A 144179-nucleotide genomic window follows, 5' to 3' on the forward strand; every position below is an offset into this window, starting at 1 on the left:
TATTTCACAGTTACTTTTTGCGTGCAAAAGAAACAAACTACTCACCTGCTCCTCTTAGAGATGTTTCTTTGCTCTTGTTTTCCTCACTTGGCAGCTGCATTCCTGCCTCATTTCCCTTTCTATCAAACTATAGTCACATTCTATTTTTTAAGGTGAGGAATAGGATAATCTTACCACATTATTACTTTGATTATGATTTTATTAGTGCTCTGGTTACAAGGTTTCCTAGTTTTAATGCCTTCCTAAATTGACTATTTCCACAGAAAGTTTTTTTTCCCAACGTACTTTTGTAATAGAGCAGAAACTCCAATGTTCCTGTAATTATAATGAGTCTTATTTTAAAAATTCAGGGCGCCTGGGTGGCTCAGATGGTTAAACGTCTGCCTTCGGCTCAGGTCATGATACCAGGGTCCTGGGATCGAGTCCCGCATCGGGCTCCCTGCTCCTTGGGAGCCTGCGTCTCCCTCTGCCTCTCTCTCTCTCTCTCTCTCTCTCTCTCTGTCTCTCATGAATAAATAAATAAAATCTTAAAAAAAAAATCAGACCAACAGACTTTCTGACATAATCACAAATATGTCCTTAACTTTTAAAACATTTTAACTCCTCTTTAGGAGATATATATTGATCTCTGACTTATTTTTTCATCAACAGCAAATAATGAAACTACAAATGCTCTAAATTTACACAAACTCACCTAATGGCGATTAATGCACTGACCTGAAGCTTTTAAGACAAAAATAAATTTAGAAACTAGAGTTAAAAGCTCTGGAAATTTTATTTCTTCTTTATTTTGTGTAATTATTGGAAATAGTTGACCCATCATTCTGCAATAATTAGGTGATTCTATTATAAATTGTTTGTTCATTTTACGATGTTAAGAAAATCTCAGATCATGCTAGAGAAATCTGTGAGAACACAGTTGAAAAGTAATGTATAACGCTGTCACCATGTCAATAGAAGCTTTAAATTTCTTAAAATTCTTATTTTTTTAAAGTAAAACCAAATGGAGATGAGGTAAAAGTTAATGTTGAATTCATAAGTACTGAAAGAAAAGAGAAATAACATAATTGCTTTTCAGCAAAGCTTCAAAAATGAATAAAGCAAAACAATAGCATTGAAAATACTGCACCATAGAAAACGATTGTCTAGTTCAAGATTCATTTCAAGTTCATAATAGATTTTGTTGCTCTGTTTTTTCAGTAATCCACTTATTTCATGCCCAATTTAGAGCAGAGTCGACCACAGAATCCCTTATAAATGATTGATGAAGTTACTTTTTATCTTGTGAGCTGCATCAGTCCGACACTAGCTAAACCTTGAGGATCATAATGTAGTGTTGAGTTAATGTGAGCAGAAGTTTTTCTTGTGTCCTAATGAGGAAAATATTATTACTTTAGCAACACACCTAGTTATGAATGCAATCTATTCAGCTATTACATTCAGCTATTACAGAACCATTTTAGTTGGCTCAGTTCTGAATATTTTAGTTGGACACACTCTCTCTTTAGTGTTTAACAGTAAATTCTCTAAAATGGAGTTATAGTACACCTCAAGTAAGCTGGCATAGGCAAGCAAGCCATCTCTTTTATTTGTGTGCTCCACAAGATACCAGCTTTTGAAAAAGAAAAAAAAAATCTATCAATTATTCAATGAACCAGTCAAGCAAATATGAAACATGTGTGTGAATTTTAAAATAACTATTAAGGAAACTTGAACCTCATGATAGCTAGCAATAATAATCAGGGTTTAATGTGAGGGTCTTGGTTTAATTAACAATGGCACATATAAATCTATTTAGTGGCCAAGAAGCACAAAGCCTCTCGAAAGTCTCTTGGTCTTCTTCAGCTAGGCTAAAATGTCTATCTTTCTATTACCCTAGTTATCTTTTTTTTTCCTTTTGTTTCAGCTACATTGGAATTGTTGGTTTACTTTTCATCAGATTAACTTAGCATATTTGAGGATATAGGTCTCAGGAATAGACATAGGTCTTAGAAATGGAAAAATATATAGAATTAAACTATTGTGACCTTTCATTTTGTCTACACTGTGCATTTTCAATGAGTTTTAAATAAAAGTCAATTTATTTCAATGTTATTGGTTATAATTTGTAAGTTTTGAAAATAATATTGGTCTTATGGTACTTACAAAAATATTACCTATCTTTATATACTGAAGTCATATAGCTGTGCATTATCTACAACCACTTACAGGCTGACGAGGCTCTTGAAGAAAAAAGAGCGTTCTCTCAGGTGAATGTAATATGTTCAGCGGTTGAGCAGGTATAAAACCTACCCTGGGCTTTACTAGGTATCTCTCAAAAGTTATTCTTATCCTAAAAAGGAAAACTTAGATCCACAAAACTCTCTTTCCAATCTTTTTTTTTTTTTATCCTCCAAAGAATTATCAAACAACACATTCATTTCCAATCATAAAAAGCACATATTAAAATACAGCAACCCATCACCCAGTCACCTACACCCAAGGGGTGAAGCACTTTTGGTCATTTCTTAGTTCTATAATATTTTTATTTAAAATATAATGCTTTTAAGTGCACATATATAGAATTTGGCCAAATGTTACTACTCTCCACCTTTCTTTAACATTCTCCTCAACCCAGATGAATATATTCACAGTTTTGGTCTCTCACTTCATCTTCAAATAGCATAATTAAAACCCTATTTTTATATGTACCACAGACTACATTTCTCTCATTTGTGCAATGATCCCACCTTCCCTCCTCCTTTTCATCCCCTTCACCTTCCTAGATCCTCACAGCTATAATTATAATTTTATTTTGTCAAAGTTATAACAGTTGTAAAATACTCCAAGATTGTTCTTGAAGTTGATTGTAAAAGTTGAAAATCAGTTCCTATATAAATGGAATACTACTCAGCCATCAGAAAGGATGAATACCTACCATTTGCACTGACATGGATGGAACTGGAGGGGATTATGCTAAGTGAAATAAGTCAAGCAGAGAAAGACAATTATCATGTGGTTTCACTCATATGTGGAACATAAGCAATAGTGCAGAGGACCACAGGGGAAGGAAGGGAAAACTGAATGGGAGGAAATCAGAGATGGAGACAAACCATGAAAGACTCTGGACTCTGGGAACCAAACTGAGGGTTACAGAAGGCAGGGATGGGGGGACGGGGTAACACGGTGATGGGTATTAAGGAGGGCATGTGTTGTGATGAGCACTGGGTGTTATACACAACTAATGAATCGTTGAGCACTACATCAAAAAATAATGATGTGCTATATGTTGGCTAATTGAACATAATAAAAAAATAGAAAAGAAAATCAGTGAATATCACTTATATTACTATGATATTTAAGTATGCTTTACTTCAGAGATAACTATTCTTTTAGGATTGCTTTGGTCAGTGTCATGATCTCTGACTTCTGTCATTCACTAGAGGATGTTCCCAAGATGAATTTTGAGTTTTCTCTTAATTGTCTAATTCTCCCAGATTTCAATCTCTTTATATTCATTCTCCTTATTTCCTTGAAATGTTCCTTGTGGATCTTACTATCTGGCCCATTGCATTCAGGCCCACTCACAGAGGTCATCCTGTGCGGGATGGTTAGACACCATGTCATCCCCTGTGATATATATACTCTTTTCAGTATCTTGTATAATCCTCTGCTTCACTAACTCATTCTTCATCATATGGGAGTAGAATTGTGGAATGTTGCAACTGCCAAAAGAAACCAAATGCTTTATTTCTCATTGTTTTGTATAGAGGCAGCTGCTCAAAAACAGAGACAAAAATAGTGACATTTGTGAAAAAAAAAAGGAAAAATAGTCTAAAAGATAACAGAAAGTGATGATTTAATACAATAAAAAAAATGCTTTCCCTAGGTGTAGATGTGGCCTTTTAATTGGGCTATAATGATTATTAAAACAAAAGTAAGGATACTAGTCTTACTAGCAGCTAGCATTAATAACTTACATACGTGTGGCAGTGAACATCACTGAGCATTTTCTATTCATCATCTGTTTACTTAATTCTTTTCTAGTGGACACATGAAGAGAAACTGGGTCAGTGAAGAATCACACCTTATATTTAAAAAGAAAAGGCAATATGTTAGCAATATGTTATAAGGTCTCCTTTTCACATGGTGTAACCAGCCCTCCTCTCCCTACCAATCAAAAAATAATCTCAAAATGTGTTAGTTAGGCAAAACAACTCTAACATTTCAGGACGTATCACAGGTCCTTCCTATGTATCTTTCTGCTGCACCTTAAGGTCTCATCTTCATCTGTAGTCCACAGGCCAAAGGAAAAGGAATATGGAGAGAACTATTTGCTTCCTAAAATCCTTGACCTGGAAGAGCTACCCATCACTTTCACAAATATCTCCTTGCTGAGATCTAGTCACATGGGCACAATGAACAACAAGAGCAGGCAGCTAAGAAATGCAGATGAGCTCTGTGTCGGGAAGAGGTTAATGCTGGTCAGTTAGGAGTCTCTGCCTCAGAAATCTCCTATGAGGCATTGTATAAAAAGGACTGTTTAGCAGCTGAGAGTTGAAAATGCACTCTGTTAGGCTATATACTCACACTCTTATGTTTGCTCTCTATAGTATTTGGTTCTTAAAAACAAAGTCTTATTTTAAATTCTAGTAGGCAGCTTTATTTTTCACAACATCTGTTGCATGATTTTCAGTGTACATAAAATTTAAAAAATACCATGGGGGAACATTTGTCTTGTACTCTCCTCAGGTACACTCTATGCAAAGAACTGGATAATTTTTTCAATAACATCCTTATTATAGATACAGATTGTTTAATCACAAGGTTTTTTTCATAATACTTTATAGAAAGTTATTAATATAATAAGGTACATTTCACTAAATGTATTGTATGGAGACAGCCAGGTGCAGTCCAGGTATACAGTTCTTTTATGGTAAAAGGGTATGGATTATTTTTAAAAATGAGTGGCAAATTATTCAGACAATACTTCTCAAAAATAAGTAAGTTTCTAATAAGTGCAAGGTGAAGTAATGTTAAGAATGTATGCTCTACCAAGTGTCCATCAACTGATGAATGGATAAAGAAGATGTGGTATATATATCTATAATGAAATACTACTCAATCATCAAAAAGAATGAAATTTTTGCTGTTTGCAGCAACATGGATGAAGCTAGAGAGTATTATGCTAAGCTAAATAAGTCAATCAGAGAAAGACAAATACCAGAGTTTTCACTCATATATAGAATTTAAGAAACAAAACAGATGAACATATGGGAAGGGGAAAAAAAGAGAGAGAAGGAAACCAACCATTATAGACACTTAAGGATAGAGAACAAACTGAGGGTTGATGGAGGGACATGGGTGGGGGATGGGCTAGATGGGTGATGGGCATTAAGAAGGGTGCTTGTTGTGATGAGCACTTGATATTATATGTAAGTGGTGAATCACTAAATTCTACTCCCAAAACCAATATTACGCTATATGTTAACTAATTAGAATTTACATAAAAAATTGAAAAAATAAATAAAAGCAAGAAAAATGGTCCTGAATACCACCATTCTTCTCATTCTTTAATAGAAGTCACATTTTTTAATATTTCATTGTATCTTATGTATTAGACTACTACCTATTATTTCTTCCTTGTAAAAAATATATGCATTTATAATATCATCATCCTTATGTTGGCCCCCACAAACAAAGCTTTCATTTATCCATCATAGTCAAACTTATTCAGAGATCTACCTACTTTTGCTTCTTTACCACTTGTTAACCTCTTAATTCACAGCAACCTCTTTTCCACCTCCAGCAACCTAGTGGAATGGCTGTGACCATGATTAGCTTTGAGCTACTTATTGATGGATATGTCTCAGTTTTATCCAGTTAACAGGCAGAATATCAGAAGAGCAAAGAAATAGTAATTTTACTAGTTTATGATGCTAGTTCTTGGAAAACATAATTACTAATTTCTTGCCAGAGTTGAAATATGTTCCTTTTACTTTATTTTGGATTTAAAGATTCATGGACTATTTTTTGTTTTAAATAGTTATAGATATCTTAGGAATTCAAAGGAATTGAAAATGAGACATTAACAATGTCATCAAAATTGGAATCCTGGATTTATTTAACGAATTTTATATTTTATAGATTTGTTTAATACAGATTTTGAGAGATTGCCATTTTCCCAGCTCCATATAGAACGTTTTAAACCATATCATGATGTGGTGATTCAAAAACCATTTTGACCAAAAACATCTTTTTTGCTGTCTGGAAAAAAAGAAAATATAAAAACTGTATAATATGAAAGGTATTACAAAATAGATTGGATACTTTTCTCTTTGTCAATCTACTTAATTTTCCTTTCAAAAGGACATATTTTTCTCCTGATTTATATGCATTTACTGAAACTTTGCCTACCTGAAATAATATGGCATACATCCAAAATAATGTTATTAAAGTATGCATGAAGTCAGTTAATAGGTTGCTTAAATGACTTTACAGATTGGAAAGCAACTGTATGCAGCAGGAAGAGGGATAGTCTCTCGAAATAAAGGTAATGAAGTGAGTTGGAAGAAATTGAACAATATCAATTCTGTTAAGATTATCTTCTACCTTAGCAATAATTATAATGGGGAAATATTTACATCACATACAAACTTTTTAAATGGGAGTTTTGGTTAAAATAGATATACCATTTCAGAACTCTATGAAAAATCAACACACATCTAACATTAAGTTTACAGAACTAATTGTTTTAATTTCAGGTGTAATCATCAAATCACTTATCTGTATATTTCTTTACTATCATCTTTATTGTTACACATAGCATTTAATTTATATATAGCATTGTATTTTGTTCTATGAATAATGTTAAGTGGCCTAGACTTTGTTCTATGTGAAACAATAAAGACGAGTGCTAAAAAAATATCTGCTTTTAGTAGCTATTTATGTGCTAAAATAGCACTGTCTTATTTTGGTCTTTCTTTGGGGGTCATGATTGTTATTTTTAACCAGCTCAAATGAGCAGGAAATATTGGCTTTTTAGTAGAATCAGGGTATAAAATTACCTAATGACCTCAACTGTTAGTCTAATGTCTAATTGACTTGAGTTGTGGAGTGAGAAAATTAACATTATTAACATAAGTATTCTGTGATGAAATGCGTGCATGTTCCTAGTTCAACCTGGAATGATTTATATATTTATATAAGACCATAATCTATCCATTTAAATGCTATTTTAGGCATTTATGATGTGCTGTTTCTTCTAAAGACCACTGCAATTTCTTTAGACAGCAATAACTGATAAAACATACAATTAAAGTTGTTGGTCAAATCAATAAAGAGACACAGGCAACACTTCTAATTAGATTGCTTAAATAAGTATTTAATTTGTATGGACAAAGTTGTTAGTTATTTACAAGCCATTTGATGGCTCTGATGGAATTTATTGATATTTTCTCTGTAGTTAACTAAGAAACATGGTGCTAAAGTATAGTTTTGAATTCATTTTATTTAGACGTTGACACCATCAGAGCTTTAAATCTAAACAAGTATATTTAGGCTTAACCCTCTTTTCTACAGTATAATTATTAATTGTAATCAAATATCTAATCTGATTTTAGCATTTTCAAATTGATAGTATAAAACAAGGGTAGACAAATATTTTACGTAAAGGGCAAGTGATAAATATTTTCAGCTTTGCAGGACATATAGTCTTGGAAGCAACTTCTCAAGTCTGCTGTTTTTAGCAGGATATTAATCAGAGGCTCTATTTAAGTATGTGGGGATGGCTGCACTCCAGTAAAGCCTGCTTGCAAAAATTAGAGCTTACTGGCCTGTAGTTTGTTGAACCCTGGTATACAAACTAATATTGAAATGAACATAAATGAGAAGGTAATTTGTGTCTAGCATGTTGCTTCTCCATAGAATGTTACACATTGTGTATTAAAGAAGTAAAGGTATCTCTGTCTAAAAAGTTCAAATGATCAAACATTATTTTCTAAATACTGAAAAATTTTTAACAGCTTATCTGCTGGAGAAGTCAAGAGCAAAATTGAAAAGTGTCAGGGGCGCCTGGGTGGCTCAGTTGGTTAACCGACTGCCTTCGGCTCAGGTCATGATCCTGGAGTCCCGGGATCGAGTCCCACATCGGGCTCCCTGCTCAGCGGGGGGTCTGCTTCTCCCACTGACCCTCTCCCCTCTCGTGCTCTCTGTCTCTCATTCTCTCTCTCTCAAATAAATAAATAAAATCTTTAAAAAAAAAGTGTCAGAAAAATAAAGACCAAACATATTGCAAGTCCCTTAGTTGTTCACATTGTTAAGTCTTCTGAATCTTCTCTTTGAGTTTTCATTTTGCCACTAGAACTGAAATAAACATTTTATAGAGATAAATATTAAATATTAATAAAATTTGAGGTTTTAAAGTTATTTGGGGATATTTTATTTTTGCCCTTCATAGGATAACCTTTTTCCCCCCTTAATAACTAGCCTGGCAATTTTCTTTTTTTAATAACTAGTCAAACTTAGATATTTCTGAATATGTCATTGCTAGTCAAAATTACAGGTAACTAACAAAATTTTGAGCACCCTATCATTGAAAAAATGCATTTTGGCCTCCCCTTATAAATAATCAGCTTATTTATCAAATATTAATTGGGTACCAGTTATGGCTACACATCTACTATGGCATCTACTGGGTACTTAACCTTATAAATATCCACAATAAAAAGTGGAAGAAAATGTTCCCCAAATCTATCCTCTTTTGCATTTTTCTCACCTATCTATATGCAAGGTCTCTAATAGTCTCAGAAGGAAAGAGACAAAATTGTGTTAAATGTGTTCAGTGGAAATTTTAAGAATAAGAATCTCATTCAATTTGTTCTAGAAATGTTTAGGCATTAGGTATAGTATCTAAAATAAAATTTATATTTGAAGTCTATTATATTTTAATATTTAACATGCATTTAGTATATTGCGAATCCAAGATGTGTCACTATTGAATGTACTACAGAAATTGGAAAATCAAATAAGACCTGGCTAATTTCTCCATGGTATTCTCAATCCTTGGGGGAAGGAGAGGAGGGTATGCGTGTATATGTGTCTATGCATGTATCTGTATTCTATAGTGTTCTGACAATGGACTAATTTCTTAATCTTTGTACTAGATGAGTTAACTAAATACAAGCACCATCCCCTTATGTTCAGGATCATATAACTATCACTGTTGTAAATTATGTAATTGTGAACAGAAAGATAATTTGATTCTTATATATGAATATGGGGGAGGTGTACAGGTTAAGAAGTCGATTGGAAAAATGCGATTTTGATGAAAGAAGTTCTAAAGCAACTCTATTTTGGTTTCCTTGATACCTCATAGAAAGGATTTTTTTTTTAATCTCTCAGAAACAAAATGGGAGTGTTTTCCTTGAACATTCTAGTTGTTCTTCCCTACCTCTAGGCTCACTAACTGGTGCAGGGGGGAAAAAATAATAATTCTACAGAAACTAATCTGTAGCTACTTTGTTGGGTACGGTTTTCTGTAGAGGAGATGGAATTTTGCATCCATGAACAATACTTCCGGCTGTGTCTATAGGCAGTAAATGAGTACTATCAATTAGAAATGCCACTCTGAAAGTATTTATACAGACCCCCCCCAAAAAATGTAAGATTTTTTTTTTTTTTAGAAACTGAAGTATTCCTAAGGACAAACTTTTGGTCTCCTATGAAAGAATATTGATTTTATTAATTACCCAGAACATTTGAGGAAACCTTTTTTAAAAACCATTTATCCACCTGTTCTGAACAGCCTCTTGTATTAGCAAACATCTAACTTCCCAGCAGGAATTCGGGGAGAGAAACAGCACTAGAAAAAAATTCATAAAAATACCAAGAAATGAGCAAGGAAAGGGGTGTTATTAAAAGTCAAAGAAAGCTACTAAGGATATTTTTTTTTAAATCTGTTTTTGTTTTTTTTTTTTTTTCTTTTTGAGAGGGAGGTAAGGAGGGGGTGGGCAAGAGAAGGGCAGAGGAAGAGGGAGAGAGAGAATCCTAAGCGGGCTCCACGCCCAGCACAGAGTTCCACATGGGGCTTGATTTCATGACCCTGAGATCATGACCTGAGCCCAAATCAAGAGTTGGACGCTTAACCTGCTGAGCCACCCAGCAACCCTAAAAAATCTATTTGCCTAGTTGTTTTAAAAGTATAATGGATATGAATAATTTCTTTGAATTATCTTCTATCCTACTTTTCACAGCAGTAGAATTAAAAGCAAATGTTTACTAATATTAAAACAACTGACTCAGGTACAAAATGTTAAACTAGTTGGCATCAAACACTCAAAATAAGTATACCAATATTAGTGAAAATTTAAGTGCACAAACACCTACTTCTGCTATGGATTTAAATTGAAAGGGAGTTTGCAATATGACACATTAAAGATTATAAGAAGGTTTCAAAATCATCTCATAAACTATCACTCAGTAGTTTTTTTTTTACTTTCCTTGTTTCTATATAATTATGGCACACCTGCTCTGAAAATATGTTAAATGCTGGCCTTACCTTAGGCTTAAGATACCTGAAGTAAAGCTTACAAATTAATTTTTTTCAGTATATAAGTAATCACATTGATAATCTGAAAATTTCTTTTTTGTAGATAACTTTATATTGTCAAGAGTCAGTATTGTAACACAATTACTTTGTGAATTTTGTAACTTGTAATTATTTTCTTCTATAATGAAAGCAATTGATGCAGAGACCAGAGAATCTTTTCAAGTTTATATGCAATTTAGTTTTTTGTTTGTTAATCACTGAACCCAATCTAGCCGTGGTCAAATAGATCAGTATGGATTCGAAAGATGCCATACCGTTTTTCCTGTACTAATATATTGTGACCCATTGATCACCACACTTTTCTCCTCCTACAGGGTCTCTCACCTGTTGTTATTTCTTAATACTAAACTGGGGCACCTGGGTGGCTCAGTGGGTTAAAAGGCTGCCTTTGGCTCAGGTCACGATCCAGCCCAGCATCCTTTGGCTCCTGGCTCAAAGGGGAGCCTGCTTCTCCCTCTGCCTGTGCCCCCTGCTTCTGCTCTCTCTCTGTGTGTCAAATAAATTAAAAAAAAAAAAAGAGTCTCTAAACTACAAATGTAGTTCACACCTGCATCAAAAGACTATTGTTAAAACAGGAAGCAAGGAATGACTTAGTCATAGGGGTACTTCTAAATTTAGGAGTTCGTGTGGATTTCATTACTCAGTTAAGGAAATGCCATTTGAAGAAAACAGCAAACTTGAGTTTGAAGCAATGGGTCGAACAATTTCTAGGAGAGAAAAACAAAAGGTATTACAGTAATAAATAGGCCTTGGAAGATGAAAGGGGATGAAGAAGGACTCTCTGTGGTAACTTCTTCCAACAGATGTAAACTTCAGGAAACAACAGAGAAGATGGAACCTCAGAACAAGGGCTAGAATGAGAATGTAAAGAAGATGGTAGGAAATATGGTGAAAGTAATTAAGATCCCAAGATAGACATTCACTTTGCACCTTCATCTTCCCTTCTTTTCTCTACAAAAGTCAAGATAGGAACCTTGTTTTATCTCGCAGTATTAGAAATTTAGAAATCTAATGAGGACAGTGAGACTGGCACCATTATGAGCAAATCTCTCTGTAAGTAGTAAGTTTAAGGAATCAAGAGTTACTAATATTTCTGTCCTGATTAAAAGTTAATTCTTACCAAAATGATGGCCAACTTTTCTGAATTTACTTTTATTATACTTAAATTTACTGCACTTCATTTGAATTTATTTCCCTTTATTTGCAGTTTGATTAATCTTCACTTTGCTCTTTAATGGTAAACATCAAAAGTATTTAATATTTTATTCCCAACCTAATCCCCTAAGATAAACACATGCTTATTATCTGTTTTAGCAGATATTTGGCAAAAGTCATTGGGGAATCCTCACCATAAATTATGTGCTCATGATCTATAAAACCCTTGCAACTTATGCAAATCTTTACCATCTCTTCCCCCCAGACCCAGAGCTTCTTGAGAGCAGAATATGGCAGCACATATGATAACTAGGGGCTGAATAAGTACCTTATGTATAAGGAATGAGTAACTACCAGACACAGGGACTAAATACTTCTCTATTCAATATTAATACAACATGCAAATTCCTTGAACTGATTCATACTTAGTTTGACTGATTACTGGTAAGGGTTATTTAGATATCTACTAGAAATTCTTGTTCATCGAGACACCTTTTGTAATTTTGACCAGTGGCTCAGTGGCTCAATTTGACCACTGAGATTTTTTTTCTCCTTCTGGATTTATATAATATAAACAGTTTCTATAAAAAGGAATTTATTTTCCTTTCCCTGAGACACATTTTCCAATCTTAAAAGTAAAATGTTCTCAATGCTAAAGCTGAGCACTTTTACATATTGTTTGGTATTTAGTGCTCAGGTGTACATGCATTTTTAAACCACTCAATGAATCAACCAATTGTGAAATACTGTCTATTAAAATTTCATATATTTTCAAATGAAGCACTAAATTTATTATATGCAGGCTAAATTAAGATAGGAGAATCAAGTCTGAACATAATGAATTAGCAAAAATGTGAAAGAATCAGTGATTCAACATTTTGATTAATAGTGTATTCAATTTCTACAAAGCTGCTAGACTTTGATAAGAGCATCCACATTTATTGATATTAATGAGATAATAAAGTTCTCTATAAGTCATCATTCACATGGTGCCTGGCATTCCTAGCAAGATTCAGTATCTTAAATGTATACATAAACTGCGTAAAGTACTATGACAGGCTGAGGAACTCAAGATACTGCTTGATTCTTCCCTCTCCATTAAATGTAAATACTCAAGTCTGTGTCTCTTCAGATATGTGAAAAGTATGTTTTTTTTTCTTTTATCATCTATAAATTATATTCTCTTGATAATCACATTTAGAAAAGTTTTACAATATTGGAATGAAACTATCAAATTTCTTAGTTTAATAAGGACTCAACTACATTAATAAATGATAAACTATACACATTATTTCTTCAATATAACAGTAGAGTTTATTTCCATGCTTTGTAAGTTGAGAAGAGATCTGATCCATTTAAAAAATTAGTTGAATACCAAAAAGTTGGTGTGGGCATGGAAAACAGTGAGTAAAACTGATAGATTCCTTTCCAAAACTAGTAAGAAACAAACGTATTATTATAGATGCTATGTCACAAATCATGACAAACTTAAGGGCTAACATGACACATACTTATCATTTCTCAGCTCTTGAGAGTCAGCAATCTGGCCACAGCTTAGCTTGGTCCTTGACTTCAGGATCTTTCATCAAGCTACAGTTAAGGTATCAGCGAGGCCTTAGGTGTCATTTCAAGGCATAATTGGGGAAGGATTCAATTCTCAACTAATTTATGTGTTTGTTACCACAGTTCACTTGTTCTTGGGCTGTTGGATTGAGTCTCATTTTCTAGCTGGCAGTTGACTAGTGGTCACCCTTATTTCCAGCCACATGAGCCTCACTGACATTGCAGCATGCTTCATCAAACCAGCAAGGGAAAGAGTAAATAGCACCTGATGGAAAGAGTTTATAAATATATTTTAACCTAATCACAGAAGTGGCACCTTTATAATATTCCATTGTTCAGAAGCGAGTCACTAGGAATACCAGGAGGTGGAGATCACTGGAGACCATCTTAGAGTCTACTCACCACAGAATTTTGATTGTAAAAGAATCTCCTTGCAGTTAAAAAAAAAGCAACATATTATTTTCAGTATAAGACATATGTGTCTTATATTGAAGGCACCTAGGTGGCTCAGTCAGCTAAGTGTCTGTCTTCAGCTCAGGCCATGATCCCTGGGTCCTGGGATGGAGCCCTGCATCAGGCTTCCAGCTCAGCAGGGAGTCTGCTTCTCTCTCTCTTTCCCTCTGTCCCTTCCCAATGCTCATTCTCTCTCTCAAATAAATAAATAAAATCTTTAAAAAAAAAGATGTGTTTGTCTGCCTGTGTGTATACATATATGGCTAAATGATCATGTTCAATTTTATTTGTTTTAATACTTGGAAACTGTAAAGAAAATCAAGTTGCAGGATTATCTTCTCATAAGCAGGATTATTTTTTTTTATTTGACCACCCGAAGTCTATTTTTCATAGATGGTATAATGCTGCATTATAATGCATAGGAATGCATTTTGCAAATGTAGTTGAAGAAATATTGAGATCATGCATATGCTTTTAAAACATCAGACTCCATACTCCCAATAGGGACACCATGTAATAAACACAACTGTCTTAAACTGTAACACCAGGCCGACTTCTGATCCACTATTGAGCTAAGCTACATGAAAGTGATAAAGGAAGTAATAAGTCAAATACAGTGAAAGGAAGACTGTGGAAATTTTCAAAATAGACCAAAAGATTACTGAGTATCCTTAATGGAAACAAGAAATTGTCTAGTTTCACCACTGAGGTTACCTGATTTCGTTGGGTTTCTGAGACTTGCCATATCTTTGAAATACTTACACCTACAAAACTGATACAGATCTTATGTACCTCTTCCTGTCATGAGTGTTTTATTTATTTTTAGTTTTTTAAAGATTTTATTTATTTGAGAGAGAGAGAAAAAGAGAGAGAAAGAGAGAACATGAGCAGGGAGAGGGGGCAGGAGAGGGGCAGAGGGAGAAGCAAACTCTCCGCTGAGCAGGGAGCCCAATGTGGGGCTTGATCCCAGGACCCTGGGATCACAACATGAGCCGAAGGCAGACGCTTAACCAACTGAGCCACCCAGGTGCCCCTTCATGAGTGTTTTAAAAAACATTTACATTTGAGTAGTAACATACATGGTACTTGAAATATAGTCAATGATGTGTCAACTGACTATCCATTTCATAATTTTTATATGCTCCAAGTTTGTTTTAAGGCAAATAATACAGATTTAAGTCACTGAGAAATGATATTAAAATTTATAATCAACTATTGTAAATCATAGTGGAAAAACACTTAAATTGTAGTACTAAAGAATGAAGGGTATCTTTTAGAAATGAAAAAAAATAGACATTTAATTAAAATATTAAATTATTGTCAAAACAAAGATCATAACCATAAAATGTAATTGAAAGTTCATTACCTTGTACCCTAATGTATTGTTATGTATTTTAAAATATATATTTTATTGTATAAAATGTATATTGTGTATTTGCCATTTAAAGAAGAGTATTATTTTATTTGAGTGGATAAATGAAGATGATAAGAATCGTTATAAACTATAAACTTGAGGGATTGTATTTATCATATATTCATCTTCTCTGTGTGCTATTTACTCTCTTTAAATCTCTGAACTAGTAAGTTTTTGATAACATTAGGGCTCAATACAGTGATGGATCTCAATATACTAGAATGTTCTTTATATTATGTAAGCATTCTTTGATTCATCAAATTGTAAGGTGGTATTGTCAGCTTCTTAAACTTATGATTATGTACATAACTTAGTTGTATACCTATAGGTGACTATCCATATTATATATTAAGTGATACAAAACATCATGTATTATAAAAAATGAAACTGTAGATGGAATGTACATCTAAGCACTTGTTGGAATGACTGTAGCTCCTGCTGTTTAACTCTGGGGTGGGATTAGGAATAACAGTATTGGGGTAAGAGCATTCCCTGGAAAAACAAGAATTCCTTTGGCTGCATAGTGCTGGAAATATATCACATTACCCTAGTCTATGTTCTCAGCATCTGTCAAATAAAAAGTAGGAAGAATGGCTTTTATGAACCATTGTATGTAACAGTCTTACATTCTAGAAATCTTCATAGATGAACAAAAAAAAGTTGGGAATTATAGATATCTTTTATTTTCTGCCTCTGTGTTCTGGAAATAGGTTTTAAAACTTCTAGTTTTCTGTCTTTTATTTTTCTAACTCAAGCAAGTGAATAAATATACAATTTGAGGGCAGTTTTGTACAATGAATTATCTTCTACAAAACACTTAAGAGTAGATTTGAGAGTACAAAAAGTTTTCAGTGTAATAAATATGATGATAATGACTGAAGCTACTAATGAGGTTTCAAAATTGTGGATAAATCTTTGAACAGTGTTTAACATTGATTTTAACATACAATATAAAATACACTCTGGGGCGCCTGGGTGGCTCAGTCCGTTAAGTGTCTGCCTTCGCTCAGGTCACAATCCCAGGATCCTGGGATCAAGACCCGCATCTGGCTCCCTGGTCTGCGGGGAGTCAGGTTTTCTCTCTCTCTCCCCATGCCCCTCCACCCTGCTAGTGCTCTCTCTATCTCGCTCACTCTCTCTCAAATAAATAAACAAAATATGTAAAAATAAATAAATTAAATAAAATACACTCTGATAGGTGCCTGAGCAGCTCAGTCAGTTAAGCATCTGACCACCTCAGGTCATGATCTCGAGGTGCTGGGACTGAGCCCAAGGTCAGTGCCAGGCCTCTGCTCGGCGGGTAGTCTCTTTCTCCCTCTGGCCGTCCACCCACTTATGCTCTTCTCTCTCATTCTCTCTCAAATAAATAAATAAATAAATAAATAAATCTTTTAAAAAATAAACTCAGATAAATTGGTCTTTATCTTTATAAATTTTGAGATGACAATTAGCCCTACTAAGCTTTCTATACTTTCTACCATGTACCTTGAATTGCCATTTCTCTTCTCAAAGCAATTCTATCCATATATCTAAAGATCAATGAAATCAAAAAATATTCTGGAAAAGCTTTTCGTGCTGCTGTTATTTAGAAGAGAAAGCATGAATAATCTCTTTCACCATTAATTAAGCAAAAAAAGTAGAAGAATCTCTGGCCCCAACATTATTTCATCTCATTTTGGTTGCCAAAAGTACAAAGAAATATACATCTTGTATATACAGTTTTTATCCTCTAATGGATATATTCTTGTCTGTAAAACCAAAACCATAGATAACTACATGTGAGGTTCTTAATAACAGAATTGATTTCCTGATTGAAATATCCCTTAGAGTGAGAAATATGATATTTTATATGCATAATATAGTCATTTTCAAATTTACTTTGTGTTTTTATTTAAGAAATTCAACTTTCTGGGTTAAATGTTGTCTTAACAGAAAGGAGATCTTGAAAATGTAAACTGTCAGTCTAATAGTTTTAAAAGTGACATTATGTTCAATATGGTCTATTTTCTAGTAAATCATTGTAAAGAAGCTCATGAAATGTGCTATATGTATCACAAATAGAATCTGATCAAAAGATATGTGATACTGACAATACAGTCCTCTCCCATCACTAAGTAAATTTTCCTCTATTATTTTTTTTGCAGCGAGGAGTCTCATGACTTTTTGTTTAGAAGAACAACTGAATCATTCCAGTTACGATATTGCAATATAAGTCCAATTGCTCTTTGAACCACAGGATTCTTCGTATTGGATTACACCTTAGCACTAAATGCTTTTTTTACTCTCCTGAATTTTTGCATTGTAATTTGGTGTGTTTAAATTAGTTTATCCCTTTCATCTTAGTTGATTTTCAAAACTGAAAGAGAAGCAAAACAAATCCATTGACTGTTTTGGAAAAACAAAGAGAATATTTACTTTAATGACAACTATGAGATATTTGGAAAGCTCCTTTACATAACAGTATCATTACTATTAAATTCTACAGATAGAAATCTATTTTAGTGTTAGTTCCAACTGATGCAAAAAAGTTTTGCAATTATATTCTTTAATTAGACACCTGAAATAAATAATAAATGCTTAAATAAACCAGAAAGTATAAGTGACTGATACAGATATTAGAGATTTAGGATAATATAAAAATAATGCAGCAGAAAAAAATCTTTTTTCATATAACAAAGCCAATGAAAATACAAAAGAATCTTTACGTATTATGAATTTAAAAACCAAATCTGGTGTTGGTTACTCTTCAAACCTAAGTAAGCATCATCATATATGTATAAACTTGAGTGGTCGCATAATGCTGTTCTTAACTGACAGCCATTTAGCTCATTACAGCTTTAAGTGGGAAAATGGTTGCATTCCAAATTTCCATTTATAATTAAGTTTTTTCATTACTACATATAATTTTACACAGAATCTTTGGCCGTTATCCACAAAAAGATAGGAACACATATTCTTTTAAAATCACAATTTGTTACATAGTGTTTATGGTTCAACTTAATCAAAATAAAGAATCTCAACTTTAATTAGACACTATAATTGCTTGTGTTAAGAAGACCTCAGAAAATGACTCTCACCGGGGAAATAGGTTTATTATCCTGCTGGTACCCTCATTAATGAGATAAGTTACTTTTTAAGCAAATTCATCTTGTTGGTATGATAACAGGGTTTTTAAGTTTTTCTTTTTTGTAATTATCTCTTGCTGTTTTGAAAGCCAAACACCAGCCACGCCACAAGAAGAGAGCCGGTGCTCCTCAGCTGACTCCCATATTCAAGTCGTCTAGACTTGCTACCAGAGATGAGTTGAAAAAGTCTCTAGGTAATTCTAGCCCCCAGCTTTCACAGCAGCTCCAGCCTTTGATTTTGCTATCGAAGCTCCAGACTTCACAGAGGAAAAAAGCCATCCAGATCATTCATTCTCTTAAATCTCTGAAATAGAACTGGTAAGCATAGTAAAATGTATGTTTTTGAGTTTACCATTGATGAAGGTTTTATTTCTCACTTCATGAAAGTAAAATATTTTCTAACTCAAGATCATAAAATGTTTTAAAATAAATGATTTCCTTGGGGCGCCTGGGTGGCTCAGTCTTTACGCATCTGCTTTTGGCTCAGGTCATGATCTCCAGGTCCTGGGATGGAGCCCCATGGTGATCCGGCTTCCTGCTCAGCAAGCAGTCTGCTTCTCCCTCTCCTTCTACCCCTCCCCCCCCCGACTCATGCGCAATCTCAACCTCTCTCTCTCTCTCTCTCTCAAATGAATAAATCTTTAAACAAACAAACAAAAAAAGATTTGAGATTAACCAGTGAACAAAACTTCATGTTTACATTAAATAAGATCCATCCCTCACATGGAGCTGCTACAGAAGTAAACCCAACCTGTCCATTATCACTACAGAAGAAGATTTCCACTTAAGACTGTTGCAAATAAAGACTATGCCAAATAACCTGCCTTCATCGACTCCCTCAACTCTTTTCCAAAGGTTCAGTCTTAACCACGTATACTTGCCCTTAAACCTTTTTGTCAGATGTATACTCTAGTCATAATTTTTTTTCTCATGCCACTGAAGTCTACTATTTAGTCTTCGTTAAAAATATTTTCCACATATAATGCTCTATTCTTTTATCTTTCCAAATTATTTTAGTGAATTGTCCAAAGCCTCACATTTTAATTGTTGTCTTGATTATGCTCAATATATTGGGAGGAATGCTTCATGATTTCTGCATGCTATCATAATGTACTGAATAGAATACTAAACAAAAAAAAATAGCTCTGTTCTTAATTAAGAAAGTCACATTAAAAAAAAAGATTGATAAAGCCATCTGCTCGAAGTCATTGATATGAACCAGAAAAAAAGACAAAACGTAATTTGTCATTAGCATCATAGACCAGTTGGAACAATGTTTGGAGACCAGTAGGTACTTTAAGAAAGATATAAACTATAAAAGAAGGTTATTTTATAATTATGTTAGGTTATTGTGTTTTGTAATTAAAATTTAAGATATGACTTCTTACCAGAAAAGGGACATCAGTGGCCTTTTATGAATAACCTTTGATATGTGAAGGAAGAGATCTGGAAGTAATGTAACTCATTACAGAACAATAAAATGAATTAAAATCAGTTTTTCACGGCTGCCAAGTATACAATTTTGTTATGCTAAAAGATTTACTTTGTATCTCAAAGTGTTGAAAATATCGTATACCAATGTCCCTTTGCAATGCAAGACAGAAAAGGTGTTATACATGGACGTATCCAATAGAAATGAGAATGCATATTTGATTGGTTTATTTTTATATAAGTAATTTTGTTTGTCATTATTTTCCTAATATTAAATGGTAAATAATAATATGTGACTATAAATACTTCCTCCTGAAAGATCTATTTTTTTAATTCAGCTAGCTTAATTATTCCTCAGGGTCATTATATATATATATATATATATATATATATATATATATATATATATATATATATTTTGAGTAACAGCAAATATTTATTGAACCCCTTATTGCACTGATCTAGGAGTGCTAAGAACACTGACTCTGACTTTGGTTCTCCATCTTGTTCATACCTGTGCAATGACCTTCCTTAGGGTTACATGATCCAGACCCCTTGAAGGTTAATGTATGCCCTGAACACAGAAAGACTTGTTCTGATCCTCCCTAAAGTGGCACACAGAAGGCACCTCTTTAGATAACCAGTAGAAATGATTGGTGCACAGATGGCGCCCATTTAGATAACTAGTGGAGATTCTCTGTTGCACAGATGGAGCCACATTAGATAACTACTGTTTGACTTGACCACAATGTCCCTCACTCAATAAAAGCTGTGGATTAAGGTCCAGAATGCATGGAGAAAAGCTGACTAGTGCCTGAACGGTTTGTCTGCCGGATTCTCCTGTCAGTAAGTTACCCTAGATAAAACTACCTGTAAATGTTATGGAGTGGCTTGCATTGTTTTTCAATCTGGAAGTGCCTTCTCCATTTGGAGGTTAATGTACAGACTTTCTTCCACCTTCTCTTTTTTCTTTTTTTAAGGAAAACATTTTTTTTTCATGTTTTGCATGCTTTTATTTTTAATATTTTTTATTTTAATTTAAATTCTAACTCAAGTTAGTTAACATATAGTGTAGTATTGGTTTCAGGGATAGAATTTAGTGATTTATCACTTACATACAACACCCAGTGCTCACCCCAAAAGTGTCCTCCTTAATGTTCATCACCCATTTAACCTATCCCCTACCCACCTCCCCTCTAGCAACCCTGTCTTATCTCTATAGTTGAGAGTCTTGTATGGTTTGCTTTCCTCTGTATTTTTATTTTATTTTATTTCTCCTTCCCTTCTCCTAAGTTCACCTGTTTTGTTTCTTAAATTCCACATGAATGAAATAAGGTGGTATTTGCCTTTCTCCGACTGACTTATTTTGCAGCATGATACACTCTAGTTCCACCCACATTGTTGCAAATGGCAAGATTTCATCTTTTTGATGGCTGAGTAATATTCCATTATATATATACCACATCTTCTTTATCCATTCATGGACAAAGAATGGACATTTGGGCTCTTTCCATAATTTGGCTATTGTTGATAATGCTCTATAAACATTAGGGTGCAGGTATCTGTTTAAATAAGTATTTTTGTATCCTTTGGGTAAATACCTAGGAGTGCAATTACTGGGTCATAGTGTAGTTCTATTTTTAACTTTTTGAAGAAACTCCATACTGTTTTCCAGAGTGTCTGCTCCAGTTTGCATTCCCACCAGCAGTGCAAGAGGGTGCCCCTTTCTCCACATCCCTGTCAACATATGTTTTTTCCTGAGTTGTTAATTTTAGCCATTCTGACTGGTGTGAGGTGGTATCTCATTGTAGTTTTGATTTGTATTTCCATCATGATGAATGGTATTGAGCACCTTCTCATTTGTCTGTTAACCATTTGTATGTCTTCCTTGGAGAAATATCTGTTTGTGTCTTCTGCCCATTTCTTAACTTGATTATTTATTTCTGGGGTGTTGATTTTGAGGAGTTCTTTATAGATTTTGGATTTGCAATTTCCATTTGCAAATATCTTCTCCCATTCTGTAGGTTGCCTTTTAGTTTTGTTGATTGTTTCCTTTGCTGTGCAGAAGATTTTTATCTTGATGGGGTCCCAATAGTTCATTTTTGCTTTTTTCCTTTTTAGAGATTTTATTTATTTGACAGAGAGAGACACAGCGAGAGAGAGAACACAAGCAGGGGGAGGGGGAGAGAGGTGAGGGAGAAGCGGGCTCTCTGCTGAGCAGGGAGCCCGATGTGGGGCTTGATCCCAGGACCCTGGGATCATGACCTGAGCCTAAGGCAGACGCTTAATGACTGAGCCACCCAGGCACCCCCTTTTTTGCTTTTGTTTCCCTTGCCTCGGGAGAACTGTCTAGCAAGCAGTTGCTATGGCCAAGGTCAAAGAGGTTGCTGCCTGTTTTCTCCTCTAGGATTTTGATGGTTCCCTATCTTACAATTAGGTCTTTCACCAATTTTGAATTTATTTTTGTGTATGGTGTAAGAAAGTGTTCCAGTTTCATTCTTCTGCATGTCGCTGTGCAGAAGCTTTTTACTTTGATGTATTCCCAATAATTCATTTTTGCTTTTATTTCCCTTGCCTCAGGAGACTTTTTTGGAAAAATGTCAGGAGGCCTATCTAGAAAGAAATTGTATGGCTGATGTCAAAGAAGTTACTGTGTTCTCTTCTAAGATTTTTATGGTTTCAGTTCTCACATTTAGGTCTTTAATCTACTTCAAGTTTATTTTTATGTATGGTGTGAAAAAGTGGTCCAGTTGCATTCTTTTGCATTGTTGCTTTCAGTTTCCAACACCATTTGTTGGAGATTGTCTTTTTCCATTGGATATTCTTTCCTGCTTTGTCAAAAGATTAACTGACCATATTGTTTGTGGGTTCATTTCTGGGGTTTTCTATTCTGTCTATTGATTTATGTGTTTATTTTTGTGCCGGTACCCATCCTGATTTTGATTACTACAGATCTGTAGTGTAACTGAAGTCTGGAAATGTAGATACCTCCAGATTGCTTTGATTATTTGGGTCTTCTGTGGTTACATATAAATTTTAGGATTGTTTGTTCTAGTTCTGTGTAAAATGCTGTTGGTATTTTGATAGGAATTGCATTAAATATGTAGATGCTTTTGGGGAGTATAGACATTTTAACAATATTTGTCTTCAACCCATAAGCATGAAATGTTTCCCCATCTTTTTGTGTGTCTTCTTCAGTTTCTTTCATCAGTATTTTATAAGTATAAGTCCTCTTCATAGGAAGGTCTTTCATTTCTTTGGTTAAGTTTATTCCTAGATACTTTATTATTTTTGGTGCAATTATAAATGGAATTGTTCTTCTTAATTTCTCTTTCTGCTGCACCATTATTAGTGTATATAGAAATGCAACAGATTTCTATACATTGATTTTTATATCCTGTGAATTTACTGACTCCATTTACCAGTTCTAATAGTTTTTTGTGGTATCTTTCAATTTATATATATATATATCATCTGCAGACAATGAAAGTTTTAATTTTTCATCCCCATTTTGGATGCCTTTTACTTCTTTTGTTTTCTGATAGCTGTGGCTGGGACTTCCAGTACTATATTGAAAATAAAGTGGTGAGAGGGCATCTTTTTGTCTTCTTCCTGACCTTGAAGGAAAAGCTCTGTTTTTCCCATTAAGGATGGGTTTTTCATATAAGGCTTTTTATTATGTTGAGTATGTTCCCTCTAAGCCTACTATGTTGAGGGATTTTATCATGAATGGGTGTTGTTCTATATCAAATGTTTTTTCTGTGTCTACTGGAATGATTCATATGGTTTTTAAAGTTTCTCTTATTGATGTGATGTATCATACTGATTGATTTGCAAATATTGAATCTCTCTTGCATCCTGGGAATAAATCCATTTGATCTGGTGAATGATTTTTTTTTAATGTATTAAGTAGGTTTGCTAGTATTGTGTTGAGGATTTTTGCATTTATGTTCATCAGAGATATTAACCTGTAGTTCTCTTTTTTGGTGGTGTCTTTATGTGGTTTTGGTATAGGGTAGAGCTGGCCTCCTAGAATGAATTCAGAGGTTTTCCTTCCTCTTCTATTTTTTTTTTTTTTGCAATAGTTTAAGAAGAAAAGGTATTAACTCTTCTTTAAATGTTTAGTAGAATTCCCCTGTAATGCCATCTGGTCCTGGACTTTTGTGTGTTGGGAGTTTTTGATTAGTGATTCAGTGACCTTGCTAATAATTGATCTGTTCAAATTTTCTATTTCTTCCTGCTTAATTTTGGTAGGTTATATGTTTCTAGAAATTTATCCATTTCTTCTAGGTTGTCTAATGTGTTGGTATATAATTTTTCATAATATTCTGCTACATATGTTTGTATTTCTATGGTGTTGGTTTATGTTCTACACACTCATTTTTGATTTCATTTCAGCCCTTTCCTTTTTTTTGATACGTCTAGCTAGAGGTTTATCAATTCTGTTTTGTTTTTTTTTTTTTTTCCCCACAGAACCAGTTCCTGGTTTCTTTGATTTCCGCCCCCACCTCGCCTAGTTCTATATCCTTTATTTTCTGCTCTAATCTTTATTATTTCCTTCCTTTTGCTGGTTTTGGATTTTGGTTTGTTGTTTTTTCTAGCTGCTTTAGGTGTAAGGCTACGTTGTTTATTTGAGATTTCCCTTACTTCATGAGATAAGCCTGTGTTGCTATAATCTTCTTCTTAGAACTGCATTTGCTTCATTCAAAGATTTTGGGCCAATGTGTTTTTCATTTAAATTAGTTTCCATGTAATTTTTTATTTCCTTAATTTCTTGAATTGATTCATTCACTGTTTAGTTGCATGTTGCTTAACTTCCATGTATTTGTGGTCTTTCCAGAATTTTCTTGTGTTTTATTTCTAGTTTCATAGTGCTGTAGTCAGAGAAGATGCTTGGTATGATTTCAGTCTTTTCAATTTGTTGAGGCCTTAATATGTTTTGTGGCCTAATATGTTATCTCTTCTGGAGAATGTTCCATTTACACTTGAAAAGAATGTGTGTATTCTGCTGTTTTAGGATTGAATGTCCTGAATATATATGTTAAATCTATCTGGTCCAGTGTGTCATTCTTTGTTGATTTTCTGTTTGGATGATCTGCCCATTGATGTAAATAGGGTGTTAAATCCCCTACTATTATTGTATTAGTATTTATTTATCCTTGTTATTAACTATTTTATGTATTTGGGTGCTCCCATGTTGGGGTCCATAAGTGTTTATAATCGTTATATCTTCTTGTTGGATTATCCCTTTTATTATTATATAGTGTCCTTCTTTGTCTCTTATTACAGTCTTTTGTTTTAAAGTCTATTTTGTCCAATATAAGTATTGCTATGTCAGGTTTCTTTTAACATCCATTCACATGATAAATATTTCTCCATCACCTTGCTTTCAATCTGCAGTTGTGTTTAGATCTCAAATGAGTCCCTTGTAGGAAGCATATACTTGGGTTTATCTACTCTGTCATCCTATGTCATCTGATTGGAGCATTTAATCCATTTTCATTTTAAGTAATTATTGATGGATGTGTATTTATTGACACTTTGTTACTTGTTTTGTGGGTGTTTCTATTTTTCTCTGATCCTTTCATCTCTTTCACAGTTTGTTGATTTTCTTTAGTGATATACTTGAATTCCTTTCTCTTTATTCTTTGCTTATCTATTACTGCTATTTTTATCTGTGGTTATCATTAGGCTTGTTTATAACATCTTTTGCATATAGAAGTCTATATTAAGTTGATGGTCACTTAAGTTTGTACCCATTCTTTACTCCTCCCCCATCCATGTTTTAGGTATATGGTGTCATATTTATATTCTATTATCTGTGAATCCCTGTGCCTTGTTTTTTACAGATATATTTATTTTCCTTACCCTCATTTATGGTCTTTCTTCTTCACTCAAAGGAGTCCTCTTGAATATTTCCTGGTAGGGCTGGTTTAGTAGTCATGAACTTTTTAATTTTTGTTTGAGAATTCTTTATTCTTTTTCTATTCTGGATGATAGACTTGCTGGATAGACTATTCTTGGCTATAGGTTTTTCCCTTTCAGCACTTTGAATATGTCACGCCAGTCCCTTCTAGCTGGTAAAGTTTCTGCTGAAAAATCTGGTGGCCTTTTAGGGTTACCCCTGTATGTAACTGTCTTATTTTCTGTTGCTGCTTTTAGGATTTTCCTTTATCACTACTATTTGCCATTTTAATTACTCTGTGTCTTAGTGTGGAACTCCTTGGGTTTACTTTTTTGGAGGATCTCTGTGCCTCCTGGATCTGTATATCTGCTTCCTTCCCCAGATTAGGGAAGTTCAGCTATTATTTCTTCAAATAAACTTTCTCCCCCTTTTTCTCTCTTCTTCTTCTGGGATCCTATGATGCAAATATTATACACTTGATTGGAAGTCACAATGTTCTCTAAGTGTATTCTCAATTTGCATAATTTATTTTTCCTCTCATTTGTTCAGCGTGGTTACTTTCTATTACTCTATATTCCTGGTCATTCTTTCCTCTGCTTTATCTAGGCCTGCTAATTATTCCCCAAGTGTATTTTTAATTCCATTTATTGCATTCATCTCTGATTGGTTCTCTTTTATCTCTTTGCTAAGATTATCACTGATGTCTTCCATTCTTTCTCAAGTACAGTGATCATTACTTTGAATCTCAATCAGGCGTATCACTTATATCCGTTTCCTTAAGTCTTTGCTTGGTCCTGTTCTTTCATTTGGAATATATTCCTCTCTCTCCTCATGTTGTCTCTTTGTGTCTCTTTCTGTGTCTTAGAAAAGTCATTTACATCTCCTGCTATTGAAGGTAATGGCCTTATGTTAGAACAGGTTTTACAATGCCTTGCAGTGCAGTATTCCCTTGGTGCCAAGGACCTTGTGCTCAGGGAATGTGTCCTGTTCATGGTGCATGTGCCCTGTTGTGTTCTTGCCTATTTTCCCTTCAGTTCAGTTGTCTGCAGTGGCTTCCTTTGCCAGGTCTGGGGTGTTTTAACAAGGCACACACTGGTCCCTGGCTAATTGAGACCTGGAAACCACCCCTGCATTGTGAGGACCTGCCAGCCTAAGTGGATCTGCAAAGGGCATGTGAGAAGGTCCTACAGTTTTAACAAGGTTGTTCCTCATTCTTCGACAGTGCTAGCTGCTGCCATAGCTGCAGCCTGACAAAACTGAGGCTGCACAAAAGTGTCAGTAGGAAGATGCTGTGTTGGCAAGGTTTACATTATCCTTTTGGGGGAGGGTCCCTGCAGCGCTGGGATTGAGGCATATGTGTGTGACTGGAAAGGGTTAGACCCTGGAAGCAGGGGTTGGGGCTTGATACAAGCCCTTGGGTAGTGAGTAGCAGCACACTGGTTCCCACAGGTGACCATGTGTTTATGCTGGGGGATGGGAGAGGCCAATGGCATCTGCCAGCTTCTTTGTTTCTGGATGGACCTTTCTAAGATCCCTTTCTCGTGGAGACACATTCTGTGATGAATAAGCCACTCTCCTTCCTGTCTGCCCCTGGCATTTTTCAAATTGCTGGTTCTGTGCTATATCTACTCAGGCTGCTTGTGGTGCTGCCTATTTAAGATCTGAGACTCACCTTTCTGATACCCTCAGGGCTCTCCCAGAGAGGAGAGTGCTGATTTTAAGAATTCCAGGCTTTACATCTCGCTGTTTGTAAGAACCTCTGAAAATTTGGCCCCTCTAGGTTTCAAAACTAAATGTCCTGGCAATTCATCTTCCCTGTGTGGATTACCTGGCATGATCTTTCTCACCTTTCACTGTGCTCCCAGTTCCCTTCTGTCCAATAATGGCCACTTTCCCTTTAGGTCTCAAATCATGTCTCTGCCTTCCTTACCTTCCTCTGATGTGGCCTCTTCTCTGCCTTTGGTTGTAGAGTTCATTCTGCCAGTCTTCAGGTCTTTCCTGGAATATTTAAGCAATGTGAGTGTTATCTAGTTGTATCTGTGGAGCAAGGGTCCTCTTACTCTGCCATCTTCCCCGCAGCTCCTATCCATTTTATAAATTATTATTTTTTTTTAATTAAGAACTCCTTTTTTTTAAGATTTTATTTTATTTATTTATTCGACAGAGAGAGACACAGTGAGAGGGAACACAAGCAAGGGAATGGGAGAGAGAGAAGCAGGCTTCCCACTGAGCAGGGAGCCCGACGTGGGGCTCGATCCCAGGACCCTGGGATCATGGCCTGAGCTGAAGGCAGTCACTTAACCAACTGAGCCACCCAGGTGCCCCTTTATAAATTATTTTTATCTTTACCTCTCATACTACATTTCTGCACTGACATACATATTATATTTTTAGTCTAGCAAACAAAGAAGGCAAGTACTAATTAAATTGCATTATTTAGATATGCAATGGGGAATTTAATTATTCAGGAATTAGGTATGGCAAGTAAAAATTTTCCTGATTGCATCCACAGATATATCTATTCAAAATAGCCACAAAATTTTCTTGTTATGTAAGTCATGAAGATTTAATTTAGCTCCATTTTGGTCAATCTACTTCAGATTTCATGATGTGCACCTTTGGAAACAGATCAATGACAAAATATGCTAGCTTTTACTGGGTATTTACCCCAACGATACAAATGTAGGGATCCGAAGGGGTATGTGCACCCCAATGTTTATAGCAGCAATGTCCACAATAGCCAAACTGTGGAAAGAGCCGATGTTCATCGACAGATAAATGGATAAAGAAGATGTGGTATATATACACAATGGAATATTATGCAGCCATCAAAAGGAATGAGATCTTGCCATTTGCAATAACGTGGATGGAACTGGAGGGTGTTATGCTGAGTGAAATAAGTCAATCAGAGAAAGACATGTATCATATGACCTCACTGATAGGAATTCTTAATCTCAGGAAACAAACTGAGGATTGCTGGAGTGGTGGGGGTGTGGGAGGGATGGGGTGGCTGCGTGATAGACACTGGGGAGGGTATGTGCTATGGTGAGCGCTGTGAATTGTGCAAGACTGTTAAATCACAGATCTGTACCTCTGAAACAAATAATGCAATATATGTTAAGAAAAAAAAAGAAGAAGAAGATAGCAGGAGGGGAAGAATGAAGAGGGGAAATCGGAGGGGGAGATGAACCATGAGGGATGATGGACTCTGAAAAAAAAAAACTGAGGGTTCTAGAGGGGGCGGGGGGGTAGGGGGCTGGGTTAGCCTGGTGATGGGTATTGAGGAGGGCACGTTCTGCGTGGGAGCATTGGGTGTTATGCACAAACAATGAATCATGGAACACTACATCAAAAACTAATGATGTAACACATGGTGATTAACATAACGATAAAAAATTAAAATAAATTTTAAAAAATATGATAGCTTTTTCCTTTCTCTTTCCCTCAACTCTCTGACCATGGCCTCCCATTGGATAAACTCAAGGGGAAATGAGCTGATAGGAAAGCTAGGGCTAGCTTGCAGGGAACACTACAAATCCAGAGTACAAGAGGCAGGAGTATGGTCACACTCTGAAGACAATCAGTCCCTGAGCCAGTGCAAAGGGTAACATGAAATGTTTTAATTGAAATAGCTCTTCGTAGATTTCATTTTCATTGTATTTGGTAAAAAACTGTATAACTTTGGGGGTGCCTGGGTGGCTCAGTCATTAAGCATCTGCCTTCAGCTCAGGTCATGATCCCAGGGTCCTGGGATCAAGCCCCACATTGGGCTCCCTGCTCCATGGGAAGCCTGATTCTCCCTCTCCCACTCCCCCTGCTTATGTTCCTTCTCTCGCTGTGTCTCTCTCTGTCAAAAAATAAAATCTTAAAAAAACTGTATAACTTTGCATTTTTATTTTTCATGAAATAACACTATAAATACATGCTTTTAAGAGTATTTTTCTGGATTTTTATTGCATGCAAAATGATCAGAAATTTTAAAATAACAAAAATGATAATTAAAATTTAAATATAAGTATAGACAGCCTAATTTCACATCATCTCTCCAAGTCTTGTCTTTAGTAAATTTTTTTTTAAATAGAGACATGTAAATATATTTAAGCAAAGATGCCAAGTAGGAAGTTGGTATTTGAGTGTGAGTTGCATAGAGTCAGGACTACAGTTCCAGCACATGGTTGAAAGACAGTGCGGAAGAGCATAGAAATATACTATGAAGGTAGAAACAGAGATTGAAAAAAAAATTTTTTTGGAAGGTTGGGGAAAGAGTGTCACATTCAAGAGGCCAAATACAAAAAGAAAAAGAAATATTCCAGAAAGTGAGAGTGAAAATCACCTTCTTTATAAAGACTTATTTTTAGGAGAAATAACAACAGAGATCTACCTTATTAACAAAATTTTAAATAGATATTCTATTGTTGACTATAGGTACAATGTTGTAGGAAAGATCTCTGGAGCTTATTCATCTTGCCTGACTGAAACTTTATGCCTATTGGTTGATAACTCCCCAATTCTGCCTACCCTCTGACCCTAGCAACCACCATTCTACTCTTTGACTCTATGAATTTGATGTTTTTGGATACCTCATGGAGGGAAAAACATGCAGTAATTGTCTTTCTGTGATTGGCTTATTTCACTTAGAGCAATATCCTTCAGGTTAATCCATTTTGTCATATATTATAGACTTTCTTTTTTAAGCCTAAATAGTATTCCATTGTATGTGTATACTACATTTTACTTATCCATTCAAATTTTGATGAACATTTAGGTTATTTACACATCTTGGCTATTGTAAGAGTGCTGCAATGACATAGAAGCTACTATCTATTAAAGATCCTGATTTCATTTTTTTCAGTATGTACCCAAAAGTGAAATTACTAGATCATATAGTAGTTCTATTTTCATATTTCAAGGAACTACCATACTGTTCTCCTTAGCAACTGTAACATTGTAACACCAACAATGTACAATTGTTCCATTTTTCCACATTCTCACCAATATTTGTTGTCTCTCAATTTTGTGATAACAACCATCCTGACATGTGTGAGGTAATCTCATTGTGATGTTGATTTTCTTATCCCTGATGGTTAGTGACGTTGAGCACCTTTTCATATACCTTTTGGCAATTTGTATGTCTTCTTTAGAGAAATGTCTTTTCAAGTCCTCTGCCCATTTTTTAATCATTTTTTTAAATTATTGAGTTATAGGAATTCCCTATATATTTTAGAGACTAACCACTTAGCAGATGTATTATTTGCAAATATTTTCTACAATTTGTTGTTTTTTCACTCTATTGATTGATTTATTGTACAGTTTTTTAATTTGTTCTTCTTGTTTATTTTTTGTTTTGTTGCCTGTGCTTTTGATGTCATATCCATAAAATCATTGCCAAGACCAGTGTCAGGAAGCTTTTTATCCTAATGAAGTTTCAGTTCTTACTTTTAAGTCTTTAATTCATTTTGAGTGATGTTTATATATGGTGTAAGAAGAAGGTCCAATTACATTCTGTTTTTGGAGATATAGTTTTTCCAAAACCATTTGTTGAAGTCACTACCTTTTTCCCATTGTGTATTTTCAATATCCTTGTTGAAGATCAATGCACTGTATATGCGTGGACTCATTACTGGAATCTCCATTCTATTTTGTTGTTTGATATGTCTTTGTGCCATTACCATATTGTTTTGATTTTGAACATATTTTGAAATCAGGAAGTGTAATACCTCCACTTTTGTTCTTCTCAAAATGTATTTGGCTATTCATAGTATTTTGTGGTTCTGTATGGTTTTCAAGTTTTTTTTCTATAAATGGTACTGGAATTTTTGTAGGAATTGGGTTGAATCTGTAGATTGCTTGGGTGTTTATATAGACATTTTAACAATATTAGTCTTCCAATTCATGAACACATTCCATTTGTGTCTTGTTTAATTTCTTTCATCAGTATTTTATAGCTTTTAGTTTGTGAGTCTTTAACTTCCTTAGGTAAGCTTTTCCTAAGTATTTTATTCTTTTTGGTGTTAATATAAATGGGATTATTTTTCTCATTTTTTTCAGAGAGTTTGTTGTTAGTGTATAGAAATGAAACTGATTTTTGTCTCAAATTTTCAAGGCACAATTGAGAAATATAACTGTATATATTTAAAATGTACAACATTAGGTGATATATATATACAGTGTGGAGTGATTACCAAGACCAAGATAATTAGCACATCCATTACCTCATAGTTAACTCTTTTTTGTGTGTGTCTGGTGAGAAAGCTTAAGATCTACTCTCAATTTTCAAGTGTAAAATATCAAATTAACTATAGACATCATGCTACAGTGTGATATCTATAGTTAGATCTTCAGAACTAACTCTTCTAACTGCAAGTTGCTACCCTTTCACTTACATCTTTCTATTTCCCTTTCTCCCAACCCCTTGACCATCATTCCATTTCCTATTTGTATAAAACCAGCTATTTATTGACTTACTTACTTATGCCTAGACTCCACACATAAGAGATACCTTATTTCATGTTGATTTTGAATTCTGCAACTTTACTGGATTTATTATTTACAATAGTTTTCTAATGGAGTCTTTGGGGTTTTCTGTATATAAGCTAAATCTCTGCAAATAGGGACAATTTTACTTTTTCCTTTCCACTTTGGGTGTTCTTTCTTTATCTTGCTTAATTGCTCTGCCTAGGACTTCTAGTACTATGTTGAATGGAAATAACAAGAGTTAGCACCCTTGCCTTGTTCCTGTTCTTAGTGAAAAGTTTTTGGTTTTTCACTGTTGAGTATGGTGTTAGCTGTGGGCTAGTATTTATTCTTTCTATTCTTTTGTGCTCAACCTAAATTGTTGAGAGTTTTTATCATGAAAGATCATTGAATTTTTCAAATTTTTCTACATTTATTGAGATGATCATGTGATTTTTATTCTTTATTCTGTAATGTGGTATTTCACACTAATTGATTTTTCACATGTTGAACAATCTTTGTATCTAGAGATAAGTTCGACTTAGTCATGGAATATGATTCTATGCTACAGATTCAGGTTAATATTTTATTTTCATCAGAAATATTAGCATGTAATCTTCCTTTCATGTCTTTTTGTGGATTTGGCTTCAGGGTAACATTGACCATGTAAAATGAGCTTGAAAATGATCCATCATATTTTATTTTTTTGGAAGAGTTTGAGAAGAATTGGTATTAATTAGCTCTAAATGTTTGGTAGAATTCACCAGTGAAGCCATCTGGTTCTGGGCTTTTCTTTGATAGGAAGTTTTTGATTACTGATTTAATCACTGTACTTATTATAAGTCAGTTCAGACTCTATTTCTTCATGATTCAGTCTTGGTAGATTATATTTTCTGGAATATATTTCTACTGGTTACCTAATTTTTTTAAGATTTTATTTATTTATTTGAGAGACCCAGAGAGAGAAAGCATGGGCAGGGGAAAGGGACAGAGAGAAAGAGAGAAGCAGACTCTCCACTGAGCAGGAAGCCCAACGTGGGGCTCAATTTCAGGGCCCTGGGATCATGACCTGAGCCGAAGGCAGATGCTTAACCAACAGCCACCCAGGCACCCCACTACTAGGTTACCTAATTTGTTGATACAGTATTATTCATAATTTCTTATGATGCTTTTCATTTTGTGTCATCACTTGTAATGTCTGCTTTTTTTACTTTTTATTTGACCCTTATCTCTTTTTTTAATCTAGCTAAATGTTTATCAATTTTATATATCATTTAAAAAAACAATTAGTCTCACTAATCTTTTTCTATTCTAATTTCTATTTCATTTATATGTGCTCTAATCTTATTTCCATCCTTCTACTAACACTGAGCTCAGTGTGTTCTTTTTCTAATTTCCTAAAGTGTAAAGTTAGCTTGTTTGAGGCTTCCTTCTTTTTAATTTATTTTTGATTGAATTTTTATTAATTTTTGAAATATTGTTAACATACAATATTACATTAGTTTCAGATGTACATTGGTGATTCAATAACTCTATGCATTATGCTATAGCTCACCACAAATGTAGTTACCACCTGTCAGCATATAACATTATTATAATACCCTTGACTGTATTATTTATCCCGTACCTTCCATCCCCATGACTTATTCATTCCATAACCAGAAACCTCTAACTTCCTCTCCCCTTTAATAATTTTGCCCATCCCTTATCCCTTCCACTCTGGTGACTGAGATGGTATAGGCTTGTAGGCCCCTTGCGAGCCAGGGTCATTTGAGAACTGCAGTGAGGTTAAGGACAGCCAGGCAGGCCTGGGCCAGGAAGAGAAAATGTTCTCTTCCCCTTATCTCATGTTGCAAGTTCTAAATGCCTGGATCAGCAAGAAGTGGCTCTTGCCTAGATTAGAGGTGTTCCTTCTTAGGACAAGAACATGCTGTCTCCAGAGGAAGGGTAGCTGAGAGAATTCTTTAGTGTATCTTTCTTCAAGGATGTTAGTTTAATCCCATTATGTGTGAAGGTACACATTGTTATGCTTATCTGATTGCTGCAAGTATATAGCTGTGTGGAAAATAAACAGCAGCATGCAGTTGCAAGTGCTGCCTTTGCTCTGCATCCCCTGTGTCCTGGTTCTTTCGCAGCCCTTACCCAGGGACCCCAACGCACTAGACGTTGACTATTGGCGCCCGAACAGGGACCCTGAAGGACGTTCAGGAAGGGTGAGTAACTTAAATAACAGGGTTATGGGACAAGGAACTTCTACTCCTTATGTTCGAATGCTGAAGCATTCACTTGCTGTCTATGGCATCACTGTTGCTTCTACCGATATTGAGATGTGTTTGAAAGTGATTCGAGAATGGAATCCTTGGTTTCCAGATGAGGGTACTTTAGACATGGATAGTTGGCGGCGGGTTCGACATAATAAGTCAGATCCCGAGACGGAGCATTTATGGAAGGTTTTTCAGCGGGTTATGGCTATGGCGGAGGGATCTAAGAAGTCCTCTAAAAAGCCCTCCGCTCCGCCTCTGCCATCCGCACCAGTTTTCTCTCCCAAGAATCCTTTCCTTTCTGCTGCTTTAGCTGAGCTTGATGCGCTAGGAGATAGCGATGATGAAAGTGAGGCTGGTAATTCTGTCTTTGCTTTCCTGTCATTAGGCCTCCCCCGGTCCAGGGAGTAGCACAAGCACCATACTATGAAGGTATCGGAATAGAGGATATCGGTCGCTTGAAAAAGGCAGTGTCTTTATATGGACCCCAGTCACATTATATGAAGGAGCTAGTTAATGGCCTAGCTCGACATTACAATAATTTCTCTTCTGAAGACTGGAGGGTCCTCTGTAGAGCCCTCCTGAAAGAGCCCGAATATCTGCAGTGGCAGATGTGGTTTTCTGAGCTTTGTATGGATCAGGCTCGCCAGAATGCATTAAGTCCTAACCCTCGTATACAGGTTATAACTTATCAAATGTTGGCAGGTATAGGTCAATATTCTGATATTGCTGCTCAGGTTAATACCCCTGAAGAAATTCATGAGCAATTGCGGGAGATAGGTTTAGAGGCTTGGGAACGTATCCGGCCGACAGGGGAGCATTATGGGTCATGGACTAAGGTTATTCAAAAGACTAATGAGCCTTATGTTGAGTTCTTATCACGATTAAAACTAACTTTGGAAAGAACTGTTATTGGAGAAGAGGCTAGACAACAACTGTTGAAGTTGCTAGCATATGAGAATGCTAATGAGGATTGTAAGAGAGTTATCTTACCCATTAAGGATACAGGAGACATTAATACCTTCATGAAGGCCTGTAAGGATGTAACATCAGAAAGTCGAAAGATGCAGTTGTTTGCTGAAACCATGGCCACTACTTGGCATTCCCTACAATCTAAGCAGCTAGATAACATGAAGTGTTTTGGTTGTGGCCAAATAGGACACCTAAAAAGAAATTGTAGAGGAAAAAATCAAATCTGCCTTCTTGACCCGGATTGATCCCTCATTACCTTTAAAATTATACATCCTCAATACATGGCAATATCCCACAGCTATACTCGGTCAAAGTGAGTTACCCATTGAATGGATCTATACTAAACATCATTTTTCAAAAAATATTACGCCATATGGTATTCAAATAGCATATTTGATAGAACAAGCTCGAGACAGGGCTATAACCATAACTGGTTATGATATTATGGACATTATTATCCCCCTGTCCAAGGATCAATTTTCATTTTTGTTACGAAATATGGAAGAACTACAAATTGCTCTTGCGGGGTATGTTGGTCAAATTGATTATCATTTTCCCAAAGGAAAGTTATGGGACTGTTTTTGTAAACAAGAGTTTGTTATTCAGGATATCATCAGTGATCAACCCCTAATTGATGCACCCACAGTCTTTACTGATGGCTCAAAAACTAAAAGTGCTTACTGGACCCCTACTAAATATTGGGTTCAGTATACAGACTTTGATTCAGTTCAACAAAATGAATTATTTGCCATTGCTCAGGTGCTAAAAGATTTTCCCTCTGCTGTGAATATTCTCGCTGACTCTGCCTATGCTGTAGGAGTCCTTAAAAATATATATACTGCTGTTGTACATTCACAGAAGTCCAGTTTATTTGGCCTATTTGTGCTCCTACAAACCTTGCTAAGAAATCGGAATGCCCGTATTTATGTGACTCATATTCGTTCCCATACTAATCTTCCTGGTTCATTGACACATGGTAATGCTCAGGTGGATGCTTTGGTGTCTTTTGCATCTGCGGAGGAGGAACATAATTTACTACACACCAATGCCGGAAGGTTACATGTTCAATATAAAATTCCATACCGTCAGGCAAAACATATCGTGAAGCAATGTCCAATCTGTAGACCTTTACATCTGCGCACTATAAAAGCTGGGGTAAACCCCCGAGGAACATATGCCAATGAACTATGGCAAATGGATGTCACTCATGTGACACAATTTGGTCGATTATCTTATGTACATGTTGTAATAGATACATATTCTCAATTCATATGGGCTACTGCACAAGCTGGTGAAACCGCACAACATGTCATCACCCATCTATTAGAAACTTTCGCTGTGATGGGTTTACCATCCACTATTAAGACAGACAATGGCCCTGCATATAGCAGCAAAAAATTTCAAACCTTTTGTGAACAGTATGATATACTGCATAAAACAGGCATTGAATACAACCCCCAGGGACAAGCTATAGTAGAACGTGCGCATAGTACTTTAAAATTGCAAATTAAAAAATTAAAAAGGAGGAAAAAGGATCATATATTATCATTCACTCAATCTAATATGCGTTCCATTTTGCTACAGGCACTGTTCACACTGAATTTCTTGAATCTCCCGCAGGGAGATATTCTTTCCCGAGCTGAAAAGCATTTCATAGAAGGAGAGGCGGCTCCTCCTCCGTTAAATGAAAAAATATGGTTTAAACCGGCTGCAGATGCAGAGTGGCAACCAGGGCTATTACTTTATAGAGGGAAGGGTTATGCTTATGTCTCCACAGAGGATGGACGGACCTGTTCCTGGCTCCCCGCGAGATGGATCCGGACGAGGACCAATTCGCACGGCACCGTATCCTGTCAGACGACGGATGGGGAATCCGGACCAGGATGAGCTTCCGTTACAAGCCATGGCACACCTGAAAATTTATTTTTGGCTATGTGTGCCTTACTTACTGTATCATCTTCTGCCGAGGCGACAAATGATACTGCCGCGGAGCCAATGGAATGAGTCAATGGTGAATCATCAATTGATGTCCTGGGGAGATGGCGGCATTGCAGACCCTCGTATATCACATCAGAAATTTCCTGATCATATTCAGACGCACTTATGGAAAATTGCAGCTGCGCTTAAGACTGTTCGAATTTACAATGGAACCTTTTCTGGCACAGCAAATTCTGCATCAACTTATAACTTCACCATGTTTAAAGAAATGAATGTGACTGCATGTGTGCCTTTACCATATTTGTTTCTGATAGGGAATTTTAGCTTTGATAATGGAATTAGCTGTACCAAATGTCGACTATACTCTTGTGTTAATAGTTCTATAGAATTTGAGCCAGAATATTCTCTTATGATTTTGCAACAACTTCTCACATTTGGCTTCTGGTAAATTTAGAACGACCATGGGTGCAAAATCCCGTAGACGCCTTGGTTTTAGAATTTTTCAAGAAGGTGTTAAAACGCACGAAACGTCTTGTTGGCATTGTTGTGGCAATTATTTTAAGTTTAATCACAGTTACTACATTAGCTGCGGTATCAGGTACAGCACTACATACATCTTTACAAACTAAACATTTTGTGGAAAATTGGCACCGTGACTCTCGGGACCTTTGGCTTTCACAAACTATGATTGATACTCGCTTACAAACACAAATAGATGTTCTTAGACAGACTGTGAGTTGGTTAGGAAAGAAGGTCTTAACGCTAGAGAGGCAAATTTGGCTGCGTTGCGATTGGAATTCCACAAACTTTTGTGTTACCAATTTAAGATACAATGAGTCACAGCATGATTGGAGCATCATCCAAAAATACTTAGAAGGTAACTCGTCAGCGACTGACATGATCAATAATTTACATACAAATATTCAGGAAATATTTGGTAGACCATTTGAAACTGAAGATGCTGCCACATTGGCAGACTTGTTCCTTAAACAACTTGAGGGATTAGACCCAAAAGGTATTATTCAGAGTTTGGGGCACACCGCAGGAGGAATGGGGATTGTATTGCTAGTTGTTATCTTATGCTTTACGCTGCTACATTTTTGCTATGTAAAGCCATCCCAGAATTCTATGGCCACCCTCTGGAAGGCACTCTTATTGAAACAAAAGAAAAAGGGGGGGAAATGAGATGGTATAGGCTTGTAGGCCCCTTGCGAGCCAGGGTCATTTGAGAACTGCAGTGAGGTTAAGGACAGCCAGGCAGGCCTGGGCCAGGAAGAGAAAATGTTCTCTTCCCCTTATCTCATGTTGCAAGTTCTAAATGCCTGGATCAGCAAGAAGTGGCTCTTGCCTAGATTAGAGGTGTTCCTTCTTAGGACAAGAACATGCTGTCTCCAGAGGAAGGGTAGCTGAGAGAATTCTTTAGTGTATCTTTCTTCAAGGATGTTAGTTTAATCCCATTATGTGTGAAGGTACACATTGTTATGCTTATCTGATTGCTGCAAGTATATAGCTGTGTGGAAAATAAACAGCAGCATGCAGTTGCAAGTGCTGCCTTTGCTCTGCATCCCCTGTGTCCTGGTTCTTTCGCAGCCCTTACCCAGGGACCCCAACACCCTAGACGTTGACAGGTGACCACCTTTTTTTCTATGTTTATAGCTCTGTTTCTGCTTTTTGGTTCATTTTAGATTGTACATATAAGTGAAATTATACAGTGTTTACTTTCATTGTCTGAAATATTTTACTTAGTATAACACCCCCTATGTCCATTCATGTGGCTGTGAATGTCAAGATTTCAGTCTTATTTGTCTGAGTAATATTCCACACCCCACATCTTCTGTATCTATCTATCAGTGGACACTTAGATTGCTTCTATATGTTGAGTATTGTAAATAATGCCTCAATAAACAGAGATGTATACATCTTTTTGAACTAATGTACCCCCTCCATGGATAAACACCCAGTAATGAAATTACTAGATCGTATGGTATTTCTACTTTTAATCTTTTAAGGCTCCTCCATAGTGTTTTCCACATTGGCTGCACTAATTTATAATCCAACAAATAGCACACAGGGGTTCTTTTTCCTCCACACCCTTGCCAATGCTTGTTATTTCTTGTCTTTTTGATTCTAGCCATTATGACAGATGTGAGGTGACATCTCATTGTAGTTTTGATTTTGTATTCCCCACCTTAGTGATGTTGGGCATCTTTTCATGTGTGTGTTGGCCATCTGTATGTTGACTTTGGAAAAAATGTCTATTCAGATATTCTGCCCATTTTTAATTGGATTATTTGTGGTTTTGGTCTTGAATTGTATAAGTTCTTTATATATTTTGGATATAAACCCCTTATCAGATATATCATTTGCAAATATCTTCTCCTATTCAGTAGGTTGCCTTTGTTTGTTTATGGTTTCGTTTGCTGTGCAAAAGCTTTTTATGTTGGTATAGTCCCAGTAGCTTATTTTTGCTTTTGTTTCCTTTGCCTGAGAAAACATATCTAGAAAAATGTTTCTGCAATCAATACAAAGAGATTACTCCTATGTTTTCTTCCGGGAGTTTTATAGTTTCAGGTTTCATATTTGGGTCTTTTTTTTTAAGATTTTATTTATTTATTTGAGAGAGAGAATGAGAGATAGAGAGCATGAGAGGGAAGAGGGTCAGAGGGAGGAGCAGACTCCCCGCTGAGCAGGGAGCCCAATGTGGGACTCGATCCCAGGACTCTAGGATCATGACCTGAGCCGAAGGCAGTCGCTTAACCAACTGAGCCACCCAGGCGCCCTCACATTTGGGTCTTTAATCCATATTCAGTTTATTTCTGCGTATGGTATAAGAAAGAGGTCCAGTTTCATTCTCGTGTGTGTAGCACTCCAGCTTTCCCAACACCATTTATTGAAGAGCCTTTCTTCTTTATTGCATATTTTTGCTTTCTGTATTATAGACTAATTGACCATAAAAGTGTGGGTTTACTTCTGGCTTCTCTTTTTTATTCTATTCACCAATGTGTCTATTTTTGTAAAAGTACCATACTGTTTTCATTATTATAGCTTTATAATATAGTTTGAAATCTGGGATTGTGATGCCTTCAACTTTATTCTTTTTCAAGATTTGGCTATTTTGTAGTTCCATACAAATTTTAGGATTATTTGTTCTGGTTCTGTGAAAATGCTATTGGTATTTTGATAGAATTACACTGAACTTGTGGATTGCTTTGGGTTGTAGAGACATTTTAACAATATTCCTCCAGTCGATGAGTATGGTATATCTTTTGATTTGTTCAGGTTGCCTACAATTTCTGTTATCAGTGTTTTATAGTTTTCAGAGTAGAGGTCTGTCACCTCCTTGGTTAAGTTTCTTTCAAGGTATTTTTTTTTTTTTTTAGTGCAATTGTAAATGGAATTTTTTCTTAATTCCACTTTCTACTACTTCATTATTAGTGTATAGAAATGGAACAGATTTCTGTATATTAATTTTATATCTTCAAATTTACTGAATTTAGTCTAATATTTTTTTGGTGAATACTTTATGGTGTCCTATGTATAACATATCTTCTGCAAATAGTGACAGTTTTACTTTCTCTCTACCAATTTGAATGGGTACCTTTTATTTCTTTTTCTTATCTGATTCTTGTGGGGAAGACATCCAGTATTATGTTAAATAAAAATGGTAAGAGTGGCCATCCTTCTTTTGTTCCTGATTCCAGAGGAAGAGCTCTTAGTTTTTCACCATTTAGTATGATGTTAGTTGTGAGTTTTTCATATATGGACGTTATTATGTTGAAGTATGTTCCCTCTAAATCCACTTTGTGGAGGTTTTTTAATCAAGAAACTATGTTGAATTTTGTCAAATGCTTTTTCTGCATCTGTTGAGATGATCATATGGTTTTTATCCTTCATTTTGTTAACTTCCCCTTCTATATTTAGGTCTAGTTTCAGAATAGATATTAACTATTCTTTAAATATGTGGTAGAATTCAACTGTGAAGCCATTTGGTCCTGGACTTTGGAAGTTTTTTTTATTATTATTATTTCAAATTCATTTCTAGTAATCAGCTCAGATTTTCTATTTCTTCTTGATTCAGTTTTGGAAGATTGTATGTTCCCAAGATTTTATCCATGTTTTTCTAAGGTGTCCAATTCACTGGCATATAATTTTTTACAGTAGTCTCTTATAATCCTTCCTTTTTCTGTGGTGTCCTTTGTTACTTCTCTTTGATTTCTAATTTAAATTATTTGGGTCTTTTTTATTTTTTTTCTGTTTTATTCTGATGAGTCTCTCTAAGTTTTATGAATTCTGTTTATCTTTCCAAAGAAACTGCTCTTGGTTTCATTTATCTTTTGTATATTTTTTAGTCTCCATTTATTTCTGCTCTGATCTTTATTATTTCCTTCCTTCTAATAATTGGGTTTGTTTGTTCTTTTCCTAGTTCCTTTAAATGTAAAGTTAGATTGTTTGAGATTTTTCTTGGTTTTTGAAGTGAGCTTGTATCACTATAAATTTCTTTCTTAGAACTGCTTTTACAGGGCACCTGAATGGCTCAGTTAAGTATCTGACTCTTGATTTTGACTCATGTCATAATCTCAGGGTGATGAGATCAAACCACACATCAGACTCCACACTCAGCGCAGAGTCTGCTTTGGATTTCCTCTCCCCACCCCCCAACGCCCCCCCCCCGCACATGCTAAATTAATTAGTTAATTAATTAATTTTAAAAATCTTTAAGGAAAATAAAACTGTCTTTACTACTCCCAAAATTTTTGGACCACTGTATTTCTTTTTCATTTGTCTATTTTATTACTTGATTTTTGACTTATTGATCCATCATTGTTTAGTAGGATGTTGTTTAGCCTCCACATGTTTATGGGTGTTTTTTTCCAATTTTTTTCTTATGATTTCAGTTTCATACTGTTATGGCAGGAAAAGATATATGATATAAATTCAATCTTCTTAAATTTGTAGTTTAACATCCTGGTTATTTTATGTGTATGTGAAAAGATTTTATATTCTGTTGTATTGGGATAGAATATTCTATATATATCTGTTAAGTCCGTCTGATCTAATGTATTGTTCAAATAAACTATTTTCTTACTGATTTTTCTGCCTGGATGATCTATCCAATGATGTAAGTGGGATATTAAAGTCCCCTACTATAATTGTATTAATTCTAATTTCTCCCTTTATGACTGTTAACATTTGCTTTATATATTTAGGTGTTCCTATATTGGATGCAGAGATAATTACAATTGCTATATCCTCTTGTTGGATTTATTCCTTTATCATTATGTAATGCTTTTTTTGTTTCTTGTACAGTTTGGTTTTTTTTAAGTCTATTTTGTCTGATATAAGTATTGCTACCCTGGCTTTTGTTGCACTTCTGTTTGCATGGAATATCTTTTTCCATATAAAGTATCTTCATCCCTCCACTTTCAGTCTGCATGTGCCTTTAGGTCTGATGTGAGTCTCTTCCAGGCAGAATATGTCAATTTATAACATTCACATTTAAAGTAATTATTGACAGGTATGTACTTATTGTCATTTTATTTGTTTTCTGGGTCTTTTTTTTTTTTTTTTTTAGTTCTTCTCTGTTCCTTTTTCTTGCTCTCTTTCCTCGTGATTAATGACTCTTTAATGTTATGCTTGGCTTTCTCTTTACTTTTTCTGTATCTAATATAGGTTTTTGTTTTGTAATTATCATGATGCTCATATATAACATTCTAGGTATAGCAGTTTATATTATGTTGGTGGCCACCTAAGTTCAAACACATTCTAAAAAAAAAAATATTTTTACACTCCCCTCCATGTTTTAAGTATATGTTGTCATATTTACATCTTTTTATTTTGTGAGTCCCCTTAAGTATTTTTTAGATATAATTGATTTTACTACTTTTGTCTTTTAACCTTCATACCTTATAAGTAATTGCTCTACTATCTTTGTTTATTTTTATTTATGAAAATTTTTCCTTTCATAATTTTCTTCTAATTATGGTCTTTTCTACTTAAAGAAGTCCTTTTAATATTTCTTGTAAGGCCAGTTTAGTGATAATAATCTTTAACTTTTTTTTAGGAATATCTTTATCTCTCCAATTCTGAGTGATAGCCTTGCCAGACAGAGTATTCTTGTTTGTAGGTTTTTGTTTTTTTGTTTTGTTGTTATTGTTGTTGTTGTTTACCTTTCAGCACTTTGAATACACCATGCCACTCCCTCTCGTCAGCAAACTTCTGCTAAAAATCAGCTGATAGCTTTCTGAAGTTTCCCTTGTACATACTAGCTGCTGCTTTTCAGCTGCTTTTAAAATTATCTCTTTATCTTTAATTTTTGACATGTTAATTATTATATGTCCTGCTGTGGGCCTCCTTGGGTTCATCTTGTTTAGAACTCTCTGTGTTTCCCAAACCTGGGCGTCCATTTCCTTCCCCAGGTTAGGGAAATTTTCATCTACTATTTCTTCAAATAAGTTTCCTGTCCCTTTCTCTTCTCCTTCTGGGACTTTATAATGGAAATGTTCACTTCATGTTATTCAAGAAATCCCTTAACTTATACCCATTTTTTTTCTATTTTATGTTTGCTGTTCAGCTTGCATGCTTTTTATTGCCCTGTCTTCCAGACCATTGATCCATTCTTCTGCATCTTTTTTGCATCTTCTAATCTGTTGATTCTCTCCAGCATACTGTTCATTTCAATTATTGTATTCTTTAACTCTAATTTGTTCTTTTTTATATTTTCTGTCTGTGTTGAAGTTCTAAGTTCATCCATTTGTCTCTCCTATCCATTGGGCATCTTTATGACCATTACTTTAAACTCTTTATCAGATTGGTTATCTCCATTTCATTTAGTTCTTTTTCTAAGGCTTTGTCGTTCTTTTGTTTGGAGTTTATTCCTCTGTCTCCTCATTTTGATTGAGATTCTGTCCTTGTTTTTATGAATTAAGCAGAACAGCTACTTCTCTTAACTTGAAAGAAGTATCTTGTGTATAGTCATCCCCTGTGTAGACTATGGTACCTGGTGACTTTGGCTGGCTTTTGGTGCTGTGGTTGGTGTGGGCTGGGGTTCCCAAGGTACTCTGTATAGAGGGTGCCCTGGACGGACAGCTAAAGCTGAAGTGGATGTGGGCTGGGGTGGTCCTGGGTCTCTCTGTGCAAAGGGCACACATGCAGGATGACAGAACCCAATGTGAGCATAAGCCAGGAGGACCTCATGCTCTCTGCACAGAAGATGTTCTTACAGGACAGCTGAAGATGAAGTTGGCTCAAACTCAGGTGTCCTAGGTTTCTCAGTACAGGAAGTACCTTCATGGGCCAAGGTAGGCATGGCTCAGGCTGTCCCAGCGTACTCCATGCAGGAGGTACCCTAACAGGACAGCTGGATCCAAGGTATGGTTTGAGGTAGGGTTCCTGGGGCACTTCTCACAGGCGGAACTCTGGCAGAGCCAATGTGGGCATGAGCCAAGGGTCCCAGAGTATTATGGGCCAAGGGTGTGCAATCAAGTTTTCTAACAACTAAATGCTGTGGACCTGAAGTGTTCCTGGGTGCTTTGTGCCTGTTACCTTGGCAAGATGGCTGGAGCTGTAGTGAGAACGGACCAGAGGGGTGTCAGTATGTACTATGCTGAGACTGCCTTGGTAGGACACACTGATGTGGGATAGGGGCTTGGGACTCAGGAGGTAAACTAGATCTAGCACCCAGACCCTGCTCCCATCTACTCTGTCAAGGTGGATGATGAATGTAAGCCATGATGCTCTCCAGGTGCTCCAACCTGCTGAGAATTCCACTAACTACTGTCATTTGGAAGAATTTTAGGACTTAATTCTTTATATTCTAGTTGTTCTTTTAAATCAGAGTTTTTTGTTTGTTTTTTTTCTGTGCCCACTGGCAGACAGATCTGCTCACAGTCCCTCATGCTAGTCCCATTATGCTACTGGACATCAGAAGAAAGCTGGGATAGCAATCCTCCTGTCAGACAGTTTAGATTTTAAACCAAAGACTCTAGTAAGGGATGAAGAGGGACACTATATCATACTTAAAGGGTCTATCCAACAAGAAGATCTAACAATTATAAATATTTCTGATCCTTACTTGGGAGCAGCCAATTATATAAACCAATTAATAGCCAAATTAAAGAAAGACATTGATAATAATACAATAATATTAGGGGACATCAACACCCCACTCATCACAATGGATCATCTAAGCAGAAGATCAACAAGGAAACAAGGGCTTTGAATGACACACTGGACCAGATGGACTTCACAGATATATTCAGAGCATTCCATCCTTAAGCAACAGAATACACATTCTTCTCTGGTACGCATGAAACATTCTTCAAAATAGAACACATATTGAGTCACAGGTCACAACCAGGACCAAAAGACTGGGATTATTCCCTCCATATTTTCAGAATACAATGCTTTGAAACTTGAATTCAATCACAGGAGGAAATTTGGAAGGAACTCACTTAGAGGTTAAACAGCACTTTACTAAAGAATGAATCTGAAAAACAAACTGAGGGTTCTAGAGGGGAGGAGGTTAGGGGGATGGGTTAGCCTGGTGATGGGTATTAAAGAGGGCACATTCTGCATGGAGCACTGGGTGTTATGAACAAACAATGAATCATGGAACACTACATCAAAAACTAATGATGTAATATATGGTGATTAACATAACAATAAAAAAATAAAAAAAAAGAATGAATGAGTCAACCAGGAAATTTAAAAAATTAAAAAAAAATCATGGAAACAAATGAAAATAAAAACACAATTGTTAATACCTTTGGGATAGAGCAAAGGCGGTCCTAAAAAGGAAGTACATAGCAATACAAGCCTTTCTCAAAAAATTAGAGAAGTTTCAAATACATAAGCTAAACTTACACCTAAAGGAGCTGGAGAAAGAACAGCAGATAAAGCCTAAACCCAGCAGGAGAGGAGAAATAATAAAGATCAGAGCAGAAATCAATGAAATAGAAACCAAAAAATAGTAGAACAGATCAATGAAACTAGAAGCTGGTTCTTTGAAAGAATTAATAAGATCGATAAACCCCTGGCCAAACTTATCAAAACGAAAAGAGAAAGGACACAAATAAATAAAATCATGAATGAAAGGGGAGAGAACATAACCAACATCAAAGGAATACAAACAATTTTAAGAAAATATTATGAGCTACTATATGCCAACAAATTAGTCAATCTGGAAGAAATGGATGCATTCTTGAAAACTTATAAACTAACAAAACTGAAACAGGAAGAAACAGAAAACCTGAACAGAGACATAACCAGCAAGGAAATTGAAGCAGTAATCAAAAATCTCTCCCCCCCTTGGGCGCCTGGGTGGCTCAGTTGGTTAAGCGACTGCCTTCGGCTCAGGTCATGATCCTGGAGTCCCGGGATCGGGTCCCGCATCGGGCTCCCTGCTCGGCGGGGAGTCTGCTTCTCCCTCTGACCCTCTTCCCTCTCATGTGCTCGCTCTCTCTCTCTCTCTCTCTCATTCTCAATCTCTCAAAATAAATCAATAAATCTTTAAAAAAAAAAAAAATCTCTCCCCCCCAAAAGAGTCTAGGGCCTGATAGCTTCCCAGGGGAAGTCTACCAAATATTTAAAGAACTAATACCTATTCTTCTGAAGCTGATTCAAAAAAATAGAAAGGTAAGGAAAACTTCCAAACTCTTTCTATGAGTCCAGCATTACCTTGATCCCAAAACCAGACAAAGACCCCATCAAAAAGGAGAATTATGGATCAATATCCTTGATGAACATGGATTCCAAAATTCTTCCCAAAATACTAGCCAATAGGATCCAACAGTGCATTAAAAGGATTATTCACCACAACTAAGTGGGATTTATTCCTGAGCTTCAAGGGTGGTTCAACATTTGCAAATCAATCGATGTGATATATCACATTAATAAAAGAAAGGACAAGAACCATCTGATATCAATCGATGTAGAAAAAAACATTTGACAAAATACAGCATCTTTTCTTGATTAAAACTCTCCACAGTGTAGGGATAGAATAACTATTCTTAAAAAGTCTGTGCTACCCAAAGCAATCTACACATTCAAAGCAATCCTTATCAAAATACCATCAATATTTTTCACAGAGCCGGAACAAACAATCCTAAAATTTGTGTGGAACCAGAAAAGACCCCAAATAGCCAAAGGAATATTGAAAAAGAAAACTAAAGCTGGTAGCATAACAATTCCGGACTTGAAGCTCTGTTACAAAGCTGTAATCATCAAGACAGTATTGTACTGGCACAAAATCAGATACCTAGATCAATGGAACAGAATAGAGAACCCCAAAATAGACCCTCAACTCTATGGTGAACTAAACTTCAACAAAGCAGGAAAGAATATCCAATGGGGGGAAAAAAAAAGTCTCTTCAATAATTGGCATTGGTAAAATTGGACAGCCACGTGCAGAAGAATGAAAGTGGACTATTTTCTTACGCCATACACAAGGATAAACTCAAAATGGATGAAAGACCTAAATCTGAGACAGGAATCCACCAAAATTCTAGAGAAGAACACAGGCAGCAACCTCTTTGACCTCCACTGCAGCAACTTCTTGCTAGATATGTCCCCAAAGGCAAGGGAAACAAAGGCAAAAATGAACTAATGGGACTTATCAAGATAAAAAGCTTCTGCACAGCAAAAGAAACAGTTAACAAAACTAAAAGGCAACCTATGGAATGGGAGAAGATATTTGTAAATGACATATCAGATAAAGGGCTAGTATTCCAAATCTATAAAGAACTTACCAAACTCTACACTTAAAAAACAAGTAATCCAGTCACGAAATGGGCAGAAGACATGAATGGACATTTCTCCAAAGAAGACATCCAAATGAACAACAGACACATGAAAAAATGCTTAACATCACTTAGCATTATGGAAATACAAATCAAAACCACAATGAGATACCACCTCATACCACTCAGAATGGCTAAAATTAACAAGTCAGGAAACAACAAATGTTTGTGAGGATGTGGAGAAAGGGGAACCCTCTTCACAGTTGGTGGGAATTCAAGCTGGTGCAGCCATTCTGGAAAACAATATGGAGATTCCTCAAGAAGTTAAAAAAGAGCTACCCTATGACCCACAAATTGCACTACTAGGTATTTACCCCAAAGATACAGATGTAGTGAAAAGAAGGGGCACCTGAACCCCAATGTTCAAAGCAGCAATGTCCACAATAGCCAAACTGTGGAAAGAGTTGAGATGTCCAACAACAGATGAATGGATAAAGAAGAACCCCAATGTTCAAAGCAGCAATGTCCACAATAGCCAAACTGTGGAAAGAGTTGAGATGTCCAACAACAGATGAATGGATAAAGAAGATGTGGTATAATATTCCACACACAATGGAATATTACTCAGCCATCAGAAAGGATGAATACTTACTATTTACATTGACATGGATAAAACTGGAGGGTATTATACTGAGTGAAATAAGTCAATCAGAGAAAGACAATTATTATATGGATTCACTCATATAGGGAATGTGAGAAACAGCATAGAGGATGATCAGAGGGGGAGGGAGAGAAAACTCAATGGGAAGTTATCAGACAGGGAGAAAAACCATGAGAGTCTCAACTCTAGGAAAGAAACTGAGGGATGCTGGAGGGGAGGTTGGTGAGGGGATGGGGTAATTGGGTGATGGGCATTAATGAGGGCATGTGATGTGATTAGCACTGAGTCTTATACACAACTGATAAATTATTGAACACTACATCTGAAACTTATGTTGTACTATATGTTGGCTAATTGAATTTAAATTAAAAAATAAAACAAAATAAAAACTGAAAATAGTAAGTATTAGGATGTGGGGAAATTTAAGCCTTTGTACACTGCTAACGAGGATGTAAAAAGGTATAAACAATGTGGAAAACAGTATAATAATTCCTCAAAAATTAAACATACAATTACCATGTGATTTTTTTAAGTTTAAAATTATTTCTAAATAGAATAGCTTTTAAAATTTATCTTAGTTTATTTAAATTCAATTAACATATATTGTATCATTAGTTTCAGATGCAGAATTCAGTTATTCATCGATTATATATAACACCCAGTGCTCATTATATTACGTGCCCTCCTTAATGCCCATCAAGCAGTTACCCCATCATCCCACCCACCTCCCCTCCAGCAACCCTCAGTTTGTTTCCGAGAGTTGAGTCTCTTATGGTTTGTCTCCCTCTTTAAAAAAAAAAAATTAAGAGTTCTTTCCCTTGTTTAAACATTTAAAATACATTTTTAAATGATACAATATTGAAACTAGTTTTTCAACACCATCCCAAATTTCCAGGTGCTAAAATTTAAAGTGCAAAATACACATTGAACATAGATCTTATTTTTTTTTATTTGGCCATAATATTTTACAAATTATAATACAGAATATTTTACAGTTTAAAACTGATCTTGTTTTAATGTAATTCATTAAATGCTATTACAAAAATATTTAAGATTGACTTTGCATTTTTAAAAATGTCAAAGTCTGAGCCCCTAAAAATAAAATATATTAAAAATATGGGGTGATATTATGTTTTTAAATTAAAAAATACTAACATCATTTGAGAATTTCAGAAGTAATCTGTAATATTATTAGAATTTGCCATATTTTAACTATCTAAAATCTAAAATCCATATTTTTAAAGATCACTAAAATGTTTTAAAATTTTGTCCTGGGTATGTGTATATTTATTCATTTTCATTTAATATTTTACACATATGTGTATATGTATGTATGTTCATTAAATATAATAACTCGATACAATCTAGAAGAAAGAAAATAATCAGAGGGTTACAAACCAGACATGTTTATTTTCCATATCAGCATTTTCAGATACTTAATATATATTTTCAAGGATAAAGATTATGATATAATGTTATAAGCATCCAGTAAAGTACTCCTAGGTTCTGTATCTTATTTGTCGTAAACTTGGAGATCTATAATTTCTACTTTAAGAAAAAAATTGAAGTGAAACATGCACAAAAGTTTATCATTAACTAGATTTTGCAGTGGTATAATTTTATATGTGTAATCATAATGCATCAGCTGACATTTTTTTTAAGTTACTTTTTCATCTTTTTCAATTTTTTGTTCTTTTTAACCATTTTGTGAATAGCTAATTTATTGAATCCCCTTATTAGTTGAATCATTCTTTAGCCATTGCTTTTAGATTTTCTGGGAAGATAATTATGGAATCTTTAAATTATGGTAATTTTTGTTTCTCCTTTCCAGTATTTATACTTTTTTTCCTTTTTTTAAAATAATTTTTATCATTATGTTAATCACCATACATTACATCATTAGTTTTTGATGTAGTGTTCCATGATTCATTGTTTGTGCATAACACCCAGTGCTCCACGCAGACTGACATTTTTGAACTTCAAGTAAAATTGTGTTTTTTTTATATGCAGTGAATTTCCTAATGTACCATAAAATACTGAATCTTAAAGAACACTTGAGAAGAAAAATGAGGGAGAGTTATACATTTTTTGAACGGCAAAAAGGGTCTTTTTTTTTGAGAATTATTTTACATATTTAATCCTAAATTATGGTTAGTTTGTCCCTCCGGGGGTGGGAGTGATGGTGGAGCTCTTTTCCAAACAAAACCTTTATAGAATTCAAGGACTATAAAGTTAAATCAGGAAACATTTCATGGTCACAAGTTGTGTTTTTTAAATAACATTACTCAGTTACATTCATTCTATTTTACTCCAGGCAGTGAAGTTTGAAATCTGAGGTATAGCTTGATAAAAGAATACTGTCATACATTTCTTCAACTGTAACTATACGAAATGCACTTCCCGATCCTATGATTTAAATTATATCTATTTAAAAATTGATTTTACAATTGTTACAACCTTACAGAAAAATTGTAAAAAATAGGAAAAAAAAACCTTCAGTATTCACTTTACTCAGATTCAACAATTACCATTTTGCTATTGTTTAGCATTCTGTTTTTCTCTTTATACTAATATATATAATATATACAACCCATATACTATATATGTGGATTGGACAGCAATATATATATATATTGGTGTGTTATTTTTTTAGCATTCTGTTTTTCTCTGTATACTTATACATATATATATGGATTGGACAGCAATATATGTGTGTGTGTGTGTGTTGAACCATTTCACAGTGGTTGAAAATATGATGCCCCTTTACTTGCAAATATTTCAGTGCTCCTGTTGCAAAAGGATATTCCCCTACTGAACTGTATTAAATTATCAAAGTAACAAATTTAACATTGATACAATACAATAATCTATAGTCTGTAATCAAACCCACCAAATATGCTAATAATAATTAGCGAAATTCCTGGGGAATGTATCTTAAACTTTTTACTGGTTTAACCAGAGGTCTAAGTAAGCATTTCTTCTTTCCACCATTTCAAACACATACCATCTCCTTTTTGGCATTTACCTTAAAATATAAGTGTTAAATCTCTCAGCACTATAGAATACAACCTGAATATTTGAATTAATATGTACACTTACCTGACAGGAATTTCTACATTAGTCCATATAGCTTCTTTGGAATTTTCATAGTTACATTTGTGATATATAACAACCTCTCTGTACAAGGAATGATTACAGTCAACTTCTGTGGCTTTATATTGTCCCACCAAGTAATGTTGTATTTGAATAATGGAAATATAAATAATACCAAGAGTAGGTTAAAGGCTTTTTGTCCATATCAAAAAGAGAAAAAAAGTTCTTGATGAAATTGCAAAAGCAGACCTACTTGGAAATGGTAAAAACTCCAACCTGCCAATGTGGACTCAGTCTTAAAGTGGAAGTCTATTTTCCTTCCATTGCAGACCAGAGAAAACCTTTTTTTCTTATGTTGATTGATACAGGGGGCAAGAGCTACTGCAGGAAGAAGTGAGGAATGTTTTGCCCAAGTGGAGATTTTAGATTAACCTAGTGACAGATTGGACAGGAATATTTACTCTGGAGATATTCTCTTTACAACATAATTAACTAATTTAAATGAATTAAATACTTAATTGGCTATCTTGAAAAGGTAGTCTCAGCATTCCTAAGGGTAAAATACATTATTGTGAGTCAACATGACCGAACTCTTTTCATTAACTTATCCCCATATTAACTCCTTGCCTGTATTTTTTGCATTTTATTGCATTTAAATTCCTCACCATTAATCTTATGTCTCAATCTAGAAAATGATATCATTACCTTATGATTCTTTTTTTTTTAAGATTTTATTTATTTATTTGACAGTGACATAGCAAGAGAGGGAACACACACGGGGGAGTGAGAGGGGGAGAAGCAGGCTTCCTGTGGAGCAGGGAGCCCAATGTGGGCCTCGATCCCAGGATTCTGGGATCATGACCTGAGCCGAAGGCAGACGTTTAACGACTAAGCCACCCACACACCCCCTATGATTCTTTTTCATTCTGAGAATGCAGTCATTAGAAAGACTAGAACATTTTTAACTTTTAAAACTAACAAACACATTTTTTTTTATTCACATTGTAAATGTAATCCTCACTATTCCCAACATAGGAAAAACTTATACTTCTAGTCTAAGACCTGGCCAGTCCTCCCAAATTATGCCCATGATCTTTATAAAATAGATATTCAGTTATGTCTTTTTTTCTGATTAAAATAATTATAAAACTTTCCATAGTTGAAAAAAAGTCCTCAGTATGTCATTATAACCTGCCGCTTACCTGCCTCTTGCCATGATTTTTTTCTTTCAACATCTGTATATTCTGACCATATTGAACACACTCCACAAATTCAAATGACTGTATCATGGCTTTCAGTTAGTTTTCATTTACTATTTGTTAGTTTTGATGGTAATCTCCTCCAGCCACAACCTCCAACTGCCACTCAAAGCAATGGAAAAAGAATAGCTTTTAAAGACGGACATTGGAATTCAAATTGTTATTTTACATTTTTATGCTGCAAGACTTTTGACAATTATTCAAAATTCCTAATATTTCTTTCCTATCTAAAATATTATTTTATAATATTACTTTCAAAAGTACGTCATGAAGACAGATTTTGAAATAGATATAGAATCTAGCTTCTGATAATTTCCCATTTGGATCTCCATCCTTGACTTAACTGCCTAGTTTATATCTTCATATAGATATATACAGGCATACCTTGAGGATACTGTGGGTTTGATTCCAGACCACCGTAATAAAGCAAATATCACAATAAAGTGACTCAATGTTACAGACAAATGTGCTGTCATCCAGGCTTTGTTGTTCAATTTATAGAATACAGGCAGAATAGATATAGCACAATTCTTAAAGGACCTAGGATTGTTGGAATGGTAAATGAGTATTGGTTTCAACTTAAAGCCACCAGCTGCATTAGCCCCTAACAAGAGAGCTGGCTGGTCTTTTAAAGCCTTAAAGCCAGGCATTGATTCTCCTCTCTGGCTACGAAAGTCCTAGATCCCACCTTCTAATGGAAGGCTGTTTTGTCTATACTGAAAATCTGTTGTTGAGTAGCCACTTTCATTAAGTACCTTAGCCAGAACTTCTGGATAGCTTGCTGCAGTTTCGACATCAGCACTTGCTGTTTCACCTTGCACTTTGATGTTATGGAGATGGATTCTTTTCTTAAACCTCATGAACTACCTCTGCTAGCTTCTAGCTTTTCTTCTGCAACTTCCCCACCTCTCTCAGCCCTCATAGAACTGAAGAAATTTAAGGACTTGCTCTGGATTAGGCTTTGGTTTAAGGGAATGTTGTGGCTGCTTTGATCTTCTTTCTAGACCACTAAAACTTTCTACATATCAGCAGTAAGGCTGTTCTCCTTTCTTATCACTTACATATGCACTGGAGTAGCACTTTTAATTTCCTTCAAGCATGTTTCCTTTGAAGTCATAACTTAGCTGACTGGTGCAAGAGGCCTAGCTTTCAGCTTTGGCTTTTGACAGGCTTTCCTCACTAAGCTTAATAATTTCTAGCTTTTCATTTAAAGGAAGATAATGTGTAAACCCCCCTTTTACTTGAAAACTTAGAGGTCATTATAGGATTACTAATTAGACTAATTTCAATATTGCTGTGTCTCACATAATAAGACGGCCCAAGGAGAGGGAAAGAGATAGGGGAATGGCTGGCTGGTTATTGGAGCAGTCAGAACACTCACAATATTTATCAATTAAATTTACCATCTTCTGTGGGCACCGTTCATGATGCCCTCAAAACAATTATAGTAGTAGCATCAAAGATCACTTCTGAGGTGCCTGGGTGGCTCAGTTGGTTAAGTGTCTGACTCTTCAGTTTGGTTCAGGTCATGATCTCAGGGTCCTGGGATCGGCCCCATGTCAGGCTCCGTGCTCAATGGGGAGTCGGCTTGAAGATTATCTCTTTCCCTCTCCCTCTGCCCCTCCCCCGGTTCATGCTCACTTGCTCTCTCTCTCTCTCTCTCAAAGAAATAAATGTCTTAAAAAAAGATAGTTTCTCACAGATTACCATATCAAATATGACAATGAAAAAATCAAATTGTGAAAATACCAAAACGTGATACAAAAACACAAAGTGAACAAATGTTGGAAAAATTATGTTAATTGACTTTCACAATGCAAGGTTGCTACAAACCTTTATTTTGTAAAAAAAAAAAAATCTGTAACGTGCAATAAGATGACATGCAATAAAATGAGGTATATCTGTATTTGTCCAGCTTCCAAATCTTAAATATAAAATCTATGACTTTAATGTCCTATTCAAGGGAAATAAAGTATTTAACATGTAATTAACAAGTCAGACAATGGATTTTTACTGAGATATATCTTTAAAAGATAGCATTATATTCATTTCAGATGTACAGCATTATGATTTAATATTTGTATATATTGTGAAATGATCACCATAATAAATCTAGTTGCTATTTATCACCACACATACTTGAAATTGTTTTTCTTATGGTGAGAATTTTAAGATCTACTCTCTTAGCACCTTTCAAATATACAATACAGTATTATTAACTATTTGTCACTATGATGTACATTACATTTCATGTCTTATTTATTTTATAACTGGAAGTTTGTACTTTTTGACCACTTTCACCCATTTCTCCCACTCCTTACCCCCCATCTCTGGCAAACACTAATCTGAACTTTGTATCTTTGATCTCTTTTTTGTTGTTTTTTTTTTTTGGTCTTTTGATTTCACATATAAGTGAGATCATACATTATTTGTCTTTTTCTAACTTTTTTCACTTAGCAAAATTCTCACAAATTTCATCCATGTTGTTGCAAGTAGTAAGATTTTCTTCTTTGGTGGGGGAGACTGAATAATATTCCATTGTATATGTCACCACATTTTCTTTATCCATTCATCCATCTATGACCTTAGGTTACTTTTATGTCTTGAATATTGTAAATAATGCTGCAATGATCGTGGGGGTACATATATCTTTTTGAGTTAGTGTTTTCCTTTCTTTCCAGAAGTTGAGTTGTTGGATCATAGGATAATTCTATTTTTAATTCTGTGAGGAACTCCATTCTAATTTCCGTAGTGGCTGCACCAATTCACATTCAACTGGTACACAGGGTTCTCATTTCTCCACATCCTCACCTACACTTATTTCTTGTCTTTTTGATAACAACCATCCTGACAGATGTGAGGTGGTGTTTCGTGGTTTTGATTTGCATTTCCCTGACAATGAGTGATATTGAGCACCTTTTCATGTACTTGCTGGTCAACTTCTCTGTCTCCATTAGAAAAATATCCATTTATATTTCCCCCTCACTTTTAATCAGTTTTTTGTTACTATTGTATGAGTTCTTCATGTATTTTGGATATTAACCCATATATATATATATATATATATATATATATATATATATATATAATTTGTAATTGTTTTTCCATTTGGTAGATTGCATTTTTACTTTGTTGGTTTCCTTGCTGTGCAAAATTTTGATGTAGTTCCACTTATTTATTTATTTATTTTTATTGCCAAATTAAAAAATCATCTCAGAACTCATGTCAAGGTGCTTACCACCTGTTTCCTTTAGAGAGTTTTATGGTTTCAGATCTTGCATTCAAGTCTTTATTTTAAGTTGATTTTTTTTCATATGATGTAAAATAATCTAGTTTCATTCTTTTTCAATTAGCTCTCCAGTTTTTCCCAATACCATTTATTGAAGAGACTGTCTTTTCCTCATTGTGCATTTTTGGCTCCTTTGTCATAATCGACAATATATGTGTGGGTTTATTTCCAGGCTCTCTGTTCTGACCCATTAATCTAATGTCTATTTTTATGCTAACACCACAATGTCTTGGTTACTATAGCTTTGAAATGTAGTTTGAAATCAGAGGCATTAGTGTCCCCAACTTTGTTCCTATCTCTCGATTTCTTCGGCTATTCAGGGTCTTTTGTGGTTCCATACAAAGTTTAGAAATATTTATTCTATGTCTGTGAAAAAAATTCCACTAGAATTTGTACATTTCTTTGGGTAGTATGGACATTTTAATAATATTCTTGCAATCCACGAGCACAGAATATCTTTCCATTTATTTGTGTCATCTTCAGTTTCTTTTATCAATATCTTATAGTTGTTAGTGTAAAGGTATTTCACCTCCTTGGTTAAATTTATTTCTAGTTTTATTCTTTTTGATGAAATTGCAAATAGGTTTCTTAAACTTCTCTGATACTTTGTTATTAATGTATAAAATACAACTGACTTTTGTATATTAATTTTGTATCCTGCACCTTTACTGAAATTATTAGTCCTAACCGTATTTTTGGTGAAGTCTTTAGGTTAATATATATATGTGTACATAAACATATATAAAATATTAATTCATATATATATGAAACATAATTTTATATATAGTGTTATCTACAAATACTAACAGTTTTACATCTTTCTTTCTATTGGTATGCCTTTTATTTCTAATTGCCTAATTGCTCTGCCTGGAACTTCCAATACTATGTGAATAAAAGTAGTGAGTGTGCATGTTTGTTTTATTCTTGATTTTTAGAGGAAAAGCTTTAAGATTTTCATGATTGAGTATGATGTCACCTGTGGGCTTATCATATACAGTCTTTACCATGTTGACATAGGTTCCTTATACCTACTTTATTGAGAGTTTTTATCAGGGAAGGAAATTGAATTTTGTCAAATGCTTTTTCTGCATCTCCTGAGGTGACCACCTGATTTTTTATCCTTTCTTTTATTGTTTTTGTCTGATTGATCTGTAGATTTTGAACCATTCTTACACTCCTGGAATAAATCCCACTTGATTTATATACACTTCGGTGCATAATCCTTTTAATGTATTGTTAAATTCAGTTTGCTATGTCTTGAGAATTTTTGCATGTATATTCATCAACAATTGTGGCCTCCAGATTTATTTTCTTGTGGTGTCCTTATCTGGTTTTGGTATCAGAGTAATTCTTGCCTCATATAGTGAGTTTTTAAGTGTTCTCTTCAGTCTTTTGGAGGAGTTTAAGAATTGCTATCAATTCTTCCTTATATGTTTGGTAAAATTCACCAGTGAAGCCATCTGACCCTGGACTTTTTTTAATTGGGAGGTTTCTGATTACTAATTCAGTCTCTTTACTAGTAATTGGTCCATTGAGATTTTCTATCTCTATACTATTCTGTATTGGAAGATGGATTGTTTCTAGGAATTTATCCATTTCTTTTAGGTTGTCTAATTTATTGATGTCTCTTATAATCCTTTGTATTCTGGTGGTATCAGTTGTAACATTTCCTCTTTCAGGTCTGATTTTATTTATTTGATTCCTCTCTTTTTCTTGGTGAATCTAGCTAAAGGTTTGTCAACTTTATCTTTTCAAAAAAATAGCTGTTTCATTGATTTTTTTTTTTTAGTCTCTATTTCATTTATTTCTGTTCTGATCTGCATTATTTCCTTTGTTCTACTAACTGGGTTTCCTTTGTTCTTTTCCTTGAGTTGTCAAGTTATGTTTTTTTAAGCTCTTTTTAATTTATAGGTAAATTTATTGCTATGAAATTCTTTCTTAAAAGTCTTTGCTGTATTCAATGTTTTTGATATGTTGTTTTTGCATTTCCACCATCTCAGGTTAGTTTTTGATTGTCCTTTTTATTTCTTCTTTGACGCATTAATTGTTCACTAGCACGTTGTCCACATATATGTGAATTTTCCCATTTTCTTTTTGTAATTGATTTCTGGTTTCATATCATTTTGGTGGGAAATAATGATTAATATTATTTGAAGCTTTTTAAATTTATTAAGACTTGTTTTATAGTTGTAACAACATGGATGGAGCTAGTGAGTATAATGCTAAGAGAAATAAGTCAGTCAGAGAAAGACAAATACTGTGTGATTTCACTCATATGTGGAATTTAAGAAACAAAACAAGTGAACAAAGGGTAAATAGACACACACACATCAAGAAATAGACTCTTAATTATAGAGAACTAAATGATGGTCACCCAATGGAAGGGGGTAGGGGAAATGGGTTAAATAGGTGATGGGGACTAAGGAGTGTACTTGTCATGATGAGCACAGGGTGATGTATGGAATAATATTATATTTTATATATATTTATATTACATAATAACTAAATGGAATTAAAATAAAAACTTAAAAAAAGACTTGTTTATGTCTTACCATATAATCTATACCAGATAATGTGACATGTGCACATGAGAAAAATGTATTTTCCGTTGCTTTCAGATGGAATCATATGTCAACTCTAGTCTAATGTGTTGTTTCTGTCTAATGTTTTCCTATTGATTTTCTGTCTGGATAATCTTTCCATTGACAGAAAGTGGAGTAGAAAAAGCTATTATTGTATTACTGTTTATTTCTCCATTTTGATTTTTTCATATTCACTTTATATATTTAAATAGTTATATGTTGGATGCACAAATACCTACAGATGTTCTATCCTTCTGTAGGATACAACCCATTATCATTATGTAATGACCTTCTTTGTCTTTTACTATAGTTTTTGTCTTTTTTTTTTAAAGATTTTTTTTTTATTTAAGACAGAATGAGAGAGAGAGAGAGAGAGCACATGAGAAGGGGGAGGGTCAGAGGGAGAAGCAGACTCTCCGCCGAGCAGGGAGCCCGATGTGGGACTCGATCCAGGGACTCCTGGATCATGACCTGAGCTGAAGGCAGTCTTTTAACCAACTGAGCCACCCAGGCGCCCACTATAGTCTTTTTCTTAAAGTATAATTTGTCTGATTTAAATATAGCTACCCCTAGCTTTCTTTGCTTTCCATTTACATAGAATATCTGTGCTTTACCTTCAATTTCACTCTGTGTGTACTTATATCTGAAGTGATTCTTTGTAAGTAGTTTATGGGTGGTTTATTTTTTTTCTATACATGCAGGCTCTCTTTATCTTTTGATTGGAGACTTTAGTCCATTTAGTCCATTTACAATTAGTTATTGATAGATATGTGTTATTTGTTTTCTGACTGTTTTATTTCCCTGTTTTCTTCTTGTCCTGTTTCTTGTAATTTGTTGATTTTCTGTAGTGGTTTATTTCCTTTCTCTTTATATTTTGAGTATCTAATGTTGGTTTTTGTTCTGTGGTTACCATATAGGTAACATAAAACAACATGTATTTATAACAGTCCATTTTTAGGTTGATAACAACTTACAATTGAACACATTCTAAAGTTCTATGTTTTTAGGCCCCCTCATTTTTTTTAATTTTTGATGTCACAATTTCTATCTTTTTATTTTCTGTATACTTTAACAAATTATTTTATTTATAGGTATATTTACTACTTTTGTGTTTTAACCTCCAACTAACTATAAGTGATTACTACCTAAACAACATTTGATAGTCCTGATTTTTACTATATATTTTCCTTTCCAGTGATATTTATACTTTCCTACTTCCCTGTTACACATTACCACCCTATGAATTCAGCTTAAAGAAATACCTTTAACATTTCTTACAAGACCATAGTACTGGTTATGAATGTCTTTTTTAAGTAGCTATTTTAATTTCAGTTAGTTAACATACAGTGTCATATTAGTTTCAGGTGTATGATATTGTGATTCAACAATTCCATACAATATCCAATGCCTGTCATGACAAATATCCCCATCACTTGTTTAACCTGTCTTCTGACACACCTCTCCTCTGGTAACCATCATTTGTTCTCTATAGTTAAGAGTCTGTTTCTTTGTTTATCTTTCTCTTTTTTCTCTCTTTGCTCATTTGTTTCTTAAATTTCACATGACTGAAATCATATGGTATTTGTCATTCTCTGACAGACTTATTTCAATTATCATTATACTTTCTAGCTCCATCCATGTCATTGCAAATGGCAGGATTGCACTCTTTTTTATAGATGAATAATATTCCATTATAAATATGTATGTGTGTATATGATTGTATATATATATTTAATCAGTCTCCTCTAACTATTCACTAATTGATGCACACTTGGGTTGCTTCCATATCTTAGCTATTGTAAATAATGCTGCTATAATTTAGGGGTGCGTATATCCCTTTAAATAAGTGTTTTGTATTTTTTTTTTATAAAATATACTAGGGCAATTGCTATAGAGTAGTTTTATTTTTAACTTTTTGAGGAATCACATACTCTTTTTCACAGTGGCTGCACCAGTTTGCATTCCCACCAACATTACAGGAGGGTTCCCTTCTCCACATTCTCTCTAACACATGTTGTTTCTTCTGTTGTTGATTTTAGCCATTCTGACAGGTGTGAGATGATATCTTATTGTAGTTTTTATTTGCATCTCTCTGATGATAAGTGATGTTGAGCATCTTTTCATGTGTCGATTGGCCATCTGGTTGTCTTCTTTGGAGAAATGTCTGTTCATGTCTTCTGCCCATTTTTAATTGAATTATTTGTTTTTTGGGTTTGAGTTGTATCAGTTCTTTATATATATTGGATACTAACCTTTTATTAAATATGTCATTTGCAAATATCTTCTCCCATTCTGTAGGTTGCTTTTTAATTTTATTGATTGTTTCCTTTGCTGTAAGAAGTTTTTGTTTTTATTTTGATGTACCCCCATAGTTTATTTCTGTTTTTGTTTCTTTTGTCTCAGGGGACATATCTAGAAAAATATTGGTAATGCCAATGTCAGAGAAGATACTGCTTCTTCTCTGTTCAAAAATTTTTATGGGTTCAGGCCTCGCATTTAGGTCTTTAATCCATTTTGAATTTGTTTCTGTGTATGATGTAAGAAAGTGGTCCAGTTCTCCCAACACCATTTGTTGAAGACAGTCTTTTTCCCATTGCATATTCTTTCTTGCTTTGTCGAAGATTGACTTATAACTGTGAGTTTATTTCTGGACTGTCAATTCTGTTCCATTGGTCTTTTGTGGTTCCATACAAATTTTAGGATTGTTTGTTCTGGCTCTGTGAAAAACGTTGGTGGTATTTTGATAGGGATTGCATTAAATGTGTAGATTGCTTTGTGTAGTACATTCATTTTAATGATATTTGTTTTTGAGGGCACCTGGGTGGCTCAGTTGGTTAAGCGACTGCCTTCGGCTCAGGTCATGATCCCGGAGTCCCAGGATCGAGACCCACATCAGGCTCCCTGCTCAGCAGGGAGTCTGCTTCTCCCTCTGACCCTCCCCCTCTCATGTGCTCTCTCTCTCTCAAATGATATTTGTTTTTCCAATTCATGAGCATAGAATGTCTTTCCAGTTCTTTGTGTCATCCTCAATTTTTTTCATCAATGTTTTATAGTTTTCAGAGTACAGGTCTTCCACCTCCTTAGTTAGGTTTATTCCTAGGTATCTTATTTTGGTTGTGATTGTAAATGGGATTGTTTTCTTAATTTCTTTTTCTGCTACTTCATTATTGGTGTATAGAAATGCAACAGATTTCTGTACGTAGAATTTGTATCCTGCAACTTTACTGAATTCATTTATCAGTTCTAGCAGTTTTTGGTGGAAACTTTAGGGTTTCTATATATACCATGTTGTCTGCAAATACTGAAAGTTTGCTTTTTCCTTAATGATTGTGATGTCTTTTATTTCTTTTTGCTGTCTGATTGCTGTGGACTTGCAGTAATATGCTGAATAAAGGCAGTGAAAATGAACATTCTTCTCTTGTTCCTGACTTGATCATGGTAAATAATTTTTTTTTTACTGTATTGTCAGACTTGGTTTACTAGTATTTGTTGAGAATTTTTGCACGTCTGTTCATTAGAGATATTGGCCAGTAGTTCACTTTTTTGCGGTGTCTTTATCTGGTTTTGGTATCAGGGTAATGCTGTCCTCATATAATGGATTTGGAAGCTTTCCTTCCTCTTCTATTTCTTGGAAAAGTTTGAAAAGAATAGGTATTAACTCTTCTTCAAATTTTGTAGAATTTGTGTGTGATGACATCTGGTCCTCAGCTTTTGTTAAGAGATTTTTGATTAATGATTCAATTTCATTGGTGGTAATAGGTCTTTTCATATTTTCTACTCCTGCTTCAGTTTCGGTAGGCTATATGTTTCTAGGAATTTACCCATTTTTTTCTAGTTTGTCCAATTTGTTTGCATATAATTTTTATATTATCTTACAATTTTTTATATGTCTGTAGTGTTGGTAGTTCTCATCTATAATTTGTGATTTTGTTTATTTGAGTCCTTTCTCTCTCTCTCTCTCTTTTTTCTTGATAAGTCTTGTTAGAGGTTTATCAATTTTATTGATTTTTGTTTCTCAAAGAACCACCTCCTGGTTTTACTCATCTGTTTTGTTTTGTTTTGTTTTGTTTGCTTCTATATAATTTATTTCTGTTCTAATCTTTATGTAGTTCCTTCTGCTTGTTTTACGTTTTGTTTGTTGTTCTTTTCCTAGCTGCCTTGGGTGTTAAGGTTAGGTTTTTTGAGATCTTCTTGAGGTGAGCCTCTATTGCTATGAACTTCCCTCTTAGAATCCCTTTTGCTGCATCCCAAAGGTTTTGAACCATTGTATTTTCATTTTCATTTGTTTCCATATACGTTTTTATTTATTCTTTTACTTCCTGGTTGACCCATTTATTATTTATTGTTATTTAACCTCCATATATTTGTGATCTTTCTAGACTTTTTCTTGTGGTTGATTTCTAATTTCATAGTGTTGTGATCAGAAAAGATGCCTGGCATGACTTCAGTCTTTTGGAATTTGTTGAGGTTTGATTTGTGGCCTAATACGTGATCTATGAAGAACATTCTATGTGCACTTCAAAGAATATGTACTCTGCTGTTTTGGATGGAATGTTCTGAATATATCTGCTAAACTCATCTGGTCCAGTTTATCATTCAAAACCATTATTTCCTTGTTGATTTTTCTTTTCCAATGATCTACTGATAGAAGTGGGGCATTAAATTTCCCTACTATTATTGTACTATTATTGATTAGTTCTTTTATGTTTGTTACTGTTTTATGTTATGGGGGTGCTGGCATTTTAGGTGCCTAAGTATTTAGAATTGTTATATCTTTTTGTTGGAATTTCCCCTTTATTATTATATAGTGTTCTTTCTTAGTCTCTTGTTACAAACCTTTTACAGTCTTTGTTTTAAAGTCTATTTTGTCTAAGTGTCGCTGCCCCAGCTTTCTTTTGACACTCATTCACATGATAAATATTTCTTCATCCCTCGCTTTCAATCTGCAGTTGTCTTTAGGTCTCAAATGAGTCTGATGTAGGCAACATATACATGGGTCTTGATTTTTTATCCACTCTGTCACCCTATGTCATTTGTTTGGAACATTTAGTCAACTTACATTCAAAGTAATTATTGATAGGTGTGTATTTATTGCCATTTTGTTACTTGTTTTGTGGATGTTCCTATAGTTTTTCTCTGATCCTTTCTTTTTCTCTTTCATGATTGCTGTTTTTCTTTATTAATATACTTGAATTATTTTCTCTCTATTCTCTCTCTATTGTTGTTTTCTTATTTGTGGTTACCATTAGGTTTGTATATAATATCTTCTGCATATAGCAGTCTATATTAAGTTAATGATAATTTAATTTTGATCCCATTCTTTACTCCTCTCCCCTGCCCCATGTTTTAGGTATATGGTGTCATATTTTACATCGTTTTATTCTGTGAATTCCTTAACTGTTTTTTACACATATATTTATTTTTTCATATGCTTATTTATGGTCTTCCCTTTATAGTCAAAGAATCCTCTTTAATATTTCTTATAGGGCTGCTTTAGTGGTCATGAACTTTTAAATTTTTGTTTGTCTGAGAAACTATTCTCCTCTTCTGAATGACAGCTTTGCTGAATAGAGTATTCTTGGCTGCAGATTTTTCCCTTTTAGCACTTTGAATATATCATTGACAGTCCCTTCTGGTCTGCAAAATTTCAGCTGAAAAATATGCTGATAGCCTTATGGGGTTTACCCTTGTATATAACTGTCTTCTTTTCTGTTGCTGCTTTTAGGATTTTTTTCACTACTTTTTGCCATTTAAACTATTATGTGTCTTGGCATGGACCTCTTTTGGTTGATTTTTGGGGGGAAGGGGTGGAATTTCTGTGCCTCCAGGATCTGGATATCATTTTCCTTCCCTGATTAGGAAAGTTTTCAGCTGTTATTTCTTCAAATATACTTTGTCTCCTTTTCTCTCTTCTTTCTCCTCCTCCTCCTCCTCCTCCTTCTTCTTTCTTCTTCTTCTTCTTCTTCTTCTTCTTCTTCTTCTTCTTCTTCTTCTTCTTCTTCTTTCTTCTTCTTCCTCTCCTTCTTCTCCATCTTCTCCTTCTCCTCTGCTTCCTCCTCCTCCTCCTCCTTCTTCTTCTTCCTTCGACTCCTGTAATGTAAATGTTATTACATTTGATGGAGTCACCGAGTTCCCTAAGTCTATTCTCATTTTACATAATTTTTTTCTTTCATTTGTTCAGCTAGACTACTTTCCATTATTCTGTCTTCCAAGTCATTAATTCATTCCTGTGATTCTTCCAGCCTGCTGTTCATTCCATCAAGTGTGTGTCTCTTTTTGTTTATTGAGCCCTTTATCTCTGATGTGTTATTCCTTATGTCTGTGTTAAGAATCTCATTGATGTCTTCCTCTCTTTTCTCAAGTCCAGTGAGTATGTTTATGATCATTACTTTAAATTCTCTGTCAAACATGTTACTTATATTTGTTTCACTTAGATCTTTGGCTGTGGCCTTGTTCTGGTATTTTATTTGGAACAAATTCTTGTCTTCTCATTTTGTCTAAGTCTCTGTGCCTGCTTCTGTGTGATAGGAAAATCAACTACATCTACTATCCTTGAGGGTATTAGCCTTATGAAGAAGAAGTCCTATAGAGGGAGGGGAGCAAGATGGCAGAGGAGTAGGAGACCTGGATTTCATCTGGTCTCAGGAATTCAGCTGGATAGGGATCAAACCATTCTGAACACCTATGAACTCCACAGGAGATCAAAGAAAAGAATAGCAACAACTCTCTGAACAGAAAAGTGACCACTTTCTGGAAGGTAGGATGTGCGGAGGAGTGAATCCGAGGTGATATTCGGGAGGATAGACGGCAGGGGAGGGGGCCTCCGTCAGCCGCTTCTGACAAGGGATAGAGCCGCGGAGCACAAAATCGGAAATTTTAGAAGTCAGCTCCACTGAGGGACGTTGCTCCAGTGGCTAAGCGGGGGGTGGAACACTCGCGGGGACAGTGTGGTCTCAGGACCCTTGGGACACAGAAAGACCAGGGGTGCCTGAGTGCGGCAGAGCTCCCAGGTATCTGAGCGGGGAAGCTGGCTTCAGAGATGGAGCCGAGGCCTGGGCTCTCAGCTCAGGGTTGCCGTAAACCATGATCCGCGGCACAGTCGGGCCACTGCTCCTCCAGCAGGGACCCAATAAGCGGCAGATCCGGGGAGACTCCCCTTCCTCCCCTGGGAGAAGCAGCACAGGAGCGCACCGCGAGGATCTGCTGAGTTTGGAGACTCCACACGGGTCGTGTGCCAGAGATAGAAATGCTCAGTCACAGGCCAAGTGAGCATGGGGTGCAGCCAGAGACTGGGGAGACAGGAGTGATTGACTGCTTTTCTCTGGGGGTGAACTGAGGAGCGGGCCCTGAGTTCTCAGCTCCTCCAGGGGAGATATTGGGAGGCCAACATTTCACTCTCGTCCTCCAAAGCTGTATGGAAAGCTTGCAGGGAACAAAAGCTCCCAAGAGCAAACCCAAGCAGATTACTTAGACTGGACAGGCAAGGGCAGGGCAATTCCACCTCGGGCAGACATTTGGGAACCACAGCAACAGGCCCCTCCCCCAGATCAGCAAGAAAAGCCAGCCAAGAACAAGTTTACTGATCAATGAGAATGGCAGAAATCCAGAGCTAGGGGGATACTGCACATAGAATCCATGGCTTTTTTACCATGATTCTTTAGTCTTTCAAAGTTAATTCTTTTATCTTTTTTTTAATTTTTCTTTTTCCCTTTTTCAACCAACATCTTATCAATTGCTTTTTTAAAAAAATATTTTATTTTTCATTTTTAGAGTCATATTATATCCCTTCATAGTAGTTACCCTTATTTTTGGCATATATATATATATATATATATAGTTCTCTCTTTAAAACTTTGAGATACAGTTTCTTCTAACAGATCAAATTATACCCTAAATCTCTAGTGTATGGCTTTGTTCTAGTCTCCTGCCTGATCACATTCTCCTTTCTTTTTTAAATCCTCCTCTTTTTTCAAACAACTTCTTATCAATTCCTTTTATAAATTTTTTTTTATAATTTTCATCTTTACCCTCATATCCCATCCCTTTATTATATCAACGCATATTTTTGTACATATACGTTTTTCTTTCTTTAAAATTTTGGGAGGCACTTCCTTCTAACAGACCAAAATACACCCAAAATCTAGTGTGTGACACTGATCTATGCACCAGCCTGATCATATTTGATCATATTCTGTTTTTTGTTTTGTTCTCTTCTCTGTTTGTTTTTATCTTTTTCTTTTCTTTTCTTTTTCTTTCTTCTTTCCTTCCCTTTCTTTTCCCCTGGCTGCAGGACTTTTCTGATTTGTTTACAGTATATTTTCTGGGGACGTTGTTAACCTGTTAGCATTTTGTTCTCTCATTCATCTAGTCTCCTCTGGACAAAATGACAAGATGAAAAAAATCACCTCAACAAAAAGAACAAAAGGTAGTACCAACTGCCAGGGCCTACTCAATATGGACATTAGTACGATGTCTGACCTAGAGTTCAGAATCATGATTTTAAAGATACTAGCTGGGCTTGAAAAAAACATGGAAGTTATTAGAGAAACCCTCTCTGGAGAAATAAAAGAACTAAAATCTAACCAAATCGACATCAAAAAGGCTATAAATGAGGTGCAATAAAAAATGGAGGCTCTAACTGCTATGATAAATGGGGCAGAAGAGAGAATCAGTGATACAGAAGGCCAAATGATGGAAAATAAAGAGGCTGAGAAAAAGAGAGATAAACAACTACTGGATCACGAGGGCAGAATTCGAGAGATAAGCGATACCATAAGACAAAACAACATTAGAATAATTGGGACCCCAGAAGAAGAAGAAAGAGAGAGAGGGGGAGAAGGTATATTGGAGCAAATTATAGCAGAGAACTTCCCTAATGTGGGGAAGGAAACAGGCATCAAGATCCAGGAGGCACAGACAACCCATCTCAAAATCAATAAAAATAGGTCAACACCCAACATCTAATAGTAAAATTTACGAGACTTAGAGACAAAGAGAAAATTCTGAAAGCAGCTCAGGAGAAGAGATCTGTAACCTACAATGGTAGAAATATTAGATTGGCAACAGACCTATCCACAGAGACCTGGCAGGCCAGAAAGGACTGGCATGATATATTCAGAGCACTAAACGAGAAAAATATGCAGCCAAGAATACTATATCCAGCTAGGCTGTCAATTGAAAATGGGAGAGATAAAAAGCTTCCAGGACAAACAAAAACTAAAGGAATTTGCAAACACAAAACCAGCCCTCCAAGAAATATTGAAAGGGGTCGTTTAAGCAAAGAGAGAGCCTAAGAGCAACATAGACCAGAAAGGAATACAGACAATATACAGTAACAGTCACCTTACAGGCAATACAATGGCACTAAATTCATATCTTTCAACAGTTACCCTGAATGTAAATGGGCTAAATGCCCCAATCAAAAGACACAGGCTATCAGATTGGATTAAAAGACAAAACCCATTGATATGCTGTCTGCAAGAGACTCATTTTAGACCCAAAGACACACCCAGATTGAAAGTGAGGGGGTGGAAAACTATTTACTATGCTAATGGACACCAAAAGAAAGCTGGCATAGCAATCTTTATATCAGTCAAATTAGGTTTTAAACCAAAGACCGTAATAAGAGATGAGGAAGGACTCTACATCCTACTTAAAGGGTCTATCCAACAAGAAGATCTAACAATTGTAAATATCTATGCCCCTAACATGGGAGCAGCCAACTATATAAGGCAATTAATAACAAAAGCAAAGAAACACATTGAGAACAATACAATAATAGTGGGGGACTTTAACACCCTCTTGACTGAAATGGACAGATGATCTAAGCAAAAGATCAACAAGGAAATAAAGACTTTAAATGACACACTGGACCAAATGGACTTCACAGACATATTCAGAACATTCCATCCCAAAGCAACGGAATACACATTCTTCTCTAGTGCCCATGGAACATTCTCCAGAATAGATCACATCCTAGATCATAAATCAGGTCTCAACTGGTACCAAAGATTGGGATCATTGCCTGCATATTTTCAGACCACAATGCTTTGAAACTAGAATTCAATCACAAGAGGAAAGTTGGAAAGAATTCAAATACATGGAGGCCAAAGAGCATCCTACTAAAGAATGAATGGATCAACCAGGAAATTAAAGAAGAATTAAAAAAATTCATGGAAACAAATGAAAATGAAAACACAACTGTTCAAAGTCTTTGGGATGCAGCAAAGGCAGTCCTAAGAGGAAAGTATATAGCAAAACAAGCGTTTCTTAAGAAACAGGAAAGGTCTCAAATACACAAGCTAACCCTACACCTAAAGGAGCTGGAGGAAAAACAGCAAATAAAGCCTAAACCCAGCAGAAGAAGAGAAATAATAAAGATCAGAGCAGAAATCAATGAAATAGAAACCAAAAGAACAGTAGAAAAGATCAATGAAACTGGGAGCTCGTTCTTTGAAAGAATTAACAAGATTGATAAACCCCTGGCCAGGCTTATCAAAAAGAAAAGAGAAATGAGCCAAATCAACAAAATCATGAATGAAAGAGACCACAACCAACACCAAAGAAATGCAAACAATTATAAGAACATATTATGAGCAACTACATACCAGCAAATTAGATAACCTGGAAGAAGTGGATGCATTCCTAGTGATGTATCAACTACCAAAACTGAACCAGGAAGAAATAGAAAACCTGAACAGACCTATAACCACTAAGGAAATTGAAGCAATCATCAAAAATCTCCCAAAAAACAAAAGCCCCGGACCAGATGGCTTCCCAGGGGAATTCTACCAAACATTTAAAGAGTTAATACCTATTCTTCTGAAACTGTTCCAAAAAATAGAAATGGAAGGAAAACTTCCAAACTCATTTTATGAGGCCACCGTTACCTTGATCCCAAAACCAGACAAAGACCCCAACAATAAGGAGAATTACAGACCAATATCCTTGATGAACATGGATGCAAAAATTCTCACCAAAATACTGTCCAGTAGGATCCAACAGTACATTAAAAGGATTATTCACCACGAACAAGTGGGAATTATCCCTGGGCTGCAATGTTGGTTCAACATCCACAAATCAATCAACGTGATACAATACATTAACAAAAGAAAGGACAAGAATCATATGATCCTCTCACTAGATGCAGAAAAAGCATTTGACAAAGTACAGCATCCTTTCTTGATCAAAACTCTTCAGAGTACAGGGATAGAAGGTACATACCTCAATATCATAAAAGCCATCTATGAAAAACCTACAGCGAATATCATTCTCAATGGGGAAAAACTGAGAGCTTTCCCCCTAAGGTCAGGAACACGGCAGGGATTTCCACTATCACCACAGCTATTCAACACAGTATTAGAAGTCCTAGCCACAGCAATCAGACAACAAAAAGAAATCAGAGGCATCCAAACTGGCAAAGAAGAAGCCAGACTCTCACTCTTTGCAGATGATATGATACTGTATGTGGAAAACCCAAAATACTCCACCCCAAAACTGAAGGAACTCATACAGGAATTCAGTAAAGTGGCAGGATATAAAATCAATGCACAGAAATCAGTGGCATTCCTATACACCAACAACACAGAAGAAAGAGAAATTAAGGAGTCGATCCCATTTACAACTGCACCCAAAACCATAAGATACCTAGGAATAAATCTAACCAAAGAGGCAAAGGATCTGTACTCAGAAAACCATAAAATACTCATGAAAGAAATTGAGGAAGACCCAAAGAAATGGAAAAATGTTCCATGCTCATGGATTGGAAGAAGAAATATTGTGAAGATGTCAATGCTACCTAGAGCAATTTACACATTCAATGCAAACCCCATCAAAATACCATCAACTTTTTTCAAAGAAATGGAACAAATAATCTTAAAATTTGTATGTAACCAGAAGAGACCCCAAATGGCCGAGGAATATTGAAAAAGAAAAGCAAAGCTGGCGGCATCACAATTCCAGACTTCCAGCTCTATTAGAAAGGTGTCATCATCAAGATAATATGGTACTGGCACAAAAACAGACACATACATCAATGAAACAGTATAGAGAGCCCAGAAATGGACCCTCAACTCTATGGTCAACTCATCTTCAACAAACTAGGAAAGAATGTCCAATGGAAAAAAGACAGTCTCTTCAAGAAATGGTGTTGGGAGAATTGGACAGGCACAAGCAGAAGAATGAAACTGGACCATTTCCTTACACCACACACAGAAATAGACTCCAAATGGTTGAAAGACCTCAATGTGAGACAGGAGTCCATCAAAATCCTAAAGGAGAACACAGGAAGCAACCTCTTCGACCTCAGCCACAGCAACTTCTTTCTAGAAACATCACCAAGGGCAAGGGAAGCAAGGGCAAAAATGAACTATTAGGACTTCATCAAGATAAAAAGCTTTTGCACAGCAAAAGAAACAGTCCACAAACCCAAAAGATAACCGACAGAATGGGAGAAGATATTTGCAAATGACATATCAGATAAAGGGCTAGTATCCAAAATCTATAAAGAACTTATCAAACTCAACACCCAAAGAACAAATGATCCAATCAAGAAATGGGCGGAAGACATGAACAGATATTTTTCCAAAGAGGACATCCAAATGACCAACAGACATTCGAAAAAGTGCTCAACATCGCTCGGCATCAGGGAAATCCAAATCAAAACCTCAATGAGATATCACCTCACACCAGTCAGAATGGCTAAAATTAACAAGTCAGGAAACGACAGATGTTGGCAGGGATGTGGAGAAAGGGGAACCCTCCTACACTGTTGGTGGGAATGCAAGCTGGTGCAGCCACTCTGGAAAACAGTATGGAGCTTCCTCAAAAAGTTGAAAATAGAGCTACCACACGATCCAGCAATTGCACTACTGGGTATTTACCCCAAAGATACAAATGTAGGGACCCAAAGGTGTATGGGCACCCTGATGTTTATAGCAGCAATGTCCACGATAGCCAAACTGTGGAAAGAGCCAAGATGTCCATCGACAGATGAATGGATAAAGAAGATGTGGTCTATATATACATTGGAATATTATGCAGCCATCACAAGGAATGAGATCTTGCCATTTGCAACGACGTGGATGGAACTGGAGGGTATTATGCTGAGCGAAATAAGTCAATCAGAGAAAGACATGTATCATATGACCTCACTGATATGAGGAATTCTTAATCTCAGGAAACAAATTGAGGGTTGCTGGAGTGGGGGGGTTGGGTGGGAGGGATGGGGTGGCTGGGTGATAGACATTGGGGAGGGTATGTGCTATGGTGAGCGCTGTGAATTGTGCAAGACTGTTGAATCACAGATCTGTACCTCTGAAACAAATAATGCAATGTATGTTAAGAAAAAAAAAAGAAGATAGTAGGAGGGAAAGAATGAAGGGGGAGGAAATCAGAAGGGGAGATGAACCATGAGAGACGATGGACTCTGAAAAACAAACTGAGGGTTCCAGAGGGGAGGGGTGTAGGAGGATGGGTTAGCCTAGTGATGGGTATTAAAGAGGGCACTTTCTGCATGGAGCACTGGGTGTTATGCACAAACAATGAATCATGGAACACTACATCAAAAACTAATGATATAATGTATGGTGATTAACATAACAATAAAAAATTTAAAAAAAAAAAGAAGAAGAGGTCCTATAGTGCCCTGCAGTGTAGTGTCCTCTGTTCCCCCAGGGCCTGGTGCTTCAGAGAGTATTCCATGTGCTCTGCTGTTTTGTCCTGGTCACTTTATCCTTCAGGCCAGTCATCTGAGAGGCTCTTTTTGCCTGTTCTAGTCAGTTTTCAGGGCAGGTCCTTGGCCTGAATGTGGCATCTTTTAACCGGGTGTGTTCTGTTCTCGTTGTGAAATGAAACCTGTCACCTCTGCCACCAGAACCAAGGTCCTGCAAGCCTCCCAGTTTGGGAGATGTGGTGTGGGCAGGGGATTGATCTGGTCTTCTGGATGAGAGGGCATGATGTGCTGGGACTGAGCCCAGTCTGACTGTGAAGGGCACTTTCCCAGAGCATGTGGGGGACAGGGCCTGGTGTAAGCATGTTTGGTAAAGAGTATAGGCACTGCACTGGTTCCCACAGGTGGCTCTGTGTTTATGCTGAGGGGTAGGGAAATGGCACCTGCCAGTTGTTTTGTTCCCAGAGAGGTCTTTCCGTGAACACTGCCTCTTTGGGACATGCTCCAAGATAAGCAAATAACTTCCTCATTGTGTTCCCCATGTACTCTTTAGATTACTGTTTCCATGCAGTATGTCCACAGGCTGTTTGCCCTGCCTTCTTTCCAAGAGTAGTCCCAATGCCTCTGCCTCTCTTGAGTCAAGCCTGCTGACCTTTAGAACAGGCTTTAAGCCCTGCTGGTTGTAAGAACTCATGAAATTTGGTGCCTCTTGCTTTCCAAACCAATTGCTATTGGGATTCATTTCCCCTATGTATTCACTTGTGTGTTAGCCTGTCTCTTCCCCTTCTCTGTGACTATGGCTCCCTTTCATCACAGCAGGCATGATCTATTTCTCTACCAAACCTACTCTCCACATTTCTTACTTTCTTCAATGTGGTCTGTTCTCTACTTTTATTTTCTTCTTTCAAAGATTTTCTTTATTTATTTGAGAAAGAGAGAGCATGAGCAGGGGTGGGGGAGAGGGAGAAGCAGGCTCCCCACTGAGCAGGAAGCTTGATGCAGGGCTCGATTCCAGGACCCTAAGATCCTGACCTTAGCTGAAGGCAGACGCTTAACTGACTGAGCCAACCAGGAGCTCCTGTTCTCTACCTTTAGTTGTGAGGTTTGTTCTGCCAGTCTTCAGCTTCATTTCTTGGGTAGGATGATTTGATAGTTGTCCAGTTGTATTTGTGGGACATGGCAAACCTAGGATCCTCCTACTCCACTGCCATCTTCCTCTCTTTGTGGTAAGGAACTTCTTTAGCTTTTGCTTATCTGGAAAACTTTTTATCTCTTTAATTCTGAAGAAAATCTTTGCCAGTAGAATATTCTTGGTTGGTTGCTTTTTCCTTCAGCACTTTGCAGGCCAGAAGTGTGTGGAATAATATATTGAAATTTTCTGCTAAAAAAATCTGCTGGTGCGATGCCTGGGTGGCTCAGTCAGCTAAGCATCTGACTCTTGGACTCTTGATCTTAGCTCAGGTCTTTGGGTTCATGTTATTTGAAATTATCTAGACTTCCTGAGTCTGGATGTTTGTTTCCTTCCCAGGGTAGGAAAGTTTTCAGCCATTATTCCTTAGAATAAATTTTCTGCCCCATTCTTCCTTCTCCTTCTGGGACCCTTATAATGTGAGTGTTGGCCTGCTTGATGTTGTTCCATAAGTGCCTTAAGCTATTTTCCCCTCTTTTCATTTTTTTCCTGTTTTGATTAGGTAAGTTTCACTGCCATATCTTCAAATTCACTGATCTTTCTGTTTCATATAGCCTGGTGTTGAGCCCCTCTATTGTATTTTTTAGTTCAGGTTATTGTATACTTCAATTCTGTGACTACTATTTGGTGCTTTCTTATATTTCTTATCTTTTTTTTTAATTCTCACTTTGTTCATACATTCTTCTAAGCTCATCTTTATGGCTTATTTTTAAAATCTTTTTCAGGTAAATTACCTATCTCCATTTCATTAAAGTCTTTATCCGATTTTTTTTTTAATTTTCTTTAGTTTGGAACACATTTCTCTAGTTCTTCATTTTCCTTGACTCTCTGTCTGTTTCTATTCCCTAGATAAAATAACCCTATCTCCCAGTCCTGAAAGAGTGACCTCCTATAGGTAATGAACTTTATAGTTCGACAATGCTCTCTTTGTTTTCTCTGAAACCTTTGTGATTGTCCAAGCTACCTACTTTATTTTTATTAGTTCCCAGGAGGTGAGGGTGTAAAAAGACCCACCAGTGTCCCTAAGAGAAGGATCTCAGCACCTAGTTTCAGGATGATTGGAAGCCAGACCCTCATGAGGCAGCTCTTAAGTTATGCAAATATATCTTTTTCAGGGGAAGACTGGGAGATGGGCTTTTCTGTCTGTTACCTCTGAGCTGAGCCCTTTGAAGATAACCTGTTAAGAAGTGTATTTTATGGAAAGACTGTGTCTGAGGCTCCCTTACCCTTTTTGATGTGGGTTTATTTTTTTCTCATTTGTCCAATGTGTAAGAGCCACCTAGCTAGTTCCCCCAGAAGAAATTGTTCCACATGTCTCTATAGATTAGGTGGGTCCATGAGAGGAGGTAAGTTTTCTGTCCTCCTACATTGCCATCTTTTACCAGAACCCGGGTTATCTGTTTTTTTTTTTTTTAGTTTTTTAAAATTTTATTTTATTATGTTATGTTAGTCACCATACATTACATCATTAGTTTTTGATGTAGTGTTCCATGATTCATTGTTTGCATATAACACCCAGTGCTCCATTCAATATGTGCCCTCCTTAATACCCATCACCAGGCTAACCCATCCCCCAACACCCTCCCCTCTAAAACCCTCAGTTTGTTTCTCAGAGTCCATAGTCTCTCATGGTTCCTCTCCCCCTCTGATTCCCCCCCTTCATTTTTCCCTTTCTACTATCTTCTTTTATTTTTTTTAACATATAATGTATTATTTGTTTCAGAGGTACAGGTCTGTTTTAATAGTAAAAACATTCTCAAGTTTATAATTGATAAATTTTTCAATATTTACATTACTATATTAACCTAATTGCTTGAAAGAATCTCTGCTTTACCTGTTCCCAAAAAGTAACTTGTGCCTTATACAAAATAACAAAGCAAATGGATCTGTAGCTGGTGCTTAATATCTGGTACCTTAGTGCTTCTTTGGATTCCTTATCTCCATAGTATTTTAGTCTCCAGGGCCTCTCCACATGGTTTCTTCTTTATTCATGGAGAATTCTGAACTTCATTCAAAGTGGCTCAGGAGAATAAGAGAGAGCATTCCTAAATAAAGTATTACTAAAGGAAAAAAAAAAGAAAAAGTAAAAGAAAAGATAGATGTTTCCAGGACAATTAAATGCAGGCCCAAAAGTGTCTCAGTATAGCTTCTACTATATTCTATTGTTGAAACAGACTAGACCCAACTAGAATCAGAGTGATAGGGGACTAGATAAAGGAATAGACACTGGAAAGTTCATTGACAGTGACCTAAGTAACAGCCTATTACATTTGATTAATTAGTAGTTTTATTAATGTACTTGATTAATAGGTTTTTTTTTCCTTAACCTGGAATGTTGGAGTTTGAAGGTGATTTTACAAGTTGGGTACCTGGAGCTGTATTTTTGAAACATTTTAAGATGGAAAAAAGCTGGAGAAGAAAGAAAAAGATGGAAATGTACAGAAAATGAAAAGGTTAAAAGTAGTCCTTTGTAGATGTTACTGCCAAGGATCAGTTAAGGACAATGATGGAAGGTGAAACCTTCCTTGAGGTACATTAACAGCTAGAAAAATGTTCAGTAACAGTTTTTTAGTGACAAAACTTGTGAGACAAAACAATTATTGAGTGGGAGTAGGGTGCCGATAAAATCAGTAGGGTACTGAAAAGAAAACATTTTTTGTTATCTTATAGAAAGCCTTAAAGAATGTTGCTCAGAATGTAAATGCTCTAAGAAAACAAAGTAATACATCATTATCACAAAATGGGAGGAAAAATTACTTCAGTGTGACTTTATTATAACTATAATTAGAAAGGACATACATGAAAATAACAAAGGATTCCTGCATGGATAATAAAAACCATTAAATATTCGTTTGAACTAGTTATAATATTTGAATTTATTTATTTGGCTGCCATAGCATTCAGATTTTGCATATCTGTAATTGTTTTAAAAAATAGCAAAACTTGTCCTGAATTACTTTCAATCTAAAAATAATTATGTTAACAGAGGTTTATGAATTGCAGGAAGTCTTATGGTTCCATGTAGCAAAATACAATATTTTTCATAATGCTGCACTTAGAACATTTGTGACAATTTTATTGATTTCTGAGTCTCACAGAGCAATTGCCTTAATGTTATGCTTGAGGAAACATGTGTTCAAGTATTATAGTTGCAGCACAGCTGAGTACAGTATTTTCCCCAAAATCCTTAGCCATCTTTAGTTATTAGAAGAAAAAAATTTAACAACTTTAAGATAACATTACTTCATTTATGGACAAAAATAAAGCATTTAACATACTTTGGATAGAAAAATAGCATGAAAAAATTTTAAACTTTTAGTCTTTCTTATTTGACAATTATTCAAAGAAAATATTACCAGTCTTTTTACCTCCATTATCAGATGTATAGTTGAAGGACAGAGAAATTACACATATTATTGTGATTTTTATTTCTATTTGAAATTGTTATAAAAATATATCTCCAAAAATAGGTATGAAATAATAAAATTTTAAAAACATTCAATTATTATATAACTATATATCTTATATCTATATATAATCTATTATATAAGATAATTTAATATTTAAATTTATTAGTTGTTAATTTGTCCATATGTACTTTGTTTTCATTGATTATATTGTGATTATAATGCCACATGATTTAAAGAACAAGATAATATATAAGATAAAATATGATCAAATAGGTAAATGAGAACATAGGGTAGCATGTTGCTTTTGTGCATTTTTTAAAGATTTTATTTTTTAGAGCAAATTTAAGTTTACAAAAAATTTGAGAGGAGGGTGCAAAGATTCCCATATATATACTGCCCCACAAATGCATACCCTCCCCAGTTATCAACATCAATCACCAGTCTGGTACTCTTTTTAAAACAAAGATGAACTTACACTGACACATTATAATCACCCCAAATCAATAGTTTAACTTAGGGCTCACTCTTGGTATATATTTATGGGTTTAAACAAATGTGTAATGAAATATACCCATCATTATAATATCATATAGAATATTTTCATTATCCGTAAAAATCCTCTTTGCTCCAACTATTCATCTTCCCTCTGCCCCCAGAAGCCATTAATCTTTCTCTTCCCCATAGTTTTTGCCTTTTCATGAATGTAATATAGTCAGAATCATGCACTGTATAGCCTCTTCAGAAGTGACTTCATTCACTTAGTAATATGCATTTGATTCCTCCAAGTCCTTCCATGGATTAAAAGCTCATTTCTTTTTAATGTTGAATGATATTTCATTGTCTAAATATACTATAATTTGTTTATCCTTTCACCTACTAAAGCACATCTTGATTGCTTACAAGTTTAAGCAATTATGAACAAAACTGCTTTAAATATCTTTGTGCAGGTTTTTGTGTGGATATGTTTTCACTCCCTAGGGTAAATGCCAAGGAGTGTGATTGCTGGATCATATGGTAAGACGATATTTAGATTTGTAAGAAATCACCAAACTGTCTTCCAGAAAAAGTGTACCATTTTGTATTCCCACCAGCAATAAAGGAGAGCTCCCATTGCTCCATATTCTTCCCAACTTTTGGTGTTGTCATTATTATAGATTTTTGCCATTCCAATAGGTATTTCTTGTTTCTTTGTGTTTTTTTGTAGGTTTTTATTTTGTTGTTGTTGTTGGTGGTGGTTTTTTTTTTTTTTTTTTAGTTTTCATGTTTCAGATGACATATATTGTGGAGTACATTCTGTAACAATTTTAATTTTGTTGAAAAATAGAAATTTTTAGGGCGCCTGGGTGGCTCAGATGGTTAAGCGTCTGCCTTTGGCTCAGATCATGATCCCAGGGTCCTGGGATCGAGTCCCACATCGGGCTCCCTGCTCCTTGGGAGCCTGCTTCTCCCTCTGCTTCTCTCTTTCTCTCTCTCTCTCTCTGTCTCTCATGAATAAATAAATAAAATCTTTAAAAAAATGAAAAATAGAAATTTTTAGAAGTAACAAATTTTCAAAATTGTTATACAGAATGTAACTTGTGAGGTTTCATTTACAAGGCCAAACATCTGAATGATGATGGATAATTCTTGGCCTCTGCAGTTCTGCATATTTAGATTACAATTTGAATAATAGCAATCTTCTAAGATTTCATAAATCTTAAGGACTTGACATAAAGTGAAGGATGATTGGTATTTTAAATTTATATTCTATGGGGTGCCTTGTTGGCTCAGTTGGTTAAGATCATGTCATGATCTCAGGGTCATGGGATAGAGTCCCACATCAGGCTCTACACTCAGCAGGGAGTCTGCTTAAGATTTTCTCTTTCCCTCTGCCCTTCCCACCCCCACCCTGCCATGCTCTCTCTCCCCCCCTTTCTCTCTAAAAATAAATAAATCTTTAAAAAATAAATTTATATTCTATATAATTGAGTAGAGATATTTATAGTTAAAAATCTCCTTTAATCTAGGTATGTGAAACATGATGGAAAATTGACACCATCAACTAGTTCAATGTTAACTCCTCCATTCAATGTGTGAGACTGAGATTCATCTTCCTAGCAAGTCCAGAGCATGTGATCTCCCTCAGATTTTCTATTTTACCAACATTATTTTCTCAACTGTGTTGTTTTATCAACTATTGATTTTCAATCCTTTAATCAATCTATAAATTTGGTCAGTGTATTTGATAAAATCCAAAAGGAAGGTTTTGGTTAAAACACTTCATATTTTCCTGATAGTGATTCTCTCAGTAGAACAAACCTAGTGAAATCTATATTCTTTAAGGGATTAAGAATTATTACTTACAAATTCCATCATAGTACTTATCTTCCCAATTCATGTGTGAATTAACTAAGGCAGGCATTATAATCTCACATTTCAAAATGAAGAGCTACATGTCTAAGACATTAAATGACATATTCAAACTAGTAGAACAAATAACAGGAAAAAATATTCTTCATAACTACTCATATATATAAATATGTAGAAGTGTTACAAGTATAGATAGATGTCAGGATTTTTTCCCAGTTTTATTGAGATATAATTTAATATACAACACTGTATAAGTTTAAGGTGTAAGCAAAATGCATTGGATTATGTATATTGTAAAATGATTATCACAATAAGTTTAGTTAATATCTATCATATAGATACAAAAAAAGGAAAAAATGTTTTTCCCTTGTTATGAGAACTCAGAATTTACTCTTAACAACTTTCATATATACGTGTATAACTTGTAGTCAAGTTATAAAGATGTTACACATCTTTAATACTTTTCATTATAAGTTTTTACCTTTAAACAGCTTTCTTCTAATCCCTCCACGCCCTTGCTACCTCTGGCTACCACAAATTTGACCTTTCTGTTTATTTTCTCTCTCTCTCCCTGCCTCTCTCTCACTTTCTAAGATTCCACATATAAATAAGATTATTTTATCTTTCTCTGAATATGTCTTTCCCTGTCTGTCTTATTTTACTTAGAATAATGTCCTGAAGGTCTGGGCATGTTGTCACAAACGGCAAGATTTCCTTCTTTTATGATGTGTGTGTGTGTCTCACAAGTATTTTATTCATTTCCTTCATTGATTGGCACTTAGGTTGTTTCCAAATCTTGGCTATTGTGAATAATGCAGCAATGAACCTTGGAGTGCAGATGTAGCGTTGACATAGCATTTTTGTTTCCTTTGGATATATTCTCAAAAGTAGAATTTCTAGATCAAATGGTAGTTCTACTTCTAATTTTATGAGAAACCTCCATACTGTTTTCCATGGCATCTGTATCAGCTTACAATTCCAAAAGTCCACAGGGTTCCTTTTCCTCTACATCTTCTCCAGCATTTATTATCTCTTGTCATTTTGACGATAGCCATTCCAACAGGCATGAAATGATATTTCATTGTAGTTTTAATTTACATTTCCCTAATGATTAGTGATATTGAGCCTCTTTTTATGTACCTATTGGCATTTTATATATCTTTTTTGGAATAATGTCTATTATGATCTTTAACCCATTTTTTTTTTAATTGGATGGATTTTTTTTTTTTTGCTATTGAGTTGTAGGAGTTCTTTATATGTTTAAGATATCCACCCCTTATCAAATATATGGTTTAAAAGTATTTTTTTACATTCTATAGATTGTTTTCATTTCGTTGATCTTCTCCTTTGCTGCCCAGAACCTGTTTTGTTTGATGTAATCTTATGTATTTATTTTTCTATTTTTATGATTTATGCTTTAGGTGTCATATCCAAAATCATTGCTAAGACCCATGTCAAATGGCTTTTTTTCTTGTTTTCTTCTAGGATTTCCATGGCTTGGGTATTATATTTTAGTCTTTTATCCACTTCAAGTTAATTTTTATAGGTGGTTAAGTTAGGGGTCTTGCATCATTCTTTATATGTAAATATACTATTTTCTTCAACATCTTTTATTGAAGAGATTTTTATTGAAGAGATTTTTTTTTCTCCTTATTCTTGGCTACCTTGTCAAATATTAGTTGATGGTATATACATGGGTTTATTTATAGGCTCTTGGTTTTGTCCCATTGGCCTATGTGTCTGTTTTTATGCAAGTACATTACTGTTCTGATGACTATGACTTTACAATACAGCTTAAAATCAGGAAGTACGATACCTCCTGCTTGTTCTTCTTTTTCAGGACTGCATTGGCTATTCAGACTCCTGTGATTCCAAATTTTAGGATTCTTTTGCTACCTCTGTAAAAAATGCCATTGAAATTTTGATAGAGATTGCATTGAATCTCTAGATGGCTTTGGGTAGTATGAACATTTTAAAAATATATGCAACTGATAATTTATTGAACACTATACCTGAAACTAATGATGTGCTATCAGTTGGCTAATTGAATTTAAATTTTAAAAAATGAGAAAAAAATATTCTTCAAATTTATGAACATGAGATGCTTTTCATTAATGTCTTGTAGTTTTCAGTGTAGAAATATTTCATCTTATTCTTAAATTTTTCCTAAGTATCTTGTTGTTTTTGATGTTACTGTAAATGGGAACATTTTCTTTCTTTCTTCAGATAATTCATTGCTAGGGTATAAAAATGCTACTGATTTTGTGTGTTAATTTTGAAGCCTGCAAATTTATTAAATTCATTAATTAGATCTAACAGTTTTTTGGTGGAAGCTTTAAAATTTTCTATATATGAAATGATGCCATCTGCAAATAGAAACAAATTATACTTCTCTCTTTTCAATTATGATGGTTTTAATTTATTTTTTGCATGATTGCTCTGGCTAGGATTGCTAGTACTATATTAAATAGAAGTGGTGAAAATGGGCATCCTGTCTTGTTTCAGATCTTAAAGGAAAAACCTTAAACATTTTATCATTTTACCAGTATGATGTTAGCTGTGGGTTTGTCATACATGGCCTTTATTATGCTGAGGTAAGTTCTTGGCTATGTAGCCAATTTTTAAGAGCTATTATGAACATATGTTGACTTTTGTCAGTTGCTTTTTCTGTCTATTGAAATGACCATACAATTTTATTCAGACTTTCTATTAATGTGATGTATCAAATTGATTGATTTGTTTATATTTAATCATCTTTGCATCCCAGGGTTAAATACTAATTTATTATGGCGAATGATCCTTTTAATGTGCTGCTGAAATTATTTTGCTAGTATTTTGAGAAATTTTGCATCACATGTATCATGGATATTGATGTTTAGTTTGTTGTTGTTGCTGTTGTTGTTTTCCTGATAGTGTCCTTTTCTGGCTTTGGTGGCAGGATAATGCTGGACTTGTTAAATGAGTTTGGTAGTGTTTTCTCCTCTTCGATTTTTTGGAAAAGTTTGAGAAGTATTGGCATTCGTTCTTTAAATGTTTGATAGAATTCATCAATGAAGCCATCTGGTCATGGGCTTTCATTTATTGGGAGATTTCTGATTACTGATTCAATCTTCTTGCTAGTAGTTTGTCTTTTCAGAGTTTATATTTATTCTTGATTCAGTGTTGGGAAGTTTTATGTTTCTAAGAATTTTTTTTTCCATTTCTTCTAGGTTTTTCAGTTGTTGGTGTGTAGGTTTTTACAGAAGGCTTTTATGATCTTTTGTATTTCTGTGGTATCAGTTGTAATGTCTTCTTTTTCAGTTATAATTTTTGTACTTGGATTTTCTTTTTTCTTTCTTTGATTAGTCTAGCTAAAAATTTGTCAATTTTGTATATATTTTCAAAAAAACAACTCATTTTGTTAATCTTTTTCATTTTTCTGTTCCCTGTGCATTTATTTCTGATCTAATCTCTATTATTTTTTCCTTCTGCTAATTTGTTCTCTGTTCTTTTTCTAGTTCCTTTAGGCATATAGTTAAGTTATTTATTTGAGTTCTTTGTTGTTTTTTTAATGTGTTTATTTCAATAAACTTCCCTCCTAAAACTGTTTTTGCTGCATTCCATAAGTTTTGGTATGTTGTGTTTCCATTTTAATGTTCTTAAGATACTTGTTTATTTCTTCTTTAATTGCTTCTTTGATCCAGTGGTTGTTCATGAGAGTATTTTTTAATTTTCACATATTTGTAAATTTTCTAGTTTTTCTCATTCATCTGTGAGTATGTAATGAAAATAGAAAAGATACTTAGTGTGATTTCAGTCCTCTTGAATGTGCTAAGATTGTTTTGTGCCTAACGTGTTCTTTGTATACTTGAAAAGAATGTGTATTTTGTTGTCAGAAAAATGTAGATGTCTGTTAGGTACGCTTTACAGTTTTGTTCAAATCCACTGTATTCTTATTGATTCTCTTTTTGTATGATATCCATTGTCAAGAGTAGTGTATTAAAGTCCCCAGCTCTTACAGCATTGCTATTTATTTCCCTTTTAATTATGTTAGTTTTTCTTTATATGTATTTATAGGTGTATCAATGCTGAGTGCATAAATATTTATAATTGTTATATCTTCCTGATGAAACCTTTATCATTATATAATGACTTTCTTTACATTTCTTTTTCAACTTTTAACATGGAGTTGTAATTGAATTAAACACCACCATTACCATATTGTAAAACCTAACTTTGACTTCATATTTACCATTATTATTGAGTTTTATGCTACCTTTTTATGTCTTTATGATGTTAAAATTAGTGTCATTTTACCTCCACTGAGAGAGCTCCTTTCAGGATTTCTTATAAGGCAGGTCTAGTGGTGATGAACTACCTCAACTTTTGTTCATTCAGGAAATTCTTTCTCTCATTTCTGAAGAACAGCTTTGCTGACTATAGAATTCTTGGTTGACAGTTTTTGTTTTGTTTTAATATTCTAAATACATCATCTCATTCTCTACTGGTCTGAAATGTTTCTGTTGAGAATTCCACTGATAATTTTATAAGGTTTTTCTTGTGTGTAAATTACCTGTTTTTTTCTTGCTGCTTTCAAAATTTGCTTTTTCAGTGACTTTTGACAATTTAATTATATTGTGTCTTTGTGTAGCCTTATTTGGGTTTTACCCAAAATAAGGTTGAGCCTATTTTGATTCTTTGGCCTCATGTATCTGGATGTCCATTTCTCTCCCCAGGTTGGGGAAGTTTTCAGTCTGTATTGCTTTAAATATAATTTTGTCCTTTGGTCTCCTTCTTTTGGAATTCCCATAATATGCATTTTTAAAAATAATTGTATTTTATGAGTCCTGTAGGCTTTTAAGGCTTTTTCATTCTTTTTGTTTTTTTTTTTTTTTTTTGCTCCTCTGCCTGAGTTACTTCAAATGCACCACTCTCTTGGTGACCGATTCTTTCTTCTGTATGGTTGAGCTTGCTTTCAAGTTCTCTACTGAACTCTTCAGTGTAGGCATTGTATGTTTTAGCTCTGGAATTTCTAGGTTTTGTTTTTTGTTTTTTTTTTTTAACGGCTTCTATCTCTTTGTTGAATTTCTTGTTTAGTTCATGAATTGCTTTTCTGGTATTATTTAGTTGTCTGTCTTCTCATTTTTCTATTTCATTAAGCTTTTTAGTATGGATCTTTCCGACCATTCCTAGATTTCCATTTCTTTAGGGTCGCTTTTGGAGCTTTATTAGTTTCCTTTGGTCATGTCCTAGTTATCCGATTTTCTGTGGTTCTTGATTCTTTACATTGGTATCTGCAAATTTTAGTCAACTATCTTCTCTTTCAGATGGTACTGGTTCACTTTGCCAGAGACATTTCTTCACCATCCGCTCAGCTTTTATGTCTGGACGGGTCTGCTGGTGGGGCTTCCTATCGGTAAATTTTTGGGGTGAGGCCCCTGAGCTCTGAGTTCAGGGTGTAGGGGTGCTGCTAGCAGAAAACAGTCCTCTGGCCATACGTACTAGATGGTCAGGTCTATATATTTGGTACTCTATTTTGCATTAGATTGGGCTGTGATTTAGTTTTCTAGCGCTGGCAGAGCAGCGGGGCTGTCTAGTAAGTATGATCAGAGAACCCAGGCAACAACAGAGACCATCCTACAGCTTTTCTTGGGCAAGAAACCAAGCCAGCAGTCCTATTCAACTGCTTTCTACTGAAATGTAATCAAGGGAGATAGTGCTCCTATCTCCTTGTTCCAGTGGAAGAAGCTTAAACTTGGTGGGCATCTCAATCCAAAATCCCAAACTACTTCTTGTTATAAAAATATGAGAATTTTAATTTTCTATGGATAAAGCCAATCAGCTAGCACAGATGATCACCGCAATTACCAATTTAGAATGAATTTTGTGTGACAAATGGTGCTGTCAAGTCCTCTTCCTTGTTATTATTGCTGGTTTTGAAAATATGTGATGAGTTGTATCTGCTGAACTATGTAAAAGGGCAATATATCTTTCTTTTTTCAACCTCTTAGTAGATTGCTTGTGATGCGCATCACCCGGTTTAATGCCTATTTGATTAAAAAAAAAGTTTTCTTTCTCTTCTGTGTTTGTGGAGAGTTTTTCTGGGTTGAGAGGAGATTTTTAGTTATATTTGTAGTGATGAGGACTAGATGTGTGGAAACTCCTGAATTGAGCAGATCGGCTGAAGTTTTGTGACCGCACAACAGTTAAATAAGAGACCCTAAATTGTAGGCTCTCTCTAGTACACTCTTTTGCAATACTAACTGGATGAACTATTCTTTCTAAATTAAAACCTGTTATTATTGAATAATCATGGGTAATGTGGGCTCTAAAATTCCACCAGTGGGGCGCCTGGGTGGCTCAGTCATTAAGTGTCTGCCTTCGGCTCAGGTCATGATCCCAGGGTCCTGGGATTGAGCCCTGCATCGGGTTCCCTGCTCTGCGGGAAGACTGCTTCTCCCTCTCCCACTCCCCCTGCTTGTGTTCCCTCTGTCTCTCTGTCTCTGTCAAATAAATAAATAAAATCTTTAAAATTCCATCAGAATCACTATATTAATAGAATATATGGAAAGCCAGGAATGTTACCTTCAGGTGTTTTCTCTTAAAGAACCAATATCTCTATGTCATATTTGGAAATAGTAAATGAGAATCCAGTTGCATGAGGATGGTTCTTTTGATTTGCATAAATTAGTGTAATTTCTGGGCTTCTTAGGAATCACCCCATGCAAATTAATTACTAAGTGTATGAGATAAAAATCATTGTAAAAAATGTTTAATTATTTGATAACCAGAAGAAAAGGTTGAGGAATAAATGGAAAAGAAAATGAAAGATTTAAAGGCACTTTCCCTTTTTCAGAACTTTCTTCCTTTCTCTGTAGTGCCTATTTCCACTATTTCCCCTGCATCTTTTTATCCTTCCCTACCTCAAACTGACTTTAAGGCAGGTGGGTGAGGGTGATGACCCTTTTAGAAAGGGATGGTTCTCTTCATTAGTGGGTTTCCTTGTAAATAAAGATGAGGACACCATTTCTTTAGTTGGTAGTGTATTACCTGTCCCTGTTCAAGGACACAGGTTTGTACACTTCATGGCTTAGCCTGAACTTACTTCATATCAGTTTAGATTCCACCATTAAGAGTCCTTTTTCATCCACACACCACATAGCTAGGAAATCAGCATATTAAAGATGTGCTGTTAGAGAAAATTGGAGACCTCGGTTAGAAGACTGCACCTACGTGAAGTCAACAAGATGAGGAGTAGCTGCACTAGTCACTTGGGAGAAGGCAAATAGGTGTCAAACTGATAAAATTTAACATGGGAAAGGAAACCAAAATGACACATAATTTACACTTTTCTTATCTCAATGAGAAGAAAACTAACCTTTCCTATTTGGATTGCCAGCAAAGCTGATGTCATTATAAAGCTACCCAGGATTCATGTAAAATTCAAATGCTATTCTCACCTACTCTTATTACTTATTTAAAGGCTTCTTTTCCCTATATCCCAAAGTTTGCAGATGTACTCTACAGCAAGTTTCAGTTTACAGCACCACACATGGGAATGTGTACTGACTCCTGTGTAGAATTCTGCAACGTGTAAGCTCCACGAAGTTGTGAAACCAGAAGATCTTGCTCCTTTGACATAGCAACCTCTTCAGGATCCAAAAGATTACTGCATCAAGATGGATGTCATCAAAGGGTATGGTAGCCACGAGAAAGTAACTACTCATCACAACCCCACATTATGGAGAATCCAAGGGCATTAAAGACACAGAAGTGGCTGCAAACTGCCTACTTGAAATCTCTTGACTATAAGTGAGCTGGGAGAAATTAGAGCAGTGTAGCACTCCTTGAAAATCTACAGGTTGTGGAATAGAAAAATATCATCAACACCATTCAGAGATAAAGAATTTAACCTTAGGGGTCAAAATCCTTTAATGCTTTTCTAAGAGGTAGAGAAAAATTACATTTCAGTTTTTCCTTTCCAATTGTTTGCTGCATAGAAAACAGAAATATCCTCACTGATTATGCAGTAACAATTTTAGCATTTTGAAAGTGAGAACTTGTATATTTATTAGACATTTGCACAATGAATGAACAGATATCCAATAACTACTTTTGAAGAATGAACTTCAATTCAGAGTCTATTTTACAATGCCAAATAAGCACATGATATTTATAAAACTTTTGGTTCCCCTAAGCAATGCTGTATTTAATATTTTAATTTTCTTTAATGAAACCATATAACTTATGTTTTCCACTGTGTATAGGGTATAATGTCTAATGTTTAAAAACAAACATACCATCTGTCTAACAATATAGCATGACGGTATCCACAATGGATATAGTTCTGATTATATTTCAGGATAAAGTCATATAAATCAATGAAAATAAATTTAACACCTGGGAACTATAAAACAAAATAAGCTGCATCTGCAATGTAAATTCCCTTTTGACATTCACTTAAGAAGAAAGAAAATAGCATTTAATCTTCCAATACTATATATCTCAGGATTTTTATTGTTGTATAATTAACATACAGTATTGTATTAATTTCAAGTGAACATGTAATGATTCAATTATTTACATTACTCCATACTCATCACAGTTAACTGTATTATTTTGTTTTTAATTCCAGGATAGTTAACATACAGTGTTATATTAGTTTCAGGTGTACAACATAGTAATTTGATACTTTATACATATGACACTTTCACACACCTTGTGCTCATCATGATGTGCACTCCTTAATACCCATTACCTATTTAACCCATCCCCTCAATTCCTTTCCCCATGATAACCATCAGATTGCTCTCTGTAATTAGAGTGTGTTTCCTACTTTGTCTCTTTCTTTTTTGCTTGCTTTATTTCTTAAATTCTACATATGAGTGAGATCATAAAGTATTCGTCTTTCTCTGACTAGTGTTGCTTAGCATTATACAATCTAGCTGTATCCAAGTCATTACAAATGGCAAGATTTCTTTCTTTTTAATGGCTGAATAATAATCTATTGTATATATACACACCATACTTCTTTACACAATTATCTATCGACGGACATGGGTTGTTTCCATAATTTAGGAATTACAGATAATGCTGCAATAAACATAGGGGTGCATGTATCCCTTTGAATTAGTGTGTTGTATTCTTTGGGTAAATACCCAGTAGTGGAATTACTGGATCATAGGGTAGTTCTATGTTTAACTTATTAAAAGAAACTCCATACTGTTTTGCACAGTGGTTGCACAAATTTGTATTGCCACCAACAGTGCAAGAGGGTTCCTTTTTCTCCACATCCTTGCCAACACTTGTTTTTTTATGTTTTTTACTTTAGCCATTCTGACAGATGTAAGGCGATATCTCACTGTAGTTTTGACTTACATTTCCCTGATGATGGGTGATATTGAACATCTTTTCATGTGTCTGTTGGCCATATGGATAACTTCTTTGGAGAAATGTCTGTTCAAGTCTTCTGCCTATTTTTTAATTGGATTATTTGTTTTTTGGATGTTGAGTTGTATCACTTCTTTATGTATTTTGGATACAAACCCTTATCGGATATGTCATTTCCAAATATCTTCTCCCATTCAGTAGGCTGCCTTTTAGTTTTGTTGATTGTTTCCTTCACTGTGCAAACGCTTTTTATTTTGATGAAGGGCCAATATTTTAATTTTGCTTTTATTTCCCTTGCCTCAGGAGACATACCTAGAAAAATGTTGCTATAGTCAATGTCAAGGAAATTACTGCCTTTTGGGGCACCTGGAGGCTCAATCAGGTAAGTGTCCAACTCTTGATTTTGGCTAAGGTCATGATCTCAGGGTCGTGAGACTGAGCCCCTGTTGGTCTCCATACTCAGGGGGAGTCTGCTTGGTCTCCCTTTTCCTTCTGTACCTCCCCCACTCGTGTTCTCTCTCTCTCTTTCTCTCTTTCTCAAAATAAAAAAATCTTTAAAAAATATAGGGGCAGAGCAAGATGGCAGAGGAGTAGGAGACCTGGATTTCGTCTGGTCTCAGGAATTCAGCTGACTAGGGATCAAACCATTCTGAACACCTACGAACTCAACAGGAGATCGAAGAGAAGAATAACAACAACTTTCTGAACAGAAAAGCGACCACTTTCTGGAAGGTAGGACATGCGGAGAAGTGAATCTGAGGCAATATTCGGGAGGATAGATGGCGGGGAGGGGGCCTCTGTCGGCCGCTTCTGGCAAGTGATAGAGCAGCGGAGCACAAAATCAGAACTTTTAGAAGTCAGCTCCGCTGAGGGACGTCGCTCCAGTGGCTAAGCTGGGGGTGGAACCCTCGTGGGACAGTGTGGTCTCAGGACCCTTGGGGTCACAGAAAGACCGGGGGTGCCTGAGTGCGGCAGAGCTCCCAGGTATCAGAGGAGGGAAGCCGGCTGCAGAGACGGAGCCGAGGTGCAGGCTCTCACCTCGGGGTTGCAATAAACTATGATCAGTGACAGTTGGGCCACTGCTCCTCCAGCAGGGACCCAACAAGCGGCAGATCCGGGGAGACTCCCCTTCCTCCCCCAGGAGGAGTGGCACGGGAGCGCACCGCAGGGATCTGCTGGGTTTGGAGACTCCACACCAGGTCACGTGCCAGAGATAGAAACATTCGGTCACAGGCCGGGTGAGCACAGAGTGGCCGGAGACTGGGGAGACGGGAGTGATTGATTGTTTTCCTCTGGGGACGCACTAAGGAGCAGGATCCTGAGTTCTCGGCTCTTCTGGGCGGAGATTGGGAAGCCACCATTTTCACTCTCGTCCTCCAAAGCTATATGGAAAGCTTGCCGGGAACAAAAGCTTCCGAGAGCAAACCTGAGCAGATTGCTTAGCCCGGACTGACAAGGGCGGGGCAATTCCGCCTCCAGCAAAGACGTTTGGGAACCACGACAACAGGCCCCTCCCCCAGAAGATCAGCAGGAACAGCCAGCCAAGACCAAGTTTATGGATCAAGGAGAACGGGAGAACTCCAGCACTAGGGGAATGCTGCACATAGAATTAATGGCTTTTTTTACCATGATTCTTTAGTTTTTGAAAGTTAATTTTTTTAAGTTTTTTTTTTTTTAATTTTTCTTCTTCCCTTTCTCAACCAACATCTTATCAATCCCTTTTTGAAAAAAAAATTTTTATTTTTCATTTTTAGACTCATATTCTATCCCTTCATAGTAGATACCCTTATTTTTGGCATATATATACAAGTTGTTCTCTCTTTAAAATTTTGAGATACAGTTTCTTCTAACAGATCAAAATATACCCTGAATCACTAGTGTATGTCTTTGTTCTAGTCTCCTGCCTGATCACATTCTCTCCCTTTTTTTTTCTTTTTTTTTAAACTTCTTTCTTTTTTCAAACAAATTCTTATCAATTCCTTTTATAAAATCTTTTATAATTTTCATCTTTTCAACATCTTCCACCTTCATTTTATCAACACTTATTTTGTACATATATAAGTCTTTCTTTCTTTAAAATTTTAGGAGGCACTTTCTTCTAACAGACCAAAATACACCCAAAATCTAGTGTGTGGCACTGATCTATGCACTAGCCTGATCATATTTGATCATATTCTGTTTCTTTTTGTTTTGTCCTGTTTTTGTTTGTTTTTATCTTTTTCTTTTTCTTTTTTCTTTCTTTACCTTTCTTTTCCCCTGGTTTCAGGTTTTTTCTGATTTGTTTAGAGTATATTTGCTGGGGACGTTGTTAACCTGTTAGCATTTTGTTCTCTCATTCATCTGTTCTCCTCTGGACAAAATGACAAGACGAAAAAGATCACCTCAGCAAAAAGAACAAGAGTAGTACCGTCTGCCAGGGACCTACTCAATACGGACATTAGTATGATGTTGGATCTAGAGTTCAGAATCACGATTTTAAAGATCCTAGCAGGGCCTGAAAAAGGCATGGAAGTTATTAGAGAAACCCTTCCTGAAGAAATAAAAGAACTAAAATCTAACCAAATCGAAATCAAAAAGGCTATTGATGAGGTGCAATCAAAAATGGGGGCACTAACTGCTAGGATAAATGAGGAAGAAGAGAGAATCAGGGATATAGAAGAACAACTGATGGAAAATGAAAAAGCTGAGAAAAAAAGAGATAAACAACTACTGGATCACGAGGGCAGAATTCGAGAGATAAGCGATACAATAAGACGAAACAACATTAGAATACTTGGGATCCCAGAAGAAGAGGAAAGAGAGAGAGGGGCAGAAGGTATATTGGAGAAAGTTATAGCAGAGAACTTCCCTAAAGTGGGGAAGGAAACAGGCATCAAAATCCAGAAGGCACAGAGAATCCCTCTGAAAATCAATAAAAATAGGTCAACACCCCCACATCTAATAGTAAAACATAGAGTCTCAAAGACAAAGAGAAAATCTTGAAAGCAGCTCGGGAAAAGAGATATGTAACCTATAATGGTAGGAACATTAGATTGGCAACAGACCTATCCACAGAGACCTGGCAGGCCAGAAAGGACTGGCATGATATCTTCAGAGCACTAAATGAGAAAAATATGCAGCCAAGAATACTATATCCAGCTAGGCTGACACTGAAAATTGAAGGACAGATGAAAAGCTTCCAGGACAAAAAAAAAAAAAACTAAAGGAATTTGCAAACACAAAACCAGCCCTCTAAGAAATATTGAAAGGTGTCCTCTCAGCAAAAAGAGAGCCTAAAAGCAGAATAGACCAAAAAGGAATACAGACAATATACAGTAACAGTCACCTTACAGGCAATACAATGGCACTAAACTCATATCTTTCAATAGTTACCCTGAATGTAAATGGGCTAAATGCCCCAATCAAAAAACACAGGCTATCAGATTGGATTAAAAAACAAGACTCATCAATATGCTGTCTGGAAGAGACTCATTTTAGACCCAAAGACACCCCCAGATTGAAAGTGAGGTGGTGGAAAACCATTTACCATGCTAATGGACACCAAAAGAAAGCTGGCATGGCAATCTTTATATCAGACAAATTAGATTTTAAAAGAAAGACTGTAATAAGAGATGAGGAAGGACACTATATCCTACTTAAAGGGTCTGTGCAACAAGAAGATATAACAATTGTAAATATCTATGCCCCTAACATGGGAGCAGCCAACTATATAAGGCAATTAATAACAAAAAGCAAAGAAACACATTGAGAACAATACAATAATAGTGGGGGACTTTAACACCCCCTTGACTGAAATGGACAGATCATCTAATCAACAAGGAAATAAAGACTTTAAATGACACACTGGACCAAATGGACTTCACAGACATATTCAGAACATTCCATCCCAAAGCAACGGAATACACATTCTTCTCTAGTGCCCATGGAACATTCTCCAGAATAGATCACATCCTAGGTCACAAATCAGGTTTCAACTGGTACCAAAAGATTGGGATCATTCCCTGCATAGAGTAAAGTCGGAAATAACTCAAATACATGGAGACTAAGGAGGATCCTACTAAAGAATGAATGGGTCAACCAGAAAATTAAAGATGAATTAAAAAAATTGATGGAAACCAATGAAAATGAAAACACAACTGTTCAAAATCTTTGGGTTACAGCAAAGGCAGTCCTGAGAGGAAAGTATATAGCAATACAAGCCTTTCTCAAGATACAAGAAAGGTCTCAAATACACAACCTAACCCTACACCTAAAGGAGTTAGAGAATAAAGAGCAAATAAAGCCTAAACCCAGCAGGAGAACAGAAATAATAAAGATCAGAGCAGAAATCAATGAAATAGAAACCAAAATTACAGTAGAACAGATCAACGAAACTAGGAGCTGGTTCTTTGAAAGAATTAACAAGATTGATAAACCCCTGGCCAGACTTATCAAAAAGAAAAGAGAAATGACCCAAATCAACAAAATCATGAATGAAAGAGGAGAGATCACAACCAACACCAAGGACATACAAACAATTATAAGAACATATTATGAGCAACTATATGGCAGCAAATTAGATAACCTGGAAGAAATGGGTGCATTCCTAGAGATGTATCAACTACCAAAACTGAACCAGGAAGAAATAGAAAACCTGAACAGACCTATAACCACGAAGGAAATTGAAGCAGTCATCAAAAATCTCTCAAAAACAAAAGCCCAGGGCCAGATGGCTTCCCAGGGGAATTCTAACAAACATTTAAAGAAGAATTAATACCTATTCTGAAACTGTTCCAAAATACAGAAGTGGAAGGAAAACTTCCAAATCGTTTTATGACGCCACCATTACCTGAATCCCAACACCAGACAAAGACCCCATCAAAAAGAATTACAGACCAATATTCTTGATGAACATGGATGCAAAAATTCTCACCAAAACACTAGCCAATAGGATCCAAGAGTACATTAAAAGGATTATTCACCACGAACAAGTGGGATTTATCCCTGGGCTGCAAGGTTGGTTCAACATCCACAAATCAATCAACGTGATACGATACATTAACAAAAGAAAGAACAAGAATCATATGATCCTCTCAATAGCTGCAGAAAAAGCATTTGACAAAGTACGGCATTGTTTCTTGATCATAACTCTTCAGAGTATAGGGATAGAGGGTACATACCTCAATATCATAAAAGCCATCTATGAAAAACCTACAGCGAATATCATTCTCAATGGGGAAAAGCTGACAGCTTTCCCCCTAAGGTCAGGAATGTGGCAGGGATGTCCACTATCACCACTCCTATTCAACATAGTACTAGAAGTCCTAGCCACAGCAATCAGACAACAAAAAGAAATCAAAGGCATCCAAATCGGCAAAGAGGAAGTCAAACTCTCACTCTTTGCAGATGATATGATACTTTATGTGGAAAACCCAAAATACTCCACCCCAAAACTGCTAGAAATCATAGAGGAATCCAGCAAAGTGGCAGGATATAAAATCAATGCACAGAAATCAGTGGCAATTCTATATACAAACAAGACAGAAGAGAGACAAATTAAGCAGTCGATCCTATTTAAAATTGCACCCAAAACCATAAGATACTTAGCAATAAATCTAACCAAAGAGGCAAAGGATCTATACTCAGAAAACTTTAAAGTACTCCTGAAAGAAATAGAGGAAGACCCAAAGAAATGGAAAAACCTTCCATGCTCATGGATTGGAAGAACAAATATTGTGAAGATGTCAATGCTACCTAGAGCAATCTACACATTCAATGCAATCCCCATCAAAGGACCATCCTCTTTTTTCAAAGAAATGGAACAAATAATCCTAAAATTTGTATGGAACCAGAAGAGACCCGGAATAGCCAGAGGAATGTTGAAAAAGAAAAGCAAAGCTGGTGGCATCACAATTCCGGACTTCCAGCTCTATTACAAAGCTGTCATCATCAAGACAGTATGATACTGGCACAAAAATAGACACATAGATCAATGGAACAGAATAGAGAGCCCAGAAATGGACCTTCAACTCTATGGTCAACTCATCTTTGACAAAGCAGGAAAGAATGTCCAATGGAAAAAAGACAGTCTCTTCAACAAATGGTGTTGGGAAAATTGGACAGCCACATGCAGAAGAATGAAACTGGACCATTTCCTTACACCACACACAGAAATAGACTCCAAATGGTTGAAAGACCTCAATGTGAGACAGGAGTCCATCAAAATCCTAAAGGAGAACACAGGCAGCAACCTCTTTGAACTCAGCCGCAGCAACTTCTTCCTAGAAACATGGCTAAAGGCAAGGGATGCAAGTGTAAAAATGAACTATTGGGATTTCATCAAGATAAAAAGCTTTTGCATAGCAAAAGAAACAGTAACAAAACCAAAAGACAACCGAGAGAATGGGAGAAAATATTTGCAAATGACATAAAAGATAAAGGGCTAGTATCCAAAATCTATAAAGAACTTATCAAACTCAACACCCAAAGAACAAATGATCCAATCAAGAATTGGGCAGAAGACATGAACAGAAATTTTTCCAAAGACATCCAAATGGCCAACAGACACATGAAAAAGTGCTCAACATCGCTCGACATCAGGGAAATCCAAATCAAAACCTCAATGTGATGCCACCTCACACCAGTCAGAATGGTTAAAATTAACAAGTCAGGAAACGACAGATATTGGCGGGAATGCAGATAGTGTAACCCTCCTACACTGTTGGTGGGAATGCAAGTTGGTGCAACCACTCTGGAAAACAGTATGGAGGTTCCTCAAACAGTTGAAAATAGAGCTACCATACGACCCAGGAATTGCACTACTGGGTATTTACCCCAAAGATACAAATGTAGGGACCCGAAGGGGTACGTGCACCACGATGTTTATAGCAGTAATGTCCACAATAGCCAAACTGTGGAAAGAGCCAAGATGTCTATCGACAGATAAATGGATAAAGAAGAGGTGGTATATATACACAATGGAATATTATGCAGCCATCAAAAAGAATGAGATCTTGCCATTTGCAATGACGTGGTTGGAACTGGAGGGTGTTATGCTGAGTGAAATAAGTCAATCAGAGAAAGACATGTATCATATGACCTCACTGATATGAGGAATTCTTAATCTCAGAAAACAAACTGAGAGTTGCTGGAGTGGTGGGGGGATGGGAGGGATGGGGTCGCTGGGTGATAGACAATGGGGAGGGTACGTGCTATGGCGAGTGCTGTGAATTGTGCAAGACTGTTGAATCACAGATGTGTACCTCTGAAACAAATAATGCAATATATGTTAAGAAAAAAAGATGAAGAAGAAGATAGCAGGAGGGGAAGAATGAAGGGGGGGAAATCAGAGGGGGAGACGAACCATGAGAGATGATGGACTCTGAAAAACAAACTGAGGGTTTTAGAGTGGAGGGGGGTGGGGGGATGGGTTAGCCTGGTGTTGAGTATTAAAAGGGCATGTTCTGTGTGGAGCCCTGGGTGTTATGCACAAACAATTAATCATGGAACACTACATCCAAAACTAATGATGTAATGTATGGTGAATAACATAACAATAAAAAAATAAAAAATAAAAAATATAATATAATTCATTGCCCGTGTTCTCCTCCAGGATTTTTATGGTTTCATTTCTCACATTTAGTTCTTTAATCCACTTCAAGTTTCTTTTTGTGTATGGTGTAAGAACGTGGCCCACTTACTTTTGCATGTAGCTGTCCAATCTTCCCAACAACATTTGTTGAAAAAACTGTCTTTTCCCCATTGCATATTCTTTCCTACTTTTTCAAAGATTAATTGACCATATAATTGTGGGTTTATTTCTGGGTTTACTTTTCTGTTCTATTATCTATATTTTGTGCCAGTACCACACTGTTTTGATTACTTCAGCTCTGTAGCATAACTTGAAGTCTGGAATTGTGATAACTCCATTTTTGTTTTTCAAGATTGATCTGTCCATTTAGGGTCTTCTGTGGTTCCCTACAAATTGTAGGATTGTTTGTTTGAGTTCTGTAAAAAATGGTATTGGTGTTTCAATTGGGATTGCAATAAATTTGTAGACTGCTTGGGTAGTATAGACATCTTAACAATATTTGTTCTTCCAATCCATAACGGTATAATGTCTTTCCATTTCTTTGGATTGTCTTCAATTTCTTTCATGACAGTTTTATACTTTCCAGAGTTATTGGTCTTGCACCACTTAAGTTTATTCCTAGGTATTTTATTATTTTTGGCATAATTCCAAATTGGATTTTTTTCTTAATTTCTCCTGCCGCTGCCTCATTATTAGTGTATAGGAGTGCATTAGATTTCTGTACATTGATTTTGTATCCTGTGACTTTACTGAATTCATAAATCATTTCTAGTAGTTTTTTGGTGGAGTCATTGGGGTTTTCTATTATATAATATCATGTCATCTGCTAATAGCAAAAGTTTTACTTCTTCCTTACCATTTTGGATGGCTTTTCTTTTTGATGTCTGATTGCTGTGGCTAGGAATTCCAGTACTATACTGAATAAAAGTAGTGAGAGTGGACATCCTTGATTTGTTTCTACTGTTAGGGGAAAAGCTCTCAATTTTCGCCACTGAGTATGATGTTTGCTGTGGGTTTTTCCTATAACGCATTTGTTATGTTAAGGCTCACTTTAATCTACTTTGTTGAGGGTTTTTATTGTGAATGGATGTTATACTTTGTCAAATGCTTTTTATGCATCTATTAAAATGATCCTATAGTTTTTATAGTTTCTCTTATTGATATGTTGTATCCCATTGATTTGTGAATCAGTATTCCGCACTTGCAACTCAGGAATAAAACTCACTTGATTGTGGTGAATGATTTTTTTAATGTATTGTTGGATTCAGTTTGTTAGTACTTTGTTGAGCATTTCTGCATCTGTTAATCAGAGATATTGATTTGTAGTTCTCTTTTTTGGTGGTGTCCTTGTGCGGTTTTGGTCTGAGGGTAATGTTGTCCTCATAGAATGAATTAGAAGTTTACCTTCCACTTTATTTTTTTGCAATAGTTTGAGAAGAATAGGTATTAACTCTTCTTCAAATGTTTGGTAGAATTTGCTTGTAATGCCATCTTGTCCTGGACTTTTGCTTATTGGAGTTTTTTGATTGATTCAATTTCACTGCTAGTTACCAGTCTGTTCAGATTGTCTATTCCTGCTTCAGTTCTGGTAGGTTATGATTCAAAGGATTTATCCATTTCTTCTAGGTTGTCCAGTATGTTGGCTATGTTGACAAATAATTTTTTCATAATATTCCCTTACAATTGTTTGCATTTCTGTGGTGTTGCTTGTTGGTTCTCCTTTTTCATTTGTGATTTAGCTTATTTGACCCCTCCCTATTTGATGAGTCTGGCTAGGGTATTACCAGTTTTGTTGATCATTTCAAAACCAGCTCCTAGTTTTTTTAGTTGATCTTTTCTATTATTTTTGTTTCTATATCATTTATTTCTGCTCTAACCTTTATTTCCTTCCTTCTGCTGGTTTGGGGGTTTGTTTATTCTTTTTTTTCTAGCTCATTTAGGTATAAGTTTAGGTTGTTTGAGATTTTTCTTGCTTCTTGAAGTACACCTGGATTGCTATAAATTTCCCTCTTAAACTTTTTTTGCTGCATCCCAAAGATATCATACCATTGTGTTTTCATTTTCATTTGTTCCATGTAATTTTTCATTTCTTTCTTAATTTCTTGGTTGACTCATTCACTGTGTTTTAACATGTTATTTAACCTTGTATCTGTGCTTTTCCCAGATTTTTTCTTGTGGTTGATTTCCAGTTTCATAGTGTTGTGACCAGAAAAGACTCATGATATAACTGATTTTTTTGAATTTGCTGAGACTTGTTTTGTGGCCTAATATGTGATTTCTCCTGGAGACTGTCCCATGTGCACTTGAAAGTGCATTCTGCTATTTTAGGGTGGAATGTTCTGAATATATCTGTTAAATCCATCCAGTCCAGTGTGTCATTTAAAGCCACTGCTTCTTTGTTATTTTCTGTTTGGATGATCTGTCCACTGATGTATGTGGGGTGTTAAAGTCCCCTACTATTATTGTATTACTATCAATTATTTCCTTCATGTTTTCTATTAACTGTTATATGTTTGAGTGTTCCTATGTAGGTTGTATAAATATTTATAATTGTTATATCTTTTTGTAGGATGGTCCCCTTTATTATTATATACTGTCCTTCTTTGTCTCTTACAGTCTTCATTTTAAAGTCTATTTTGTGTTGTATAAGTTGTGCTACCTCAGCATTCTTTCATTATCATTTGCATGATAAATATTTCTTCATCTCTTCACTTTCAATCTGCAGGTGGCTTAAGTCTGAAATGAATTCCTTGTAGGTAGCATATAGATGGATCTTGGGTTTTGGTTTTTGTTTTTAATCCACTCTGACACCCTATCTCTTTTGATTGGTGCATTTACATTCAGTTATTATTGATAAGTATGTATTTATTGCCATATTATTACTTGTTTTGTGGTTGTTTCTATACTTTTTCTCTGATACATTCTTCTCTCTCTCATGGTTTCCTGGTTTTCCTTAATAATATACTTGGATCCATTTCTCTTTATTCTTTGCATATCTGTTAGTGGTTTTTGATTTGTGGTCATTATTAGGTTTATATATAACATTTTCTGTATATATCAGTGTATATCAAGTTAATGGTTGCTTAAATTTGACCCCATCTTTATCCGCCCCAACATAGGAATATTTTCTCATTATTTTATATCCTTATATTTTATGAATTTACTTGACTAATTTTTGGAGATATATTTATTTTTCATACTCTCATTTATGGTCCTTCCTTTACACTAAAGTGTCCTCTTTAATATTTATTGTAATGATGGTTTGTCATAAACTAATTTAGTTTTTGTATATCTGAGAAACTTTATCTCCTCTATTCTGAATGCTAGCCTTGCTGGATTACAGTTTTTCCCTTCTTGCACCTTGAGTCTACCATGCCACACATTTCTGGCTGGCAGTTTCTGCTGAAAAAGCAGCTGAAAGCCTTATGGGGTTACCCTTCTATGTAACTGCCTCCTTTTCTTGCTATTTAAAATTTTGTTGTTGTTTTATCTTTTTGTTTTTGTTTTGTTTTGTTTAGATTCAATTTAGTTAACATATAGTGAATTATTAGTTTCAGGAATAGAATTTAGTGATTCATCATTTGCACATAAAACCCAGTGCTCATTACATCAAGTGCCCTCCCTAAAGCCCATTATGCAATTACACAATCCCCTTACCCACCTCCCCTCCAGCAGCCCTCAGTGTTTTCCCTATAGTTAAGAGTCTCCTTTGGTTTGCCTCCCTCTATTTTTATCTTTTTTTAATTTTACCTTCACTTCCCTTATGTTCATCTGTATTGTTTCTTGGATACCACATGAGTGAAATCTTATGGTATTGGTCTTTCTCTAATTTATTTCACTTAGCATAATACACTCTAGTTCCATCCACATCATTGCAAATGACAAGATTTCATTCTTTTTGGTGGCTGAGTAATATTACATTGTATATATATATATATATATATATATATATATATATATATACCACCTCTTTTTTATCCATTCATCTGTTGATGGACATCTTTCCATATTTTGGCTATTGTGGACACTGCTTCTATAAACATTGGGGTGCATGTGCCCTTCAAATCACTAGGTTTATATGCTTTGGATAAATAGATAGTAGGGCAATGGTTGGGTTGTAGGGTAGCTCTATTTTTAACTCCTTGAGGAACTTCCATACTGTTTTCCAGAGTGGCTGTACTAGCTTTCATTCTCACCAACAGTGTAAGAGAGTTCCCCTTTCTCCACATTCTTGCCAACATTTGTTGGGTCGTGTCTTGTTAATTTTAGCCCTTCTGACTTGTGTCAGGTGGTATATCATTGTGGTTTTCATTTATATTTCCCTGATGCTGAGTGACATTGAGTATTTTTTCGTGTGTCTGTCACCCATTTGTATGTCTTGGAGAAATGTCTGTTCATGTCTTCTACCCAATTCTTGACTGGATTATTTGTTTTTTGAGTGTTGCGTTTGATAATTTCTTTATAGATTTTGGATACTTGACCTTTATCCAATATGTCATTTGCAAATATCTTCTCCCATTCTCTAGGTTGCCTTTTATTTTTTTGAGTGTTTCCTTTACTGTGAAGAGGTTTTTTATCTTGATGAAGTCCCAAATTTAATTTTTCCTTCTGTTTCCCTTGCCTTCAGGGACATGTCTAGTAAGAAGTGGATATGACAGAGGTTAAAGAGGTTGCTGCCTGTTTTCTCCTCTAGGATTTTCATAGTTTCCAGTCTCATATTTAGGTCTTACATCCATTTTGAATTTATTTTTGTGTATAGTGTAAGAAAGTGGTCCAGTTTCATTCTTCTGCACATTGCTGTCCAGTATTCCCAATATCATTTGTCAAAGAGATTGCCTTTTTCCATTGGGTATTCTTTCCTGCTTTGTTGAAGATTAGTTGACCTTATGGTTGTGGGTCCATTTCTGAGTTTTCTACCTTGTTCCATTGATCTATGTGTTTGTTTTTTTGTCAGTACCATACTGTCTTGGTGACTACAGCTTTGTAATGTAGCTTAAAGTCCAGAATTCTTAGGCCTCCAGCTTTGGTTTTCTTTTTCAATATTACCTTGGCTATTTAGGGTCTTTTCTGGTTCCATACAAATTTTAGGATTATTTGTTTTAGCTCTGTGAAGAATGCCTGTGGTATTTTGATAGGGATTGCTTTAAATGTGTAGATTGCTTTGGGGAGTATAGACATTTTAACAATGTTTGTTCTTCCAATCATGAGCATGGAATGTTTTTCCATTTCTTTCCATCCTCTTCAATTTTTTTTCATAGGTGTGCTACAGTTTTCAGAGTACAGATCTTTTACCTCTTTGGTCAGGTTTATTCTTAGGTATCTTACAGTTTTTATTGTAGTTGTAATTAGTATCAAATCCTTGATTTCTTTTTCTGCTGCTTCATTATGAGTATAGAAATGCAACATATTTTTGTACATTGATTTTATAACCTACAACTTTGATTAATTCATATATTTGTTCTAGCAATTTTTTTGGTGGAGTCTCAAGTTTTCTACAGAGTATCATGTCATCTGCAAATAGTGAAAGTTTGACTTCTTCCTTGCCAATTTGGATGCATTTTATTTGTTTTTGTTGTCTGATTGCTGAGTCTAAGACTTTCAGTAGCATACTAAATAGTAATGGTGAAAGTGGACATCCCTGTCTTGTTCTTGACCATAGAGGTAAAGCTCTCAGTTTTTCCCCATTGGAGATATTAGCTGTGGTCTTTCTTTTATGGCCTTCATGACATTGAGATATGTTCCATCTACACCTACTTTGTTGAGGGTTTTTATAAAGAATGGATACTATATTTTGTCAAATGCATTTTCTGTATCTATTGAGAGGATCATATGGTTTTTATCCTTTCTTTTATTAATGTGTTGTATCACATTGATTGATTTGTGAATGTTGAACCACCCCTGCAGCCCAGGAATAAACCCCACTTGATCATGATGAATAATTCTTTTAATATACTGTTGAATTCTATTTGCTAGTATCTTGTTGAGAATCTCTGCATCTGTTTTCTTCAGGGATATTTGCCTGTCATTCTCCTTTTTAGTGGGGTTGTTGGTTTTGGAATCAAGGGAATGCTGTCACCATAGAATGAGTTTGGAAGTTTTCCTTCCATTTCTATTTTTTGGAACATTTTGAGAAGAGGAGGTATTAATTCTTCTTTAAATGTTTGGCAGAATTCCACTGGGAAGCTAACTGTCCCTGGACTTTTCGTTTGTTGAGAGATTTTTGATTACTGATTCCATTTCTTTGCTGGTTTTGGGTCTGTTCAAATTTTGTATTTCTTCATCTTTCAACTTTGGTAGTTTGTATGTTTCTAGGAATGTGTCCATTTCTTCTAGATTGTCCAATTTGTTAGCATATAATTTTTCATAATATAATTATTTGTATTTCTGTGGTATTTGTGGTCTCCTCTTTCATTAATGATTTTATTTATTTGGGTTCTTTCTCTTTTCTTTTTGATAAGTCTGACCAGAGGTTTATCAGTTTTAGTAATTCTTTCAAAGAACCAGCTCTTAATTTCATTGATCTATTCTACTTTTGTTGTTGTTGTTTCTATATCATTTATTTCTGCTTTAAATTTTATTATTTCCTTTCTTCTGCTGGCTTTAGGGTTTATTTGCTGTTTCTTCTCTAGTTCCTTTAGGTGTAAGGTTAGGTAGTATACTTGAGACTTTCCTTGCTTCTTGAGGTGGGCCTGTATTGCAATGTACTGCTCTCTTAGGACTGCCTTTGCTGCATCCCAAAGGTTTTGAACTGTCATACTTTCATTTTCATTTGCTTCTATATACTTTATTCTTTTAATTTACTGGTCAATCCATTCAATCTCTAGTAGGATGTCCTCTAACCTCTATGTATTTGTGGTCTGTCCACATTTTTTATTGTGGTTGAATTCAAGTTTCATTGCACTGTGGTCTAAAATATGCATGGTTTGATCTCAATCTTTTTGTACCAGTTGAGACCTGATTTGTGATCCAGTATGTGATCTATTCTGGAGAGTGTTCCACATGCACTCATAAAGAATGTGTATTCTGCTTTAGGATGAAATGATCTGAGTATGTCTGTGAAGTCCATCTGGTCCAGGGTGTCATTCAAAGTTCTTGTTTCCTTGTTGATTTTCTGCTAAGGCGATCTGTCCATTGCTGTAAGTGGGATTTTAAAGTCTCCTACTATTATTGTATTATTATCAATGAGTTTATTTATGTTTGTTATTAATTGATTTATATATTTGGGTGTTCCCAAGTTGGGGGCATAAATATTAACAGCTGTTAGATCTTCTTTATGGATAGGCTCCTTAATTATGATGTAATCCCCTTCTTCATCCCTTGTTACAGTCTTTGGTTTAAAATCAAGTTTGTCTGATACAGTATTTCTACTCTGGCTTTCTTTTGACATCCATTAGCATGACTGAATGTTCTGCATCCCTTCATTTTCAACCTGCAAGTGTCTTAGGCCTAACACAAGTCTCTGGTAGGCAGCATATAGATGGGTCTTGCTTTTTTTATCCATTCTGATACCCTATGTCTTGATTGGAGCATTTAGTCCATTTACATTCAGACTAATTATTGATATGTATTTAGTCCCTTTGTGTCACCTGTAAAGTTGGTGTTTCTTGTGATGTTCTTCATTCCTTTCTAGTCCTTGTTGCTTTTTCTTCCCCACTCAAAGAGTCTCTGGGGCTGGTTTAGTGGTTATGAACTCCTTTAGTTTTTGTTTGTCTGGGAAACTCTTTATGTCTCCTTTATTCTGAATGACAGCCTTTCTAGATAAATTATTCTTGGCTGAATATTTTTCCCATTCAGCATGTTGAATATACCATGCACTCCCTCTGGCCTGCCAAGTTTCTGTGGAAAGATCTGCAGGCCTGATTGTCTATCTTCCTTTGGTGGTTAGGACTTTTTTTTTTTTTTTTTTTTTTTTGCATTGCTGCTTTCAGTATTCTTTCCTTATCTGTGTATTTTGTGAATTCGACCATGATATATCTTGGTAATGACTGGCTCTTGTTGAATTTAATGGGTGTTCTCTGTGTTTCTTGGATTTTGATGTATGTTTCCTACTCCAGATTAGGGATGTTTTCAGCAATAATTTGTTCAAATAAGCTTTCTGCCCCTTTTTCTCTCTCTCCATCTTCTGGGACATGGTACAAATGTCATTATGCTTTAAGGAGTCCCTGAGTTCTCTAAATCTACATTTGTGATCCAATACCTTTCTTTCCTTGTTCTTTTCACCTTATTTTCCATAATTTTATCTTCTATATTACTGATTCATTCTTCTGTTTTGTCCATCCTCATTATCATGACATCCATTCAGGTTTGCATCTCAGTTATAGTATTTTTAATTTCAGGCTGACTTTTTGGTTCTTTTATCTCTGCAATAAGGGATTCTCTAGTGTTTTCTATGCTTTTCTCTAGCCCAGCTAGTATCCTTATAATTGTTTTAAATTCTAGTTCAGACATCTTAACTTATATCTGTATTGATTAAATCTGTGACTTCTTCCTGTTCTTTCTTTTGAGGTGAATTACTCTATCTTGTCATTTTGCCAAGGTCACTGGTTTTGTGTGTATGTGTGTGATTGTTAGAAAAGGCTGTTATATTCCTGCTCCTGAGAGTAATCGCTATATTAAGAAGAGGTCAAAAAAAGGAAGCTAGATCCTAGGTGTGTTTTGGTCTGCTTGTTAAAAGAAGTTAGAACCCAAAAATGAAACATAAATAAATATAAATTAAAAATCTTTAAAAAAAATTTAAAAATTTCTTTTTCTGTATCCAAAAAGAAACAAACAATGGAGGCTAGATCCTATTTCCCCTAGAGCTGAAGCTTTGCAGCACTCTATGATCAGTAGACTTGGTGTGTCAAGGGATTTGTGCTGGTCTTCTGGGGGTGGGGCCTGCTGTGCTGATTCTCAGGCAGACTTGTCTTCGTGGACATGCACCTGAGGGGTATAGGGGAATGGGGTTGGTGTAAGTAGTTCTGGCCGACACTTGGAAGTACTGTTTTGCTCATTGAAGTCAGTCAGTGTTGATGGGTGGTGGAGGGCAGGGAATGGTGTGGCCCTGCTCTCTCATCCCTGGAATGGGGAGCTTGTACCCACCACTCCATAGGAAGCCCTCACAGAAGAGCAAACAATCACCCCTCATATGTCCCTGGCTTCTATCAGATCCCTGCCTTCACCCTGGGGCTGAGCTATCCAGCTGTCAGGTGACACAGCACTCCAGTGTTTATCTCAGATCCAAACTTCAGAGACCCCTGTGGTGTGGACCCATGCTGATCCTCTGGGGAAAGGTCTCATGCCACTGTGGCCAGGAGGTGGTTTGTCCTAGAAATGGTTGCACAACTGCACAGTGGTTCAGAGTTTATGGAAAAGCCCAGCAGAAAGCCAGCACCAAGGCTCACTGCCTTCAGCTGACATCTCCATTTCTATACTAGTGAATGGGGCAGCTAAATGGCAGCTGCTGGGTCTTTTTTCCCTGGAGGGTCTGTGCCACCTCTCCCAAATGCACTCCAAAAAGAAGAGTTTCTCCCTCTCGGACTCAGGGGATCCTCAGACCATGCTGCCCACTCCTGGGTCTCTGCCCTCCTTCCTCACCAGAGCACCACTATGCCTGCCAGGCACAAGACCTCTAAAACTTCAGACTTTGTGCTCTATTGCTTATAAAACTTGTAGTAGTCCACCCTTCTCCTTTTCCCAGTCAATGGTTTTGGCTAACAGTTTTTCTTGTGGAATCCCCTATGTATGTTTTAACTCATTCTCTCTCACTCCTCTCTGTGTGATCAGGGCTCCCTCCTTTTTTTTTTTTTGCCTGTCAGTTTGGGTGCTTCCCATTGCCCCATCTTCTAGATTGCTGATCTGTTCTTTTGCATCCTCTAATCTACTACTGATTACCTCTGCATATTTTTCATTTCATTTGTTGGAACTTGATGTAAGATAAACATTGTATTACTTAACTGAAATAATTGTGGCTTTTTAATAAAGCACCTAGTATTATTCTGTTTAATACAGCACCTAGTATTATTCTATTTTACATGACAAAAATTCTAAGGAACACGGTTCTTGTAGATCACTATTTTATATCCAAAGATAAATCTTTTTTTAAAAATTCCAGATTTTATCCTATTAAAATAATATGCTACATGGAAATAACCATGTTAGTTTTATTTGCCTGTTTTCTAATCATATTGCTTTTTCTGTATTACAAGTTATAGGAAATATAATCTGCACAGTTACAGATGAGAGCTTCACGTCTTGCTTCACCGGATTCCTATTTTCATCATGCACTGTTGCTTTTAATACATGAGGTAAATGCGTAGCCATTATTGCAAACTGAGTCTTCATATAAACATGAAAATAGTACCGCTTTGTAATTTGCATGCTTTTTGTCTGCCTTGAAAATGATTCTGCTAAGTTAAAGTAGGGATTTTGTTAAGGTTTTCACTGAAACTTACAAACCTGTCAACCATGCTGAAGAAAATACAAAGCAAGTTAGAAAATAAACAGGTTTAAGAACTTTTTAAAGTACCTTATGTCTGAGTAAAAATTTTCCAAGATCTGTTAAGTACAGAAACATTAGATTGTGTTAAATAAAAGACCTACTTTAGGGGTGCCTGTGTGGCTCAGTCATTAAGTGTCTGCCTTCGGCTCAGGTCATGGTCCCAGGGTCCCAGGATTGAGCCCCACATCGGGCTCCCTGCTCAGTGGGGAGCCTGGTTCTCCCTCTCCCACTCCCCCTACCTGTGGTCTCTCTCTTGCTGTGTCTCTCTCTGTCAAATTAATAAATAAAATCTTAAAAAAAAGACCAACTCTAACAGTAGAAACCAAAGAAAGAATAGGAAGAAGGAACTAGTGAAATCAAATATGATGGCCATAAACTTCTCTTTGTCTACAGTGACCTCTCCTGTGACACCCAAGGTTTGTAGGCCTGAAGAAAAGTCAGAAAAAGAATTTCACACTATGTTGAAAAGTAATATCTGCTAGGTTTAACTAGAGGCATTAAAATCAACAAATAAAGATAGAAAACTTTTATTTTCACCTAGTTTTGAAAAATATTTATGTTAAATGATTATAACTGCAGTAGTTATGTTGGATGCATCTATCTACCTATAGATTTGTTTATATATTAAGCTTAAAAACCTCTATCAGTTTTCACAGTTCAAACACAAAATATTGATGAGTTAACAAATTTAGTGGAAAAAAATGTCTTTTTTAAACTTAAAAATTTTTCTCATATAGATAGGTATTAATTGTTGTCATGTCTCCAAATGTCCTCTGGGTAATATTCTTTTCCTGAGAGGGGTGTATAAACACAAATGCTTCTGCCAAATGTCTTTTGACAGGCCTTATCATTTTGTTTCAGTACTCTTGGGCTTTCAGTAATCTTTACAATTTCCCTGGAAAAAACTAAAGTTTAAAACTTCCCTCTTTTTCATCATATTCTTATTGTCCTTAGATTGAGCCCTTGACTCCTTGACAGATATTTGTATTATATTTATTAAGAAAGTTTATTTATGATATAAATATAATACAATTTATTAGTGTTCTCAGGTGAATAAGGCATGGCTTGTTAAAAATACAATATGGAGGTTCCTCAAAAAGTTGAAAATGGAGCTACCCGCTGACCCAGCATTGCACTACTGGGTACTTACCCCAAAGACACAAATGTAGTGATCCAAAAGGGCACGTGCACCCCAATGTTTATAGCAGCAATGTCCACAATAGCCAAACTATGGAAAGAGCTAAGATGTCCATCGACAGATGAATGGATAAAGAAGAGGTGGTGTATATATACAATGGAATATTATGCAGCCATCAAAAAAACTCCACAAAATCTTGCCATTTGAAACAACATGGATGGAACTAGAGGGTATTATGCTAAGCAAAATAAGTCAATCAGAGAAAGCCATGAATCATATGATCTCACTGACAAGAGAAATTCTTAATCTCAGGAAACAAACTGAGGGTTGCTGGCATGGTGGGAGTGGGAGGGAAGGGTTGTCTGGGTGATGGACACTGGGGAGGGTATGTGCTATGGTGAGCACTGTGAATTGTGTAAGACTGTTGAATCACAGACCTGTACCTCTGAAACAAATACATTATATGTTAAAAAAAATAAAAAAGATAGTAGAAGGGAAAAATGAAGGGGGAGGAAATTGGAGGGAGAGAGGAACCATGAGAGTATGGACTTTGAGAAACAAACTGAGGGTTTTAGAGGGGAGCAGGTGGGGGGATGAGTTAGCCTGGTGATGGGTATTAAGGAGGGCATGTATTGCGTGGAGCACTGGGTGTTATATGCAAACAGTCATGGAGCACTACATCAAAAACTAATGATGTATGGTGATTGATTAACATAATAAAATTGAAAAAAATACATTGGAGAAACACAGTAAGGAAGAAGTAAAACTATTTGCAGATGACATGATAATATATATAGAAAACCCTAAAGACTCCACCAAAAAAACTGCTAGAACTGATAAATGAATTCAGTAAAGTTGCAAGATACAAAATGTAGAGAACAATGTACAGAAAACTGTTGCATTTCTATATATTAATAATGGAACAGAAAGAAAAATTAAAGTAATCCCATTTATAATTGCAGCAAAATAATAAAATACCTAGGAATAAACCTAACTAAAGAAGTGAAAGATCTGTACTCTGAAGAGAACACAAATAAATGGGAAGATATTTCATGTTCATGGATTAGAAGAATATTGTTAAAATGTCCATACTATCCAAGGCAATCTACAGATTTAATGCAATTCCTATCAAAATTTTAACATTTTTAACAGAAATGGAATGATCCTAAAATTTGTGGGGAACCACAAAATATCCCAAATAGCCAAAGCAATCCTAAGAAAGAACAAAGCTGGAGGTATCACAATTCCAGTCATACTACAAAGCTGTAGTAATTCAGTATGGTACTGGCACAAAAATAGACATATCAATAGAACAGAATAGAAAGCCCAGAAACGAACCCACAAATACATGGTCAATTAATCTTCAACAAAGGGGAGACTATCCAATGAAAAAAAGTCTCAACAAATGGTATTGGAAAAGCTGGACAGCTACATGTAAAAGAATAAAACTGGACAACTTTCTTACATCATATATAAAAATAAATGCAAATGGATTAAAGATCTAAACGTGAAACCTGAAACCATAAAAATCCTAGAAGAGAGCACAGGCAGTAATTTCTCTGATGTTGGCTATAGCAAGATTTTCTAGGTATGTCTCTTGAAGCAAGGGAAATAAAAGCAAAAATAAACTATTGGGACTAAATCAAAATCAAAAGTTCCTGCACAGTGAAGGGAACAATCGACAAAATCAAATGACAACCTACTGAATGGGAGAAGGTATTTGGAAATGACATATCTGATAAAAGGTTAGTATCCAATATATATAAAGCACTTACATAACTCAAAACCAAATAAACAATCAATTTAAAAATGGGCAGAAGGCATGAGCAGACATTTCTCCAAAGAAGACAACCAGATGGCCATCAGACACATGAAAAGTTGCTTAACATCACTCATCATCAGGGAAATACAAATCAAAACTACAATGAGATATCACCTCATATCTGTTAGAAAGGCTAGACTCCAAAGCACAAGAAACAATACTCATTGGAACCCTCTTGCACTGTTGGGGGGAATGCAAATTGATGCAACCATTGTGGAAAACAGTGTGGCTTTACCTCAAAAAATTAAAATAGAACTAACTTAAAATCTAGTAATTTCACTACAAGGTATTACCCAAAGAATGGAAAAATACTAATTTGAAAGGATATATGCACCGCTATGTTTACTGCAGCATTATTTACAATGGCTAATACATGAAAGCACAAATAGACACATATCAATAGAACAGAATAGTGTCCAAGTGAAAGTTGTCCAAATGTCCATTGCTAAATGAATGTATAAAGAAGATGTGGTATATACACACAATAGAATATTATTCAGCCATAAAAAAGAATGAAATCTTACCATTTGTAACAACGTGGATGCAGTTAGGGAGTATAATGCTAAGTGAAATAAGTCAGAGAAATACCATTTGATTTCACTCATACAGAATTTAAGAAGAAAAACAAGTGAACAAAGGAGGTGGGGGAGACAAACCAAGAAACACACTCTTAACTATAGAGAACAAACTGATGGTTACCAGAGGGGAGGAGGGTGGGTAGATGGGTGATGGGGACTGAGAGTACGCTTATCATGATGAGCACTAAGTATAGGATTATTGAATCACTATATTGTACACCTGAAACTTATATAACACTGTATGTTAACTATATTGGAATTAAAATAAAAAACTTAATAAAAATAAAAAAATACATATGAGGACTATTAGCCATGGTGTCTTCAAACACTGTGGCAAAGCAATAAGATTGAGATTTTAGGTAAAATATCTCCACAAAGGCATTATATAGAAAATTTAACACACACACATACATACACACATCACTTAACCAAATAATATAGAAACAGAGACCTTTAGAAATAAATGCAAAAAATATAATTTCTCTAAGGTAGGAATCATTTTCTGTATTTACAGTTTCATAAACTGAGCTGCTAAATATAATTAGATAATTTTATGACATTAAGGGAAATATTCAGGAAAAAGGCCAAAGTTTATGGAAATACATCTATTTCCTTGCCACATGCTGTGTATTTATTAATGATATTATACTGTCAAACAACCCTTTTTTCTTTGCTGATTTTACTTATTATTTCCATCTGTCAAACTGGAACTCTCTGAGGTAGACGAGAATATTACTACAAAGGAATGTTTGTAAACCTTGTTATATGTTATATGCTCTGAATTGAATCTCCTTAATCACATTATGTTTTATTCATTTAAAGCTGTGGAAGCATAGTTATAACAAATTACTTAATATTTTTCTATAAATTAATTGATATTAGTCTAAAATTATCCTAGTCAAAGAACATATAAAGTTATCTTTAATTCACTGTTATGTCCTTCCCATGAAACCTATCTCTAGTTAGGAATACAGACACAGTAAAACATTTTTTGAAACTATCAGAAAAATATTTTAAAATATCTTGTGACTGAACATTAAAAGCTTTTCTAGTCTGAAGAACAAACTTTAGTTAATAGAAATTATCTCATTAACTTTGAAGAGATATTTGTATGAATAACATGTCTTAATTAATTTGCATATACTGTAGTGTACACCTAAGAAGAGTTTATAGCATTTCATCCCAATTATTAGTTTGGTTAGTTTGTCACAATTGTCCTACCCCCTGCTCACTTGCTCTTCATCGAAGGTCTCAGACACTATAATTCCTTAGGTGAAAAAGTATTTGTCCTTTAGTAGCTAAATTAAACTAGACTTAAAGTGAAATTTTTTTAAAGATTTTATTTATTTATTTGACAGAGAGAGACACAGCGAGAGAGGGAACACAAGCAGGGGGAGTGGGAGGGGGAGAAGCAGGCTTCCCGCCGAGCGGGGAGCCCGATGTGGGACTCGATCCCAGGACCCTGGGATCATGACCTGAGCCGAAGGCAGACGCTTAACGACTGAGCCACCCAGGTGCCCCATAAAGTGAAATTTATTAATGTTTTTATGAATATATTTGTATATTTGTTTATATTAAGAATTAATTATACCAGTGTCTCAAATCTTGGATAATATGTGAAATGCGTAATACACACCTGCCAGGGTCTCAAAAGCCATAAAGCATTTGTTGTATCCAATGTGTCAAGATTACGTAAAGATTGGAAGGTGAAGACTTCTTTATATTATGTTTATTAAGAAAGATAATTTGGCATCATTGGCTTTGTAATCCACATTTTATAAATTACAAATCAAGTTTCCCCTCTTAAATTCAAGCCCTTATTGAAAAGTTTTCTTCTATTCTTAATGTTGTATTTTTATACTTACTAAACTTTACTTTTCATTGTTTAATTTGACATTTATAACTGTAATTTCTAAAAAGGAAAGTCATTTTCATGAGTTGGGTTAGACACTTGCATGTACTGTGACTTTCCCATCTGACTTCAACTACTTTAGACCAAGTTAGACTAGTCACAGTCTCTCTCTTCCAATAACATGAAATTAGGACTAAATGATTCTGTTTCCTTAGATTCAACAGGGGAAAATGGTTCAATTTTGAGTGGTCATATGAAAATAAAATGATAGAGACATTCTATAGAGGTAGGTGAATCCAAAAAGAAATATGAAATTTTCTGTTTCCAGTCCAGCATGAAAGAAGTTTGGAAGGGGTTACTCCGTCTTAACAAGTAATAAGGTGGAAAAACTGAAAAATAAGTAATACTTAGATCTGTCCGACAAGTGAGGTTGCAGGCAAATTGCTACACTAAAAACTGGAAACACCAACAGGTGAACATGGAGAATTACAGCTAACCCTAGCTATCTTTGTGGGGAGCACTGTCCAGGAAGGAAAATCTACTCGTAATTGCCAAATTTCTGGAGGCTCAGTGTGGACAATTCTGATTGTTAAAAATTCCAGAGGGACCCAGTCATCAAAGGGTCTCCCATTCTTCTGTGAGTTTTGCTTCATGGATGTCTAAAAGTTCTCACAGTGAATCTCAGAGAAAAATCCCTTATGCTTTGAGCAGGGAGACAGGCAAAGAATCCATCTTGAAAGAAGACAGAGCATTCTGTTTTTCTTAACAATGGAGAAATTAAGTAGAACATAACCTGTTTGGGTTTTATCAGAGCGTCATTGACAACCTTCCTTCCAAGGGGAGGAAGGGAAGTATCAAACTCCATCCCACTGTAGCCTTTCTGTCTTACCTCTGGGTTCAGGGTAGAGGACTGAGATGCATGTATGAAGTTTCCAGTCCAGAGACATAAGCTCACTAAAAGAAAATTGAAGCACTTTATTGCCAGTAGACCCGCCTTGCAACAAATGTTAAAAGAAGTTCTTTAGAGATAAGTAAAATGATATAAAGCAGAAACTCAGATTTACATGAAGAAAGGAAAACCATAGAATTGAAAACAAAAAAATATTCTTAATTGATAGAACATATACAAGTTTAAAATAGAATCACTATTCAACTATGTATGCTTATAAGCATATATATATATATATATGTATATATAAGCAAAATGAATGGCAGCAATGTTAAAAGGTATGGGAAGAAACAATTAGGACTACTTTTGTTATTATAAGACATTTATACTACCTGTGAAGTGATATAGTATTATTTGAAAGTGGACCAGAATTTGTTTTAAGTGTATAATGCAAACTCTAGGATAACCACTAAAAAAAGTTAAAAAAATTTAAACTGATACACTGTGAAAATAGAATCATGTAAAATGCTCCGTTAAAAACTCAAAGGACAGGGAAGCCTGGGTGGCTCAGTCAGTTAAATGTCTGCCTTCAGCTGGGGTCATTATCTCAGGGTTCTCAGTGGGGAGTCTGCTTCTCCCTCTGCCTCTGTGCTCTCTCTCTCTCAAATAAATAGATAAATAAATAAATAAATAAAAACTCAAAGGACAAAAAAAGAATAGAAACAAACCATTAACAAATATGATAGATAATAATCAAAATATATCAGTAATCAGTTTCAGTGGAAATGGTATAAGTGTACCAATTAAAAGACATAAAGTGTCAGAAAATGTCAAAAAAACATGTCAGAACTGTTATCTACAATAAATTTACTTTAAATAGGAACACATATTTAGATTAAAAATAAATGTATGAACAACCTAGTAAATGGGAGAAGATATTTGTAAATTACATATCTGATTAGAGTGTAATATCCAAAATACATAAAGAACTTAACAACGAAACACAATCTGATTTAAAAAATGGGCAGAGGATCTGAATAGGTATTTTTCCAAAGGCGACACACAGGTGACCAATAGATATATGAAAAGGTGCTCAACATCAGTAATCATGAGGAATATGCAAATCAAAACCACAATGAGCTACCACCGCACACCAGTCAGAATGGCTAGTATCAAAAAGACAATATATAGCAAGTCTCGGTGAGGATGTGGAGAAAAGGGACCACTTGTGCACTCGTGGTGGGAATGTAAATTACTAAAGAACATATATGAATAAGTACAAGTGGCCCTATTAGAGTGGATATGAAAATACAATATTAATAGATTATTACAGGATATTCCAACTTTATTGAATACACTGTACACATGTATATAAATTTATAGTTTATGAATGTAGTAAAATGTAAAGCATGAGAGACCTATATTCCCTAAATGATATTACAACTTTGAGTCAACCTTTTTTAAAAAATTATCTTTGGAAGATTATAATGTGATAAATGAAGTCCTTGAGTATACCCCATTGGATTGTTAGGGAGTATACTGAAAGAGACTCTGCAATACTTACTATGTGAAAGACATTCCACTGCAATTTTAAAAGTGACTGTGGTGTGAAAGCTTTGTTTTACTACTCATTGCAATATCTAGGATCATTTCTACCTAGAACAGAACTGTATACAGAGTGACAGATCTATAAACTAATATGAAAACAATTAAGGAAGAATCCATTAACAAGCCCTTTCTTGTTTAAAGGTCAGTTAAGCAATCTCTGTTCACCAAAACATATACTACACTTCAATCTGATATTACATTAAGTGATTTATATTAAATGAAACTGGAAATTTACTTTTCTCAAAATTCAACTCCAGAAAAAAATCACTAATTTGTACTTCATGCAATGTACTCTTCTAGTTCATTTTCACAAACTCCCAACTTATTAGGAGAAAGCAGAACGCATGCGACTAAGTATAATTTAAGTGAAATGCCATAAATTCTATAACTATAAAAACCTGTAGTATTTAAAAAAATAAAAAGATATATTCTATTAAAAACAATGAAAGCTTTAAAATGAGGAAGAGTTAGACATATATAATAGTTGGTTCCTAATAGATGAGTGAAGAAAACGGAAAGTAGCATCGCACAAGACAACAGAAAAGTGTAGGGTACTTTCAGAGACTAGTATTTAACCAGTCTGGTTTTGTAAGTTGAGAAGGACTATGATTCAGCAAACTTACTTTGGGCTAGGGTGAGTGGTTTATTTGAAGGAGCTGAAGCTAGTCGTGGAATACTAGTGAGCAACACAATTGTCTGTTAGAGACATTGAAGCAAGAGATAGAGAAGATTTAAATACATTAGTGGCCTTGCTAATGAAAACTGATTTGCAGTAATATAGGCATTAAATCATTCAAACTTTTAAACTTGTAAATAACCGATAAAGGAGGAAAAACTATTGTGCACTTGGAAATTTTGAAACTGTAAGGTGTCATTTTTAACAGAATGACCAAGGAGAAAAAGAAAAATATATTCTGGTAAGTAGTTGTTAGACTTAGTTCTGGTTATATTAAGTTTGAAGTACTGGGTGTGACCCTGGGGTATTTTACACACTGGATTTCAAACAGACCTCAGCTGGAAATGTCAAGTGATATTCAGGTACATGAATACTACAGCATCTTGTTACTATAATTTCATTTACTCATCCTTATTTAAAGAATTGAATCTTTGCTCAGAATAAAATATGGGCTTGGTATTTTAAACTTGAAAATGAACCATTTTATCTTTTTTAAAGTTTGATTGATGATTGATTGATTGATTGATTTTAGAGAGAAAGAAACACTAGCAGGAGGGGCAGAAGGACAGAATCCGTAACCGACCTTCCGCAGAGTGCAGAACATGATGCGGGGCTCAACACATGGGGCTCCATTCGGGGTTTGATCCCAGGACCCTGAGATCATGACCTGAGCCAAAACCAAGAGTCCCACGCTGAGATGTGCCACCCAGGAACCCCTAAAGTGAACCAGTTTAACTGCATTTTTAAATGCTTTGGTAACTTAGATTCTAACAAAGTAACTATAATTATACGTTTAATATCTAGTAATGTATACAGATGTATTATTGAAAGAAGATCGTGTGAACTAAAAAAGAAAATTGTCTTTAAAAATAGTGCCCTATCTACTGGCACAAAACAGACACATAGATCAATGGAACAGAATAGAGAGCCCAGAAATGGACCCTCAACTCTGTGGTCAATTAATCTTTGACAAAGCAGGAAAGAATGTCCAACGGAAAAAAGACAGTCTCTTCAACAAATGGTGTTGGGAAAATCGGACAGCCACATCCAGAAGAATGAATCTGGACCATTTCCTTACACCACACACAAAAATAGACTCAAAATAGCTGAAAGACTTAAATATGAGAGAGGAGTCCATCAAAATCCTAAAGGAGAACATAGACAGCAACCTCTTTGACCTCAGCTGCAGCAACTTCTTCCTAGAAATGTTGCCAAAGGGAAAGGAAGCAAGGGCAAAAATGAACTATTGGGATTTCATCAAGATAAAAAGCTTTTGCCCAGCAAAGGAAACAGTCAACAAACCCAAAAGATAACCAACAGAATGGGATAAGATATTTGCAAATGACATATCAGATAAAGGGCTAGTATCCAAAATCTATAAAGAACTTATCAAACTTATCAAACGCAACACCCAAAGAACAAAAGAAATGGGCAGAAGACATGAACAGACATTTTTCCAAAGAAGACATCCAAATGGCCAACAGACACATGAAAGAGTGCTCAACATTGCTCGGCATCAGGGAAATCCAAATCAAAACCTCAATGAGAGGCAAGTGAGCGAGCAGAAAGAGGTTCGGCTGCGAGAGTGGAGCAAGGCCTAAATCAAAGGGACTTGTTTCTTCAAGTTCTTCTGGCAGTGATTCTGACAGTGAGGTTGACAAAAAGTTAAAGAGGAAAAAGCAAGCTACTCCAGAAAAACCTGTGAAGAAGCAAAAGACTGGTGAAACTTCAAGAGCCCTGTCGTCCTCTAAGCAGAGCAACAGCAGAGATGATAACATGTTCCAGTTTGGGAAAATGAGGTACCTCAGTGTTCGGGACTTTAAAGGGAAAGTCCTAATTGATATTAGAGAATATTGGATGGATCCAGAAGGTGAAATGAAACCTGGAAGAAAAGGTATTTCTTTAAATCCCGAGCAATGGAGCCAGCTGAAGGAACAGATTGCAGACATTGATGACGCAGTAAGAAAGCTGTAAAATCAGAGCCACATGAAACCTGTACTGTTCTAGTTGTTTTAATCTGTCTTTTTACATTGGCTTTTGTTTTCTAAACGTTAAGCTATTGTATATTTGGATTGCAGAACAATTTGTAAGATGAATACTTTTTTTATGTGCATTATTAAAAGTGTTCTGAGTGAAGCTAATTGTCAACTTTATTAAGGAGGATTGCTTTGTGCCCGCCACCTAGTATAAAATAAAATCAAGTAATACAGTCTTAACTGTTGTGGCCTTTTTGATCAAGGGTTGGTACTGTTTAAGGCCAAAAGTAACAGTTTATAGACCTGTTGGTTTCACCTTGGCTTTTACATTCAAAGGATTTGTACTGCATTGAATTTATAAACTCTGACTTGTGAAATCCATAGTTGATCTGTTTTCTTCCAGCCCGATGTCTAGACTTGTTGGATTTTTCTACCCCAGTGATATTTCACTTTCCCTTTTTTTTTTACTTCATTTTCCTTTAATGTCATGTTCAGTTTTCATTTCACTTTTTTGTTCTCTTTCTTGAATATATTATACTAATTTGGAAAGTCAGTGAAACTGTCAAAATATTAGTTATCTCAATAAAGTACTTGTAATTAAAATATTATATGAGAGTTACAATCACTAATTCTACTGTATTAAATATTAGGAGATATAGTTTGATTAAAAAAACATGACTTGTATGAAAACTCTGAGCAAGTAAGTGTATGTTGTTACCTATAGTGTTCTGTGTAGTTACCTTATTGCTTAGTCTGCAGAGAATAATGACTTCGATGTCTGATTTACTTTCACTTATTAAACATGTTTACCATGGGATGATGTCTATAAAATCAGATACTGTTATATTAGATTAGGATTTAATAAAAATTGTGAAAGCTTAAAAAAAAACTCAATGAGATATCACCTCACACCAGTCATAATGGCTAAAATTAACAAGTCAGGAAATGACAGATGTTGGCAGGGATGTGGAGAAAGGGGAACCCTCCTACACTGTTTGTGTGTTGGTGGGAATGCAAGCTGGTGCAGTAAACACCAGTATGGAAAACAGTATGGAGGTTCCTCAAACAGTTGAAAATAGAGCTACCATATGACCCAGCAATTGCACTACTGGGTATTTACCCCAAAGATACAAATGTAGGGATCTGAAGAGGTACGTGCACCCCAATGTTTATAGCAGCAATGTCCACAATAGCCAAACTGTGGAAAGAGCCAAGATGTCCAGCGACAGATGAATGGATAAAGAAAAGGTACTATATATATGCAATGGAATATTATGCAGCCATCAAAAGGAATGAAATCTTGCCATTTGCAATGATGTGGATAGAACTGGAGGGTATTATGCTGAGCAAAATAAGTCAGTCAGAGAAAGACATATATCATATGATCTCACTGATATGAGGAATTCTTAATCTCAGGAAACAAACTGAGGGTTGCTGGAGTGGTGGGGGGTGGGAGGGATGGGGTGGCTGGGTGATGGACACTGGGGAGGGTATGTGCTATGGTGAGCACTGTGAATTGTGTAAGACTGTTGAATCACAGACCTGTACCTCTGAAACAGATAATACATTAGATGTTAAAAAAAGAAGACAGGAGGAAAGGAGAAATGAAGAGGGGGGAAATAGGTGGGGGAGATGAACCATGAGAGACTATGGACTCTGAGAAACAAACTGAGGGTTCTAGAGGGGAGGGGGGGTGGGGGGATGGGCTAGCCTGGTGATGGGTATTAAAGAGGGCACATACTGAATGGAGCACTGGTTGTCATATGCAAACAATGAATCATGGAACACTACATGAAAAACTAATGATGTAATGTATGGTGATTAACATAACAATAAAAAAGACTGTTCTGGTTTTTAGCAAAACCATTGTTTAAGACATCATATTTGTTTAAGGCTGTCAAATGTCTCTTGCTTGAAAGACCTATGGAAGAAAACAATTTTTTTAATGAAGAAGAAAAAGGTGGAGAGTAATACATGTTTGCATGAGAAAATACAAACAAACAAACAAACAAAAAAAACAACATAGTGCCTATCATGAGATCAAGCCACATGTTGGGCTCTGTACTTTGTATGGAGTCTACTTGGGACTCTTTCTCCCTCTCCCTCTATGCCTCTCTACTCCACGCACGCTCTCTACCCCCCTCTAAAATAAATGAATAAATTTTAAAAAATAAATATTGCCCTGGAAGAGCAGCTCTTCCTATATTTTATGTTTCTATTTTACTCATATAAACTGTTCTTTCAAAGCTCAGCTAAAATTAAACTCCTCAGACAGGCTTTAACTAGCTCAGTATAGAGTAATTTACCCTGTTATTTCTTTAGTTACTTCATCACTGTTGCCACTTTTTATAATTACATATTTTATATCAGTAAATTTCCTGAATTACAACTAGACTGTAAACTCCATGAAGACAGAGTATATTTGTTTTGTTTACAAATGTCAAATCAACACCTAACTTGGCATTTATTCATAATGAGAATTTAATATATTTCTGAATGAATGCATAAACACCAGTGCAAACCAGTATAGTATAAACCTCACTCCCTACTAAGTGATTTACTCATCATACTTGTTCTCATACTTAAGCATCTTATTTTAAAGAAGTCTTAAGCATGTGTGGCAGACATGCACAACTGTATTACTATATTTATCTTATAGCTTCATTTTCTTATATTTTAGCTTAATTTTATTTTTGATGAATACTTGAAACTCTCAAAATCTGAATACTCCATTTGCAAGCTGTTCTTATCCAATGACCACGTCTTCATTTCCTTTTGAAATGTTTTCTGTTATCTATTATGTACCTTTAAATTTGCATAGCCATATTTTAAGTGGCTCCAGGATGGACCAATTACATGGAATACCAGAAGCTTTGTTTGTGACTATTTGGGTTTTATAATTAATTTGAATGAAGTGTGGTTTGTTCATGGAGTCATTGGAGAATCATCATATTATTAAAAGCCAGATGGCGGCCCAATTTACATGCCTAACAGGCATAAAATAATTTTCTAGTGGAAACATTTAAAAATTGGTTGTGTTCCCTTCAATAATTATTAATTCAAATAATTTTGCTTACTTTTTTTATTTCACATGAGAAATAAAAAAGTAATATACTATCTGAAATTCTGTTTAAAAAATTTAGCATACCATTGTTCTTTTTGGCAAGTGAACTTAATTTATTAATCATATTGTTTATCAACAAATATAATTACCTCCCATTTTACTTTGGCCATTTATCATTTTATTTCATTTATAACAGAACTTTCTATAATTCATTATTGTTCAGTATCTCAAGAGAGCTATATTTTTGAACTTCATTTTTTATTGTGCATTTCTTTAAATATGCAGTTTTTGCTATACATGAGCAAAAAACCAACTGTTCCAATTATGATATCAAATGAATTCTATGAATTCTAAGATTAGTTTCATTTAGAATATACTAATTTGGCTAAATTGTAGAAATGTCTTTTTTTTAACAATATAACATATTGACATTTTTTAGAACATTATCTAAGGTGTTAGAGACATGACCTGAGAAACTTTATATAATTGCTTAAGAAAAAAATTAAAATACTACTCAGTAATAAAAAGGAATAAACTATTTCATACTAGAACTTGGATAAATATCAAAATAATTATACTGAGTGAAGGAAGTCAAATAATAGGGAGTACATACTGCATGAATTCATTTACATAAATCTCTAAAAAATATAAACTTATCTATAGTGGTAAAAAGACACATCAGTACTTGCCTGAGGATCACAATGAGCTATCACCTTGAACCTTACTACTCTGGCAATAGATTTCCTTATAAAGGGATAAAGGGATCCAGATAAGAGAGAGTAGAAAGTGATACCTATTTATGGTTCAGAAAAGATACCAAGATTTATGAATACTATAAGAGATGTTTTAATACGTCTGACTGTACATATCCCGCTATTACTTTATAACACACATTTCTAGCATTTCTCTTTGTTGTTCTCATAACAAAGCTTTGAGGAAAATACACAGTGGTATTGTAAAGACATTATTCTTTTTTTGAGATTTTTATTTATCTTTTTATAAGAGAAAAATAATTCTTAAATATTCCCAAATTATTCCTCATTCTAAAGGAAATAGTATACAGATATATTTTACATTTATATCTCTTTATTTGACAGAGAGAAAGCACAAGCAGGCAGAGAGAGAGTGGGAGAAGCAGGCTCCCCGCTGAGCAGAGAGCCTGACATGGAACTCCATCCCAGGACCCTGGGATCATGACCTGAGCCGGAGGCAGATGCTTAACCGAGTGAGCCACCCAGGCGCCCCTGTAGAGATACTATTCTTGAAAAAATAAATAAAAATCAAAGAATCAAGAAAGAGCTTCATTTTAGTCATTTTTCCTAAAGGAATGAGGGTAAAGAATATACAAATAAGTATTAAAAGCAATTTAAAAAGTCAGTAGTTATATGCCTTTTCTCATATATGGCACTGATGTATTTACCGCCTACTCTGATATGATAAAAATTATAATTTTTTGCTATCCATAATGTTAAAGCTCTAGTACATTCTGTACAAGAACACATGAATGAAGATAGTAACTCTATAGTGAAATTCTACTTCATTTATGTAAGAATTCTAAGGAATATGGAAAAGACACCAGAGTGAGGGCCACTTTAGATATTATCTTCATGTAATATGTGGAGAGAGCACATTGGTTGGTGAATAATTCAGTTAAACCCTGAAAAAATCCATTTAAAATATCTGAATGAAGGAAATGGAAATCAAGAGGACAGGAAGGCACTGAGAAGCACTGTCCTTACCTGGATAATTGCTCAAAGTCTCTATTGAGCAACTAATCCATAGCCAAGGATCTAACACAATAAAGGAAATACAATAAAACTGGTTAGATTAATAAGCTGTTAGCAAAATTTTTGAGTTTTTAAAATATAAATATAAATGATCCAGTTCCTTTGAGGTAGTAAAATTGTTAAATTGATTAAGATGCTGCAGCAATATGAAAAACAAGGAAAAAATGCAAATCTTTCTGGAACTCTACATTTAACAGATTTTAAGATTTGCAATATGATTAGTTAATCCAAATGTTTAAAAAAATCTGAGTATCATATGGTTTTTTGTCTTTTTTTCCCCATATACTGTACCTTGAAGTCTTCTAAAACAGGCACATGGCAGTGAGGGATGGGATACTGCGAGTGAAAGATAAACTGCCAGATTTCTCAACAGAAATAATCTAAAAGTGTATTTTCTAGTGAACAGTATGAGTAAGTCCTTCTCTAGAGCCAAAATAATGTTGTGTTACTTTCATATTTCTTGCTGAATATACAACTGACGTTTGTGACAAGGATGCTTTTGTTATAGCTAGAAACACACCTCTTCAATGTTACTGCTCCATATTTATATGATTAATGGTCAAACTGCAAGGTGCAAAAGACAATTTAACAGTCTACCTTGTCACAAAAACATTCATTTGAAAGCACTTTTACTATTTTAAACAAAAATGACAAGTCTCTCTTTCAACTTATTGACAGCAACAAAAAATGGAAGGCTTACTCAGATCTCACCTAAAATGTGTGTATTATTTTGCAATACCCAAGTTTATTGAACTGTGCTTTGTAATATGGCCTCAGTGAAGTTCTCCACCTTCGACCATGCAGCCATGCACCTGTCGCATCGTTCCAATAGAACGCCACATAAACTGACTTTCAAAGAATAATATGTAAATAACGGATGAATTGTATGCCTTTGCATTCTGCATGCAAAATACATATGTATACTATTTCCTTTAGAGTGAGGAATAATTTGGGAATATTTATATTATTTTTTTCTTATGTGTAAACAATGGCTAATTTATACTGTTCCTATCTTACACTGATCTAATGAAAAATCCATTTGGTACTGCCAGAATGTACTTCAGGCTTATTATATACAGATAGAAAACACTACCATTTACAAGTCAAACATCAAAGCTAGTGATTCATATATCCATCAAGTTAGACTTATTCATTAATCAGCTGAACTGAAATTAGCATTTACTGTTAGAATTATTCAGAAAACTTAAACTAAATTTATAGGAAGAACCAATTACTGTCTCCAGAAACAGATGGTCTCAAGAATTCTTTTAATGACTATGTCACCTCTGGCATATTCATATGTCTTAGCCTCAATCCCTTCATCAATACAATGGAAAAATATCTCAAATAAATTTTGTTGGAATTCAAATAAGTAATCTACATAAAATAATAGCATATTCCCTCTACATAGAAGGAATTCTTTGAATTTAGATGATTATATTTGCTAGCATCTCAAACTTAGACTCATACTTTTTTTTAAGATTTTATTTATTTGTTTGAGAGAAGCAAGGAGCACAAGCAGGGGGAGCAGCAGAGGGAAGGGAAGAAGCAGACTTCCCACTGAGCAGGGAGCCCAATGTGGGGCTCAATTTCAGGACCCTGAGATCATGACCTAAGCCAAAGGCAACCACTTAACCAAGTGAGTCACCCAGGCACTCCTAGAGTCATACTTTTAAATTATTTTCTTGTTTTCTATTTGGTTTTGTAAGTCTTAGTGAATTCTGAAGTTGTGTTTAAATAAAAAATTCTCACTATACCCTTATAGAATAGAGGTCATAAGTCTTTTTTCTCTCATGTCAAGTTTGCCTATATACTCATTCATTGAACAAATATTTATTTAGTATCTAATTACTTATATTAGCATTCTATGTTTTCCAGCTCTTTTCTGACTTTAATTCTTTGATGTTCTACCTACAGGGAGGTAAATGCTGGTTATGCTGATGTTTTACACACCCATATAAAAGATAATGAAAATTTTTATTATAAGTAAAAATTATATATATAATTAAATATACATATTTAATTACATATGTATATTTAACTACATATGTATGTATATATTAGACCAAGTATTGAGTCTAATAAATAAATAACATGCCTAAATATCAGGCAGGTTTTCCTGACATCACATGATGTCTTTTGTTCACATCAAAGTGTGAAATTTTTAAATACTCTTGCTTAGAAACTAACAATTATTTAAGCTTGTAACAATGACATGAAGGTAATAAAATTCCTAAGAGAATTAACAAAAACAGCAAGGCAAGCTCCTTAAGTTAAGCATTATTTAAAAATATATCATAAATGGGGGGAGGCTGGGAAGATAGAGTAGAAGGACACTAACTTCACCTTATCCCATGGGTACAACTAGATAACACTGCCATCAGCATAAATAACCCACAAAACAATCTGAACACTGGAAAAACAAACCCCACAACTAAAGGTAGAGAAGAGGCCAAATCTAAGAAGGTAGGAAGGGTGAAGATGCAGTTGGGGAGCAAAATGCACCATGGCTTTCTGCAGTAGAGAGGGAGCTGGTAGCATGGAGAAGGTGAAAAACAGACTATTAAACTGGGGAGCCTGCATGGGGAAGTCAAATCCCCATAACACTTGGCTTTGAAAGGAAGAGGGCCCAAATCTTATGAGTTCTTACAACCAGCAGGACTTAAGGCCTGGAATTTTAAAAATCTGTGGGCTCTACTCTGGGAGAACTCAGAGGGTATTAGGAAGTAGAGTCCCTGCCCTTAATGAGACAGCGTGACAAACAGCCAACAGAAACGTAGAAAGAAAGCAGCAGTTTGAGAAACACCAGGGGCAGATGGGAGGGAGTTATTTACTCATCTCAAAGCATGGTCCAGAGAGGCAGAGATCACAAAGAGACCACTCCAAGAACAAAGGAGCTGGCAGGCACCAGTTCCCTGCCTTGACCCCAGCATAAATACAAGGCCAAGTGAAGGAACCAGCAAGGCACTCACACCCACTACCTACCTTGCTCACAGCAACCCACATCCCCCACCCTCACACCCCCTCACCCCCACACTTTGGTAGATATGCCCTTCCCAGTTACACTTACCTCAGTTTCAGCACTGAGGGGACCCTCCCTCAGTGGGGTCCCTCAATTAATTTTGTTAATTCTCTTCTCCTTTGGTGGAGAAGACCACCAAAAACGCCACCAACATGTCTCTGATTTTGCATGTGTTGTGGGACCTTGGGCAAAAAAAAAAAAAAAAATCACAACTTGGAAGAGAAAATTGGGAATTGCTAGAGCAATATCCTAGAGTAGATGAGAAATTTAATTTGATTAATATCTACATTGAAATAGTAAACTCAGTAACTCACTAACATTATTATATACTCTGCATATTTATTTCTTGATGAATATAGATGTCAAAAGGTATGAATGATCTCTTTACAAACCCATTTTTAAAAATATTCTGTTTAGATAATATCTTTAATTCCTTAAAGAAAATCAATATAATGAGGCTTTGCCTTTTTTTTTATATTCTAGGTTAGATTTGCTTTATTCCCTTATGAACTAAACATTTAATATCATTTGAATATTAGTATAAAATTCATTTACTATCTGGTCATTTTAATTTCTTTGATTTTATTTTTACTGCTGTTTTATAATATTTATTATATTTTATCATACCCTATCAAAACACTACCTAAATTCTTAAATACTATTTAATTATATTTAATTTAAATATGTTCTTTTTCTTTTTCTTTTGCACTTTAAAGCCTAAAAAGGAATGGATTTTACATTTTTTATTTTGTGGATTTGTTAATAAAGAGAAAGTTTTATTTACATTTATTTATTTATTTATTTATTTCAAAGGAAAAATATCTCTGAAAAGTCAAGGAAAAAACATACAATGCAGGTGTTTTTTATTTTATTTTATTTTTATTTATTCATGAAAGAGAGAGAGAGAGAGAGAGAGAGAGAGGCAGAGGGAGAAGCAGGCTCCCAAGGAGCAGGGAGCGTGATGTGGGACTCGATCCCAGGACCCTGGGATCATGACCTGAGCCGAAGGCAGACGCTTAACCATCTGAGCCACCCAGGCGCTCTGCAATGCAGGTGTTTTGTCTTTTTACTTTATTTCTTCTTTTTTTTTGAAATTCTTACCAGTTTATAATCTTTTATTATTTCTTTATGGATTTGAACTTTCTTAACTCTCTTTATTTAAAACCTTTGTGTGTGTTGTATTTGAATCTGGTAAGTTTGTTTTGTTTTTTCCCCTTAAATATCTATTTCCTTTTCCATCTCAACATTTCTAGCACATGAATTTCTTTAACTAGTTCTGTGTATTTTAATAATTTCATCAGTTAGGTTTGACAAATCCTTATATATAAAATAAATGCAATTTTAACATATAAATTTACTGAGAAAATAAATATTGATGATTTCCTCTGACAACGTTCTTTTGGAGTAATTCAATAGGCTTATCCTTACAATATTGGATTTCATTTTCAGTTTAGCAGCACTTCAATCTCTAAAAGATAGCCATAACACCAGTACTGTTGCTTGAGATTAGTCACAGAAATGGTCTACAAGACTGTAATGTTTGACTTGAAATGCTGCTCAGAGACCAAAATGTTCTTGCAATCTGTAGTAGTTTGTGCAAGTTTGAGGACACAAACCATAGTATATTAACTCTGCTAGACAGTGTAATGTAAACTATAGGGAGCCAAAAGAAGCTTTTTCTCCTTATTCTTTTAGAGTAAAAAACAAACAAACAAACAAACAAACAAACAAAAACAAGAGATAAAGTAGAAAGACAAAATACCTGCACTGTACTTTTTTCCTTGACTTTTCAAAGATAGTTTTCCTTGATTATTGAATTAATGTGATTATAAAAATGTTCTTTTACCCCGTATTTTCAAAAGGGACACTATCTGCCACATTAAAAAAATAAAATAAAATCACTCTATTTGATGCCATTTCCAAAGAGGAAAAATTTGTTAATTGAAATGCTGTCTACACTATTTATTCCTGAGTAGGTCAAGTTCAGCTTTTATTTTTTTGGTGTTTACATATTTATCATATAATATAGAAATGGATGTAGAAAGAGTATTGGTTCCATAAAAAGTCTTATTTTTAGCTTCAGTGGCTCAAATTCAAATGTATGAATGAAATAGGTGCTAGAATTCACTAATCTTTAATTAAAACAAAACAATATATACCTAAAAAGTCCTGATCTGGAATGAACATACTTTAAAGATAGAGAATAAAAAAGACAACTAAAAGAAGCAAAGAGGGAGAGGTATAATATTCTCACTTGGGAATCTTTTATACATATATAAATAAAGCATCAAGCTTATTTTTAAAATCCTTAACTAGGGGTGCCTGGATGGTTCAGTCAGTTGAGCATCCAACTCTTGTTTTCGGATTAGGTCATGATCTCATCTGTTGTGAGACTGAAACCTGCATAAGGCTCTGTGTTTAGCAGGAAGCGTGCTCAATATTCTCTCTCTCTCTTCCTCTAAAATAAATAAATTCTTTTTTTTTAAAGATTTTATTTATTTATTTATTTGACAGAGAGAGACACAGCGAGAGAGGGAACACAAGCAGGGGGAGTGGGAGAGGGAGAAGCAGGCTCCCCACTGAGCAGGAAGCCCAATATGGGGCTCGATCCCAGGACCCTGAGACCATGACCTGAGCTGAAGTCTCAATGACTGAGCCACTCAGGCACCCAATAAATAAATTATTTTTAAAAAATAATAAATAAATAAAATCCTTAACTATTGGACATATTTTTGACATAAACGTCAAAGAAAAGTTATGTTTTACTGTAAAATATGTAACACAATTAAAGAGTTAAAAGTATCTGGAATTTTCAGGTAATCTAAAAGCTATATTATACTTCATAAAATTACACTGTGACTTTTTCTTCCAATGTTTAGTAATTTCTAATTATGTTTTACAGTGAAAATTTCTTTCACACATTATTCAGTCAGTATTCTAGAGAATTTGGAAAAACATGAGATGAACTTAAATAATGCCAGCTTTAATACTAGCTAAATCTCTCATATTCATGGTCTCTAAAAAGAATTAAATATTACATTTTCTTTCCAGGTTGTTTTGGAGTGTGTATATGTGTGTGTGTGTGTGTGTGTGTGTGTGTGTGTGGTCTGTGTTTGAACTCAAATATATTTGATTCATATAAAAATGATGCTAAAGCTCCAAAAGAAGTAAAAAGTGATTGTGTTTGAGAAAGACTCTGCCTGAGGAAACAATGAGAGTGTGCATAATGGAATCCAGCAATCTAGAAGAAATGATCATTTTCCTTGCTTTATCACTTACAAATGTGTTTGTCTAATTTTATAACTAAATATGTCATATATTTTTAAGTCTCAGAGACAACAGGGACTATTTGGTCCAAATATTTTAAAAATTGAATCAGCAACCTCTCATTGTAGGTTATTTACATATCACAGCACACACATACATACACATGCACACTGAAGTCAGAGATTATATATTTTTTTTATTTATCCCCAACACTCAAAAGCATTACCCAAGTTAAAGCAGAAACCTCAACCTGTTGAGCTAATCACTAAATATCAGAAATTAAAAACCAAAGCCTTTAGAGTCTACATGGAAGATAATGTGGGGCTTACTTTCAATTTTGTTCTGTGAGGGTCTCAGCCAGTTAAACTCTTGCCTTCAGCTCAGGTCATGATCCCAAGGTCCTGGGACTGAATCCCATATCAGACTCCCTGCTGAGCGGGGAGTCTGCTTCTCCCTCTGCCCCTTCCCTTGCTTATTCTCTCTTTCTCTCTCACACTCTTTCAAATAAAAATCTAAAAAAAAAAAAAAAATTGTTCTGCTGTGATATGGGTTTAATATCATGCAATAAGCTTTAATCTTAAATAGAATTTATTTTGTGGGTAATGAATTACCCGGAAAGCATTTAATTTGCCAGTAACTTATAGCGTTTTGCCTTCAAATAAAATTTCAATTTTTTCTTAATTGTAACAGCTTGTGATGAATTAAAATTAGCAGCACTTTTAGGATATAGAATTAAAAACACAAGCCGGGGGATCTTGGGAAGATGGCAAAGTAGGAGGACCCTGAGCTCACCCCATCCCACATTTTTAACTAGATATCATCCACATCCAAGTCATTAAACCAGAGAGTGATTTGAAGACTGTCATTAAATATTTATGTATGCAAATACATAAATAAGTTAATAACAAACACAAAGAAACTAATCGATAATAACACAATAATAGTAGAGGACTTAATACCGCACTTACATTGATGGACAGATCACCTAAATAGAGCAGCAACAAAGAAATAATGACACAATGGAACAGATGGATTTAACAGTTATATTCAAAACATTCCATCCAAAAACAGCAGAATACACATTCTTTTCAAGTGTACAAGAACATTCTCCAGAAAAGACCACATATTAGCACACAAAACAAACATCAACAAATTCAAGAAGATCAAAATCATACCATGCATCTTTTCTGACCACAATGGCTATGAAACTAGAAATCAACCACAAGAAAAAATCTGGAAAGAACAAATACATGGAGGTTAAAAAACATGCTACTACACAATGAATGGATCAAAAAAGAAATCAAAGAATAAATTAAAAAGTACATGGAAACAAATGAAAATGAAAACATAACAGTCCAAAACCTCTGTGATGCAGCAAAAGCAGTTCTATGAGGGAAGTTTATAGCAATACCCACCTACCTCAAGAAGCAAGAAAAATCTCAAACAACCTAACCTTGTACCTAAAGGAGCTAGAAAAAGAACAACAAACAACAGTTAAAACCAGCAGAAGGAAGGAAATAATAAAGATTAGAGCAAAAATAAATGATATAGAAATAAATAAAAAAAACCAATAGAACAAAGCAATAAAACCAGAAGGTGGTTCTTTGAAAAAAATAATAAAATTGATGAACCTCTAGCCAGATTTATCAAGAAAAAAAGGAGAAAGGACTCAAATAAATAAAATCACAAATGAGAGAGGAGAAATAACAACCAATACCACAGAAATACAATCTATGAAAAACTATATGCCAACAATTTGGACAACCCTAGACAAAATGGATAAATTCCTAAAAACATATAACCCAACAAAACTGAAATAGGAGGAAATAGAAAGTTTGAACAGACTGATAGCCAGCAAAGAAATTGAGTCAAAAAACAAAACAAAACAAAACTACCAACAAACAAATCTCCAGGATGAGATGCCTTCACAGGGAAATTCTACCAAACATTTAAAGAAGAGTTAATACCTGTCTTTCTTAAACTATTCCAAAATATAGAAAAGGGAGGAAAACTTTCAAATTCATTCTATGAGACCAGCATTATTGACCATTATTGGATAACAAAACCAGATAAACACTCCACTAAAAAAGAGAAGTGTAGGATGTGAGGGCGATCTGGCTGCGACATCTGTCACCCCATTGATCGCCAGGGTTGATTCCGCTGATCTGGCTGGCTAGGCGAGTGTCCCCTTCCTCCCTCACCACTGCATGTGCATCCCTCCCGAAGCTGCACGCTCTGTCGAAGAGGACGACCTTCCCCGATAGAGGAGAGGACCGTTCTTCGGTCAAGGGTATGCGAGTAGCTGCACTCCCCTGCTAGAACCTCCAAACAAGCTCTCAAGAGAAGTGTAGGCCAATATCTCTTATGAACATAGATGCAAAAATTCTCAATACAATACTAGCAAACAAGATTCAACAAGACGTTAAAAAAAATCATTCACCACCATCAAGTGGCGAATTTATTACTGGGTTGCAAGAGTGATTCAATATTCATAAATCAATGTTATACCTCACATCAATAAGAGAAAGGGGGCGCCTGGGTGGCTCAGTCGTTAAGCATCTGCCTTCGGCTCAGGTCATGATCCCGGGGTCCTGGGATCAAGTCCCACATCGGGCTCCCTGCTCAGTGGGAAGCCTGCTTCTCCCTCTCCTGCTCCCCCTGCTTGTGTTCCTGCTCTCGCTGTCTCTCTCTCTCTGTCAAATAAATAAATAAAATCTTTAAAAAAATAAAAAAATTAAAAATTAAAAAAAATAAGAGAAAGGATAAGAACAATATGATCCTTTCAATAGAGACAGAAATAACATTTGACAAAGTATAACATCCAGTCATGATAAAAACCTTCAACGAAATAGGTTTAAAGGGAACATACCTCAATATAATAAAGGTGATCTATGAAAAACCCACAGCAGACATCATCCTTGATGAGGAAAAAGAGATTTTCCTCTAAGGTCAAGAACAAGACAAGGATATCCACTCTCACCACTTTTACTCAATATAGTACTAGAAGTCCTAGCCACAACAATTAAGCAACAAAAATAAAAGGAATCCAAACTGGTAAGGGAAGTACAACTTTCACTATTTGTAGATGACATGACACTAAATATAGAGAATCCTAAAGACTGCACACACAAAAAGTGTTAGAACTCATAAACTAATTCAGTAGAGTCACAGGATACAAATTCAATGTACAGAAATTTGTTGCATTTCTATACACCAATAATAAAGCAGCAGAAAGAGAAATCAAGGGATGCCTGGGTGGCTCAGTCAGTTCAGCATCTGCCTTTGGCTCAGGTCATGGTCCCAGGGTCATGGGATTGAACCCCACATCGGGCTCCTTCCTCAGCAGGGAACCTGCTTCTCCCTCTCCCTCTCCCTGGTGCTCCCCCAATTATGTGCTCTCTCCATCAAATAAATAAATAAAATCTTTAAAAAAAAATAAAAGCAAGAGAAGTCAAGAAAACAATACATTTTTATTGCACCAAAAACAATAAGATACCTAGGAAAAAAATTAACAGAGGTGAAAGACCAGTACTCTGAAAACTATAAAACACGGATGAAAGAAATAGAAGAGGACACAAAGAAATGGAAAGACATTCCATACTCACAGGTTAGAAGAAAAAAATATTGTTAAAATGTCTACACTATCCAAAGCAATCTAAATGTTTAATGCAATTCCTATCAAAATATCAATAGCATTTTTCACAGAACTAGAACAATCAATCCTAAAATTTGTATGGAATCACAAAAGGCCCTGACTAGCCAAAGCCATCTTGAAAAAGAAATACAAAGCTAGAGGCATCACAATTCCAGACTTGAAGTTATATTTCAAAGCTCTGGTAAGCAAAATAATATGGTACTGGCACAAAAAGAGACACATAGATCAATATAACAAAATAGAAAACCCAGAAATAAACCCACAATTATATGATCAATTAATCTTCAACAAAGTAGGAAAGAATATCCAATGGGGAAAAGACAGTCTCTTCAACAAATGGTGTTGGGAAAACTGGACAACTACATGCAAAAGAATGTAGAAAGTGTATATCATACACAAAAGTAAATTAAACATGGATTATAGACCTAAATGTGAGACCTGAAACCATAAAAATCCTAGGAGAGAACACAGGTAGTCATTTCTTTGACATTGGCCATAGCAACTTCTTTCACGATATGTCTCCTGAGGCAAGGGATACATAAGCAAAAATAAACCATGGGAACCACATCAAAATAAAAAGCTTTTGCATAGTGGAAGAAACAGTCAACAAAACTAGAGGGCAGCCTACAGAATGGGAGATGATATTTGCAAATGATATATCTGATAAAGGACTAGTAACCAAAATATATAGAGAACTTATAAAAGTCAACACCCAAAAAACAAACAATTAAAAAATGGGCAGAAGACATCCAGATGGCCAACAGACATGAAAAGAGGCTCATCATCACTTATCATCAGGGAAATGCAAATCAAAACAATGATATATCACCTCACACCTGTCAGAATGGCTGAAATCAACAGAGGAAACAAAAGTTATTGGCAAGGATGTGGAGAAAAAGGAGCACTTGTGCACTGTTGGTTTATATGTTTATAGCAGCATTATTTACAATAGCCAGAATATGGAAGCAACCCCAGTGTCCACTGACTGATGGATAAAGAAGATGCTATCTATCTATACATACATTCACAGTGGAATAATATTCAGCCACAAAAAGAATGAAATCTTGCCATTTGCAATGTCATGGATGGAGCTAGAGAGTATAAGCTGAATGAAATAAGACACAGAAAGACAAATATCATATTATTTCACTTATATGTGGAATATAAGAAACAAATGAGCAAAGGGAAAAGAACATAAGGATGGGGAGGAACACAGGGAGAGAAAGAGAAAGGAAGAAACAGACTCTTAATTATACAGAAAAATTGACAGTTACCAGAGGGGCTGTGGTGGAGGGATGAGTGAAATAAGTGGTGGGGATTAAGGAGTGCCCTTGCCATGATGAACACAAGGTGAGGTATGGAAGTGTTGAATTACTATATTGTACACCTGAAACTAATACAGCACTGTATGTAACTAGAATTAAAATAAAAATTTAAATTGAAGAAATTAAAAATAACTAAAAATAAAACCACAGGCAATTCTCTTGCCACGTAGAGGTAATTTTAAAGCAAATTCACAGCTCTTTATGGCTTTCATGCCGTCTACCGTAGACTCTAGCTTTCAGTTTTATACTTTGGTTTTAACTCAATCTAATATGATTGGCAGAAACCATCCCTGGAATAGCCACAAATAATTGACTAATTAAAAATTTGTGTAGAAATGATTCCATATCAGTTCTTCAGCCCATTTCCTCTTAGATCTATTTCCTGAGGCTATCAGCTATATTTTCCAGGATCCTTTGTCATCTGTCTTCTGGTTGGGTTAGCCAATGAAAGTCACTCTCAGGAGATTAGAGGATGGGAAAGCAAGAAGCCAGCATATTTCTGATAGTTATGAGCTCTTGGGAGGAACAGTTATTCAAAATCTAAATGTAACTGTTAAATGGGAGTTCTGTATTTAATCTAACCTGGATTAAATAGCCCAGGATCCTTCCATGAGGCTTGCTTCTCCTCTATGTCTTCCTGTGGCATTATCGCCTTCCTTTGTGCTTTGTCTCTTGAGCCTAGTGGTAGCAAAAGCATCCACACTTGCTATCTTTAAGATGTCTCCCCCCCCCTTCTAACTCCTATATTCCTGACAGATGGACTTTGATAAAAAATTAATTACACAAGACAGAAAAAAAAGGGAAGCCAAATGGTAGTATTTGACTATATCAAAATTAAGAGTTTCTGTTTAGTAAAGGACTCAAATCACATAATTAAAGGCACAAGGACACCGGATAAGAAAATATTTACAGTATCTATAACCAACAGTTTAGTATCTTGAATATGAAAAGAATTCCTTTAAAGCATACAAAAATCAGGAAATCCAATTATAAAATGGGCAATTAAATGAATAGGCATTCCAAAAATAAGAAGACAAGATAAATAAGAAAATGAGTAGATGCTCAGGTAAAAAGTAATGAGTTACACAGATTAAGACATTAGTAAGTTTAGGGCGGCTGGGTGGTGCAGTCAGTTAAGTATCTGACTCTTGGTTTCGCTCAGGTTGTGATCTCAGGCTCGTGAGATCGAACCCCAACACCCATGGGATATCATGCCTGCCACCTCAGGCTCTGCACTCAGCGTGGAGTCTGCTTAAGTTCTCTCTCCTTCTGTCCCTTGCCCCCCGCCTCTCTCTCATTGTCTCAAAAATAAATAAGTAAATCTTAAAAAAAAAAGACATTAGTAAGTTTCTACTTTCTACCTATTAGATTGACACAAAATAAAAGTTCCCATATTGTTTCTCCATGTTTCAGAAAGTGGTCTATATAGCAACATTACTTGTTCCTGTCATAACCTTAAGGAAAAATTTCACAAGGTCTAGAGCCCTTGATATTCTACAGAAGAAGGAGAAGGGTATCCACAACTTCCATGCTTCAGGAACATGAGTGTCACCAAAACTGAATATCAGAGGGAATATTGTATCTTCAGAAACAGAAGTGGTGGTGGCATTTGCATCACAAATATACAGTGGACTGGAAATGTTTATTGTGGTAGCGCATACCACTATGTTCCCTGAACATCCAGCTGATGGCAGAGTATATCCTCTAGGAGCACCAGCCAGCATGCTATACTACAGTTGACTGCTACTTTTTGAGCTTCACCTATTGTTACTTGCTCCATTCCTAGTCTTTACTAAGCAGATACAGGAAGCTTTTTGGGAACCCCATCTTTTGTTGGCTACTGATTCCAAGGTTAAGGTATCTAATGGGAGCCTGATCACCATGGCTCTGTGTAACACATATACTTTTCTATATTACGTGGACATTGCCTTCCATGCAACAAGGGGATGCACTCGTTGGATCGGATATAGCAGATGCTGGCTCAGAAAGTCCTCTGCTATATGGCAGCATTCCTCTTCAACACCCATGGGAAATCATGCCTGCCTTTTACTTCTATAGAAATACTAAAGAAAAAAATTTTAGAAGTTATTATTGAAAATGTTGTGACCAATGGGATGTGTTAGGGTGGGTTACATAGCTCCTGCATTTATTGCTCCTCCACCAGATGTTGCAGACAATCTTTAAGTCTTGCAGCTTGCTTCTAGGACTATTTAGCTCTTCCCTATTGGAGACCAAAGTGCTTAGTTTACAACTGAAAATAGGTTAACAGTAACATCTGCTGAATGTCTTAAAGTCTTAAAGTCCGCTGAATACTCTTAAAATCGCTTCCACAGGTTCTTAAACAAAATATGGGGGATAAAATGACAGAAAATAAGTATTTGTTTCTAATTTTTAAATCACATAACTTTGAATTCAGGCAAGAAAGTAGGAAACAGGAATATTCATGCCCCAGTATCAGTGACTTTGAAATGGAAAGAGGCACTTTTTAATAAAAGTAAATTTTCCTTTATCTAACAAACATTTAAGGTAAACTCCACCATGCATCAGGTGCTCTCTGATAAGATGCAATCACACACACTGGAGTCATTACTGATATAGTCAAAGGCACCCAAGAACTTTATTTTATTCATTCATTTATTTTTTCAACAGAGAGTGAACATGATCACTGTGAGGAGGAAACACTGAATTTTCAAAGGTGCTAGAACATAAGTAATTTATATATAGGCCAAATTCCAAATATCTTCCTTATAAAGAAACAATGATATAAAAAGTAAGTACTAGTGCTATCAAAGTCTGAGGAAGATTTGATATATGACAGCTAAGGGACAATTGGCGGTATGATAAGTCTTTACCCTAGAGAATTATTACAGATTTGAAATAAAAGCAACTATTATAATTTTTCCCTTTATATGATACATTCATGAATATTAAAATTTTTAAAATGTATTTTATGAAATGGAGTATCTTCTATGCTTTATATTAGTACAGTCTGAAACTACAAAATGTAAATAAAATAGACACATAATATTACAATCATATCTAATATATTTGATTTTGTTATTTTCAACATTATAACAATGCACAATTCATATCTCAGTAAGAGGAAGTGTGTGTCAGAAGTCAGAAATCTCCTGCTATGCATCCAATCAATTATTGGATATGGTGTCCTACTAGATGCAACATTATAAAATACTGAAAAATTTTGCAGGGTCCTTTCTGCAGTAGTCTCTCTATCTTCTTCCCCTTGCTCTTTCTATGTGTAGAGTGGTGTTTGCTGGCTGCAGCTAAAGGTCAAAGCACTGGTTCAGGCAGCTTTGGACAAAGGTAAAGGCAGTAGGGTACAAAGACAGTTGTAGAAAAAAACGAAGGGTATCTGGCATTTGTAAAAGCACATGGCTGGTGGGTAGAATACTGGGGAGGTATAGTTTCTTTGACCAACACATTGTTTAACTTTGTTTGAATATCCATGATTTCTTTATTAAATGTTTGAATATCAATGGACTCCTTTGGTTGGCCACAAGTCACACTACTTCCATTTTATCTGGACCCTGGCAGCATCTGTGACTGAAATCAAGCAGTAGGGAATGCTTTTTCTTCTTTAAAATGTGTACATCTACCCAAATTTCAAATAGGTAAGGTACCAAATTTAGTGAGATATATTATTATCTAGTGATACAAGATTTGTATCAGTCAGGGTTGAATCAGGGAGTGGAACCAATAGATTATATAAATATATACTCACAAACATGCACATGCACACATAAACATGCACACAAATTTGATTTACTATAATTACACAAGCATGGCGCTGGCTAAACCACCATGAAGTCCACAGGGTAGTCAAGACGGAAAGAATCATGGGCAAGGGAGAGTGACTGCAGATCCAGCTGCTGGTTCAAGTCTCTAAAGTTTATGATGGGCCTAGCCCCTCTTTAAAGGATATCAACCTGAATATGTTGGGCCCACTTGAGATAAACGCCATCCTGATTAACTCAGAATGAACCCAATTGGAAATTTAATTACTTCTATATAATCCCTTCACAGCCACACTTACATTAGTATGTGATTGAATAACTGGAACATCTTTCCTTTGCATCAGGGTATAATCAGTGGTCTAAAAGACCATGTGTCTTTTTCTCTTGGTCTATTCAGTTTCTTCAGAGTGAAACTCTCTAATCACTTACCAGGGGTATAATTGTCTCTCTGTGTTTTGTGACCTGAGTGGAGAAAGGGGATAAGAATAAACTAGTTTTTTTCAGTTTTGTACTTCCCAGGCTAACCTCCTATATTTTTCCCTCCATAGTGTGGATGTCTAAATGGCAGGTGGACAATATGTCAACAACACTGGAAATGACAATATCATTACCTATGCTACCTTTGACCCACACAACTAGATGTCATGATATTTTTCAGGTAAAGAATTAGAATATTCTTTCTCTGCTGCTTGTTAATAGAATATTTTTAGGTGATTCTGATTTTGTTACATGTGCTATGGCATCACCCATCCTAAAGCCTCTTTAGAAGTGTGCCTTATTAAATGTCTTGGCCATTGGCATGCTCCTCCTTGGATATATCTAAATCTAAAACTAGGCCTGGGACCACCAGATCAAGTAAAATTAAAGAAAAATTATGTGAAATAAGAAAGATGTACAACAGTATAATTGTATTCTTTCACATCCCTTCATACCAATCCCAGAAACTTTTGCAATATAATCTGTATCTATTTAATTTCATATTCAATGTCTTTACAAATTTATTTAATGTACTAAGACAATCCTTAAAATCTTTTTCATTAACTGATTTAAGTATCAAGTATCTAAATTACCAATTCTTTCTTTTTAAGATGTTATTTATTTGAGAGAGAGAGAGACAAGGAGCAGGGAGGAGGGGCAGAGGGAAAGGGAGAAGCAGACTCCCCACTGAGCAGGGGAGCCCAATGTGGGGCTCAATCTCAGGACCCTAAGACCATGACTTGAACCAAAGGTAGACACTTTACCAACTGAGCCACCCAAGCACCCCTAAATTACCAATTCTAATTTCCAAAAAAATCAGTGTTCTGAGGATGACAATAAATATGTTATTTCCATAAAATATCAGTTCTTTGACCATATCTGTATAGCAAAGTATGTATCATGATCAGAAGAAATATATCCAGGTGGCCTGGATAGGGAATTTGAGATTTTTGTTTCCTACCTTTAATTGTGTTATCTGAAATTGTGTATGTTATAGAACAAGCAATGCCTAGAATAGAACAGAATAATACCTGTTAGCATCCAATTGTAGCTCTGGAGACTGCTGATAAAAATTCAAAATAATCCAATCACCTACTCTGTATTGGTCTTATCCTTGGGAAATTCAACTCGAGAAGATTTTCAATAAATTATTTTCTTGGTGACAGCAGGTGTAGCTTTTTGTTGTTGTTGGGTTTTTGTTTGCTTTGTTTTGTTTACTATTTCATTGAGTGGGAAAAGATTGTTTTGTCTCTTAGCCCAATGGGAAGCCAGGTAGGAATAACTAAGCATTTTCCTCTACATTCTACTTGCCTTTGAGTTGACAAATGAGATTTTTGGTGGGCTTCACATAACTCATTCTAATTCTTCAAAATTCTCCATTTTCCATAATTAACCCATAGAGGAGAGTTTTTACTTTGCAAATATCTAGACTCTACATGCCTAGCCACACAGCCATTGGCTAAAACCCAACAGTGATTATTCATACACTCTGCTGATAATGGAAATGACCATTCTTCCAATGATAGTTCAAATTCTCTCATTGTTCAGAGTTGTCCTTGCCATCTTCCAACAAGTTTTATTATCTGCAGGGCACATTGATGGTGACTTTTCTGGTGAAATGCTCTTCGAACAATAAACTCTCATAAGTAAACCAAGCAGCCTATATTGTCTCTAATAGCAGAGAGTGATAGGCATGGTTCACACAGCAAAGGAAGCAGGGAAATACTCAGTGAGCTTCACCATAACTCCATGGGGAGTGAAGCAATCTACTTACATGGGGGGTGGACTTTCCCTGAACTCCCTTCCTCCCTATAATATGCTGTTGATTATCCTTTTCTACTTCATGAGAGAGTTATCCTCTACCTTCATTTCCTATTGACTGTCTACTCAACAACACCCAAAATTTGTTCAGTAAAGTGAGCTCAGAACTACCTGAGGCCCATTAGTTGTAGCAGTGAGCTCAGTCGATGCAAAGTAACATTTTAAGTAACTATAATTGACATATTATTTTTTCAAATAATAAAGTACAGAAATTAAATGACCTATACAAAAATCATTCAGTTAAGATGTCAGACCTCACATAGTGAAGAAAACCATCAATTAAATAAAAAAGGAACCTATCAAATGGGAGATGTTTACAGAAGATATATCCATTAAGGGGCTAATATCCAAAATATATAAAGAAGTTATATAACTCAACACCAAAAAATAATATTAATAATCATCACATCCAATTAAAAATGGGAAGAAGACATGAATAGATATTTCTCCAGAGAAGATATACAGATGGCCAATAGACACATGAAAAGATGCTCAACATGACTAATCATCAGGGAAATGCAAATCAAAACCACCATGAGATATCACTTTATACCTCTCAGAATGGCTAAAATCAAAAATACAAGAAATAACAAGTATTGGTAAGGATATAGAGAAAAGAATCTTTGTGTTGGTGGGAATGCAAATTGGTGCAGCCACCGTGGCAAATGGTACAGAGGCTTTTCAAAAACTGAAAAATAGAATTACCATATGATCCAGTAATTCCACTACTGGGTATTTACCCAAAGAAAAGGAAAACAGTAATTCAAGAAGACATATATACTCCTATGTTTACTGCAGCATTATTTACAATGGCTAATATATGGAAGCAACCCAAATGTCTATCTACAGATGAATGAATATAGAAGTTGTAGTACACACACACACACAAATATTACTCAGCCATAAAAAAAGAATGAAATCTTGCCATTTACAACAATATGAATGAGGCTAGAGGGTATAATGCTAAGTGAAATGTCAGAGAAAGACAAATGCCATATGATTTCACTCATATGTGGAATTCAAGAAACAAAACAAATGACCAAAGCAAACAGAGATAAACTAAAAAACAGACTCTTAAATACAGAGAATAAACTGGTGTTACCAGAGTGGAAGTGGGTGGAGGGATGGGTGAAATAAGTGAGAAGGATTAAGAGTACATTTATCTTGATGAGGACTGAGAAATGTATATAGTTGTTAAAGAAAAAAAAGGCAGACCTCGAGATCAAACCCAGGCCTCTTTGTCTTTGATTTTTAGTTCATTAATCTGTAACATATATCTTCAAATGTTCTGTATTTTTGGTTATGTTAAATGTATACCTGTAGGGGTTTTAAAAAACATTTTAGCTAATTATTTTACTTATGTATTCATTCATTGAAATTGCAAAGGCAAATTTCAATGAAGACAATAATGAATGGTCATAATTCAGAATTACTGGATCCCAAAATAATGAAAATTTCAGTATTTTTCTTACCACATATAAGTTGGAGATTAGTGCCTAACATGAATAAAATATCTATGTAACAGAAAATAAACTGAAGTAGTATTGATGATGGTAATGATCTATGTATCATTAAATAAGATAAACACTAGAAACACCTGTGGCTTACCACAGTAGAAATTTGCTGCTCAATTACACAAATGAAAAAGTAGTTGTTCCTGATCTGTGGCAAGGAAGAGAAAGGGCAGTGGATTTGACTGGAGACAAGCATTGAGAAACGATGCTGAAAGAGTCTTTGACTTCTGCAACATGTGGCTTTCAAGGTTGTCCACTGCCATCCAGTCAGCAAAACCAAGAAGAGCGAAGTGGTGACATGATATCCAATCTTAATTGCCTTGTCTGGAAATAGACATTTCTTATGTTCACCTTTCATGGCTAGGAAATATTGATATGGGTCAGGCTGTCAATTTTGAACAATAACTACATTTTGGAATGGGATCATGATTTGCTTTTGCATCAGTAGTTGTCCCTGCCACAGATAGAATGCCAATATTTTGGAATACTTCATGTAAGAATTTTGTCATCTCCTTAGGCAAATGAATAACCTATCACAAGAAGTGTTTAGAAAATGCTTATAACTGATGTGAACTTGTTTAGTTAGCTACAAGTAAAAAGGAAAAAAAAAATGTGGCAGGACTAGGGATTTAACAAAACAGAAGTGGTATAAATTATTTAGTCCAAGCCTTAAAGCTAGCTTATGGAGTCATAAAAATACAACAGTAGCATTCATAAATTCCTTCTCATGGAACAAATGTAGCAATGGTACTCAAGAGAAGAGATTTTACAGCCCTGAGAGGTCCTTGTTATTCTCCACATTGATCTCTAGTTGCTGCCTGACTCAAAGTGCACAATATAAAAGGTTGATGAAATTGCTAAAGAAATAGAGAAGCAAGGTGCTCAGTGCTTCCTGCGACATAATGAAGATGTATGTAGTTGCATGAGAATTAAGATGGTCCCAGATCAATAATGTAAATCAAAGCATAAAAAAGACAAACTTCTATTTCTCTAAAAAGGAGTGAAACTATAGATCACAACTAATTTGTACAGTTGTAATAAACAAGGTATGCTTAAGATCTCAAACTTCTTCTATTGCTTATTTGGATGAAATTAAACACATACATCATTCTAATAAATATCTCCCAGCAGATTGTGAACTTTGGAAATGGGAAAAGGAATTAAAGGCAATGTATTTTATATTTATGTTCTTCTATCTCAGGGTTCAATTATTTTCCTATAAAGAATTTATGTTTTCTATCTAACAGACATTGATCAGCCATTTAATAGACATTGCCAAGGTAATGCAAGAAATGGCCTTCAAAAAATACATTCAACAGCTATTATTTATTGAATGGTATAAGTGACAAAACTAGTAGTTCATTTCAAAAATCAGAAAAGGATATAGGGATAAGATGCAATTCTTTTGCTGTAGCAAAGCTATGATCAGCAGCCACTCACAAATAAAAGCAGTGAATAATTTTAAACAAAGAGTTGTTAAGCTTGCTGGAAGAAAGTTCATTAATGCATGGTAACCATGGTTTATCAAATATGCAACAGGGTCAGCCTACAAGGGAGGAAAAACCAACTTAGCAGACATTTTTTTTTCCTTAATGTATATTTCTCCTTTATGCCAACCTCATTTTCAATAATAGTAGAATAAAAGGATAAAACTAAGACTGTATTTAGAATTATTTGGTTACATATACATAATTTTAAATGATATATATGTGTGTATATGTTATATCATGCACCATATATATGATTTATATGCCATATATATTATATACAGATATATTCATATATATACAATTTTTCAAAAAGAGGAGATAAAGGTAAAGGCCGTGACATGAAGAAATGAATGTACTTTGCTTAAAAAAATCATTTTTAAGGAAAATGACCCTAAGAAATAAGAAATTTAAATATAAAGTGCTATTTTTAAACTATATCTTTATAATCATATATAAAATGTGTTTATATTTAGACTATTTAATTCATAAGTTTCTAAGTAAAAATTACATTCCATAGTACATAACCTCTATAATTTGTGGGAGGCTGGCTCATCTGTTTTGTTCATTATATGAACAGGCCCTGATGCTCCAAAACATGTCCTTCCCCCACTAGTGATATTATTCAGTCTTCCATAGATTTCCAAGTAGGAACCTCATTCTTCTTCTCCAACACATAAAAATTGACCTCTGTGGATTTATTGCTTCAATTGTCCCAGAAATTGTTTATAGGTTTTAATTATATAGTTAAAGACAAGAAAGTTTTAATGATGTAGGAGTAATCTAATTTAGAGTCATTGTCCTACACCATGGAGATATAATTCCCATTTCCCACTTAATACTGTGTAAAACACATCTACATATAAGTCCCAGATTGGCTACCTGATGTAATAGGCAGCTCTGTAGAGAAAGTTGATAAAATCCTTGCTTGTAACAACTCAGAGGAATATACACAGGGTGTGATATTTATCTAAGAAAATAATATTAAGGGGGCACCTGGGTGGCTCAGTCATTTAAGCATCCAACTCTTGCTTGATTTGGGCTTAGGTCATGATCTCAGGATCATGAGTTCGAGCCCCCTGTACAGGTCCACACTCAGCAAGGAGTCTGCTTGAGATTCTCTCTCTCCTCTTCACCTTCTCACTCTCTCTCTTTCTCTAAAAATAAATAAGTAAATCTTAAAAAAAAAAAAGGAAAGAATTTTAAGATCCAAAGTTTCCCAGCTAAGATTCTGAGCAAATATTCTTTATGTTGTTGTAATATTAGTACATCTACAAACAAAAATTCCTAGTTGTCTACATACAGAACTTTCTAATGATGACAAAGATTCATAGTCAACTCTTTTATGGTTATTAGAAAGGTCTTATAAAGTCATACCACATTAGGTAAATCTGCCACAGAAAATGTTTTTCATAAGTGGACTTACCACTCAGGTGGTACCGAAAGTTTTCATAACTACTTCTTGGAGGCAGTATGTAAATATGACATCCTGAAAAAAATAAGTTATAAAAATTAACATATTTGTATGGAAGTTATGAGTTTAACTGGATTT

General features: G+C 35.3%; 1 protein-coding gene across 1 annotated transcript; it reads left to right on the forward strand.

Annotated features, from left to right (window-relative positions):
- Nucleotides 1-117034: 117034 nt before the first annotated feature.
- On the forward strand, nucleotides 117035-118330 carry LOC113925511 (activated RNA polymerase II transcriptional coactivator p15-like; the record flags this gene model as incomplete). The annotated part of the gene is made up of 1 exon (XM_035726337.1): nucleotides 117035-118330. A coding segment is annotated over one exon (417 nt), but the record flags the coding sequence as incomplete, so codon positions are not given.
- Nucleotides 118331-144179: the final 25849 nt, after the last annotated feature.

This window comes from Zalophus californianus, chromosome 2, assembly GCF_009762305.2.
Source record: "Zalophus californianus isolate mZalCal1 chromosome 2, mZalCal1.pri.v2, whole genome shotgun sequence".
In the NCBI taxonomy this organism is placed as follows: domain Eukaryota; kingdom Metazoa; phylum Chordata; class Mammalia; order Carnivora; family Otariidae; genus Zalophus; species Zalophus californianus.